At 35.5% G+C, this 120,957-nt stretch overlaps 2 protein-coding genes and 2 non-coding genes across 8 annotated transcripts; all 4 read left to right on the top strand.

Annotated features, from left to right (window-relative positions):
• The first annotated feature begins 26,810 nt into the window (after positions 1-26,810).
• On the top strand, positions 26,811-79,255 carry LOC131150835 (E3 ubiquitin ligase PARAQUAT TOLERANCE 3-like). Of its 4 annotated transcripts, none has more exons than XR_009135616.1 (17): positions 26,811-27,100; positions 27,411-27,495; positions 40,470-40,545; positions 41,169-41,305; positions 50,463-50,533; positions 50,642-50,723; positions 50,805-50,935; positions 51,998-52,168; positions 52,279-52,644; positions 52,937-52,984; positions 53,092-53,132; positions 53,720-53,810; positions 53,942-54,140; positions 54,968-55,099; positions 59,153-59,848; positions 60,073-60,275; positions 78,922-79,255. XR_009135616.1 is itself a non-coding variant. In XM_058101831.1 (15 exons), the coding sequence occupies exons 1-15, from the start codon at positions 26,932-26,934 to the stop codon at positions 59,820-59,822; spliced, it is 2,469 nt and encodes an 822-aa protein (XP_057957814.1). In that variant the 5' UTR covers positions 26,811-26,931; the 3' UTR covers positions 59,823-60,071. The 4 variants fall into 4 exon arrangements, 2 of the variants coding, with proteins under 2 accessions (XP_057957814.1, XP_057957813.1); XR_009135615.1 differs by having other exon boundaries at positions 26,841-27,100; positions 53,717-53,810; XM_058101831.1 differs by lacking the exons at positions 60,073-60,275; positions 78,922-79,255 and having other exon boundaries at positions 59,153-60,071.
• A 9,688-nt stretch (positions 79,256-88,943) lies between these two features.
• Positions 88,944-89,015, top strand: TRNAD-GUC (transfer RNA aspartic acid (anticodon GUC)). The gene has a single exon. It is a non-coding gene; the product is annotated as a tRNA-Asp (tRNA).
• A 16,142-nt stretch (positions 89,016-105,157) lies between these two features.
• TRNAD-GUC (transfer RNA aspartic acid (anticodon GUC)) lies at positions 105,158-105,229 on the top strand. Its single transcript has one exon. It is a non-coding gene; the product is annotated as a tRNA-Asp (tRNA).
• A 53-nt stretch (positions 105,230-105,282) lies between these two features.
• LOC131150834 (peroxisome biogenesis factor 10) lies at positions 105,283-117,609 on the top strand. 2 transcript variants are annotated; one of them, XM_058101829.1, is made up of 11 exons: positions 105,283-105,626; positions 105,821-105,852; positions 106,906-106,995; positions 112,955-113,049; positions 113,181-113,391; positions 113,732-113,801; positions 113,901-113,979; positions 116,031-116,164; positions 116,623-116,717; positions 116,923-117,014; positions 117,197-117,609. In XM_058101829.1, the coding sequence occupies exons 1-11, from the start codon at positions 105,419-105,421 to the stop codon at positions 117,297-117,299; spliced, it is 1,209 nt and encodes a 402-aa protein (XP_057957812.1). In that variant the 5' UTR covers positions 105,283-105,418; the 3' UTR covers positions 117,300-117,609. The 2 variants fall into 2 exon arrangements, with proteins under 2 accessions (XP_057957812.1, XP_057957811.1); XM_058101828.1 differs by having other exon boundaries at positions 116,923-117,425.
• The last annotated feature ends 3,348 nt before the right edge of the window (positions 117,610-120,957 follow it).

Raw genomic sequence — 120,957 nt, 5'->3', positions numbered from 1 at the left:
ATTTCATTTCACTTTACGTGACTCTTTCCTATTTTACATTGTTTCCATTTCACATTTCATTTCCATTTCATTCATTTCCATTTTCATTTTATTTCGTTTCGTACCCAACATCTTTCAGCTGTTTTACCCAACATATTTTAGTTATTTTACCCAATATTTTTCAGCTGTCATACATTTACCCAGCATCTTTCAGCTATCATACATTTACCCAGCATCTTTCAGCTATCATACATTTACCCAACATCTTTCAACTGTTTACATGGTTGCATTAACACACACAAGTAGCATAGTTCATATCATATTTCATTCTCAATGCATTACTTACTTAACCTGTATCTCATACGTTTAACATATATTTGCACAGAACTTACATTTACTCATGCCATACAATTTAGTAATAAAATTCATACATTGTCTATAAAATAAGTCAACCAACATTTAATGTTTATATACCGAAAATACCTTTCATTTCTTATATAATTATCCTGAAAATATTATTTACTTTCATCAGTTCATTTTCGCATATACGTATCTAATAAATAGCCCTAAACTCGGAAAAACATATTTTAAATGGTTGGCATTTTAAACCATACCAACACATATACACATATATATAACGTAATTCATTTTTCATTAAATTCATAAAAATTTTGATTTAATATATATTTTTCTCCTTACTTGGTTTCTTGAACTACACCAACAAGGACCCTGAAAAGATGTCTGCGGCGCTCACCCAGATCCTGAACTTAAAAATTCTAGTTCCATTAAATTAACCATAAATAAAATATTATTTTAATATTCCATAGACCCATAAATTCTAAATCTATAATTATACTCTCAAATATAGTAAATTTACTCATTTTCCCAAATCTCACTCTCACTTTGGAATGAGGTTTAGAAAGCCCCAATTGGAAATTTACTTTAGGCAAAATGACGACGATCACGACTAGAACACCGTGGTGGTGCTTGATCATCGATTTAACGGCAAATTTAAAACGAAATTGAAAAATTAGGAAAAAATTGTCTTACCCTAGAAATAGTGCCTAAGCCGCTTCCACGACAAATCCACTCAAGTAAAAATGTCGGTGGCAGAACTATGAATCTAATGGTACCTTCCGTTTTTCGATCAGCCAAAAATCCGTCAAGAAATTGAGAGAGAGAGACGAAGATGGAGGTGAGCTGGACGTGCAGGAATTCTTTAGGGGCGTGAATCTATTCTGGCAAAGGTATCCTGAAGCTGAAGCTTCAGGATCCTTTAGTAACATTATATATTATAATAATATATTATATTATATTAATATATATTAATATGCTATATTACATAATTTAATTAATGATTATCATTATTTAATTTAATTTTAATTTTAATTTTATTTTATTTATTTATTTATTTATTATTATTATTATTATTATTTATTTTTTTGATCACTACACGTGGAGTGGTGCCTACGACGTCCCAACGACAAATCCACTCCGGTTAAAATGTTTAGGAGCGGAGTTAGGACCCGGATATGGTGTTCCAATTTTATCGAATGTCTCTGAAGATTATCCAGTCATTGCTAAGTCTCGCCTACAAGCTGCATAGCCCTATCATGTGTTGTTATTACATGATATTATATGTGTAACAACCTGCATAACTTACCACATAATTAATCACATTAAACACCCTAATACCATTAACTAATCATATAATAAAGTCAACTCGAACTCGTGGGTAACGGGGATACACCTGTCATACAAAGCGAAAACCTAAATAACAATAAATATAAATTTCATTCACCAAACCATAAAGTACATCATACTAGAGTACCTACATTCCACCATATACTGTTTAATTATACAATCCTCAAAATCACTAAAAGATAAAACTAGAATCTAATACCAAAAACCAGCTGATTCTAGTTCAAAACTTACCCTCCTAACAAGGTAGTAAAAACTGTCTCAATGGCGGGCTTGGTTCGCATGTCTTTCTGGGTTCCCTGAAATGATTTAAGTTAGGGCGAGACACCTCTCAGTAAGGGGAATAAACTAAATACAGTTGTGTGGCAACATGAATATTTAGGTGCTATAATAAATATACAGTATATATTGCATGCTTAAAAACATTAGTAATATCATAGCTGAATAACATACAATCTTATAATTATACTGAATCATATTGTTCATAAAATCATCTAATATAATTAATAATTTTGAAATTTACCCAGGATGAATAGTTAGCTGATGTCATGTATTACCCCCCTATGACGGGTTGTGCAGCTCGAAGGCAGGACCCAACAATGGTTGACCGACCACTGCCGAGTAAAAAATATCTTTAAGTATGATGGGCCTGCCACACCCTAATCCGGACTGTCAGGTGGATGTATATAACTTTACACTGAAAGCCACATCGACTATCCATCTCCCCCCCCCCCCATCCACGAGTAGGGGCAATTAACACAAGTTTGAACTGAACTGAATTGTATAGCTACGATACTGTGTTCCTGATAACTGATCTGAACTATCATCCAAATTCTAATAACATATAGTACATCATAATATACTGTTTGAACATAAATAAATTAATAGCATTTTCTGATTTTTGTAATAACATAAATAATTACGGCCTTGCGCCGATTACATTCATAACTGTGGCCTTGTGTCGAAAACATACATATTTGCGGCCTTGCGCTGGCTATCAATCACGGCTTTGCACCAAACATATCATACATACTTATCTGAATAAATGTACTGGTTATCATATATTTCGAAATCATAGTTTACCATATTATCATGATATTCCTCCAATAACTGCAAATATGTTTTTCCTGTAAAACTGACTCAACATAATACAATTTGCGTAAAATAATATTCATACCACACAAACTGAATAAAATCATGAATTCCATTATGAAATTATATTTCCTGACATTTCATACTAAAAATACATATTCCTGTGTAACAGCAGTATTTTCCCAAATATACTTTTCTACACATATGCTTATATATGATACATACTTTCTGAACATAAATCTACTAGTAAATAATAATAATAATTTTTGTGGAAAATGGTTATTTTAGTTTATCCCCTTACCTGACTACTGGAAAAAGTCCCTACAACGTCTAGTCATACATCCACAGGGTTTCCCGTTCAACACCCTGAAAATAATATTTTTCTCAACAAAACTTCAGTATTTATTCGAGCACTACATTTTCTACAACTTTGGAATGGGCAAATACTAAATAAAAACCTTACCTTAAATTTGGGATGAAATCAAAGTTAACCCCACCAACGATCCACTCCAGCAGACTTGAAGAGAACTTTCTTAATAGTGTCGTGGTGGTCTCGGATCGTCAAACCGGCAAGAATCCGACCCAGAATCTTAGAGAGAAGGGGGAGGGGACGAACAGGAGAGAGAGAGAGAGAGAGAGAGAGAGAGAGAGAGAGAGAGAGAGAGAAAGAGAGAGAGTGTGGTTTTTCGTGAAAATTTTTGCAGAAAAATCGAGTTTAGGCTATTTATACACCTGCACTTGTCGATGAGTCACGTCACTTCGTCGACGAGGCCACGAAGGAAGTTCATCGACAAAATTCAGAGCTGAAAATAGCCTCTTGGTATCTTCTCATCGACGAGACACGTGTCCCTGTCGACGATCCCAATAAGCGACTTTGTCGATGAGAACCTGTATGACCCCCTTTTACAATTTCTTTTTCTCCCTCTTTATTATTTAATCATTATAATTTCTTCGGGTCTCTACAATATGATTGTCCATCCAGGGAGAAATTTCAGTATTATACATATATGTCAAATGATTTACATATACAGATAAACTTATTATGATAAAGTATGCTTATGTTGAAAAATATGTATTTACCAGACTTACATATGTATGAGTACAACTTTACATGATTTGCCAGTTAAAGTAAATTATTTATAGGATATGTTTATGATACACTATAACTCATGTTGTCACACACTGATGATAATCTATTCCTTCTTACTGAGAGGTGTCTCACAACATTATTATCAAATATTTTTCATATGCCATGAGGGGCATAACGGTAATCAGAGTAGTGCAGTGGAAACGTGAGTGAAATAGAAGGTTTTATTTAGAATATATATTTAATTAAATCATGTTTTTGATGTACTCAAACTATTCTTGTAGGGATATGTAAACTATGATGTTGGAAATGATATTATAGTTGTATTGAGATAGTTTAGTACTCTGGTAATTAGCATTTGAGGACTTCCGTTGTCTTTATCGGTGATTCTTATAATATAAAATATTCAGATTGTTACAAGTGGTATCAGAGAATTTTAGAGTAAAATTTTTCAGGTCGTCATAGATGGTCTTAAGCTTTTAGTGACGAAATAAAATCATCACTAATTCTCCATTTTTAGTGACAATTTTAATATTCGTCACTAATAAGTAGTAGTCACTGCCGTTTTAGTGACTAATTTGAAACCGTCACTAACAACTTTATATTTTGTAGTAAAAAGTGTTTCCTTTTTTTTTTTTTTGGCTCTCCATATCATTTAATACAACACAAAGTGTAAGAGCTTCTTAATCAATTCATGCATAATCAGAAAGTTGGTAGACATCGGCTCAATCTTGAGAACCTTGGCGAAAAGGGATTCCACCATCAAATTTTCATCCATTAGGGAAATCCTTCAAAAAGTGATGAGAATAACTCTTGGAGCACTCATGCCAACAAAGCCTTCGAAAGGCATACCCATGTGTCCATAGAGCCCTTAACTTGCATTTAAAAGCAACAATTTGTTTCACAAAAGGGATACCTTTTTACTACATTTCCTAAGAAAGAGTAAATCATTTAACTATCAGAGATGCGATTTGGGATTACCTAGAGCTTGAAAGAATATGGAAATATAAAGAGGGTAGAGTTGTAAAAAAAAATGAAGAAAACATTTTAATTAGTGCCGTGAAGAAAAAAAAATTATGGTTTAATTCTTTGAAAGTCGTAAAGGACATGTTTAGTGTGCACATCACATATAATGTGTGGCATGTCGCCTAGGTGAGTTGTGAAGGTAGTCATCCAAATGGGGAGAAATCAACATTGGCAAGCTCTGTGAGCTACAAGTGACTAAACCTAATTAACAACCAGGTGGAAAAAGTGAAAAAGGCACCTCATTTGGCTAGGCGAATATCTTATTGCCAATGTAATACAATGCATGCTAGTAGCCAAAGGTAATGTGATGATAGAGTTAGGAAAAAAAATGTTGATTACCATGAATTACTCACATCTGGGTGATTGCCGCCCATGAATTCAAGTTGGCCTATACCTATTGGTAAAAGATGCGTCATTAACCAGATGTAATGCATCATTTGAGAAAAGCAAAAAGCTAAGGTGAGTAAGATGTATTTCGCCGCAAACATGCAATGACATGCGCTGTTCTCACTCAAATTGCTTATAGAGTTGACAAATACCAAGTTCAAGAGTATGAAGTGTGCACAAAACACATGACAATACAAATGAAATGAAAATAATCAAATACTATGCAAGTGAAATGAAAATAAACAATGATATACAAATAAAATAAAAATAATCAATACTATACAAATGAAATAAAAATAATAAATGATATACATACAAATGAAATGCAATGACAATAATGCTAAACTACTCGGTGCCACAGCGAGGTCGTCTCTGGGGTCGTGGTGGCTGCCATCTACGTCTGCGCCCTCCCTGCTGGTCACTACATCAGGTGTCCTGTCCTGTCATCTTAGATGTGGATCATCTCCACCAAGAGGTACTACATAATCATCATCCATGCGAAGCGCACGTGGTGAGAACTGATACAATGTCTCGAGAGGAGAACGAGGTGGCATAGCGGGTGCATCAACCTCCTCCCCATCGAAAAGGTCGTCTAATAAAAATGACATTGATGGGGTGCCAGTAGAGTCAGATGGGGCGTCAGCCAATCTACTCGACGGTCCTGCAATATCAACTGCAATGGAAGGCGCATAAGGTGCTGACGGACCGAACACGTACTCTGCTTGTACAACCGGTGGTGAGGAAATGGGACTCGCTGGATCTAAAATTATCAATATATCATCTTATGATTGTTGAACTATATGCATTGGATCTAAAATTATCAATATATCATCTCATGATTGTTATATATATATATATATTTAAATATCCAACATGCTTATAATAAAAATTGCAATAGAAAAATTAAATGGAAAACTGAACAAAATTAAAATACATACCTCAAATTTGGGAGTTTGAAATAAAAACCTTCAATCAACGAATTGAAGGTAATCAAACTAAATAATGCACACTAACAAATCAACCAATAAATAAATATTAGAGATATATACACTTTTCATTTTAACACAATATTTACTTTCCATTTTTTTCCAATTCTCTTATGTATATATACCCTTGTAATCCTTGTATTAAACACAATAATCAATATAATTTTTCTCTAATTTTAACATGGTATAAGAGAAACCCTAATTTTTTTTTCTATCTTTCTTGCCGTCGCCCACTCTTGCTGCACCCTTGCCGCTGCCCACCCTTGTTGCACCATTACCGGCACTGTGACAACCAGAATAAAATGGAATTTAGATAATAAAGAGGAAAGGAAATTACCAAAGTACTCGTCGACTAACACAGGGGATTTTTCGACGAGGGTATAAGGGAATTCGTCGACGAATACTGAATTTCGTCGACGAAGAAATACCGAGAGAGGTTTGAACCAACTGAATTTCGTCGACGAGGACTAAATTTCGTCAACGAAATTATAAAGGATTCGTCAACGAATGATGTGGCTCGTCAACGAATCCAGTTCTATAAATATAAAAAAATCCGGATTTTTACTTCACAGTTAAGCAAACTCTCTTCCCTCTCTCTTCTCCCTTCAGCTCCCTCTCCTTCTTTCTTCGATTTTGGGTCAGATTTACGCCGATTCGACAATCTGAAGCCACCACGACGCTCCTGGGGAAGTTCTCTCCAAATCTGCCAGGGCAAATCGTTGGTGGAAGCAAGTTGGAATTCATCCCTGAGTTGAGATAAGACTTTTTAAGTCAAATTTGGTCTTACGGTAGTTATAGGAAATGATATACACGTAAAAATACTAAAGTTTAATACTAGGAGTTTTCATTTTCAAGGTATTGATCAGGAAATCCTACGGGGGGTCAGACCAAGATATTTTAGGGGCTTTCTCAGTAGCTAGATAAGGGAATAAATTAAAGCAGTCATTTTCATGCAAATTATTATTATTTATGAGAAAAGCTATTTTCTAGAAAGCATGTATTATAGCTGTAGATTACGAAGGAAATGTACGTTTGAGAAAAATGCTGCTAATATGTTGAAATGTATATGTATATGTATGAGATGCCAGAAAGTATGATTTTAAAATGCAATGTATGGTTTTATAAGGCAAATGTGTGGCATGAATATTATTTTACATGGAGAAATATTATGATATGATAATGATATGAATGCAGTATGATTTGAGAAATTATATAAGTATACAGTACATTATGATTTTGATAAATGCATAACAAAATGATTATTTTCAGAATGACGTACTTATGTATGACTTCGGCACGAGGCCGTAATTATGAAACGTTCGACGCGAGGCCGTAATTATGAAATGTTCAGCACAGGGCCGTAATTATGAAATGTTCGGCACAGGGCCGTAATTATGAAACGTTCAGCACGAGGCCGCTATAATATCATGTATTATATATTATCAGAACCCAGATGTTAGTTTAGTTCAGTTTCAGGAGCTCGGTACCGTAGCTATATATAGATCAGATATCTATGTTCAGACTTGTGTTAACCACCCCACGAGGGGGTGGAAGATGGATAGTTGATGTGGCTTTCAGTGTAGAGTTGTAGACGTCCACCTGACAATCCGGACCAGGGTGTGGCGGGCCCATCGTACTTACAGATATTTTTGACTCGGTAGTGGTCGGCCAGCCATTGTCGGGTTCTACCTTCGGGTTACACAACCCGTAATGGGGGGTAATACATGACATCAGCTAACTATTCATCCTAGGTATGTTTTCAATATTATCAGTTATAATAGACATTTTATGTATGATATGATTTATTAGCAAATATGAAAATACATGATTATTCAGTACGATACGATGAATGTTTATAGATATATGAAATGTACTGTATATGATTATTCAATACGATATGATGAATGTTCATGTTTGCATTAAATGTTCATGTTGCCACACAACTGTATTTAGTTTTTTTTCCCTTACTGAGAAGTGTCTCACCCCAAACATTATATAATTTTTCAGGAAACCCAGAGAGACCGGCGGGTCAAGGTCGTCGTTGAGTGGGTTGAGCTTCCTTACTAGAAGGGTAAGCGTTGAACGTTGAACTAGGATCAGGAGATTTTTGTTGTATGATCCTAGTGTCATTTTGACTTTTTGGAGATTGTATATATATATACAGTATTTTGATAATATAGTAAACTCTGGTATTATGTTTTATGATTGGATGATTGAGATTTTATACTTACTACTGCTTAGGTTTCCGCTGTGATTGACAGGTGTCCCTATTACCCATGGGTTCGGGTTGACTTTTCTATTTATTATGTTCCATTTTATATTAAGAAATTTGAGGTCGTTACAGTTTGGTATCAGAGCCTAGGATTCAAGGTTTTGTAGACTCTAGAGTGCAGCAATAATAATACCAGAGTATAGGATAAGGGAATTTGAGGTCTGGTTTTGTAGTCTAGATGCAGGACTTCCGTGGTGGTTTGTGTGACTTTCCTGGGGTGACGATTTCAGGAAAGTCATTGTAAACTAACGTCGGGTTGGGTATCTAGGTTGCAGGATTGAACCTTGAATTAAGATCAGGAGAGATGAATTAATTAGGAGAATATACTATATGAGTTGAGTGATATGTATAGTGAAGGGGTTCTGAGTTAAGTTATTTGTTTTCAAGATGGACCCTAGTGGCAATAGTGCCCATGCCTGTGGGAGTGAGGGTGTTGGACCCTCAAGCGTTGCGGGTAGTGATTCAGATTCTGTCTTACGCAGCGTGGCACAACAGGTTATGGCAAAAATTGCCAGGAGTTCAAAGGAATAGGGTGGTCCATCGGCAGGCCACGATAGCTCGATCGAGAAGTTTATTAAGATGAGTCCTCCGACTTACTCAGGAGGGGCAAATCCTGCAGTTGCTCAAAACTGGGTGCAGAAGACAGAGAAAATATTTGCAATACTGTAATGTTCAGAGGAGTAGAAGGTGCTGTTTGCCACCTATAGACTGACTAGGGAGGCCGAGAGATGGTGGTTAGCAGTGAGATTTTTAAAGCAGCAGAGGACTATTGTAACACCCTCAAAATTCATACCATTATATATATATATATATATATATATCTATATCCATACCTAAGCAGCGGAAACACATATCATGCAACCATTTACATATTTACTATGCAATTCCAAAATTTTGTATATACAGACCATAGTCAAACAAAAAATACCCCTCCAGCATCATCCACTCAAAAATACTCAACTCTGACAAAAACTCACCCTATAACTAGGGTGATCAAACAACTTTCTATCCGTGAGCCTAATCTGCTCGCCTAGTTGGCTCACCTGAAAAATGGTAAAGAAATGGGGTGAGTCAACGCTCAGTAAGTGGAAATATGCTATTACTAGTGTGTGACAACTAAGTTAAAGATACTTTTAAAATAGTAACTGAACTATAATGCATTAAATCATCTGTATAGCATATCTTTCTTTCACAATTTAAAATATATTGTATCGTCTATTTTTCTACTTTTCATATTGATAATATCATACTATACTCATTATATACTGTAACACTGTCTACTTATACATATCTGTGCTTCATCCCCAAAACTCTGTACATCATGATTTGACCCCTCATGACAGGGTTGTGCGGCCCGTAGGCTAGACTTTACCTGGTCGGCCCTCTAGATAAGTCAATATACTCTACACTACCTCAGCCCGGCCAAACTGCATACACTCCTAAGCTCGGGACTGACTGCTACCTCGTCAAACTGGCCCCCTCCACCCAGTGAACTGGGGAGCTGCATACTCTCCGAGCACGGTCGACGGTACCTTCATACTATTTGAGATATGTGGTTGCACTCTATCTGTATTTAGCAACGGTACTGTGCTCTGTAAACTGTATCTATCTGTAATTTTTCCATAGGGATCTAATACTATATATACATATATACTCTTTTACTGTTTTCATCATGTTTTCCAAAATTACCATAACGTTATCTTTATGTACTGTAAATACTGTAATCTCTATATACTGTATCTGTAGCATCTTGATGCTACCTCTATATCTCTGTCTATATACTCTGTATGTTATGGTAATAGGAAACATGGCATGCTATAACTTGGCATATACTATTATGTATAAAGTTGTGATATAAATACTGATCTGAACAAAACTGTACACATGTATACGTATATATATATCTGTTTCATGAAACTATTCATATAAAAGCTGTATATGCAGGAACATTTCTCTGTGAATATATATATACATATATATATATATATATATCTATATCTGTATATCTAGTATAATATGATTCATCATGAAAGCTGTATACATTTCTTCATTACATAAAAATCTACTTAGGCCACACATGTATTTAAACTCATATTCTATAAGTACTATATAATGAACTGGTATAAATATGTATCTATGAAGTCTCTGATAGCATTATGAAAATTCCTAGCATAACATATTTCCTTTACCTTAACTTTGAAAAGCCCCAGTATAATTTTGGCTCTATACCCGCAGGTTTCCTAGCTCGACATCCTAAAAACACAATCCCCCAGAACAAAACATCAGTATTTTCTTACCTACAACATTTCTCATAACTGAGGGAAAGGCAAATATTGAATAAAATGTCTTACCCTAAGATTAAGATGAAATCCAACCCAACTTTTCCAGCGATCAGCTCTGGCAGACTTGCAGAGAATCTCACCAGGAGCGTTATGGTAGCCTCAGATCTTCGATCCGGCGAGAAACAGGCCCGAAAACAAAGTGAGAAGTGAGAGAGAGTCGTAAAGAGAGAGAGGAGAGAGAGAGGGGCGCAGATAAGTGATAAAAATCAAAGTTTTCCCCTTATATACTGCGGCCTTTGTCGACGAGACACGTCATCTCGTCGACGAATCTTTCAATAAATTCATCAACGAATCCCTGTATTTATCGACGAATTTTAGGCTGCCCCATAACCCCTCTCGGTATTTTTTCGTCGACGAGGCTCTGTATTTGTCGATGAGTTTCCTTACGTACTCGTCGACGAAGCCTTGTATTCGTCGATGAGTTTTGGAAATTCCTTGAAATTATTATTATTATCCTTAATTATTGTTATCTCCAAAATGCGACGTCATTGACGAAGTCTACTGTCTCCTTCTATTCATGTTTCCATTTTTCCTCTCTCTTTAAAATTTAAATATCAGTATTTTCTGGGTTGTTACAACTATACCTGTGGGGATGACGTAGGAGCGATTTAAGGAAATATTCTTCGACAGGTATTTTCCAACCTCGTCCAGGGAGGCTAAGATTGAGGAGTTCCTGAATCTGAAGCAAGGACAGATGTCAGTGCAACAGTACGCGGCGAGGTTCATCGAGCTATCTTGCTTCGCCCTGTACATCATTCCAGATGAGGTGAAGAAGGTACAACAGTTTAAGAGAGGCCTGAGGAGAGAAATATACAAGCAAATATCAATTTTGAAGTTGCAGGATTTTGCTGACCTAGTTGACCGAGCCACTATAACAGAAATTGGTGATCGGTTGGAGGCTAAGGAGTAGAGGCAGAAGAAGAGATCCACACCTTCCAGTTCCCAGAAGGGAGTCGGCCGTGCTCTGTGGAAGAGAGGTGGCTATTATAGAGATTGGAGGCAAGAGACCGAAAATCGCAGTTTTCAGGGTGTACAACGACCTCTAGTTTGCCCGACTTGTGGGAAAAGGCACCTAGGGAAGTGTCGTGCCGAGCAAGGTGTTTGCTATAGATATGGGGAGCCCTGGTGATAAGGGATTGCTAGGCTCAGATGGGTGCTGCTCCTACTCCTAGACTTGCTCGAGGAGGCTACCAGGCGCCACGTGGAGGCCAGCAAAGGAATATAGCCCCAGCTAGGGTTTTCGCTTTGACGTCGGGCGATTCTGAGGCAGCCGGCGACGTGGTGACAGGTATAGTTAACATGTTTTCATTTAAAGTTATTGCACTTTTCGATTCTTGTGCTACACACTCGTTTGTGTCCTTGGGTTGTGTTAAATTGTGTGGGATTGAAACGCAAACATTAGATGTTGAACTGTTAGTGGCTACACCGACCGGGTCAGCGGTGAGATGTAGTAGGGTACTCTGTGGTTATCCAATTGATATTCAGGGGAGAATTTTATCTGCTGAGCTGGTGATGTTGGATATGCACGGGTTTGACATCATTTTTGACATAGATTGGCTAGCAGCTAATTCTGCTATTATAGACTGTCGTGCAAGGGAAATGATATTTAGACCTCTAGGGAAACCAGAATTCAGATTTACAGGATCATGAGTGCAATCCTTACCTTAGATGGTCTCAGCTGTTCAGGCAAGGAGACTACTCCAGAATGGCTGTCTAGGATTCGTGGCTTTTGTAAAGGAAATGTCAGAAAATGAATTGAAACTTATCAATATGCTTGTAGTAAAAGAATTTACGGATGTGTTCCCAGATGAATTACCAGGTCTACCACCTGATCGTGAAGTAGATTATCCTATTGATCTACTTCCACGTGTAGCACCGATCTCTAAAGCACCGTACTGAATGGTGCCAATAAAGTTGACATAATTGAAAGATCAGTTGCAGGATTTTCTTGATAAGGGCTTCATACGACCTAGTGTATCTCCGTGAGGAGCTCCAGTACTATTCGTCAAGAAGAAGGACGAGTCTATGAGGATGTGTATAGATTATAAAGAGATTAATAAAGTGATAATCAAGAACAAGTATCCTCTACCCTGTATTGATGATTTGTTTGACCGGCTCCATGGTACACAGGTGTATTCCAAGATCGATCTCAAGTCAGGTTACCATCAAGTAAAGGTGAGAGTAGAAGATGTATCGAAGACGGCCTTTAGGACTAGGTATGGGCATTACAAGTTTCCTCTTATGCCATTTGGTCTGACGAATGCTCCCGCAATATTTATGGATTTGATGAATAGGATTTTTCATCCATATTTAGATTAGTTAGTGGTTGTTTTTATTGATGATGTACTGGTCTATTCGAGGAGCTAGGAGGAGCACGAGATACATTTGAGACAGGTCTTGCAGATGCTTAGGGAGAAGAAGTTGTATGCAAAATTCAGTAAATGTGAATTCTGACTCGAGAGAGTTGTGTTTTTGGGGCATGTTATCTCGGGAGACGGAATTTCTGTAGACCCTAGCAAGATTAAGGCAGTAGTGAATTGGGCTAGACCGAGGAATTTTCAAGAGGTCAAGAGTTTCTTGGGGTTAGCAGGATATTACCGTCGTTTCGTTGAGGGGTTCTCAGCTTTATCAGGGCCTCTAACACAATTGACTAGAAAGAATACCATATTTGAATGGGTCGACAGCTGTGAGCAAAGCTTTCAGGAGCTGAAGCAGAGGTTAGTCACAGCGCCAGTATTGATCATCTTGTCTGGGGGTGAGGGTTATACAATCTATAGCGATGCGTCCTTGAAGGGACTTGGCTGTGTACTGATGCAGCATGGTAGGGTGGTGGCATATGCGTCCAGACATTGAAAGAATACGAAAAGAACTACCCAACCCATGATCTTGAGTTGGCTGCAGTGGTACATACATTGAAATTTTGGAGGCATTATCTGTACGGTGAGCAGTGCGAGATTTTATTGATCACAAGAACTTAAAGTATTTCTTCACGCAGAAGGAATTGAACATGAGGCAGAGAAGGTGGTTAGAGTTAATTAAAGATTTTGACTGTACTATCAGTTATCACCAAGGGAAAGCAAATGTGGTAGCTGATGCACTGAGTAGGAAATCGAGAGAATCAACGTTGGCAGCTATGGAGATCCAACGCCCGATCATGATGGATCTAGAGAGACTCGGCATTGAATTGATAGAGAGTAATACTCTAGTATGTATCGCCAGTTTAGTGTTGCAGCCTATGCTGTAAGAAAGAATTAAAGCTGCTTAGAAAGAAGACCCAGAGTTAGTGGAGGTGATGGAAAGAGTGCAGAATGGTCAAGGGGAAGAATTCAGTATTGCAGACGACGGAGCATTGCGGTTCAGTTCCAGATTATGTGTTCTTGCTGATGCTGATATTAGGAAGACTATTTTGGATGAGGCTCATAAAATCTTTGTATACGGTTCATCCCGGTAGTAGGGGTGAGCAAAATTCGGTGAAAACCGAATTAACCGAATTAACCGGCCGAAATTGGTCGGTTCGGTTCGGGTAAAAATCCCGGTTCGGTCGGTTCAGTTATAATTCCACAAAATTTTGGTTAATCGGTTTCGGTTCGGTTAAGGGTAAAAAAATTTCGGTTAACCGAATTAACCGAATTACTAATTAATTAGATTTTAAATATAATTTATGAATATAAATTTTGCTTATGCAAGTGCATGAAGGAGTTTAATTAACATATTTCGATTCTTTGTTTTACGGTAAAATATTATTTTCATTAATAAAATTAATAAAAAAGGTATTTAATTAAGTTAGATTTGGTTTTAAAAAAAATTTATAATTGTATTATATTTCTAACAATTAATTTTAAATGATTTCGGTTAAAATCGGTTAACCGAATTACCCGAATGGGCAATTCGGTCGGGGTCGGTTCGGTTTCCATCGACAATTCGGTCGGTTCGGTTAATGGTTTTATTTAACCGAATTTTTCGGTTAATTCGGTTAATTACCCAAATTTAACCGAATCGACCGTTTGCTCACCCCTACCCGGTAGTATGAAAATGTACAGGGATCTGCGAGAGTTTTTCTGGTGGAGTGGTATGAAGAGGGAGATTGCCGAATATGTAACCCAGTGCTTGACGTGCCAACATGTAAAAGATGAGCACCAGAGGCCGGCAGGCCAGTTGCAGCCGTTATTTATCTCAAAGTGGAAGTGGGATCATATTTCCATGGACTTCGTTTTAGGGCTGCCGTCGACATCGCATAGCCAAAATGCAATTTAGGTGATAGTAGATTAGTTGATTAAGACCACCCATTTCCTCCCTATCAAGATCAGCTATCCCCTCAGCCGTTTAGCGGAGATTTACGTCCAGGAGATAATTCGTTCTCATGGGGTGCCAGTATCTATTGTGTCAGATCGAGACTCGCGATTCACGTCACTATTTTAGAGGAGCTTGCAGAAGGCTCTGGGTTCTTAGTTATCGTTTAGCACGACATTCCATCCTCAGTCAGACAAACTGATTGAGAGAACAATACAGACACTAGAAGATATGCTTCGTGTATGTATATTAGATTTTGGGGGTAGCTAGACTCAGTTCATGCCGCTAGTAGAGTTCGTGTATAATAACAGTTACCAGTCCAGTATTGGCATGACACCATTTGAGGCTTTGTACGGTAGGAGATGTCGATCTCCTTTGTATTGGGATGAGATGGGTGAGCGGCGAGTTGTGGGGCCAGCGCTGGTACAGTAGGCGTACGATAAAGTCCGGCTTATCAGGGAAAGAATCAGTGCAGCTCAAAGCCGACATAAGAGTTATGCCGAGAATCGCTGCAAAAATTTGGAGTTTGATGTGGGTGATCACGTATTTTTGAAGATAGCTCCGTTAAAAGGAGTTATAAGGTTTGGTAGGAAGGGTAAACTTAGCCCTAGGTTTATCGGTTCGTTTGAGATTTTAGAAAAAGTGGGGCCGATGGCCTACAGGCTAGCTTTGCCACCTACACTATCCAGGATACATGACGTATTCCACGTTTCTATGTTGAGGAAATACGTCCCAGACCCTTCTCATATTATCAGCTATGGTGAATTAGAACTTAGTAACTAGTTAGTCTATGAGGAGGTACCAGTGCAGATTCTGAACAGAAGTGAACAGGAATTACGTAGTAAGAAGATTCCTCTGGTAAAAGTTCTATGGAAGAATCATGTGATAGAAGAGACTTCTAGGAGCTCGAGGAGCAGATCAGACAGAAATACCCGCAATTATTCCAAGAAGTCCATATGTGATAAAGGAATATAAGTAAACAAGTAATGTTTCCTTTTGCAGGTACATGTAATGTCTTAGGTAGTATGTGGTATTTTAGTTTTGGGTAAGTTTTCCTTGATATATGTAATCTCCCAAGACGTGAAATGTAACCACGATATTCCTCTGCCATAAGTGAGGGTAAGTAATAAAATAAGTAGACCATTTTGCTTCTAGGATGATAAACTACGTGAATAGTAAATTTCAAGGACGAAATTTTATAAGGACGGGAGGATGTGACAACCTGAATAAAATGGAATTTAAATAATAAAGAGGAAAGGAAATTATCAGAGTACTTGTCGACGAACACAAGGGATTTGTCGATAAAGGTATAAGGGAATTCATCGACGAATACTGAATTTCGTCAACGAAATTATAAAGGATTCGTCGACGAATGACGTGGCTCGTCAATGAATCCAGTTCTATAAATATAAAAAAATCAGGATTTTTCCTTCAAAGTTAAGCAAATTCTCTTCCCTCTCTCTCTCCTCCCTTCGACTCCCTCTCCTTCTTTCTTAGATTTCGGGCCGGATTTACACCGGTTCGACAATCTGAAGCCATTGTCAGGTCCCGCCTTTGGGCTACACAACCTGTCATGGGGGGGTAATACATGACATCAACTAGCTATTCATCCTGAGTATGTTTTCAGTATTATCAGTTATAACAGAAATTTTATGTACGATATGATTTATTAGCAAATATGAAAATACATGATTATTCAGTACGATATGATGAATGTTTACAGATATATGAAATGTACTGTATATGTATAGTTGCATTAAATGTTCATGTTACCACACAGCTGTATTTAGTTTATTTTCCCTTACTGAGAAGTGTCTCACCCCCGAATAGTATATAATTTTTCAGGAAACCCAGAGGGACTAGCGGGTCAAGGCCGCCGTTGAGTGGGCTGAGTTTCCCTACTAGAAGGGTAAGCGTTGAACTAGGATCAGGAGATTTTTGTTGTATGATCCTAGTGTCATTTTGAACTTTTAGAGATTGTATATATATACAGTATTTTGATGATATAGTAAACTCTGGTATTATGTTTTATGGTTGGATGATTGAGATTTTATACTTACTGCTGCTTAGGTTTCCGCTATGATTGACAGGTGTCCCCGTTACCCACGGGTTTGGGTTAACTTTTCTATTTATTATGTTCCATTTTATATTAAGAAATTTGAGGTTGTTACAAGCACTCCCTGATCTCCTTCTCAGTTCGACAGACCCAATCTTCCCTTCAGCGGCAGCACTTCCTTCGCTCGGCGGCAGCAATCCCTCCTTTTGGCCACAGGTTCTGCGACGTCATCGTCATCATATTTCGCGCCTCAGCGAACACGCTGGTCCTTCCTCATTCAGGCGTCGTCTTCTTGTTCTCCGATTTTCCTTATTTTTTCTCCGTTCCGGCGAAATTCCCTTGGCTCTCCGATTTTTCTTCACGACCTCTCCTCTTCTTCGGGAGTCCTGCCATCTCTCAGACACGAGAACTCCTCCGGCGACCTCTAATTTTCTTCGACTGTCTTACCATCTCTCAGACACGGGAACAGTATTATTGTAACAACCCGAATTTAAAAATGAAATTTAAATAATAAGGAAAGAGAAATGGAAACCAGAGACAGAAGGAAGCCGTAGACTTCGTCCACGAACGCGGAGCGTTCATCGACGACATTGCATTTCAGAAGAGAAAAACAAAAGGGGGGAGTTTCAAGGCTTCGTCGACGAATCCCCTGTATTCGTCGACGAAGGCTTAAGAAAATTCATCAACGAACACAGGGCTTCGTCGACGAGAAAATACCGAGAGGGCATCTGAGGCGGCCTGAATTTCATCGACGAATACAGGGTCTCGTCGACGAAATCTCCTGTTCTATAAATAGTTGAAATCCTGGATTTTTTTTATCATTTACCTCCGAGCTCTCTCTCTCCTCTCTCTCTATGGTTCTCTCTCCCTTCTCTCTACGTTTCCGGCCCCACCAGTCGTCAGATCGACGATTCGAAGTCACCACGACGTCCTGGCGGAGTTCTCTCCAAATCTGTTGGAGCGGATCGTGGGAGAAAGCTAGTTGGAAATCATCCCAAAGTTGAGGTAAGGCTTTTTAAGCCATATTTGGTCTTGCGCTAGTTAGAAGAAATGTTGTGTGCATGAAAATACTGAAGTTTAATACTGGGGGTTTTCAGTTTCAGAGTGTTGGTCAGGGAACCCCTCAGGTGTTAAACTTGAATGCTTTTGGGTAAAAACTTTCTACTCAATATGCGGGTTTTTGACAGTTGAGGAAAATATTGTATGCTTAGAAATACTGAACTGTCATTCTAGAATTTTTCATTTTTAGGGTGTTGAGTTAGGAACCCTGCGGGTGTAGGGCAATTTTATTAGGGGCTTTCCAGGAATCAGGTAAGGGGATAAACTAAGCTAGTATTGTTTTGGAAAATGTTTATATATATATATATAGTTATCATTTGATTTATGGAAAATGTATATGATTATATATATATATATGTCTTATATTTGCAAAAATACTGTGAAAATTATCGTATGTTGAATATGTGGAAAATCTATTGTGTGGCATGAGTAAAAATGTTGTGAAATACTCTTTTTTGGGAACGTGGATGAGATGGGTTTTTATGATGGAAAAATTGGCGTACGAGCCGAGATGTTTTTAGATATATATATATATATGGATGTGATTTACCGACATATGGGTCGTGCTATGTGATTTGCCGGCGTACGGGCCGTGCTATGTGACTGTGATTGCTGGCGTACGGGCTGTGCTAGGAGATGTGATTTGTCAGCGTACGGGCCGTGCTATGTGATTACTGTTTGCCAGCGTACGGGCTGTGCTATGTGTAGCTAGCGTACGGGTCGAGCTATGTTAAAATGTGTAATACCAGTGTACGGGCCGATGATTTTCATGATACACGTATATATGTGAAATGATATGATTGATATGAAAATAAATGATATGAGATATTTATGTATCACGGTTTCAGTATATGTATATGATATCAGAACCTGGTTGGCTTGGTTTAGGCTGACACTTGCACGGTACTGTTGCTATGTGTCCATGGTCCTCGTGATCGTGATATCTATGTTAACACCACTGTACGGAGTGGTGTGAGATTAGATGGTCGATGGGTTATGTTCGAGGAGTGTGCTGTTATCGCTAGGGGTGAGCATAATTCGGTTAAAACCGAATTAACCGGATTAACCGCCCGAAATTGGCCGGTTCGGTTCGAGTAAAAAAGTCAATTCGGTCGGTTCGGTTAAAAATTTTAAAAATCTCGGTTAATCGGGTTCGGTTCGGTTAATGGTTAAAAAAACATCGGTTAACCGATTAACCGAAATTTTTATAATAGGCCCGCAGGTGGGTGACTCGGGCTTGGCCCGCTTGGCTGCTTGGGGCTTGGGGCCTGGGCCTGGTGGGAAAAAAAGGCTCCGTGCGGCAACTTCCGGGCCTCCGGCCTTCACTCGTTTCACTAATTCACTCCACACTCACGGTCCACAGCCCACACTGGCACACTCCACACTCCACGAGTCCACAGCATCAGGCTCCACAGTACACGACTCCACACTCCACAGAGGCACACCGCACACGCACAGCCGCACAGACACACACAGACTCACACTCTCACAGACTCACAGTGGGGAATCGGGGATTTGGGGATTAGAGTTAGGGTTTATCATCGCTTCCTCAGTCCTCTGTTCCTCGGTTTCTCTGTGCTCCGCCGAGTGCCGATCTGTCCCGCAGGCCGCGCCGCCGCAGCTCTCCTCTCGGACCTCTCCTGCCTCTCCATCGGAGTCATCGGACATTCGGACCACCTTTGGAGGCTTGGAGCCTCTCGTCTCGGTCCTCACTAAGTCACTCCTCAACGTGACAGCGTCTCGGACTCTCAGTCTCAGCCACCAGTGCACCACCTCGCCGTGACCTCGCCGTGCAAAGCCGGACCCCAGTGGGCAGTGGCAGTAAGCCAGTAAGTCAGTAACTCCTCCTCCTCGTCTTCTTCTTCTTCTTCTTCTTCTTCTTCTTCTTCCACTTTTGTTATTATATTTATGTGCATTTTTTGGGTTTGTTATTAATAAATAAGTTATTTAATTAAGCTGGATTTTGTTTTTTAATTTTTTTGTATAATTATCAATTTTAAATAAAATCGGTTAAATTCGGTTAAAATGGTTAACCGAATTACCCGTTCGGGTAATTCGGTCGGTTCCAGTTCGGTTTGCACGGCCAATTCGGTCGGTTCGGTTACTATTTTTGTTTAACCAAATTTTTCGGTTAATTCGGTTAATTACCCGAATTCGGCCGAACCGACCGTTTGCTCACCCCTAGTTATCGCCCCTGGTGTACGGACCAGTCTGGGTAGACCCATCGGACCTACAGACTAGACTATCGACTTGGCAATGGTCGGCCAACCATTATCAGGTCTCGCCATCGGGCCACACAACCTAGTCATGTAGGGGTAATACATGACAACAGCCAGCTAACCCACCAGGATGATTTTTATGTTATTATTATTATGACATGATTTGAGATATGTTATGAAAATGCAGTATGTTCTGCCATGTTGATATATATATATATATATATATCTATATATGTTTTCCCATATTTGACGAAACAGTACTAAATGTGTTATATATGATATATGTTGAACACAAATTACTTATGTTGTCACGCACTAGTATTAGTTTATTTCCCTTACTTAGAGGTGTCTTACCCCTAAACTTCATTAACCTTTCAGGAGCCCCAGATAGGAGAGCAGGAAAAGCCCCGCTGACTTAGTGTGGATTATCTGCCCTTTTTGAAGGGTAAGCTTTTGGTAGGAATAGGACTTTTGTGGGAACTGTCCCTAGACTTATTTTTGGGATGTATATACTGAGAGATAGTGTTTGTAGTACTCTGGTATGTATTATGCACATTATGATGAGATGTATATGATTTTATACTTTTTACTGCGTAGGCTTCTGCTGTATGTTTTGTTATATCCCTGGTACCCACAGGTCCAGGTGGATGGTGACCTTCTGAGTTGTGATGTTTGATGTTGATATTATTAAAAAAAAAAAAATGTGAAAAATGAGCGGGTCGTGACAATTATTTTATCTTTTTTTTTATATCTCTCGGCTTCTCAGTGCTTCTCCATTAGTCTTCTCCGGCAGTATCTCCGCTCTATTTTTATGGCTATCCAGCCATCTCAGCTTAAGTGACATTTTTCAATTGACCATCTCCGGTTTTGGCTCGCCTTCGTAGTCTCAACACTCTGACGGCACCTTCGGCTTCTTTACACTTGAAGACTATTAAATTGCAGGTTTATATTTTTGGTTGTTGCAAAACTCGAATTTGACCCAATTCGGCGGTTTGATTCCTCTGAACTGAACTATCTGAACTGATATGACATCATGGAAGCATATGGTTTTTCAATGGCGGCACATACTGTCACCGGTTCTTCAACCTCTTATGAGATTGCTATCCCTGGTCTCACCCGCAAACAATGTCGTCGACTCTTGGAACCTTTTTCACCCTTGAACACCAACTCTGCCAATTTTGTTGGTAACCTCGCCTCTTGTCATTCTGCTTCTCTTTCTAACACTAAATGGATTGTTGATTCTGGTGCATCTGATCACATGACTTCCAATTTGTCTTCTCTTGATAATATTCAGCTTCTCAATCAGCCATGTCTCATTAAGCTTCCAAATGGTGACATTGTTCCTGTAACTCATATGGACACTATGCGATTTTCTCCTAATTTCTCTCTTTCTAATGTTCTTTATGTGCCTTCATTTAACTTTAACTTATTATCCATCAACAAACTTATCACTGATCTCAATTGTGTTACCATATTTTTTCCCACCTTTTGTGTCTTTCAGGACCTATCAACGAGAAGGCTGATTGGAACGTGTGAAGTACGGGATGGGCTTTATCACTATAAACCCCCCTCCACCTCAGTTTTCCACTCTCAACGTATTTCTGACACTACTATTTTGCATCAACGTCTCAATCACCATTCCATTTCATGTATGCTGAAAATTTTAAATATTTCTTCTCCTTCTTTGCCTTGTGATGTTTGTGCTAGAGCAAAGCACACTCGTTTACCTTTTTCCTTAAATACACATAAGAACACATTTTGATTTAATCGGATTTATTGTGATATATGGGGTGGTTATCCTACCGCTTCACTCTCTGGTGCACATTACTTTTTAACAATTGTGGATGACTACTCACGTACTACATGGGTCTATCTTATGCGCATGAAATCTGATACTTTCACTTGCCTTAAAATTTTTTGTGCTATGGTAAAAAATCATTTCAATTGCACTGTTAAGCATGTATGCACTGATAATGGTTGAGAATTTCTATCCACCCCACTTCAAACTTTTTTTCATGATCAAGGCATTTTTCATGAGCGTACATGTATGGATACACCACAACAAAATGGTGTTACCGAACATAAACATCGTCATCTTCTTAATATGACTTGGTGTTTACGTTTTCAAGCCAATCTTCCCGTTTCTTTTTGGGGCGAATGCATTCTCACAGCCACCTATTTAATTAATCGCACTCATTCACCTGGCCTCAATCATAAGTTCCCTTATGAACTTCTTTTTTAGAAACCCCCCTTGTATACACACTTGCTAGTGTTTGGGTGCTTGTGCTATGCCCAAACTGCTCGCCAACATCACGATAAATTTTCTCCTCGTGCTCTTTGATGTGTTTTCTTAGGTTATCCTACTCATCATAAGGCTTATCGTGTCTACAATCTTGAAAACAAAAAAAATTTCATCTCCCGTGATGTCACTTTTGAAGAAAATGTTTTTCCCTATCATCTCATCTCTCCAACTCCTACATCTTCCCTAGTCCTTCCCTTTCCTATTCCTGATATACATCTTTCCCACACTTTTCCTTCTCCACCACCCACACCTAACCCTAGCCCCTCATCTCTCTCTCCTTCTTCCTTGGTTCCCTCCCCGCCACCCCCACCCTCACCCCCTTCCCCTCCACCCCCCACACACCTTTTCACGGCCTAAACGAGCTATCACACATCCCTCTCACTTAACTGATTATATCTGCCCTACTTTACCAAAGTCCTCCACGACTTCACATGTTTCAAGATGTCCCTCAGGTACGGTTTATTGTCTCTCATCTTTTTTATCTTACCATCGTTTCTCCCCTCCACATTTGACTTTTCTTTCTGTTATGTCTCAACATCCCGAACCTACCTTATATTCTCAGGCTGTGCTACACTCCCATTGGCGTGATGCCATGACTTATGAAATCCAAGCCTTAGAAACCAATAATACATGGGTTCTTCAACACCTTCCACCTGAAAAAAAAAACAATTGGTTGTAAATGGGTATTCAAAACAAAACTCCAGCCTGATGAATCCATAGAGCAACACAAAGCTCACTTGGTGGCCAAGGGCTACACTCGGGTAGAAGGTTTGGGTTATTATGATACTTTTGCTCCTGTTGTTAAACTCGTTACTGTTAGGCGTGTTCTTGCAGTGGCTGCCGCTCGGAATTGGCATCTCCTTCAATTGGACGTCAACAACGCTTTTCTCCATGGTGAACTCGATGATGAGGTTTATATGATCCCCCCCCTGGGTTATTGCAAACGGGGGGAGACTCGTGTTTGTCGTCTTCAGAAATCCCTCTATGACCTCAAGCAAGCTTCTCGCAATTGGTTCTCTAAATTATCTTTTGTTTTACTTGCTGCGGGCTTCACCCAATCTCAAGCCAATCACTCTCTTTTCACCCACTCTCGGGGTTGGTCTTTTATTCTTATACTTGTTTATGTTGATGACATTCTCATGACAGACAATGATCTCTCCGATATTAGCACTTTCAAAGTCATGCTCGCTCAGAAATTCAAACTCAAGGATCTTGGCAAATTGAAATATTTCCTTGGCATCGAAGTTGCTCGCTCTCCCACTGGCATTTTTCTCAACCAACGCAAATATTATCTTGACAACCTCACTGATAGCGGTCATCTGGGTGCTCGTCCTGCCCACTTTCCCATGGAACAAAATCTAAAGCTCAATAATACTAATGGTGCTCTCCTCTCTGATCCTAGCTTGTTTCGGCGACTCGTTGGACATTTGATCTATCTCACCATCACTCGTCTCGACCTTGTATTTCTAGTCAACATTCTCAGTCAATTTATGCACTAGCCCAGACAACCGCATTATGATGCTGCTGTACGTGTTCTTCGATACATTGAGGCATCTCCAGGTCAAGGCTTAGTTTTTCCTGCTACCAACACTCTTCAAGTCTTAGCTTATTCTGATTCGGATTGGGCTAGTTGTCCACTCACTCGCCGCTCCACCACTGGTTTTTTCATTTAGTTGGGCACTAATCCAATTTCGGCGCACTAAGAAACAACCTACTGTCTCTCGCTCCTCCACTGAAGCTGAGTGCCGGGCACTTGCTTCCACTACCTGTGAACTTATGTGGCTCAAAACTCTTTTACATGATCTTGGCGTTCCATGTTCTCAGCCTATGCTTTTATATTGTGACAACCAAGTGACTCTTTACATTGCCCAGAATCCTGTTTTCCACGAACGTACCAAACATATAGAAATCGATTGTCATATTGTTCGTGAAAAGTTACGGGCTGACCTCTTCTTCACTAAGCATATTCCAACCCACAGTCAGCTTGCTGATATCTTCACCAAAACTTTGGGTCATGAACATTTCAAAACCTTATCACGCAAGTTGGGCATTACGGATCTCCATACTCCAACTTGAGGGGGAGTATTAGAGATATATACACTTTCCATTTTAGCACAATATTTACTTTCCATTTTTTCCAATTCTCTTATGTATATATACCCTTGTAATCCTTGTAGTAAACACAATAATCAATAGTGAAAATAATTCTTCTCCAATTTTAACAATAAAAGAGTATGTATTTTCAATTCAAAAAATCATAAGCTTAGGGTTTCAAAGGCCTAACCCCATCTCCCCCTTTTATAATCTTCCTCAAGCAACTCCTACCAGCAACGTTCACGAGCAGCAACGGTAACCCAGCAACGTTCGCCAATGGTAATCTGTAGCGTCCGGCCTCTGCTCTCTGCTGCACTAGTGCTGGTTGCTCTACAACGCGAAGAAAATTGAAGGAGGAAGGGGCAGAAGAATAGGCGAAACAAATCTCGCAGGACCAACTTGCGAGATTTGCCACGCGTCAGCTCACGTAACTTATGCGCAGCAAATCTCGCAGTTAGGTCTTGCGAGATTTGCTCAGCCCTGTGCCACGCGTCACCTTCCCGCTCGTTGGAGCTTTAAATCTCGCAGCTTGGTGCTGCGAGATTACGTGAGCATCAATTTGGGAAATTTTTTCCCAAATAGAGTATTATTTAATATTTTATTTTATTTTAATAATAAAATGGGAAAAAACTCAGAGAGAGAGGGGGAAGGGCATGTGAGGGGTAATTAAAAGGGGGAAAAAAAAGAAAAAGGGAGGTTATTTAATATTGTATGTTCAAATATTATAACACAAAAATGATAAGTTTATAAAATAATACTTTCATCCCATAATCAAATTCAATAATAATAAAATAAGAAATTTTATTTAAAATAATAATTCTCCCTCATTCACAATTTTTTGAAAAAATAAATTTATTTTTTACTATTTTTTTTATAAAATATTATTTAAAATAAAAAATTATTCTAATATGATTAAAAATGAAAAAAAAATCAAATATTAAGGATATGTAAAATTAAAATTTTATTTATTTACTTAACATATTTTTAATATTTTTTTATTTTACTTGATCACCAAATTTTAAAAAGTAAAAACTGAGGTGCATGTTTCTTGATATCGGATATGGTTCGATGTGCGGTTCACGCTTCCCAATGTTGGGCACGTTTCAATGTATGGTTCACTTTTCCTAATGTCAGCTACGGTTCGCGCTTTTTAATGTCGTGTACGGTTCGATGTACAGTATTGATCTAAATTTCATAACTTATGGTGTGAACGCTTTTGCATGCTTGCATGGTCTACGCACATACAATTTGGCACATTGAACATTAACTATACTTGTACGGAATTAGATATTTTGTTAATTCCAAATTTTAATTACATGTAGCCTAGTTAAGTGACACAATTGCTTAGACTAACATGCATATAGATGAATGCCTAATCATAATATTAGATTATTTACAACTAATTAGCATTATAATGAAATTGTATTGTGCACATGCATGGTGCCCTTGGTGTAACTTTGAGATTAGCAATCTTTATGCTATTATATTTGATTATGGGATGAAAATATTATTTTATAAACTTATAATTTTTTGTTATAATATTTGAAGATACGATTTTAAATAACCCCATTTTTTTTTTTGCCCTTTTAATTCCCCTGACATGCCCTTCCCCCTCTCTCTCCTATCCCCGAGTAGCCTTAGTGCTACTTGACAGCTCCCTTTTTTTGTTTTTTTAAATGCAACTTGGGGATGTTGATATTTTTAATACTTTTTTAAAAACCTTACCGTCCTAAATATTGGATCAATTTTTCAAACAAATCTATTACTTTTTCAAACAAATCTATTACTTGATCCAACAAAATTTGTTTAAAACTTACTTAACCAAGTAGCACATTAGTGTCATTTTGGGAATAATTTTTTCAAATAAGATATTATTATTATATTGTTTTAAAATAATAATAAAGCGGCATTTGTAGTCTTTTTGACCCTTTGCCACACAACGCGTGGCTTCGTCCATCCTCCCCCCTCTCTCCAGTTCGATTTCACGATCGCGTATTAGGTTTCGCGTTCTCTCTCTCTCTCCCTCTCTCTATCCTGCTATGGCCGTCCGGTTCAAATTCAGAAGCTCCATGAACTTTGACTCGGTCGACATCGATGGTCGACCCTCCATTTCGGTGCGAGATCTCAGGTCCAAAATCATCCGCCACAAGAACCTCAACATCTGCCAAGACTTCGATCTTGTCTTCTCTGATGCCCTAACCGGTCGAGGTCTTTCTTCTTTTCTCTTATATTGACGTTTAATATGATATTATTTGTTTTTTTTTTTTGTGTGGTTCTGTTTATTGATATATGAAAAATTTTAAATTCATAATGATTTACATGAATTAATGAGACGCGGGCACACGGGTTAATATCTCTAATTTATGTTTTTATGATAAATTTGCATAATTTTGGGTTAAAGTCCGAGTGCAATGACCTGGTCTTTCAATTTTTTCATGATTGGGTGTATATACTAAGAATCTGTAGAGATAAAAACTTATAATTTATACTCTTTGTTGTAATTTTTTGGATGAATTAGAGTATTGTGACGAAAATATTCAAATTCCGAGTGGTTCGAGCATAATCATCAAGAGGGTACCTGCGGGATCAACGCCATTGCCTAAGTAAGATTTATCAGCAATCATCTTATTGCAATTATTCTGCGTTTTTTTGATAAATTATATTTTTTTATTCATGGCTACTTTGTTCATTCAGTTTGAGAACTACAAAGTTGGGAATAATGCAACTAAAAAAGAATTAGGAACTTTCCCAGTTGATATATGATCATTCTGCATAAATTCATGCATGTAATCAGTAGACTGATCTAGTGCATGTGATTTTTAAAATATACAGAGTAATTCCTCCAGGCTCCAACCAGAAGTGTGTTTAATCATATTACTTGGAATTTATATATGTCCTTTTTTTTTTGTTTTTGTTTTTGCTTTATACATAAAGTGTAGTAAATCATGCTTAACTTAGATGTTGCACCTCAAAAAAAGTAGGCAAAGTTGTGTAGCTGAACTTTATTATAGACATGATTCAATTCATCTGTGACATCAGCATTTAGGAAAGGATTATTTCTTTCATTGCATACCATTTGTTAGCGAAGTACCAAAAAAGCTACCCATGCAAGATAAGGATCCCGTATGGCTTGGCAGTTCTCCATGTCTCCCTTTCTATTGCACCGCTCTGCTTCTTGTCTTTACATGCTGCAGCCTCTCCTACTCCATTTGTATTTTTGATTCCTTCAAGAAAAGGTTAGCCAACTGAGCCACTGACCAAGCTACATGAAAGTGTATAAAATATACATCAAAGCCATCAATGCAAATTTTCCCATTTGTTTACATTGTATTGGAGCTAAGTAGACTTGCGTCCATGGCTTCCTCTTACCAAAACACCTAATCCAATCTCTCAATCCTACCCAGCCAGTTCTCTTGAGCGAAAATTTGTGAGACACAAAAATCTTTTGGATACCCTTGAGGTAACCATGAATCTAGTAAGTAAAGAGGAGCTTGTCATCTGCATCCTTGGTGGTCTTGGATCACATTTTGATTCATTCGTTGCATCTTGCACTGCTCGATCTGAATCAAACTCACCCAATTTTCTAGATGATTTCATAGCTATGCTATCACATATGAGATGCTACTTGAGCATACTCATACTTGAGAATTGTCCCTCAATGTTGCAACTAAAAATTATGCTTGAACTTCTCCATCTACTACTTGCAATCCCAAAATCATGGTAACATAAGGCACTACTACAACTAGGCAATATCCACCACTATTGGAGTGTCTATAAATCCTCAAAACCACTGGCCTTGTCATGCAATCCATAATGACACTGTCATATCTGTGACAAAATGGGGCACTCACCCATTAAGTGTATCATTGATTTGATCTTGTATACGTTGCTAAATAACCTTAGAAGCTTTTTGCAAAAATTGCTACACCTTAAATAGTAAACTATTCATTGTGACATGTGGACAGTGGAGGTTTCAATTATATTACTATTGATCTCAATAATCTCTTGGTACATTCAAACTATCATGGCAGTGATAACGTCACAACAGGAAACCATATGACTCGTACAACACGTGGGACACATTGCTATTCCTTATAATTTACATACATTAGTTCTTAAGAATGTTCTTCATGCCCCCAAATGACAAAAATCAATTGTATCTCAATTTGCTTTAGATAAAAATGCGTATCTTGAATTTCACACTCGTACTTGTTTTGTGAAGGACTAGAGTGGAACAATCTTTCTCCAATGGAAGTTTGAGAAAGGCCTCAACAAATTCTCTCCTCTCGCTACTTCACCTTTGCATATGTGCCACTAGTCTTCCTATGTGAACGAGCCAATTTTGATACTTAGCGTCACATTTGTCAATTACACTATCAACCATCATCACCTCCCACATCTTGGTAGTAAACACATGAAGATGTGCTCCTTATGTCAAATTGGCAAAAGTCTTCGTCACCGCCTTCTATATCATACATTGTGTCCAATGTTCCTTTTTCTCTTGTTCACTCTAATGTATGTTGAGTTTTTTAATGGTTATTGTTATTTTGTTCATTTTCTTGATGATTGCACTAAAATATTTGGTTATCTTTAATGAAATCACAGAAGTTCTCAATATATTTCAACATTTCAAAACTACAGTTCAAAAACAACATGGTATTGACCATCAAATTCCTATCTTCACACGCATGCTTAAGATGGTGTTGCAGAATGCGAGCATAGACACATGATTGAAAGTGGCCTTACCCTTCTCACTTGTGCCTCTTTGCCACTTGAATTTTGTGATTTGCTTTTCAATTAACAGTTTATCTCATTAACAGACTACCGAGTCCATCCTCTCTTGCATCTTAGCTTTCGAAAAATTATATGGCTGCCCTCCTTATTATGAATTTCTTAATGTTTTTGGGTGCTTGTTTTATCTACATGCTAGGCCATATAATTCTCAAAGCTTGAGCACATAGTACCTTATGTGTGTTTTTCTTGGGTATAACATCAAGCGCTAGGATTACCTTCACTTCCATCCCACCTATCAATGTATCTTAATCTATCCTTGTGTTATCTTTGATGAAACCCAATTTCCATAGAAGGGGAAAAAACCATCTCATCGCCTGCTTTCACTCTTCCTAATTCATCTCTTGGCGCCATCTTAATGCTTGCATCCACTTCTCCCTCTTTAATGCTCCTTCCTCCACTGAATATTTTCCTAATTTCTCCCCTACTAATCCATCCCTCCTCATGCCTCACTTTTCCCCTTAAATTTCTCTCCCATATCTTCTCCCTTTTCGCCCCATTCACCTTCCCTATCCCATACATAATCCCCCAATATAAGTTTTTATTCTTTCCCATCTCAATCATATCTTCCCTCCTCATTCACTCATTCAATGATCACTACCCATTCCAATTAATATTCTCTCAAGCCCAGGGTTAAATCACACTACTAAGCATCCTAGGCTGCCCCTTGCCTTCCCCTATGTGGAATCCACATATTATTCTCAGGCCGATCCTTCACATCTCTAGCGCCAAGCCATGCCAGAATTTGATGCCTTACTCCAAAATCATACTTGGTCCCTTTTGCCACCGCGTTCATGTTAGAACATTGTTAGCTGCTATTGGCTTTTCAGACCTAACACAAAATTGATAGCGCTATAGGGCTTAGCTTGTTGCCGTAGGGGTTACCCAACATCTTGGCATTGATTTTTTTCATACTTCCAATCTAGTGGCGAAACTAACCGCCATTGAATGATGCTCTCTCTTGCCCTGTTTCAGAACTGGTATTTGAAGCAAATTTACCTCAAAAATGCTTTTTCTTAAAGGTGAATTGTCTAAAGAAGTATGCATTCGTCAATGTGCTCTGTCTTTCCCTGTCTCAGAATTGGTATGTGAAGCAAATTGACATCAGTATTGCCTTTTTCTCAACTGTGAATTGTATGAAGAAGTATGCATGTGCACCAACTGGCAAAATTCATTAGCAAAGAGCCCTGTAGTCGATTTACCGTCTCGACAAATCTCTCAATTGCCTTTACCAGGTCCTTTGCGTGTCGTTTTATAAGCTACATAACCATCTTTCCTAACTGGGCTTCAAGAATTCCTCTTTTGACTGATCATTGTTCATTTAGCACTTGGATACTCCACTATGATTTTAGGCCTATCAATGATATCATAGTTGCAGGCAGTGACTCCAACTAGTTTCAACTGTTTGTCCATTCTTTGGACACCAAATGTTTGCTTAAAGACCTTTGATCTCACATATTTCTTTTTAAGGTCACTTCCCTTATTTTGGCCTATACTTGTGCATCCACATAGATGGTGCCAAACTCATCCCCTCTCCAGCTGTGGATAGTTCCCATTTATCTAGTTTATAAATGATCCCATGCCTGATGTCCTATTTTATTGTAGTGTTGTGGGTGCCCCTAATTTGCAACCATTACTTGTCATTACTCTTTTGCTGTAATTTATGTCTGCCAATATATGCGTTGCCCTACTCTTTGTCACTGTGAAACTGTGAACACACACTTCACTACCTCAAAGGTATGTCATCCCTGGCATGGTAGTAATGGTACCCAATCTTCCACGAACTTTGTTTTAATTTCCTACTGAGACACCAATTGAGTCGGGACCCTAACTGATGCTCCACTCATGGATATTGTGTCTTTCTAGGCCCCAACCTCAATCTTGTTGGTTGATGCAATTACGAGCAAGGAGGCTGACTATCAGGCTCTTGCCTTTACCACTGTTGAGATAATTTGGGTCCTGCACAATCTTCTGTGAGCTTTTCCTCTCTCTCTCATCCACCACTTTAATTTTGTGAGAACCTCAGTTCCATGTCTCATAGCAAACTTTGTTTTTCACGCTTGGTGCAAGCAGCTTCAGATTGACTACCACTTTGATTGTGAAAATATTTCCTGCTAGGACTTAATTGTACGATACCTCCCATCACAATCTGAGGTTGCTGGCATCCTCACCAAGAGGATCCCAAGCTCATGTTTTATTTTTCTTTGCTCCTAGCTTGCTGTGTAGCCTTCTCGAGCTTTTAGGGGTAATGTTAGTAAAGCAACAAAAGCTACTCATGCAAGAAAAGAATCTTGTCTGGCTCGATACTTCTCCACGTCTCCCATGCTATCAAGCCACTCTGCTTCTTATCTTTACTTGCTGTAACCTCTCTCCTAGTCCATTTGTATTTTGGTTTGAGAGGGTTGCTGTCAAAGTGAGAGCTTGATCAGGAGCTGCCATTGATGATAGCTTTTAGTTTTTTTTTTTTTGTGGGGGGGGGGGGGTTGTTTGTCTTACACTAAGGTACAAGAAAGGAAGGATGCATGAATGATATCCATCTACTCTTTGATGATGGGGACAATTCTACTGGTAAGGGAAGGAATTTCTAGATGGTTTATACATGCCAGTTGGACAAGTGAGATAATTTTATTGGGGCAACAGAAAAAGATGCAAGGAACAAGCCTCAAAGTACTGTCTTGTGAAACCTTGGGGAGGTACAAATGTTAGGAGTATCATCGGTAAGGAGAAGGAAAAATGGGTGATAGGTCGGATAATGATAGTGTTGATATTAGTGAAAATGCAGGATGATTTGTTTTTGAATGATATTTGAGAACAGTGTGGCTATGATTTTGAAACATAGGATTTACTTGGGGATTTATTGTACGTGCCACCATCTCCCAATGGAAGGTTTAGAGGGTACTTTAATGATCGAGGATAATGGAACGGGGAAGGAGCAGCCGTGCAAGGATGGGGTTTTGCCCATTCCAGTAGATGAGTGTGATTGGAAGGACTAGAAGCTCAACAATTGTTGGATGAGATCTTTGAGATGGATTTGTGGCTATCTGGTCCTGGAGGTAAGGGAGTTTGCATGGATGGGGGTAAAAGGAAATTGAAGAAGAGACTGTGTGAATTTGCAATTTGAAGTGCTCAGTGAATTATGAAGGCAATGGTTTAATGAGGTTGTTTCTTATTTGTGGTTAGATTTTTTTTTCCCCCTCGAGTTTTGCTTGTCCTTTTTTAGGTTGTCAACTCCTTTTCCTCTCTTAATAGATCTTCATTTATTGTTTTAAAAAAGGCTTACCCAATCCCTCTCCTACTCTGCATGCAATTCACTTATATTTTATATTTCAAGGTAAGGGTTAGTTAGGGTACATGCGGTGTATAAAGCATACACCATAAAGCAATCTATGCAAATGTGTGGAAGAAATTATTCCCAAGAATCCCTGCCAATCTCCTCACTTCTAGACCATTAAAAAATGACTTGTACACCTAAAATCAATTTTCATTGGTGAGTCATGCTGCTCAAGATGAATTTTTGTCACTTGGAACTAGCACCTTAGCTGGAGGACTCCAGTCTCCGCCTTGACATGAACATGGACAAAAGTACTGAATATGTGTTGAAACTTGAATATGCCATCTAACTACGTAGCCACGATACATCCTGCATCAGCAGTCAATGTTGTTATTGTTGTTGTCATCTCCCTCTCTCCCCTCCCCGCACCACAATATACCCTTTATATTTAAGAGTAATACTTTTTTGTAATAGTAATATAAATTCTTCTAATATTCATCTGATAAATTAGCAACTAGTAGCATTTGTATAAAAATTACAGCACTTGTACTATGTATATGTATATATATGTGTGTGTGTGTGTGTGTGTGTGTGTGTGTATGCGTATGTGTGTGTATATGTGTGTGTGTGTATATATATATATATATATATTCACATGAGTCTTTAACCAACCATTTGTATGTTTTGCTGCAGATATGTAAATGAATTTTGAATTATAACAAAATATCACTTAACTATTGCGGAATTAAACTTGAATCATACGACTAAACTGTGGGAAAGGGTAATTGAACAAAGAACATGAATAGAAATGGGGGTCTCAGAGAATTATATTGGATTTATGGCCGGGAGATCGACAACAGAATCTATTTACCTACTAAAAAGATTAACGGAAAAATTCAAGGAAAAGAAGAGGGACTTGCATATGTTTTTTATCGACTTGGAGAAAACATATGATAGAATACCTAGAAAAGTTCTATGGTGGGTTTTTAGAAAAGAAGGGTGTATGCAATAGATATGGTGATGTTATTAAGGATATGAATGATAGAGCAATGACTATTTTTAGGGCTGCAGGAGGAGAGTCTAGAAAATTTCGAATCACAATAATTTTATATCAAGGTTCTACTTTAAGTCCTTAGCAGTTTGCTTTAGTGGTTGATTGAACTTACTAGGCATCCAAAACAAGATCCCATGGTGTATGTTGTCTTCAGATGATACTGTTTTGATTGATGAAAGTATGAGTGGATTAGACTCTAAGTAGAACTTTGGAGAGCAACATCTAGAGGTTTTAGGATAAGTAGAAATAAGACAAAATATATGAAATGTAGTTTCAGCCATGTTAGGAGGAATATTGAAAACAAGATTAAACTTGATAATCAAGAAATCAACAACATTAGTAGATTTCGATATTGGTTCTATTATGCAAGTGTAGGGAGAAATTGAAGAGGATGTGGTACATAGAGGCAAAGTCAGTTGGGTAAAATGGAGAAGCGTGTCGGGTCTGCTATGGGATTGGAGAATACCATGAAAATTAAAAGGAAAGTTCTATAGGATGACTGTAAGACCCCAAGCTTTAAGGATCAAAATGATAGACAACTAAGAAACAACACGTTCAAAATGTAAAAGTGGCCGAAATGCGCATACTAAGGTTGATGAGTTGTATAACATTGAAGTATGCAAGTACAAAAACAACAACAACAACAATAGCAAGCCTTCAGTACCACGAGGTGGGGTCGGCTACATGAATCCTTTTCCGCCAATTCACTGTATCTAGAGCATTTTCCTCTACTTGATTAAGGGCTATTAAATCTTTCCTCACTGCCTCATTCCAAGTAATTTTAGGCTTACCCCTACCCTTTTCATGCCAGAAACTATAACTAACTCACTCCTCCTCATAGGTGCTCTACTAGGCTTGCGTTTTAAATGCCCAAACCATCTAAGTCGCCCCTCCCTTATCTTATTTTCAACCTTTGCTATGCCTAAATTTTTGCGTATATATTCATTTCTTACTTTATCTTTTAATGTTAAACTACTTAGCCACCTTAGCATACGCATTTCAGGAACTTTCATTCTTTGTATATGCTGTTTCTTAGTTGCCCAACATTCTGAATCATAAAGCATAGCTGACCTTATAGCCGTCTTATAAAACTTTTCTTTTAATTTTAAGGGTATTCTACAGTCACACTACACATCTGAAGCACTCCTCCATTTTACCCAACGTGTCTTAATTCTATGCTATATCTTCTTCAATTTCCCATTCACCTTGCATAATAGATTCAAAATATCTAAATGTATCAGTGCTTTTAATCTCTTGATTATCCAATTTAATCTTCTCTTTGTTGCTATTCCTTACATTACTGAAATTACATTTTGTATATTCAATCTTATTCGTACTTATCCTAAACCCTTTAGAATTTAAAGTGACTCTCCAAAGTTCTAGCTTAGATTCCGTTCCACTCCTATCATCAATCAACATGAAATCATTTGCAAACAACATGTACCGAGGGATCTCATCTTGGATATTCCTAATAATTTCACCCATTACTAAAATAAAAAGATAAGGACTCAAATTAGAACCTTGATGAACACCTATTGAGATTGGGAACTCTCTAGACTCTCCTCCTATGGTCTTGACACTAGTCACTACTCTATCATACATATCCTTACTGACCGCCATATATCTACTGCAAACTCCCTTGTTTTCTAATACCCACCAGAGCACTTCCCTAGGTACTCTATCATAAGCTTTCTCTAGATCAATAAAAACCATATGCCAATCCTTGTTTTCCCAAAAATTTTTCATCAAACTTTTTTCAAAGATAAATAACTTCTATTGTTGATCTCTTAGGCATAAAGCCAAATTGATTTTCTAAAATCTTTGTTTCTAATCTCATTCTATGTTTAATTACCCTTTTCCATTATTTCATTGTATGACTCATAATCTTAATTCCATGATAGTTACTACAGTTTTGAATGTCGTCTTTGTTTTTATACAGAGGTACTAACGTATGTTTCCTCCATTCTTCTGGCATTTCTTGGTTTTTATAATATTATTGAATAGATTAGTTAACCAAATAATGCTTTCATCCCCTAAACATTTACAAACTTCAATTAGTATTTTATCTAGTCCTATTGATTTCCCACTTTTCTTCTTTTTTACTGCCATCTTAAATTCAAGGACTCTAATTTTTTGAATCAATCTCCTATTTTTAATCTTCTCTTCATTTGCCACTTCCAAGTTCAATTTTTCATTTTGGTTTTTATTGAACAACTTATCAAAGTATCTCCGCCACCTTTCTTTTATGCCTTCTTCTCTAGTCAGGACATTATCATTCTTGTCCTTTATACATTTTAGAAAACCTAAATCTTTGCATTTTCTTTCTCTAGCCCTAGCAAGTCTATAAATGTCTTTTTATCCTTCTTTTGTATCTAGCTTAGTATATAAAGTATCATAAGCTCTATGTTTAGCTTCATTGATAGTTTTTTTTGTAATTTTTTCCCGCTTCTTTATATTTTTCAAGATTTTCCATGATTCTATAATTTGTCAAATCTTATACCAATTTCTTTTTGTCTTGGACTTCTTGATTCCACCACCAAATTTCTTTACTACCCAAGTATCTTCCTTTAGACTGACCTAAATCTTTTTTTGCTATCCTTGCGATAGAATTCACCATTTTATTCCAAACAGTATTTGCATCAACCTTATCCCCTATTGTCCAATCACACTCTTTGTTAATTTTATCTTTGAATTTTACTATATTATCTCTCTTCAAGTTCCACCTCCTAACCCTCTTGTGTTGATTTATGCTACTCCTTCTCTTCCATTCTTTAATATGTATATCTAATACTAAGATTCTATGTTGTGTAGCCAAACTTTCACTTGAGACAACTTTACAATCCTTACAAGATAGACAGTCCCTGTTCTTAGTTAAAAATAAATCTATTTGGCTTGTATTGTACCCACTCTTGAAAGTCATTAAGTGTTCTTCTCTATTTATAAAGCAAGTATTCAATATAGCCAAATCATAAGACATGGAAAAAGCTAAGATTGAATCACCGGACTCATTTTTATCTCCATATCCATGGCCTCCATGTATCCTCTCATACCCTATATTATCCTTCCCAATGTGATTATTCTAATAAACTCCTATGAATATCTTTTGACATTGAAATCCCTTGTAAAATACTATCCATATCTTCCCAAAATTGTCTTTTCAGAATTTTTGCTGAGCCTATTTGGGGAGCATATGCACTAATGGTGTTCACTATCTCTAGGCCTAAAACCAACTTGATTGTAATGATCCTATCCTCTATTCTTTTTACTTCTACCATATTATCTTTTAGGTCTCTATCTACAATAATACCCACGCCGTTTTTATGTTTCTCTTTACTAGTGCACCAAAGTTTAAATTGTGATTTTTCAATTTTCTTGGCTCTCTCTCCCACCCATTTCATCTCTTGAAGGCAAACTAAATTTATTTTCCTTTTGAACATTATTTCCACTATTTCCATGCTTTTTCTGTAAGAGTCTCTATATTTCAAGTTGCTAATCTTATCTTAGTTTCTTGTACTAACTTATTAACCCTCTCCCTTTTATACTGACCTGGTATATTCCCTTGATCTAGGTGATTTTGATAAGAATTCATGATAAAAAGATCTTAAAAAGTTTTACATTGGCTGTTAGCTACTTAACACAACTTTGCTCCTTTATTCAGGCTTGGGACCGGCTGTGTCTACAAAGACTTTGTGTAACACATGCGAAGTACACGTTTGCGTTTTTTTTTAAGCAAACTTATTTTACAAAAACAGTATTCTAAGTTACACCCTACAACTAGTAGAAACTACTCACACAATACAATGCATTAAATTTTTTTTTTTTAAAGCAGACAATTTTGAGTGTGCATCCAAGCTAGATTAAAATCCCCAGAGTAGTATTTTTTGAAAAAAAATAAAAAATAAAGAAACAAATTTTGTTATATTCCAAGACTTGCAAATGAAAACACACTTAACACAAAAAACAAATATTAAGCCTACAAATCCTAGACACAAAATCATCATAGCTAACTAACTATTGAAAAAAAAAATAAAAAATTTAATAACAGTAATAAGAAAAGAAATAACAAGAGAGGAGAAGATCTCATTGGTGGCTGAAACTAAAAAGGTGAAGACAACTGCTTGAAAAATACCCTTTGATGCAGGAATATTGATGCTGGTAACGAGAATCAATTGAAGAATACTTAAGCGACAAGGAATTGCTAGAATTCTTTAATTTTCCCAAATAGGAGTTCGGTCGGAAAATTTAATAACAGTAATAAGAAAAGAAATAACAAGAGAGGAGAAGATCTCATTGGTGGCTGAAACTAAAAAGGTGAAGACAACTGCTTGAAAAATACCCTTTGATGCAGGAATATTGATGCTGGTAACGAGAATCAATTGAAGAATACTTAAGCGACAAGGAATTGCTAGAATTCTTTAATTATCCCAAATAGGAGTTCGGTCGGAAAATGAATCTGAATTTTTGGGTCGACCAGAATTTGATTTTCTATGGCTTCGGCTGCTATATTCTCCTCTTTGCCGCAGGAAATTTGATGCTGCTAACGAAAAATCAATCGAAGAATATTTAAGTAACGAGGGATTGCAAGAATTCTTTAATCTATATTCAAGATTTAAAATCCAAGAATATTGAAGAAACAAGATTTCTCAACCTACAAAATCTTTATTGCTTTTTCATGATTTTAAGTCTGAAGAAACGAGAATCCTTGAATTTGTTTGGGTCTTTGGGAGAAAAGAAAGGAAAAGAAAGGAAAGAAAGGAATTTCCTGATGCAGGACATGTATTAGAATTTATATATATTAATAGAATTGAGAGAATTAGAAGAAGAAGAGGGAGAAGAAGAAGAAGGAGAAGAAGAAGAGAAGAAGAAGACCGGGATGGGTCCCTTTACTGGGCGGGCTGCAAACTGGAAATATGAAGAGCTGGGGTCAACCCGGTCAGACTCTGTCAACTCAGCTTAACCCGGTCAGACCTGGTGTGTGGCCAGGTTGACTCTGCATCTCTCATAAGTACATTAAAAAAGAGAACGTGTACTCAAAAAGGATTGAACCCATGACTTTGCCCAAGGTTATATAGCGATTCTTGCCAATAGAGCAATTGCCATTGTGTTTATATCTGAACAAAAACGTCTCTAAATTCTTTACAACAGCATCTATTTAGACAAGGCCACTCACATCCATGCATGCGTACATGATGTGACATGGCTGTACACCCACTCCATGCATACTGTGTATATGTATAATTAATTAAATTAAAATTAAATTATTTTACTCCAAGCCCATGTTTGACAGCTTAAATTTGGATTTGTGTGGATTTGAACAAAATAAAGTGCAAAATTGTATATAATTTTGTCTAAACTTTCAAATCCATGCAAGATCTAAAATCCATTATCCCAAAGACAACCTAAAGAAAATTTTAATTGAATCAAATCCTTTCTTGTATTTCTTAAATATATTTATGAATTGATAGAAGACTTATACCATAAGTTAATTGAATTAAATCCCCTACTATCATTTAATATTAGTTTGACTATTATTATTGTCAAAGACTTATACCATAAGTTAATTGAATTAAATCCCCTATCACTATCATTTAATATTAGTTTGACTATTGTTATTATTATTATTAATATGTGTTTGTAATACAGCCTTGTTCACATATATGTGTGTGTGTGTGTGTATAGTTATTTATATATATCATGGTTCAATTATTAGATTCACCCACAGGTCTAACTGGATGGACCAACCCGGTAAAGCTATTGGGTTGGTCACTAGTACGGTTTTAAAACAATGGTTACTGTATAGTTGATTGAAATATTTGTTCAGCTTCACTTGACTGCCTACTCTCATAATGAGGATATGTTCTTTATAAAATATCTTTTTGCAAATTGCGACTATTCAAGCGAATCATTTTATATTTGAAGATAGTTTGTTAGTTGAATGTCTATCTTGATGTATTTCTCAACCCCTCACTGTTAGAATCATGATGGACAGTTCCCTGGAAGTTTGCTAGAAGGACAAGTTGTTTTAGCTTAATTGTAAAGATTTGTGTCGTATTTAGATTTGAGCAATTTATTGTTATTATTATTTTTGTGATTCTTGTCCTTGGAAAAAAAATTATACTTCCTGCTCATACATTAGGTGAACTTCTTAGAATTTTGATAGGCAGAATATACCTGATTTAATATTATAAAGACTCTTATATATGAGATGGGAAAAACTGGGGAGGATGGTGTGATCTGTAAATAACAACCTAGTACAGGAGGATCCATGTAACTTGTTTTGGAATTCTAAGAAGTTCCTTGGTTTTATGTGGTTATTAATTTAATAGTTTTGCTATTTTATGAGAGGGGGCATCTTGTTTTCATGTTAAGTACATGTGGATAACTGCAGTTTTGTCATTGCCTTGTTGTTTTTTCAAATTTTCCTGCAGTTGTGGTTGTTCAAAAAGTTTACTTTGGCGCAGGGTTTGCATTGATTCAGTTGAGAATTTTGGGCTCAAAGACACTGATCTTGCCAAAACTATTGCATCTCTTCCCGCGGTACGCAAATTTTACAGAGTGCAGGTTGTATTTTTTAAAAAAAAAAATTAACTGGTGGCGATAAAATTATGTAGTTTTTAACTGGTCTTGGGAGTTGAGAATTATGAGCTCAAAGACACTGATCTTGCCAAAACTATTGCATCTCTTCCTGCTGTATGCAAATTTTACAGAATGCTGACGGTCTTTAAAAAAAATATCGACTGATGGGAATAAGTTTGTTTAGCTTTACACTGGTCTTAGGAGAAGTTTTCTTGCAGTAACATTTTCATGTCTATCTGATATAAAGATCTTAGTAGAGCTTCATTGGGGTGTACTTTTTTCAGTCAAGCATACCATGTATTTTTATTTATTTATTTTTTTGGTTGAAACTATTTAAAAGATGCAAAATGGGGAAGGGCCCTAGTGATGAGATTTTGGGTTTGCTTCAGTTTATTCACAAGCTGTGTTAAGGGAAAAATATCTTCTACCTTCTGATGCTGCTGGTATTTAGTTGGCTCATAATGTTAAAGCAATCAGATGATATACTAGCACAAATTAGTCTGTAGCTTTTATACTGCCTATGTGTTTGTCCTAGCCTTCACATCATTCTGCTTCTTGATAGACTTTTCCACCTTGTTTTACAGAACACGGAAGTGGACAATTTTGATGACTTTGGGGTTGACTTGTGCCCTGTTCCTGAGGTGACCTTTTCTGATTCCGATGTTGGAATTGATGCAAGGAATGGCATCAACAGTGAGACCACCAATAGTGTTGTTCCTAGGTATTTTTGCTTGGATTATTTATTTTTTGAAAAAAAAAAACTGTTTCTTAATTTGGGTGCACAATTAATTCCAATCTTATAAAATTCCAGATATGCTTTTGTGTTTGTATGATTTACTGCATGGCTAAAACTTTTGAGTACTGAAACGTTTAAAGTAGTGTTTGGTTTGTGTTATCCTAAATGCTCATCTGGATTCACTTTCCTGGATATCTTATGTCCAGAAATAATATTACTATCTCATTGGTATATTTTTGTATGGATTGCTCATGAGGATTTTGGGAATATAAGGTGAGTGTTGTGTATTACATGTGTATTCTAATCCTTATTTCACCAAAATATCCCTAGACCTGTAACATGATAATAATATCCTGTATGTTCGTGCATAAATATTATTATAATTGTAATAAAATTTTAGTAGTATTTTTTACAATGACAATCATGATATTAAAACAAATAATAATAATAATTTTTTTTATATCAAAAGAAATTCATTAAGAGGGAGAGAATTTACAAGGGGGAGAAAAGGCATCTTCCAAAAAAAATAATCTGGAACAAACCAGAGAAAAACTAAAAAATAAAAAAACAGAAATCAATCCATTCAATTCTTCTATTCCGTATTGAAGTCCTGAAACCTAGCTTCTCTAAAAATTTCAAACCCGATACACCATAAAGAAGTCAAGAATGAAATCTTTTCCCGCACCAAATACGAATTCAACTTCTTTCTAGAAAAATTTGCGCATTACATTCCAACCAAAGACTCCATAAAACTGCATACTTACCCCCCTTCCATGGAGCTGCCCTATCCTTATTCCAAAGCCGACAAAAGAAGTGATTAACAAATTTTCAACTGAATAGGAGCAGACCCAACTCTCTTCCATAACACCAAACAATTTATTCCAAATCCCCTCCATGCAAAATCACAATGCAAAAAGAGGTTAGAGGTTGTTTCAGAATTTCTATAACAGAGCATGCAAACATCTAGAGGGAGAGCCTTCAAAGGTCTTCTAATCTGCAGCAAGTTATTGGTATTAATTTTTTTAACCACAACCAACCAAGTAGATGCATTCATTTTTAGGAAACTTTAACCTTTCATATAACTGAATAAAGACAAACGGGATAATTTGAATAGGTCAAAAACTCAAAGAATGATTTACAAGAAAATACCCTTGAATGATCCAAATGCGAAGAACAAACATCCCTACCCAAGGATAATTTGCAATTCTTCATTACAAACAACAAAGAAGACAAATTTACCATATCCTTATCATTTAGAGGTCTCTTGAAATGAAGATTCCAAGAGACTTGAAAGCCCCTCCCATTATACACAAAGAAACAAATAACTTTGTTTGGCTCAAAGCACAAACTAAAAAGATGCGGAAAAGAAATGGAAAAAGAATTTTCCCTGAGCCATGGGTCTTTCAAAAATGAATCTGAGATCCCCTCCCCACTACAATTTTAGTGCAATGGGTAAAAATAGAGTAAATATGGGAAATATACCTCCACGGACTCCCCAAAGAACATCTCAAGCTCACATTGGTATCCCACCCATTCTCATCCAACCCAAACTTACTACAAATAACTCTATGCTATAGGGAATTATCTTCCAAGGGGAAGAGCCACAACCATTTAGCTAAAAGAGCAGTGTTTTTAGACATCAAGTTATCAAGACCCAACATCCCCTCCTTTTTAGACTTGCTAACCTCCGCCCGACCCCCCAAACTAGACCATAAAAAATCTCTCATAGTTCTCTTAAGCTTGCTTGCGACTCCCACTGGAAGTCAAAAAACAAATAAAAAATATAGAGGGATGATACAGAGACAAGCTTGGATAAGCGTAATTCTACCGCCAAAAGAGAAAATGGCACCCTTCCAACCATCTAATCTCTTTGTAATCCTCTCCACTACTGGATTCTGAAAATTCGCCCCTCTAGGACTCCCACCTGGTGGAACCCCTAAACAAGTTAGGGGCCATTCCAATAAACCACACCCTGCATCTGCTGACCAAACTCTAGTCTTCTCATTGGGTAAAATAATAATATTAATTGTTATTATTGTTATTAAGTAAGAATAACAATAATTTTAATAATATTTTTATGATAATAATCACATAATGGAAACTAAATAATAACAATAATTTTAACAATACTTTTGACGAGCTTAATGTGCTTTGATGTGCTTCTTTTGATTCCCTCGAGCAAGCTGAACGAATTTGTGATTTGGGATAATGAAGAACCAAAACTCTGTCTCAACTAATAGAAAATAGTTCTTGTTCAAAGAGAAAGGAAGAATTTGGGGGGTTACAAAGAAAACTAGGAGACATTTTTTCTCCATTATGTTTGCACACAAGTAAAGTTTGTGGCTATTGAAAGGAGATGTGAGCGTTACTCTTCTAGAAAGCCTTGAACCCTTGGGTGATGACATTTAGGGTTCCCAACAACGTTGTCTTGGTCCACTCGAGATCAATGCTTTAGGGGGATTAATATTGATGGAAGAATATTTGGCAAGGGGGGCATTCAGAGGATTCCCTACAAGATGGAGTGGAGGCATTGGGTTGAAATGAATGTTGGGAAACAGCAGCGGGGGAGGCAAAGAAGTTCAACCAACCCACAATAGAAGATGTGATGCCTGGATTGTGGCTCCACAAATGTGGGTAGGACTTGGTCGATTGATTCAAGATTGGAAGATCACACCAATGGCCATAGAGATTTCTTGACAAGGACTATGAAGGGCGAGTTGCCAGGGGGGCAAAATTGACCACGACGGGAGCAAGTACAGAAGGCCTTTACTCACTTTGGATAAGTGTTCAAATTTTATACTTACCTAGTTCTAGCAGTGTTGGTCCTCAAGATTCAGGCCCAACACAAGGAGTGCCTAGATAAACAAGATATCCTAGCTGATGTGACTAAGGTGGGCTCTAAGGAGGCCTTCAAATCATTTCATCCAAAAGAGTAGAGGGAAGTGGTCTGCAGGAGAGCTAAGATGAGTTACAATGAAGCGCTGATGTTGGGGGCTTCTAAACCTTAGGATGCTTCATTGAAGGGACAAACCACTAGGCATGTGTTAACAAGGATAAATAGATGAGATCCATAGATCTTTCGAGCTTTTGTCGTTATTTTGATGAAAAATAGTTGCAAATTTTGTGGAGCCTGGGGTCTTGGGGGATGAATAATTACATGTTATTGACCGAATCGTGAATCGCTTATGAGAGGCTTATAGAAGGGTGAAATTGAAGTTGGAGGTAGGTGATCAATTGTGAGGAGCAAAAAGAAGCTGACCTTGGAGACTAAAGGAGAAGCATATTGTTCAAATTTTAAAGGGGACAATTCTAATCTATGTCCTCTTATGGGCCTAGAAATGATGGTTTGCTGATTGAGCACTTGCGAAAAAATGGTTGGAGGCTTGACAAAGATGTACTAAGACCAATTGAAGGCAATTTGGAGGTCGTTTCAGAAACTGAAGATGGGGCATCTATTGAGATATCTGAGTGAGAGAGGTGGTAATTTTGTTCAGGTGGTACAAATCCAGAGGATGTTTCAAATTGAGTAGAACCTGGCCTTTATCCTTTAGAAATCCAACTTGTTGTAGAACCATTTTCCAATTTTCCCTTGATCCCTAACTCCAAGCCATTTTCAAAGTCAATGAACCTTGGCAATGAGAATCCAGAGGCTCATCGAGTAAATAAAGTCTCTCCTAACAGTATTCTCTCGTATTTGGTGTTGCCCCAAACAAAATTTTCATCACCTTTGTTGTCGTAAGGAGTCTAACATTGGGGGCCCTTTCCAAAATTGTGGACCTTTTCGAGGATGACAGGGAAAACCAAGATGCCTAGGATCTCCTAGATGAGATGTGGTGGTCTCTAGTGAACTCTAGTGGGGAGAGAGTTAGGTTTACTATAGAAGAGCCGGAGGTTAGGAAAAAAACTATAGAAGAGCCGGAGGTTAGGAAAAAAAGCTAAAAAAAATTGAGTAGGGAGTTGGAGCAAATTGCTTTATTGGTTAATTATGAGCAAGGAGGTAGGTCCTCCAGGGTCCCTAAGAGTATCAAATGAAGATTTTGTCTTGGAATGCTTGGGGTTTAAGGGGATATTGGATGGTTCTCCCCCCCTCATTTGCGTTGAGGAATCAAATTATAATTTGGAATTTGAGGGTAGCCTCTGTGAAAGATTGTCTGGTAGGGTCCTCCACTCTTTTGGTTTGCTTTTGTATAGGTTCTAGGAATGGTGGTTCATATATGTTTATGGGCCAAATTGCACCTCTTGGTAGAACTCTTCGATGAGCGCGTTGTTGCTTATTGTTTTGTTTTGTTTCCTGCAATGGATGGTTAGGGGTGATTTCAATATTATCCATGGTTCTAGGGATAGACTCGAAGGTTGTGGGGGGGGGGGGGGGGGGTCCAAGGTCACTAGCAGTATAAGGAGATTCTTTGATGCAGGAATATGGACTCAAGTCGCTAAGGGATATTCCCCTTAGCATAGGTTGTTTCACCTGGATGGCATTAGGAGACAACTTGCTTCCTCATGTATTGGTAGGTTCCCATTCACCAATGTATGGGGAGACACCTTTCCACATGTTGTGTAGGAAATTGTTGTGAGGCTTGTCTGAATGCTCCTTGATTCCAACTTGATGCAATGGGGCCCCACTTTGTTTAGATTCAAGAACATTTGGTTGACGTATCCCTTGTTTAAGGAATGTGTGAGGGTTTGGTGTTTTGGGGGGGGGGGGGGGAGTGTCTAATTTAAGGATGGGGGGCTTTAGAATGATGAAAAAATTGAAATACATGAAGATGAAGCTAAAACAATGGAAAAAAGGGAATTTTGGGAACGTTTAAGAGGCTAAAAATAACATTTTTGGTGAAATATTTGGTTTGGATAGGTTGGAGGAGTGTGGTTTGCCAGATGAGGAGGGTAGTGCAAGCAACAACTTAGTGGTGGTGTTATTAAGGGAGGACATGAGGGCTTAGAAATTTAGGGTGAAGTGGATCATTGAATACAGTGGCTAACTGGAGAAGGAGGAAAATTTCATCGAGGACTTGGAATTAGATTTTGGGACCTGGGTTAAGGGTGACATGTAGATCGGGGTGGAGATTACAAACTTCTATAAACACATATTTGTAGAGGATTATTTAAGTAGATTGAAGTTGGATGGTTTGGATTGGAGTCCTACTGAAGCTACATAAGGTTTGTGGCTTTAAAGGCCTTTTGAAGTTGAAGAAGTAAAAAGAACAATATTTGATATGTGTATGTTGAAAGCTTGGGCCCTGACGATTTCACGAGGGCTTTTTTCAAGAGGATTGGGAGATGTTGGAAGAGGATATTAGGAGGTCCTTTAAGGAATCCCATAGAAATGGGTTGGTGTGTAGTAGTGTGAACTCCACTTTCTAAACCTTCATCCCAAGGGAGTGATTATTGAGGGTGGGGGATTTCAAGCCCAATAGCCTTGTCTTTAGCCCCTATATGATCATATCTAAAGTCCCATCTAAGAGACCGAGAGAGTTTTTGGGATAGATGGTAATGATATCTCAATCCACCTTTCATTAAAGATAGACAAATGTTGGATGTTGTTTTGTTGGCCAGTGAAGTGGAGGAGGGGGCTAATCTTTAAGCTGGACTTTGAAAAGGCTTATGATAGGTTGGATTGGGCCTTTTTAGATCATGTGATGATTAGGAAATGTTTTAGTGATATGTGATGGAGATGGATTAGAGGGTACCGACTCGACTTGTATTTCAGTTATTGCCAATGGGCAGCCAAGGGAGTGGTTTAGAGCTTCTCAAGGGTTTAGGCAAAGGGATCAACTTTCACCGTTTTGCCCATGGATGTCTTAGAGTAGGATGCTCACACTTTTGTTAGACTTGGGGATGATTAGGGGTTTGCCTGTTGGTAGGAGGAGGTGGAGGTTTCTCATCTCCAATTTGTTGAGGAAATTGTGTTGTTTCTTGATGACAATGTTGAGAAATTCCACAAGGCAATTATCTTAGTAAAAGTTTTTGAATGGATTTTGGGATTAAAGGTCAACTTGTTCGAAGTGGGGTTGGGACATAAGTGTGTTTATCAAGGAGTTGGAGATTTTTAAGGCCATGGCTGGTTGCACTATGGAGGAATGGTCACTAACCTATTTTGACCTCCCTTTTGGAAAATTTATGGCCTTTTGGTGTCTCGTGATTGAAAAGGGTTGGGAGGAGGTTGGAGGGGTTGAAAAGGGGTACTTTTCCTTAGGGCCCACCTAAATTAGTGCCACCCTCCCTAATGTATGTTGCTATCTGATTCTTATCTCTTTTTGGAGTGCTCTAGAATGTGTTGAGGATGCTTGAAAGGATAAGGTGTGACTTTGTCTCATTGAGTTTTCTATATTTGGGAGAAGGGGGGGGGGGGGCGTTGGTTAACGGAGAGATAGGAGATATCATCAAGTTAGTTAGGAGGTTGTCAGTAATAGGGTTGAGCAATTGATTGGTACGGTGAATTCATTGAAGAAGTTCGGTTAACCAAGGAGCATAACTGAATTAGACTGAAGCGAGGGCCTTAATTGAACCCTCAACCAACCGAAATTTAGTTCGGCTACTTTGATTAATTGAGCTTAATCCTGTTGCAAAATCCTAGTAAAAATTAAACAGACATTCTTGATCTTCAATGGACGGGAACTGCTAAAAACCTTACCTTCAAGCTTCAAAACTTTTGTTCAGATGGCAAATCGGTGATGAAGGTGGAGGAAGGAGGAGGATGGTCAACAGAGTGGTGGATCACGACTTAGAGGAGAGCGATCTGACTCTGGACTTTGGAGGATTGGAGGATGGTGAATTGACGATGGAGATTGGAGGATCACAGATTCGCAAATTGTAAGGAGCCAAGGATGAATCATGACTGTTGAGAAGGATTGTGATTCACGAATGGCAGTACTTTGGGATTGATTCGACTGAAGAAGGATTGAAGGATTGGAGAAGGATTGAAGGACGAAGGGGGTTGGTGAGTGGCGACAATGACTAGTGATTGAGCATTAGGGTTTCTTGATTTAGGACTAGGGTTTTTTGTAGAGGAACAAGGGTGACTAGATGAGGGGGTCGAGTTCAGGGGGAGTGTCTTGCCAAAGAGGGCCTAAGCCTAAAAAATTTAAAAATAAAGTACAAAAATATATATATTATATATATATATATATATTATATATAATCTCGGTCAGTTAATTTGGTTAGCCAAACCAAAAATCCCTTCAATCGAACCAAACACCGAAAATCAAAGTTTCTAGGAAATCCTAACTGAACTGAGCAGATTGTATATCTTTATTGAACCATTTTAATTGAACTTTGTCAGTTTGTTTGATTAATTCTGTTTTCACCAAATAGTACTCAGCCCTAATCAGTACACTCAAATTGGAAAGGAGGTTGGGACTTGTGAATGTGGTTTCCAAAAACATCTCTTTAATTGGAAAATGGCTATGGAGGTCCACCTTAGACGTAAACTCATTATGGCATAAGGTAATAAAAATTAATAAGGTAATAAAAATTAATATAGGGTTCATTGGAATGGGTGGGAGTCGTGGGACACTAGAGGAAGTGGCTTTGATTCTCATGCTAGCCCCTGTATGTTTGTCTCTTAGGTTGCTAGTCCTTTCTTCCCACTCACCTGTTTCAAAGTGGGTAATGGCTATGTGGTTCATTTTTTTGGAAGGGAGGATGCTTAGGTTGGATGAGGGTTTGTTGGAATTGATGCTGCCTCACTAGCATAAACTTTCTTTCCTTCACAATGCTGGCTCTCCTCGTTAGAATTTTCACTTTTTCAGGAATCTCAACAAAAGAGAGGTTGACAAGATGAACACTCAATTCAATACTTTGAATCATTTTGCATTAGCTAGGAATGGGGGATGAGACAGTGTGGGTGAGCAATTTGTTAGGTATTTTTTCCACCAAATTCTTTCTTCATCTCATCAAATCCCCTTTACCTAGTTTTCCCCTCTACAGCGATTGTGGATGGAAGGTTAAGAGTTCCGTTCAAAAACAAGACTCCCAAGCCTGACTTGTGTGTGATGTGCTATGAGTCCAATGAAATGAATGCTTAACTCTTCCTTCATTGTAGGGTTACTACCCATCTCCAGAGCACCCTCTTTTCTTATTTGGTGAAACTTGGATGCTGAATCTGGCTGTGGGCAAGTTTTTGCTTGCGAGACATTGGGATTTTGGCAAGAGCAGGAAGGGAGAAGTGCTGCGGCACAGCGCAGCATTTTCTATTTTGTTGACTTTATGGATCGAAGGGAATGCGAGAACCTTCAATAATCAGTCTCCTTGGGTCTATTATGGGATAGAGCATGTTCTTGGCCTCTCTTTGGGCTTATTCCTTTGGGTTTTTTAGATGTTTGTGCCCCTTGTCTTGTTAGGGATTGGCAAACAGTGTCATTTTTTAGTCGTTTCCATCTTGTTCTTGGGCATCTTGTTCTCCCCTTGATGTACTTTTGGTTCATTGTCATTATATTCTTGTTCTCATGGAAAAAAAAAAAAACGACACTTTTGATGGCAATTACCATAATATAAAAAATACTAATAATCAAATGGAAACTAAAATAGATAATCATATTTTTAATAATTTTTATTATAACAATCATAATAATAAAAACATATAATAATAAATTATTGTTATTATTATTATAACAACGACGACTACAACAACAACAACAATCAAGAGCATTGATTTTTAGGGATATTTTTGCCTCATAAAGTTGGATTTCTGTGGAAGTCAAGATCACCTATGGTAGAGGTGGGAGTTGGATTCCCATGGAAGTTCAAGATTACCTAGGAGAGTCGAGTTTTAAAATACCCATGTTTTGGGGTCTTCTTGCATTCCCTAGGAATCTAGAATGCTTACCGTGTAAGATTCTCATGGGTTCCCAAACATGGACCATTTCAGAGACCACATTCATAAGAACCCAGCAGGCCTGAGCCAAACATCCCGAGTTGTGTCATTGTACTTTGAGAGTCGTGCATAGTTTGCCCCCTGAATATGAGGTGGCTTTTGCACATTTTACCTCACCAGATTTCTCAATTCTCAAATATTCGATCCGATGTTTGGATGTTTGTTAAGATACAGACAAGATAGAGTGAAATGGTAAATAAGGATTTTGTAGCTATGGTTAGTTACAATATTCTGGTGCATAAATGAATAGAGTTGTTATTGATTCAGGTGCTCTGAGCCACCCATCATGAGATGCCAAAAGCTTGAAGCTAGTGACCTTAGTGAAGCAAGTCCAGTAGGTATACAATCTTGTTTCTTTAATAATAAAAGTTTTATGTTGTTATTGTTACTGTTTAAATTTAAATATGGGAAGATAATTCTGAACTCATGGTGCTCCAACTTGTCAGGTCCAACTCGTACTAAAATTGAAGGGAAAGCATTGCAGACAAAACTAAAATCTGAAGTTGAAGAGAACTTAAAATTGGAAAAGTAAGATCTACCCTTAATTGTTCATTTGATTGATTTAGTGGTCTCACTTAGCTGATATTTTATGTTATTGTGGAAGTTCAGAGTGGTTACTGGCAATCCTCCTGCAATGCAAAATATCGACTTGCCATTGGAGCTAAAATGTTCTTTGTGCAACTCCTTCTATAAGGAAGCTGTGATGATACCATGCTGCCAACATAGTTTCTGTGAAAAATGTAAGTTTTATGCACCAAATTGCCGAAGTTATCTTTCTTACTTTGAGACATAGGGCATAATTTTTCTCTTCTATTGAACATTTCTCCTATTGGGCTTAAAATGTATGGTGAGATGCACAACATGTGCCCATAATTGCAACATCTGCAAAGACTGAATATTGTTGATAATAGTGCAAAACTCATTTTTTTTGTTTTGATAAGGGTCTGTTGTGTATCATTTATGTTTTCTGTTTTTGCTTCCTCATAGAAAGAAATAAATTATGAAAATGTGCTTGTTTACGTAGCCAAGTTTTTTGTTCTCTTGTCAATTTTCAGCTGTTTTGAACAAAATTGAAAACCAGAATTTATGGTTTTAAGTTGATTTGACAGCTTGCCAGAATACTTTATTATCCAGAATTGACTTTTGTGGATTAAACCATTTGTTTTAAACATAATTTTTAATTAAAATTAAGTAAAACAACCATATGTGTTTTAAATATAATTAAAATGAAAATATCCATTAGATTTTTAAAATTTTTAAAAAATAATAAAAGCCATTTATAATATTTTTACTATTTTTCAGTTGTCATGTACATAAGATTGTTCTTGTAAAGTGAATTCTGAAATTTAATAATTAATTAAATTTTTTTTTTATAATTTTCAGTTGTCATACACAGTAAGATTGTTTTTGTAAAGTGAATTTTGAAATATAATAATTAAGTAATAATATAATAATTTTCATTTTTATTATAACAGAATTTGTATTCTTTTGTAATTTTATAATTTTACTCATATTTTTTCTTGATTCAAGGACAAAAGTCAAAAATGAACATTTTTGCAATCAAGTTTGGCAATCAAGTTTGTAAATTGTTTTAGTTTTAGAAATATTAAACAAATAGGGTGTTCGTTTTTAGTTTTTAAATTTGTTTAGTTTTAGTCTTTGGTTTTCCTTTTCAGAATTTTTGACAATGATACTAAACAACCCCTAAAATTGTATAGTTTTTCAATTTTGAACTTAGTGTAGACAGTATGTAGCATGTTTCCAGTAACAGTGTCATGCCTTTTGTGTTTATTTGGGTTTAGGTATTCATCAGGTGCTGCTTGGGAAGGCAAGGTGTCCAAAGTGTTTGTCCACCAAATGTAGGGTGGAAGATTTGTTGCCAAATTTATCTCTTAGACAAGCCATTGAGCACTTCCTTGAGTCTCAACTTCTAACCAGTGTTCCTGAAAATGCCTTACAAAGATATGCCCCAGGTGGGAAAGCATCATTTCTTGTAGGGGGTGCTGGATATTTTTTTTTTGGGGAGTGTGGGGGAGGGGATCTTGGAATTATGCCTAATATTTTTTTTACTATCCAAACACAGATGGAGAATCTGGAATCCAAATGAAAGATGTTTCTTGTGCTGTGAGCATCCATCGAAGGGAGCCAGACTTGCCCCACTCTCCCTCTGTAACAGGGAAGGGGTCCAATCAAATTAATGCTGAATCTGCTTATGAGTCAAAGATCAGAAACAATGCATCCATTGGCGGTACTGGTCCTCGCATTGTTCCTTTTGGCGAGGGAAGATCTTTTAAAGCAGTGTCTTCATCTCTTAAGTCACAACAAATAAAAGCAGTAAGAAATGGATCATCTCATCCTGTGGATGTCAAAAGTGGAACTCAAGACCTAGCTGCTGTTACTGACTTTCAAGGGGAAAACCAACCTCATAATTTGCCTATGCATGATGAAGGTATTGTTTAGAACTCTTTGTTTAGTGAACTGGGGGTTTAACTGTAAAAAGTACCATCTTTGTTTTTACTGTGGACTGTATTTTCTATTTTCACTTGCCTTTTCCAACTATTTGGATTTTCTTTTTTGTTCGGCAGAAGGAAACTAAAAATTTATTGGTGGAAAAGGATTCATATAGCCGACCCCACTTAGTGGGACTAAGGCTTGGTTTTGTTGTTGTTGTAGAAGGAAACTAAAAAATTTAAAAAATGTGGAATTCTTAGCTTGCTTTTATTTCCTTTTTGTGATTCCAGCTGATTCAAGTACGAAGAAAAAGAAGGGATTGTGGATTAATGCTTCAGGTTGAATCTGCATAGTCTATTTTTTATGTTGCCTTGCCTATTTATCTCTTGTAGATATCTTCTTCATCCATAATCCCCTTAAAATGATAGTGACAATGGATTTTCAGGTGTTGACAGGAGCTTTGGGGCTAATGATAGACATAAAAAGGTAATTACTTTGATTTTGAATATGTGATCTTCTTACTAAGGAAAAGTTCCAGCATTAGAATTTATAATCATCATTAGGAAAATTCAAACATTGAGCATCATGGAAACATCACTGCCATGTAAGGATGTGGACCAAAGATTAAATTGCCTGCTGTGTGATATTTTTGTGGAACCATCTTAAATCTTTGCCACTTAATCTCTTTAATGAGATCCATTATTTTTATTGTCTGACCAATTGCTGTGTGAGAAGTCTGTCTGTTGCCAATGACCTATTTTATGGACTTGAGAGTTCAAACCCTAGTGGTTGTGTTATCATATCCTAATGCTGTTTCAGTAAAAGGTAAACTGTGAGCCCATCTTCATTTAACCTTTTATAAGAAGGTTTTTTCTTTAGTTTTTCCTCTGGCATGTTCTAAATGTAAAACATTTATTAGATATACTTTTTTTTACTTGCATTATCCCAAATTTCCAATCTCCATTGACTATTACCCTGGTTGTTATTGGAAAATTATGAAAATGATTTTGGTTCATTTTGGATGCATCTTTTTGTTTTAATAACCCTGTGCTATTGTTTTTTTTGCACAGCAGGGTGATCGCACTTGTTATATGTGTGGTTCCCCAGACCATCTCGTAAGAGACTGCCCAGCTGCTTCAAATCCATATCCTAGACTTCAGACAGGTATAGATCATGTACCTTGTTTGAATGTACTTTGGAACGCTTGGCTTGATGTTTATTGATTCTGGTCCAGGAGTACCTTGTTTGAATATACTTTGGAAGGCTTGGCTTGATGTTTATATATTCTGGTCCAGGAGATGCTGCATTCCAAGGAGCTCTGCCAGGTTATATGTCATCTTACTGGAATGGAATTCCATTGTCCCATGTCAGGCCTTTTCAACATATATATGGCAACCCTGGGATGATTCCTTTCAATGCTACCATGGTCCCAATCACCCCAGTTGCAGTTCCTTCATATATACCATCTATATATGGTGGCTTACCTGTCCCTGGGTAAGTATTATGATCATTGCCATCATTGCTGTGAATGCTGTATCATAACCAAGGTTTTAAATTTCGATTTCGACTTAGATTTCGAAGCTCCAAAAGTACGGAGATTTCAACGAAAATTTCGATGTCAATTTCAATTTTGATTTGAAAAATTCAAAATAATGGAAATTAGTAGTAAAACATGGAATTATTTTTTAAAGCTTTAGAAATGATTAATAGACCTAATAATGTAAGTTTTAGGACTAATATATTACAAGTAAATTCATCTATGCTGTGTACAAGGTGGAGAAATTGTAATATAATATGTGCATCAAACATATTTGTAAGATAATGTACATTTAACATATTTAGTGAATCAGTTAATACAAATGAAATTCATAAATCATTTAAATATTATTTATTATACAAATAATGATAATTTAGACATGAATGGTTAACTAAAATGTTGTTGTAAGTTTATTTTTTCATATAATTTCAAAAACACTTGTAATAATCATTTGTTTCGATAAAAATAAATAAAATAACTTAAAATAGGAATTTCATTTCACTCCTAAATCTGTCATTTGAATTTCGAGGAAATTTTATTGCATAGTTCAAATTTGACAAGTTTCGCTAAAATTTTTGGATGATTTGTTGAGATTTTGAAGGAAATTATTCAAGACGGCAAGGGCGATGAAAATAAAAAATTTAGACAGAAATTTCGACAATTTTGTGAAAATTTAAGACCATGATCATGACAAATTGTTTATGAATTTTTTTCCTTAAAATTGCTTCATTTGTCACATTATGCATATGTGGTGTATTTATTCATGTAGAGTTTTGATTTGCAGTGGATTTATGAGGATTGGGAGCCTAGTACCTCCAGCAGGAACCACTGCTGAACGCCCTCTAAGTCGTTTAGAGTTTTCAGAGCTGCAGGATTGTGATAAGGGAAGAAACCTTTCAAATGAGAATCTGCGGAGGTAATCCTTTAATAATATGGACTTCTATAACATTGGTACTTGACTGTATTATTTATCCCCTGCTGGCCCATGTTCTTCTATTTCACTTTTTTTGTGAAGTTGTTTTTGTGCTTGCTGTTTTGTCTTCCCCCTCATCCTTTTTCCCCCCTTCTTTTTATGTTTCCTTCATCTTGCTTTTCATTGAAGTTTCACTTATACTTTTTCCCAATTTCTATTATTCTCACATTTGATGTGAAAGTATTGGTATATATCAGCTGTTAACATTTCCCCTAGGAGGTTATATGCAAGGTTCTTCCCCCTCCTTATTTCCTCAAGAGACATTTGCAAATATGATCACTAGAGAAAGAATATTCTAATAATCTTTCTGTTATAGTGCCACTTCGAATGATGCTGCATATTCTGAAACATGATTTTATAGGCTCAGTTTGTTTGGTGGTTAAGCAATCTGTAGTACTTATATGTCAGCCAACTGAACCAAGAGGTTACCATGCAACAGAAATTGGCAAACAAAGAGTTTAATGAGAAAATATAATAGAAGATAAGATTAATGGGAAAGTAAAGGATAAATAAAGAAGTTTAGTAACCAAACAAAAATTTAATTTGGGTTTCAATACCCAATCATGCAAGCTGTCTCCAAGTGCATAATGAAGCATTTACACTGGCTTTTCCTTGAACTCTAAGGAAACAAATAAAAGGAAAATAGAATTAATCCCTAAATAACCAAATGTACAATATAAAATCACAAGTTAAGCATTTGCCTGTGATAGGTGCGAAATACCTGTTGGCTGATCATGATCCACATCATCTCCCTTAGGTGGGAAAAATTTGCCTTTGATAAGTAGTGGTTGATGTATTTGCTCCAAGATGTCAGGATCAGGGAGGCATAACTTATGCTTTTATTTTTTAAATTTTGAAGTTTTGTTTGTAGGCTTCCATTTTTTCCCCCAATACATATGTAAAAAGTGAAATTCCCAAAAGGCTCACTCCTTGCCTCCTTAGGGTTAAACTTGGGATTACGCCTTTGCCTTTTTAAACGCTGGTGAAACCAAAAAGGGCCACATATAAAACGGAAAAATATCAGGCGAAAAAACAAAGAAGCTCGAAGGGAGCAAACATAAGTTCAATTAGGATATCAATTCTCAATCATGCAAGTACCTAAGCAAGCCTTTCTGTAGGATTTTCCCCAAATACGAAACAAATAAATGTAGAACAAAACCGGATCCCTAAATAAATGAAACTAATAATAAGATCTGAAAAAAATTCTACAAGGGTAGTTGTGATATTCCTGTTGACTTCTCTATCAAATACTTTTTCATGTACTTGGTTTGTTACCTAGTCTTCTTCGTCCACTTTACTTTTGAGTTCAGATCAGGATTTAATATTTTATTTTCAAGCAGTTTAAGACCTTTGCTTTTCCAAATTATTTTATAGGGCAGTCCCATGCCAATGGTTTAGCAGTAGAATTGGTTCTTTGGGTTGATTGTGGCTCTGGTAACAAATACACCTCTGTTTACCCACACTCACATCCACACCCACATGCACATCCATAAGCACTCTGGCTCACACCTTCCACACCACCCACACCCTTCTTTTTCCCTCTCACATACAGGTGGAATTGTGCTGCTTCAGGTCATTCATAGAGCTGATATCTTGGAGTGGGTATATTTCATTTCATTTGCCCCCTCCCCCACAGCCTTAAAATCTTGTTTTAAGGTTACTTTTGGTTCATGGGATGTCTATTACTAGAATATAATGGTTACAATATAAGAATTTGATACTTTTCACAAGATGTGTTTCATCATAAAGCAAATGACTAAAAATTTATGTAAATCCATAACATGGAATAGACAAAGAGTGATTATTCCCAAATCTGCCATGGGAATGTTTATCTTTATCTTGTTCTATAGTTTGATGGAATAGCCTAAGTCCTCCTCTTTCTTCTTCTAATATATGCAGTAGTGCATGGATGCTTTTTTTTGGGATATTCATAATTTTAGAGGTTTTTTCATACTCTTTCATGGTCTTTACCTGTTATATCTTCTGTTTAGTCATGTAGTAGTATAGTTTTGCAAGATATTGTATGTGGATGATTCTTTAGCTTGCCTTTCTGTGGGCCAATGCATTTCTTTGTTGGATGTCTTGTCAGTTGTTCTTCACTATTTCCTACCATGGGCTACATTTTGAAATTTTTCAAAATTTTAGCTAAAAAATTATGTGACTTGGGCAAGGTTGATTGTAAAAAAAAAACATTACCAATTTAGTATCAATTTTGCAAAATGTTCTAGAAATTACCATGGAAAAGTTTAAGTAAAAGAAGAGGGATTGGTTTTTATTCAATTAGACAAAGCTTATCACAGGGTAATTAGGAAAGTTCTATGGTGGGTCTTAGGAAAAATGGGACTATATTAGGTGTATTGATTTCATTAAGGACTGGAGTAATGAGTAGCGTAGGACTACTAGTGGATAGTTTAGGGAATTTCCAATTTTATGTTAAGGATCTTCTTTGAGCTCTTATCTTTTTACTTTAGTGATTGATGAACTTACTAAGAGTAGGTAAAACAAATATTGTCTTGATTGATGAAACTAGGGTTGGATTAGAATTTAAGTTAGAATTATATAGAAAAGCTTTAGAATCTTGAGGTTTTAGGATAAGCAAAAATAAGACATAATATGTGATATGCAATTTCAGCCATGGCAGGAGGGATATTAGAGAAAATATTAAACTTGATGGTCAAGAAACTAATAATGCTAGTAGATTTTGATACTTTGGATAAATTGAGGATGATGTAATGCATAGAGTTAAAGTGGGCTGGGTGAGATGGAGAAGTGCTTTTTGTTGTGTTGTGTGATCGTATAATACACATAAAATTAGAAGGAAAGTTTTAGGATGACTATAAAACCAACTACATTAAGGTGGTCTCCTATATACAAAAAGTAAAAGTTGCTGAAATGAAAATGTTAGTGGATGTGTGGTATAATGTTACAGAAAATAATTAAGGAATGAATATGTTTGCGGTAATTTAGGGATAGCATCTATAGAAGGTAAGGTAAGAGAGGGGCGGTTGAGATGGTTTAGGCACCTGTAATTTAGGGCAAATAACGGACACTGAGGAGTGAGATACTTATTGTTAGTGGCAGTAGAAGGAATGGGTGGACCTAAAATAAATTAGAATGAGACAGTGAGTAAGGATTTAATACCCCCTCAATTTATCAGAAGAAATTGCCCATGATTTTATAAATTGGCAGAAAAGGACTTATGCAGCCAACCCCACCTACTGTGACTCAATGCTTGGTTTGTTGTTGTTGCTAGAAATTACCACATTCACCGTGTGTTTGGGAGCATGGGATTCGGACAAAAATTTGTATAAAAATTGTATTGAGTTTCTACTAAATCCCCACAAATGCAAATGCAAATCCGAACCCAGAAATCTATATTTACAAACGCTACCTCAGGAAATTTGAGAATTCATCTGGAAATTGTCTTGAAATTGATTTTATCCTTGAAATTATCAAAAAACTTCAATATTTTATAATCTATATATGAATATATACAAATATATTTAGTTCAATAAGCACACGAACATAGAGATAGAAATATGTGTATGCATGCATGTGTGTGTAAACATTAACTATGCTGCTGGATGTTTTGACCAATATATGAATGATATATTAATGATTTTTGTTCCTAGTATGCTTGGTGCTGTGTAACTTATAGAGTCTACATAGCAAATACTTAGCAGGAATATATTTATTATCCTTATTTACATTTCTTGAAGTTTCAATTGTGTAAGTTGCTTTCCATCAAAATGGATATTTAATACCTTGTTTCCTAGCAGAGTTTCTTCAGTTTTAAATGATAGGGAAATAATTTCAATATCTTTTCGTGCAATTAAGAAATGAAGTGAAAATCCTTGTTTGACGCCACAAGCTTCTACGCTGAAACTCATTTTTATTAAAAAAAAATTTAGAATTAATGATTTGGAAGCTTTTTTTTTTTTCCCTCTTAAATTGTGTAAACTTCTGGTGCCTAAGAAGGATTTCTATGCTTACCAGAGAACATTCCAGTGCTGATAAAGATTGTTTCAATAAACGGTATGAGCCAGAAAGATCACATGCCCATAAGTTTCATGTGGACAAGGTTGCAAACTACTCTGAAGATAGCTTTGATCGAGAATCGCATAGGGAACAATGGCATGATCATTCAGATGATGACGCCCACTCTGTCGAGGAAAGACACAAGAAAACTTATCATTCCTCAATTGCTGCAAGAGGACGGAGGCCATATCTTCTGGATAAATCAAGTTCAGAAGTAGAAGATATGCCCAACAGCTCTAGTTGGTGCAGTGAAGATAGGCACAGACATCACTCTAAAAGCTCCAAAAACCACAAAGAAAGAAAGGGACAGTGTTGCAATGATTCTAGTCAGAGTCGTAATCAAATCAAAATAGAGAAAGATGTCAAAAGGAAGAGGGAAGGGTCCAGTGCCAAAAGACATCATCAGAAACATCACAGCCACTCAGAATCTGGTTTGGAACCTAGTTTCTCCAGTGAGCTGATAAAACAGAAGAAAGAGAGGGATTGCTATCATGATTCCAGATACTCTAGGCACAATGCAGATTCCATGAATGTTGAGCTGAGTCGTGACAGGTGGCAAATGGTCAGTGGTTCAGATGAGTACTGCAGAGAGGACTGTCATTGTCAGAAACGGAAAAGGGTCCACTAATACATGCAACAGACTTGTCTTCTGAGGTAAATGTGTATATGAAGTCACATATCTCAGTGAGGTGATTCACCCGGTACCTTGCATTTTTTAGTTGGGCATTTTTAGATATTTGTATCAACATATTATTAGCTATGTCTTATCATCTTTTATCTGCCTAGAAGTGATGGAATTATTAAGTTGCACACAACTATGGACACACGTAGTCTTGTTCAGATCTAATGTGAATTCTCTGTTGGCTTTTTTGATACAGATCTAGTAGGGGGACGCTTTTGGACAATAACATCGTGATTATCCTTTGTTATTTTCTGCTAACTAACACTTTTTTAGCCTGAAGTATGGAAGATAGCAAACAAAAGTTTTAGCCAGAGGAGCAATGGTAAATTAAGTATAGGGTTTGGATCCTTTTATGCGGTGGCCAAACATCTTTTGCTGAGATTGTTGAAGCTGTTAAAGGTATGTTCTTCCCAATAATCTGAATGCTTTCTAGTTATCACTTTCGTTTATATTCCCAATTAGATTGAAACCCTTACCTGAGAAGGGTTTTACTTCTGTATGCTGCTTCACATAGCTCTAGGCCATTTTAAAGTCTTAACATGGGATGTAAATGTCTGAAGCCTGATAGCTGAGTGTCCGAAGAAACTCTTTTTTTTTTTTAAATTGAAGCTCTACTTATTTCTTTGAGCTAGGTTCTTGATTGTTTTCTCCTCAGCTCCCCTTTTTTGTTTATTTCTTTTCATCAACTGAATCCTTTGGCCCATACCCTTCCCATGTATTGCCGCCTTCATCTTTTCTGTTCAATGAGATAACTGATGGACCATGACATTCCCTTTCTGTCATGGGCTTGTGATATTACGGACTCCTGACATTACAGGCTTACGACACAACAGATGATTAGAAGAGAGGGGTGGCTCGTGCATTCACTGTTCTTTTGCTGTCACGTGAGCCTGTGATGGTTATGGACCCATCATGTTTAGCATTACTCATTTTTTGTTTTGTGTTTGGGTCTTCAGAAAGGAGGCTTTATAGTTTGGTTCGGGTTATCACGATCGTGTTGAGTTGGGTTAGGTGCCTGCCTGTAGTCCATAATGCTTTATAGTTTGGTTCAGGTTATCACGATCGTGTTGAGTTGGGTTAGGTGCCTGCCTGTAGTCCATAATGCTTTATAGTTTGGTCAGGTTATCATAATCGTGTTGAGTTGGGTTAGGTGCCTGCCTGTAGTCCATAGACTCCATTTGGGCCAGGGAGGCCCTTCATTTTGCCTCGTGATACATGGGGTTGAATGTAGCAATGACTCATCTGAATCATTCATTCCATATAGTTGGATATATTTGGTTTTAGACTCCTACTGCGGTCTGAAAATTTTTTATCTGCTAAATAAATGCTTCAGACAGGCATCTATATTGATTTGCTCCAATAATAATACAATCCTATTTACCATGAATGAACAAAATCATGGATATTATTTTTTAATAATATATATATCTACTTATTTAGTAAAGTTCAAGAAGAATGTGTGTGTGTGAAAAGTGGTGAAAACAAAATATTTAGAAAAACAATTGATATAAGTTTAAATTTACATGTAATTAACATTTAAATTTTTAAAAAGTTTTAGTCACTTGAATATATTTAAAATTTTAATTATACTTGAGAGAGAAATTGTTAAGAAAATTAGTTTTTATTCTCTTTTCCTTTATTCTCCCAAACTTTAAATGGACTTCAGAACAAATTGGATACATATAAATACTTGATGCAAATTCTATTCATGTCACGGCCCATTTGGATGTTGAGGAAAGAAAAGTAAAATATGAAGGATTTTACCTTTTCATGTCCTGTCATTAAGGAAATTGAAAGAAAATAAAAAAAATATCAAATTAATAAAGAAAAATTTAATTTTAAAAATTATTAACATTCAAAATTTTAAAGTTTAATTATATTAGAATAATTCTTTATTTTTAATAGCATTTAATATAAAAAGAAAATACGAAAATTTTCTCATGTTCTTTTCATTTGTCTGAACAAAATTCTTGCTGAAAATCATCCTTGAGTGAAGTAGGAAAATGCCACTCGTTATGGGCGTTTGACATAGTGGGCCAACGTGATAGTATCAGAACCTTCCTAGTGTTGTTATATGAGCTCGTGGTAGTTTTGGGTCCCTGACGATAGTTAAATAAAACAATAATCATGCATGGTAAGACGAGGCATGGCCTTTTAGTGTGCACTTCGGCCCATGTCGTCATGCATGGTTTGTGCTAGGAAAATGTTAAATGCTTGATTTTATTAACGTGCAAAGCTCGACTATAGAGCAAATTGACTCAATCCTAGATAACTGATATTAGGTGTGTTACTTTTTAATGGAATGAGAATAAAATAATCAAGAAGCTGCAATTTGTATCTTTGGCTTTGGTCCCAAGGATTTGGTATGAGTTAGGTATGGAATGGGGTTAGTGTTATGATTAGAGTTAGGTATTTTTTTTATTGGAGAAGTAGACTTATAAGAGGGATGGGAATTATTTCCTGTTCACACTTTTTTTTTTAATAACCCAAAACTTGAACGTGGACAAACCCTTCAAACCCATATGGATGACACAAAGTTGGTGGATGAAAAATATTGTCACCTGTCCCTGACGCATTTATAATAATTTTTTAAGTAAACCACAAATGGGGGATTGAATCTGGAATATTGGGCTCAACAAAGTCTAACTTCACTTGTCACTTGGAGTAAGCCTATATACACTTATATTGATGATTTTTTCCCGTGGTTAATTTGGTACATATTTTTTTTTTTGGGGGGTGGGGGGGTGGGGTTGGTTTCTAAATTGAGAAATTGGTGTTAAATGTCATAAAAGCGCCCTTCCAACATTTTGAAAAATGCCCTTATTATTTTACTATATAATGATGGTAATTATAGAAATGGCTTTAAATGATTTTGTCGTAATAATATGACAGAAGTTTGTATATTTAAGGTATTTTTGTCCCCCTTGGCTTTAATTATCTTACATTTGAACTTGGTTTTTGATGGCTATAATATTTAAACTTTTTAAGGGTTTTTTCTAGGGTAATCCTAATTATTTAGGGTCTATTTAGTAATTTTTGTTTTCAATTTTCTATTTTAGTTTCTCTATAGTGGTGATACAATTATGAGAACTTGTTTCTTGACATTGTTAGTTTTTTATTTTTTTTGAGTTTATAAGAAAAAAAAAAGGATGAAAATCAATTTTGATAGTTTCTACTTGTTTTAGTAACTTATTGTCAGAATACTTTAAATATTTAGTAAACTTTTATTAGTTAAGTAGTTTTATATATGTTTTTTAATTAAAATTAATTTATGATGATCGCATGAATTTAAAACATAAATGAAATAGAAATATTCATAAAAAAAAGAATAATAAAATCCATATGAAAACAATTTGTATTTTTATTTTATATTTTATTTTTAATTGTTATTTGATTCAAGGACAATAATGAGAAGTTGATCAATGAAGTTTTAAATTTGTTTTAATTTTAGAAATATTAACTAATTTTGATTGTTGATTTTGGGCTTTTAGTTTCTGTTTCTGTTTTTTCGTTTTTATAATTCTTGATAGTGATAACAAATAATTCCCGAATTTCTTGATTTTAAAGCTTAATTGTGTGTTTGGAAGTCCAAAATTTAGGCTTTGGATGTTGATATATGTGTTTGGATAAAATGTAATACAAAATTATACTGTTGCATCCGAATACATGTAATTTGAGACTTGAAACCTATGTCCCCAAACAATATTGAGGAGTTTCTACATACCTTGTCATTTTATTGAATTTTTAAATATTTGAAAATCTGCAAATTTTCAATTATATTTCCTTTTATTTCACCTTTTTTACTTTTAAGTTTATAGATTTTTTTTTTTCTTTTTAACTTCTCTAACATTCTCCTTGATTTCTGAATTGTTTAACTATATGATTTTTTTTCACATCTTGATTCTGTTATTTGTTTTATTTTCAGAGATTTCCTTCTTATCTTACTACTAAATTTGTTTTAAATTTTGTATTTTAAAGTATACTTTTCTACCTTTTCTTTTCTTACTAATTAGAAAGAGAGAAAGAAGGGGTCTATGTAATGGTGTTTAGTGTTGGTATGCAATTTGCATACAAAGCTCATATGTTGGAATCTCTTTGGCAAAATATTGAAGAGTGAGTTGTTGCTGATTTCTGGCAGCAAGTACCCCTATAGATAATTCTTCAAGAAGATTACTTCATGGGAAATATCGAAAGACATGGGGCCGTGACATCACGAGCCTCCATGTCAAGAGATTATTTCCTGACATGTGGGCCCGTGATGGTCATGACTTTGTGTCTTTTGACATTGTTCTTACCTCGTTTGAGGTTCATCCATGTAATGGTGTTTGGAGTTGGTATGCAATTTGCACTAAAGTTAGTTCATCTCTGCACTCTCTTTAGCAAAATGCTGGAGTGAGTTGCTGCTGCTGATTTTTGGCAGCAATCTCTCCTATAGATAATTCTTCAAGAAGATTATGTCATGGGAAATGTCGAAATACATGGGTCCGTGACATCACGGGCCTCCGTATCAAGATATCATCTCCTGACACGTGGGCTCGTGATGGTCACGGATTCATGTCTTTTGGCATTACTCTTATTTTATTCAATGTCCATCTGTGTAATAGTGTTTAGTGTTGGAATACAATTTGCACAAAAGTTCATATTGTGGTTTTTCTTTGGCAAAACACTGGAGAGCGAGTAGTTGCTGCTAATTTCTGGCAGCAAGCACCCATACAAATAATTCTTCAAGAAGATTACCTTATGGGAAATGTCAAAAGACATGGGGCCGTGACATCATGGACCTTCGTGTTAAGAGATCATCTCCTGACACGTGGGTCCGTGATGATCACGGGCCTACATATTTTAGCATTTCTCTTACCTCATTGGAGATTCATTGGTATTTTACTCGATAATGTGGCTGCCAACATATTAACTGATCCTTAATATGAAAGGACACTGGTGACCCTTCATATGAAGGCAACCCGGTGCAATGTGTTTGAATGTTGAGGGAGTAGTATAATTTGCTCATTTACAACTTTAAAATAAATTTTCAATGAATTTTTTAAATTTATTTTTGAGAAAATTAATTTTACAATTCAATTTTATTATCTGGTCGGCTTGCTAAGTCAAGAGCTTTTAGTTTTTTTCATTAACTGCATGTTTGATACACAATAATGAAATAAATTTAGGTGGAATGAAATCGAATATGAAAATTTCACAATGCTCTCTGTTCAAAATTCCAATTGCATTCAATTATATTATATAAATCAAACATAACATAAAATATAGTAATATGACCCAAAGTTTTCAAGGCCCTTTCTATTTAAAGGTGGGACAATCAAGCCTATAAATATCCATTTCCACCCTGCAATTTTCTAGAAATTAGTTGTTAAATAAAAATAACAAGAAATGATTAATAATTAAAATAATTAAATTTAAATTTAAAGGCTTTTAAATTAAATAAATTTGCATAGTTTTATGATCGTGTAGCCTGGTGTGTTCTTGCCCCATTTGCTCTTTGCTGTTAGGGTTGTTCACAGTTTGGGTATCTGAATTGAACCTTTATATTTGGAAGTGAATCGATCCTATCAGCTCAGAGATTTTCTGAACCTAAAACAAATCAAAAGCTTTGGTTCAACTTTTGATTTGAACTGAATATGATTACCTTGTATGAAAAAACATTATAAAAATTCATTCAATGGGCTTCTTGTAGAAATGAAAAAGGGGAGAAAATGTAGGTTTTTGGGGAAAATGAAAAAAGATACAAAGCTTAGTCGAGAATGCGAAGTTATTTAATTATGAGCTTCTGATTCAATTCAAGAAGACAAACGTGCGCGCTCCCAAAGGTTTCAAGTGAGGAGGCAAGTTGTGATGCAATGATTTGAAAAGCTGTTATTGGTGAGGACATTGGATGGCAAGTTATGATGAGCGACAGCCATAAGGCAACAAGGTTCATGGCTGTTGTGGTTAGGTATGAGTGGAGCTTGGAGGCTTAAGGTGAGAGAATGAGAATTTGAGAAGTGAGAAGGAATTGTGCCCTAGTAGGTTTTAACTTCTTTTGTTTTGAGCTTTGATTTGGTGTCATTAGCCACAAAACTATTTACTATGGTCCTAAACTTCCAATAAAATATAGTAATGTGTCATGATCTCTCATAGAATGTGTACTAAGGAGATCTTGGATTCATAAGGATGGTTTGGACTCTAAATATATGATGCGTCTTTTATATGATAAACTCATGAGGTCAATGGGTTAAAGCGGACAATACATCACTGGAGTTGGGTCCAGGACTGTTACAGTTGGTATTAGAGCTGCCTTGAGGTAGACCTGGCAAAATGAAAAAGAAATTATTAATTCGTACTGAATCTAACCTACTTAAATTGACTCATAATCGATTCGCATATTAAATGAGTTGATTATGGTTTGAACTTTTTTTTATTCGTTTCTAAATGAGTTGGTTGACAGTTTTAGGATTTTATTTGATGGATATTTGTCTATCTGCTAACAACTAATATTTAAATTCATTAATAATCTCTTATGGTCATGCTTATTAGATATCAAATCAATTAACATAAGTTTTATTGGTCAAGATCTAATCTCGCACTCTCAACACTTGCACTAGTGTATGTGTCTCTAGGTCTACGTTATCCTCGCATTCAAACTCAATCTCAAATACTTAGTTTTCTTGTGATCAAAATAAAAGTTTATATATTCATGCCCTGAAAAATAAAAAGAAATTATAATTTTGTGATTAGTTATTAAATGTTTAATATATTACTAAATTATAATTTTAAAAATAAATTCAGCTGTTGTGCTACAAAATAAATTGTTTGTTTGGATGGTAAAAAATTATATTAGGATGAGAATGACGGTTTATCCGTCATTTGTCACTGATTATTTGATTCGAACCGCTATAAATCCGCAACTTAAATGAGTTCGATGCTTTACCAGATTTACCGCGAGGGTATTATCATATGTGTGGGTCCTACATAGAGGTGTAAGTTATTTTGACGAGGGCGTTAGAAATTAGAAATCAAACAGGAGAGCTTGTCACGGTCCCACATTGGATGTGTACTAGGAAGATCTTGAGCTTAAGAGGATGATTTGGACTTGACTATAAGAGGTGCTCTTTATAGGACAAGCTTGTGAGACCAGTGGATCAAAGCAGACAATACATCACAGGAGTTGGGGCCAGGACCGTTACACCATGCATTTTTATTTTTTAATTTTAGAACATTATTTAATTATATATCACTTTAGTTCAAGCAATCATTGGTTCAAGACCAATATAAATCAAAATCGAATCGATATCAGAAAATTGGGAAAATTTGGAATTGAAAGTAATACAAGCAAATTGATTAACAAAATTTTCAATTAGGTTTTTCAAATATTAACAGTGTAGTAGGGTTCCAATTGTGAATTTTGCTTACGGTGGGCAACTTGTTATCAAGCTATAGGAGAGCATTTAGGAATATGGTTTTGATTAAGAGATGGAGTCAGAAGCAGGAGGTTGGGCATTATACCATCAATCAAGAGGTCTAATTTTAGCATTGGAAATGTGACACCATTGCCATTGCCATTGCCATTGCCTTTGAGGATTACTAGAAGCACCCACTGTAGCATGCAAAGAATTGTGGAGAAATAGGACTAGAATGCTTCGCTAGAGAGCACCAAATATTCTAGTGGTCAAAATACAAGTGGGTTATTTTACCGTCCTTAGTAAAGCCTCCAGAAACATGCTGTATAACATAGGTGGATTGATGATGACATGGACTTGCATCATTTAGCATTTTCCAAAGCCTCTAATGTAGGTGTGCACTTCATTCGTGATGTTGAGGAGTTTTTTTTTCTAGATCCTTGGGCAGTAAGAGCTTTGACGACTCGAAAGACTACCTTTTAATCTGTAAGTGGATTTGACAAACACATTAGCAACTCTTTTTGACTTCCAATTTACTAAAAGAGGATTTTCCATTCAACGAGAAGTTTAAGATCAAGATGGCCTTTACTAAAGGGTTTAGGGAAATCATTGAGTTGGATGAGACTAGTGCAGAGCATCAATATGCTTGGATAATAAAAAGAACTTATTAATTGTAATTTACCAACACAAGAGGGGTGTTATGAGTCCGAGAGTTAATTCTAGCAAATATTTTGTGGAAGGCAATTCTCCAATCCTTTTCAGAGGGATGAGTTGTAACCAAGGGAGGCCCAAATACCTTATACAAAGCCTATTTTTAGCCACCTAGAATATTAGTAAAGGTAGATTTAACCTTAGGAAAAATATTGCAACGAAAGAGTTTTGATTTAAAAGGGAGGCTTCAAACTAATCACGAAATAAATAAGATGGTATAGGTGGTATTTCTAGCAACCACGAGAAGTAGAGGGTAATCATGTCTTAACCCCTCTTCCCCTGCCCCCTTTCCTCTGTATTTTCCTAGGAAAAAAAAACCCCTTAAGGGTCTGTTTGGAGCAAGGATTTTGCTTAAAGAGAAATTTGGTTATTTTTTTCCTAACAAAAGAAGGTAGGTGTGATTGTAGTCAGAAAAGCTACAACCATGATTACTACACTTGTGACAAACTTATATTTTTTGCATGAGCCTTTTTTCCTCTAGCCCAAATTGAAAAACATTGGCAGCTTAGTACTACTTTCTATGTAAGTTGTATTGTTTTTTGACTTTCATTTATGCTTTTATTTATTCTTTTTTACGTGCATTTAGTGGAGAGAAAATGATACTTGAGTTGCACAACATTAAGGTAACATTATTTTTTATTGTGAGTGAGGGTGACAGTATGAAGGATAATGTCAACCACTCTAACATGAAAAGTATCCAACTAATCTTGGTGGCCGTCGTTCGTTTTTGTCAAAAGCAAATGTTTGGGTCATTCTTGGTGTTGGCTCAACCATTTAGCCAACTAGGGCTCTATTGATTTGGCTAGATTTTTTGTTTTGGTAAAAATTGAATATGAAAAATAATTTATCAATTTTAGAATAGTTTTAAATAATACATTGGCTACCTTAATTAGCAAATAACAAGATTTAAACTTACATCAGTTAAATATTTTTGCACAATTTTGCCTCCTAAATTTTTTTAGACAATCTAAACTAATTACCTAAGGGTGTGTTTGGTTTAGTGGCTAGGCTGGGCAAAGTATCCTAAAAATATGTTTGGTGCAATATACCAATAGGATTGTATTGGCCTAAAATTAGGATTGTCCTTTTTATATTGGATAATTGTGGATGGTTTCCTCCCATCATTTTATAGAGATGTCCTCTTCGACCTTCCATTCCCCCCCCCCCCCTTCTCCTCCATGTCTCCATTTGGTACTTGGTAATCAAAGATCAAGAATGAGAGGACCAAGAGCACATGCCTCTCTACTTGCCTCAATCTCGTCATAAGCTTGGGATTGAAACTATAAAGGGATGATTTCAATTTTGGCAAAGATGACTCCAAATTTCAGAAATTCATCCTTTGAATATCTCAATATGGTTGTTGTGGTGTGGCTAGCAAATATGTAGATCCCTATGGATGTGCTCATGTTGAGCACCACCTCATCCTACAACATTGGCAAGACGACCATCTGCTGTGATTCAAAACCTTAAATCCTTCAATTGCGTTATGATTACAATTTAAGTGCAAGCCTCGGTGCTACCTGTTGAGAATTCCACTTGTGAACTTGTTCCACATTGGAAAATTAGAGTGGATGATGAGTGCTTATATATATGATTGGGCCTAAGATCCAATAGACTTAAGCTTTTGGGTCAAGTTGGTGTTCACTCATGTGTATCAAGCCTAACAAGTGGTATCGGAGTCGACGGTTCGTAACTCTAGGTGTGCAACATCGTGAAAAGTTGAAACGTGAAGCTAATTCTCTTGACATGCTAACAGTTGGAGGACCAAGTGTGTGACCTAGGCCAATAAGGATCATCTAGTATGGGGATGGATTTAAATAGGGTCAAGACGTGGGAGGTAGGATTGGTTTGGAGGCACGTGAAATGCAATCTGAGGCACATAAGGCGCTAGTGGTAAGGCCCACTTGAGCAACTGTTTGGGAATTTGGCTTACTCTCATAAGGGAGATGGTTTCTGTTCAAGGGGGGAGCGGTTGGAACTCACAAGTGAAGGGAGAGATTGTTGAGAATTCCACTTGTGAGCTTGTCCCACATTGGAAAATTAGAGTGAATGGGTGCTTATATACATGGTTGGGCCCAAGACCCAATAGATTTAAGCTTTTGGGTCAAGTTGATGTTCATCTATGTATATCAAGCCCACCCATAGGCTCCTTTGGTCCTAACACTACCATTAGTTGCGATTTGTGCCCAAGCCTCAACCCTACTGCTTGTCATCCATCACCAATAATCCAGCTTAATTTAAAACCCCAAATCCTTCAATTGTGTTTGCGGTTGCGTTGAAAATATGTTGTCTTGAGATTCGAAGGAATCACAATCTTTCAATTGTGTTGCAGCTTCGAGGGTGATTAATTCCCCAATGGCGAAATTGAGAGAGAGGAAAAGAGAAGAAAAGAAATTCTACTTGAAATCAATTTTTTTTTTGTTGAAAATAGAACAAATTTGTTTTGTAACTCTCCAATAAGTGATTTGCCATTATGCGAATAGGCTCTATTGAATCAATTCAATATTCAATGTGAACTTCAAACCTTAGCTCAAATTGACAGTTCCCTTGATGGCAAACATCAACAATTGTTTACGTGGATGGGTGTGACACTTGCACCAAGTGTTAGACAACCCAATTTTCACCAACATGCACCATCCCGCCAATATCAACCAAATTATCTCCACAACCATTCTATTTTTCTTTTTTTTTTTTTTTCTTTTGGGACTGATGAAGGAGACCCTTCAATGATTTGGGATTAGAAATTAGTGCCAGAGATGCTCTAAGGGACAGCAACACCATCAATTCAACAAAAAAAAAAAAAAACCCAAGCCTTGATCCCACTAGGTGGGGTCGACTATATGAATCATTTTCCGCCAATTTATGTGATCATGAACCATTTCTTTTTATACATTTAACGATATTAATTCTTTACTCACTATCTCCTCTCAAGTTATTTTAGGTCTACTCCTATTCCTTCTACTGCCCCTATAATAACTAAGTCACTCTTCCTCACAGGTGCACTATGTGACCTATGTTGCTAGTGTCTATACCATATTAGTCGTTTCTCCCTTATCTTATTTTCTAAAGGAGCTACACCTAACTTACTACGGATATGTTCTTTCCTTAATTTATCTTTCAATGTTATACCATTCATTCATCTAAGCCTTCTCATCTCGCCAACTTTTACTTTTTGGATATTATGTTTCTTCGTCGTCCAACATTTCAATCCATATAGCATAGCTGGTCTTATAATTGCCCTATAAAACCTCATTTTCAATTTTAAGGGTATTCTATGGTGACAAAGCACACTTAAAGTTCTTCTCCATTTTACCCAACCTGCCTTTAACTCTATGCATTACATCATCTTCAATTTCTCCTTCATCTTGCATAATAGATCCAAGGTATCGAATCTACAAGTGCTATTTATTTCTTCATCATCAAGTTTAACTTTGTCTCAAATATTCCTTCTATCATTATTAAAATTATATTTATATATTTTGTTTTATTTCTACTTATCCTAAAGTCTCTAAATTTCAAAACTTCTTTCATGATTTTAACTCAGCCTCTACTCTGTCCCTAGTTTCGTCAATTAATACAATATCATTTGCAAACAACATATATCATGAAACCTCATTTTGAATACTTTTAGTCAGTTGATCCATCACTAAAGCAAAAGGATAAGGACTCAAAATTCTAAATCCTTCAATTGTGTTGCTGTTGCAATACGAATGCAAGTCTTGGCGCCACCACTAATTGCAATTCAATTGCATTGTGATTATGTTGAAAATATGTTCTTCGGAGATTTGGAAGAATCACAATCTTTCAATTGCGTTGCAGCTCCGAGGGAGATGAATTCTCCAATGGAAAAACTAAGAGTGAGTAGAAGAGAAAAGAAAGACAATTTATTAGAAATCAATTTTATTTTTTAAAATAGAATAAATGTTTTTTATGACTCTCCAACAAGTTTGTGGTTTGGCCTAGACAATTCAAATAGTTGTAATATCTTAATCTTTTTAGTGATTTTCTACCAATATCAGGACAACTTGGATTGTTTTATTTAGGGGTGTAATCTGTTTGGTTCAATTGGTTTTTTAGTAGATTAAACACCTAAACTAAATTTATAGGTTTTGGTTTATTTTGAGAAATTGAATTAGAATAAAGAGAGCGTAAAAATTGAATCAAACCAAACCTATTAATCTCGGTTTGTTCTGGTTTTGCTTGTTGGTTTGTTAGTTTTGTTTTGTGTAGGAGAGCATGTGGTAGTGGCCGCGACTAGTAGGGGTGGTAGTTGCGTCAGGCTCGCGAATGGCTAGAGGCGGAAAGAAAAGGAGCTGTGAAGAATAGAGAGGCCGATGAGTGGTGGAGGTGGGAGGGTGGGTAGGATCTTTGTCTTACTATCTTAGGACTTAGGGAGTTAGGGTTTTACTGAGAGGAAGGGTAATGCTTGAATATGGAGATGGAGATGGAGATGGAGACTTGGAGTTGACTCGTGAGGGGTGAGGGGTTTGGGTTTAGGTCTTAGTGTTAGTTGATTAGTTCATTGAATAAAGAAATATATAATATTTTAATATATATGGTTTGGTTTGGTTCGGTTATGCTAGTTTTTTAAACATGAAAATTGTAGACCAAATCGAGCTTCTTGGTTCCCCTTTTACCCGAACTAAATCGGACCGGTTCACCTACAAACCCGAGTAATTCCGGTTTGATTCAGTTTAGTGCGGTCGGTTTCGTCAATTTCAATTGCTTTTGTTTCACCACTAGGTTTATTTCATCAATTCTAAAATTAAAATTTTTTTTTTTCAAACCTTCTAGTTTTCCTCGCATTTATAGTTTTAAATTTTAAATTTTTTGTACTTTAATTTTCTTTGTTTTTTCATATTTCTTTTTTGACGTTCCTCCTTTCCTAATTTTTTTTCCCCTTGATTTGTTTCTCTTATTTAACCATATGAATTTTTATTTATTGATTTCTTTTAAATTTCTTAGTTTCAAAGTTTTGTTTTGTTTTTGTTTTTTTTTTAATTTTCTTCCCGCTGAAAATTTTCTTTTTTGGATAGTTTTTATTCTTTTTTTTGGGGGGGGGGGGGGTTGCGAGGAGAGGTTCTATTTTGGATTTTTTTGGAATATATTTTATATTTCTTTAAATATTTGTATCCCAATCTTTAACTAATTTCCATTTTTATTTTTCTATTTATATTTTTGTTCTTTTTGTTTCCTATATTTTCTTGCATTTTATGGTTTTTATTTTAATTTTTTGATGAATTCTGTGTTTGCACTTTCATTTTTTATTTTTTAGAACTTTTGTTCCATATTTTTCTATTTTTTGAAAATTTGTTTCTTTCTTAACATTTAAAAAAAAAAAAGTCTTAAAAACTTTACCTTTTTTAAAGTTTTATTTATTTATTTATTGACTTTCTAATTTTTGAACTTTTTTCTTTAATTTTTTTTTTGTTTTCCTAAGTTATTTTTTTCTACTTTGTAATTTAGTTCTGTAAAAGAATGTGTATACACAGGCTTTGCATTTTGAGAGATGAAACCACAGTGGGAAAAAAAAATAAAATTCACCTCCCAATACTTGAGGATCGGGCTTTAAACTAGGGGTGTTAGTAGTCCTTTTTGACTGAAGTTCTAAAAATCAATCAAATTGGAATTGAAAGTTTTGGTTTAGCATTTTGTAAACTTATATATTGTTATATAATAATATATAATATATAGCATAAATAATATATATTGTAGATAAATAAATATATCAATTTGGTTTCAATAATCATCAGTTAAGTAGAGTTAACTGATAAATAAATGTTTTTATTTATTTAATTTTTTTAATAGATGTGGGGCCCACATAACCTCACAATTTTTTTACCCTCCTTATTTCTTTTCCTCTCATTTCTCTCTAAAGGGGGCCCACATTGATCCCAATAATTTATAATAATTTTTAAATTTATTTTTAAACCATTTTATTTTCGTTGGTCTTACATGGGCCCTCAAAATTCCTCTTTCAATGTTAATTTCATTTTTTAAAATTTTTTTTTTATAGAAATATTTCCTATTTTTAAAAAACTCCAACATTAATGAATTTCACTAAATAATTTTTTGAAAAATAATCCCAACCCTTTTCAATACTTTTATATTATAAAATTAATTTAAATTATTAATTTCTACTTCATTATTTGTTTGTATTACATCTATCAAAAGTATTGAATTATTTTTAATTTATATTTTTAAAAAATATAAAAGTATATATATCGTGTTACCTTTCCTGTTTACATATTTTATATACATTAAAATTAACATAAATGATTAAAAATATTTTTAAAATATTCAATATAATATATATGGTACAATATAATTTCTCCACTAAAATTATAGAATTAATTTTAATTAGTATTATTAAAAATATTAAAATATATATACCGTGTTACATTTTTGTATGCTTATATCATGTACATTAAAATTATAATAATTGATTGTTTTATCACTTATCTTCCACCAAAAAGGATTTAATATTAAAAAAAATACAATTATGTATAAATATATTTTAATAGATAAATACATAAAGGCATGCAATTTAATAAGCATTTAACTTTCTTATAATCTATATTTGTATTTTATTTTTCTCAATTAATTTTACATTTAAATTATCCACCACAAATAAATTAATTCATATGAATTTATCAATTATGTTAAACAAATAATATAAACTATGCATTAAATTATGATATTATTGTCAAGATTAATTATTAAAATATATATATATATGACAATTAATCTCACTAAAAATACACAAAAAGGTTGGGCATAAATATTACTTGTATTAAGACCCATCTCCTTCTCCTTCTCCCTCTTTTCTTTTTTTGTTTTTGTTTCATCTATTTATATATATATATATATATATATATATATATGATAGTTGGACCTCTAGCAGGAAAAGGGAGTCCTATTGTTGGCTCCCTTTTAGAAATCATCTCATGGTGAAAATTTTTTCATTTGATTGAATAAATTTGATTACTTTTTAAAATAGGTCCTTCCTATTTGTTAAAATTGTTGGCTGATTATGGAAGCTAAGCTTATTTATTTTTTAAGTGATTTAATTAGCAATTAATAGCTTTAAAAATATACAAAAAATTATAATTAAATATTGTTTGTATTCTATGTATTTCAATGTAATGTTTAGTTCCATGTTAAAATGATATATTGTTGCAATTTTGTATTCTATTTTTTCTTTGATATTATCCGTTGCGAAGTGCGAATAGTCTTTCTAGTTTTAATTAATCTTGAATCCATGTAAATGATTTTAAAGAAAATGAATTTCCACAATTCAGTTAGGTTGTTTTATCAATTTCCTAGTTTAAAAGAATTTTGGATTTTTTTTCTATTAAAGGATATTATGGCCTAAAGTTTCAATGCTCGTGTCTTCCCCTTTCACACCCATTATACCTTCTTTGTACATCTTAAAGAATGATTACTGAAAGTGGGTGGTATGCTCCAATACCACTAGTTGTCCTGGGTGTATAGAGATAAAAGGGGGGAGGGGGGGGGGGGGGGTGAATGGATTTTTTCGTGTATATTGGGTCTTCTCTACAAAATGAAATTCTTGCTAAGATTCAAGCAATTATACCACAATATATTGGATGTAAATCAAGCACAAGACATAAAATAAAGAGTATAAGGTAGAGAAGTTTAACATTGGTGTTTTGACGTGGTTCAGCACCAAGTCTACGTTCACGCCTTGAGACCAACTCAAGGATCCCACAATCCACTAAAAACTCTTTTATCGGTATAAAAGCCTTACAACAAGAGAACCAATCTCTCAATGCTCACCAAGAGCCTTTACATGGGAACGAATCTCATCGCTCACCAAGAGCTGCAGGGTTCACCAAGAAGTCTTTCAAGACGATTCACCAAGAACTTTTATCAATTGGTTTGCAAAGAACCTTACAACTTGGTTTACAAAGAACTTTTTGCAACAAGAACTTGATTACAATAAAATGCTCCTTATTGAGCTGATATCAAATGTGAATCAAACCTCACACTATTTTCTTAAGGAATGAATTAAACAAGAGTAATGAGCAAGAGAGAAATGAACACTTGTGAATATGAATTAAAATGCAAAGTGTTTAGAATAGATATTTAGGATATGTTTTTCACTAAAAACTTGTAAACCCTCAAAAACTTGTTTATTCAAGTGTATGAACTTGTGTTTATAGACAGAAACCCAAGTTAGTTGTTATCTAACTGTTGGGAATGATCCTCCTTTGATTTGCTCGAGAACTAGCCGTTCGTGTTTAGGTCTCGATGTTAATCGTTAACGAGTTTTTTCCAATTGTCGACGAGTCACCCTGAGTTGTCGTCGATGAATCATGCCTTTTTGTCGATGAGTCACCTGGACTGAAAACTTGTTTTAGTTATTGGAAAAATTCGTCAACGATTCAATACCATTCGTCGATGAGTCAACACATTTGTTGATGATTGCCCTGCTTCTTATATTAAAAAGCCTTTTAATGATTTAACTCATTCTTGGACAAAGTATGTGAAAGATATTAAGTCTAATGAAGTGTTATACTTGTCCAAATGAAGTTTTTATCGAATATAAGATAGCTTGATTGATAAAACACATTTGAAAGCTCGTTTCGATATTTTATATACTAGTATGTCCTTTATAAAAATATGCTTGTCTTTCTAGAGGCTTTAGGGCGTAAAACTTGTTTTGGACTTAATCATTACCAAGTATGTAAAAGTTCAAAATACTAAAATGTTGAAAACTTGTCCCTTATGAAAACATATTTGAGAATAGGATATTTTTGATAAACTCTTTGTTTTAACTTTGAAATCCATGTATATTGAGTTTGTGGCTTAATGAAATCCTATACGCTCATGTGTCCTAGTATGTATATGCAAATTGCTCAACTCTTGCTAAAAAATCATGCATGAAATAAAACTGTTAGAGTTACAAAATATACTACCTCAAACACTCCCCATTACCTATAATTCTACATTAGCTTCCTTGGATGTGCTTGAGTTCTTTTCGAGTGAGTGTCCTTTTGATCTTTCCTATTGGAACTTCTACTCAGTCCGATCTTTGCTTTTGATCCAGTATTTCATGTATTTGTTACTTGTACTTGTACTTAACAAGATTTGCAAAGATGGAATACACTAAGAACAACAAATAGGTTAATACCATCAAAACACATTAATCATGATTATGTAGCCACCAAAGCTAACAATTACAACAACAACAATAACAAAATCAAGCCTTAAGTCCTATTAGGTGGAGTCGGCTATATGAATATTTTTTTCATTAATTTATGCGATTATGGATCATTTCTTTTGATAAAAATTCACGGATATTAAATCCTTATTCACTATGTCATTCCAAGTTATTTTAAATCTACCCATACCTCTTTTACTGTCCCCCACAGTAACTAACTCACTTTTCCTTACTGACGCACTATGTGGCCTAAGTTATAAGTGCCTATACCATTTGAGTTATCCTTCCTTTATCTTATCTTCTATAAGAGTTACACCTAACTTACCGCGAATATGTTCATCCCTTAATTTATCTTTCAATGTTACACCATTCATCCATCTAAACATTCTCATTTTGACAACTTTTACTTTTTGGATATTCTGTTTCTTCGTCACCCAACATTCTGATCTATATAACATAGGTGGTTTTATTGTTGTCCTATAAAATTTTCCTTTTAATTTTAAGGGTATTCTACGATCTCAAAACACACTTGAAGTACTTCTCCATTTTACCCAACCTGTTTTAACCCTATGCATTATATCATCTTCAAATTCTCTTTTAGCTTGCATAGAAGATTCAAGGCATCAAAATCTGAAAATGCTATTTATTCCTTCATCATAAAGTTTAACTCTGTCTCCAATATTTCTCCTACCATTACTAAAATTATATTTCATATATTTTGTTTTATTTCTACTTATTTTGAAGCCTTTAGATTCCGAAGCTTTTTTCAATATTTCTAACTCAGCCTTTACTTCGTCCCTAGTTTCATTAATTAATACAATATCATCTGCAAACAACATATACCATGAAACCTCTTTTTGAATACTTTTAGTGAGTTGGTCTATCATTAAATCAAAAAGATGTTAAAGAATTAAAATAATTAAATTAAATTTGATAAAATTAACAGAGGAATAAATATGTATAATTCAATGTATAATTGGTTCAATTTTCCACTAAAATTGCAACCAAAATTAGAACCAATTTTTTTTTCTATAGTCAAAAATCAAAACGAAATTGGAAATACAATCTAAAATGTAAAATATTTGGGTTTTGGTTCTTTGAGAAATTGGTAAATAAGACATTTGTGTGATTCAATAGCAATATTGTAATTTGAAGAAAATATCCCCTTCATCTCTCTTTCAATCTTGTGCATGGAATCTCGTGGGCTCCTTGGTTCAAGCATTGCCGTCACCTCTCACCTCTAATAATCAAGCACCACTAGATGCTTCTCAACAACGAGCACTAACAGTTGTCTCTCACTATCGAGCACAACCAAATCATCTCGTCGCATCACTTTGGATCTTCGAAGTCCCATAGCATCGCACTAAATACTAATATTTTAAAAGGTGAAAGCGTAAAGCAAGACATTTTACCCCTAATAAGGCGAGGCATAAGCCTTACGGTATTAAGGCGTAAGCCATTTGGGAATTTAAGTTTTTATTTAAAAATATATAAAAATTAATTATACTTGCTCACAGTCATGTGAATTTTATTTAATAATAAAAATAAAGCACTTTTTTTAAATTTTACCCCAAAAAATAGCCTAAACAATCTAAGCTTAAGTTAGATTTGAGGATGTTGACCATGATTTATTGGGCCATTGGCATGTGCCCATCCAAGCTTTAATATTTAATTGCAAACTCATTGTCTTTCTTGGTTAAAAGAGTTTTGACTCGGTCATGACTCTCTTTCTTCTCTCTCTCTCTCTCTGAAGCAATTGTGTGCCAAGAAGCAGCTGAGTGTCAAAGAGAAAGGCTTTTGCATGAAGATTTGAAGTAGCTAAGGTTGAAGAGTGTCGAAAACTGAAATTAGGTCTTCAATGTGGGAAAGAGATTGCTTGAGGAGTCAAGGGCAAATATCTGGAGAAGATTTGAGGTTGGTCAACGATTGCAGTAGGTCGAGAGAGAGAGAGAGAGAGAGAGTCTTCTCGGGGAACATCAATCGATGGAAAAAGAGTAATCATTGATGTTGAGAAAACTTTTGTTGCTTCGTAATTGCACAAATAATAGGGTTCGAAATGCGTATGCCTTGTCTTTTGAGGCATGAAATGCGAGTTTTTCTTTGCAAGGTGTATGCCACTTACAAAATGCGTACGCCTTTTGGGATTTTCGCCTTTTACATTTTAGCAATGGTACTATTGTTAATTAGTGTATAATTATCAAATATAATTTTATTTAATATAAAATTTAAAATATATTATTCAATATAATATTAATTAAATTGTAACTTCAAAATGTTAGCTTCTATTTAATAATGTTATTATCAACGTAATTTAATAATCATATAGTATGGTATTATTATATATTTATTATGTCTTGAAATATAATAATATTATTTATGTGATAATAAAAATTGATAACTCATTATAATAAAAAGATAATGTTTAAACACCACTTATTTGATCAACACTTTCAATCGACACTTATTTTCAAACATAATAAAAAAACATTTATACCATTTCTTAGATGGGGCAATGGGGATGCCAATACCTTCTCCATACAAAGTGATACTCTCAAAACTAACTCTAATTAGCACAACTTAGTAATTGATTAGAAGTGAAGAGTTAATTAGGTAATTTTACCATAGGTAAGGTGAATGGGAGGTAAGATGAATGGGTGAGTGACTATTTGTTTTTATTTTAAAAAGTTATTCTTTTCTTTTTGTAGGGATCAAATTCTTAAACTTGTTATAATTGTCTATAGTTAATTTTTGGTTGTAGACTATTAATTAAATAAATAATATGATGAACAATTGTAAGTCGCCATGATTTTGACACTTACATAATATTTGAGGAATAATTTTTCAACTGGTTTTCTTAAAATATTGATAGCACCCAGAAATGTTCTCTAAAATCTCAATAATTAAAAAAGCAAATTAGTATTCATTAAATTGCACAATAATTGATACTTATATATGGCTGCCTACTTCCTTCAACTTTCATCTATTAAATAAAATGTTTAACTAATTATTTGAAAATAGTAATTAAATAATTTATAATTGGATGTAATTGTGTCACCATAAAATTTGGAAGGGCAAAATATTTCAAAAGACCATCATATATATGATTGAATTAATAGTAAACTTAACAATACAATAAAATCAAGTCTTTAGTCTCACTAGGTGGGGTATGTTATATGAATCATTTTCCGCTAATTATGCGATCATGCATCATTTTTTTTTACAGATTCAGAACTATTAAATCTTTATTATCTCTTTTCAAGTTATTTTAGGTCTATCCCTACCCTTTCTACTGCCTCTCATAGTAACTAACTCACTCTTCCTCACTGGCGCATTATGTGGTCTACGTTACAAGTGTCTATACCATCTGAGTTGTCCCTCCCTTATCTTATCTTCTATAGGAGTTACACCTAACTTACCGCGAATATGTTCGTTCCTTAATTTAACTTTCAGTGTTATACCACTCATCCATTTAAGCATTTTCATCTCGACAACTTTTACTTTTTGGATATTCTATTTCTTCGTCGCCCAATATTTTGATCCGTATAGCATAACTGGTCTTATAGTTGTTCTATAAAATTTTAATTTTAATTTTAAGAGTATTCTATGATCACAAAGCACGCTTGAAATGCTTCTCCATTTTATCAAACCTGTTTTGATTCTATGCTTCTCCATCTTCAACTTGTATAATAAATTTAAGGTATCGAAATTTACAAGTGTTATTTATTTCTTTATCATCGAGTTTAATTAACTTTGTCTCTAATATTCCTCCTATCATTACTGAATTACATTTCATATATTTTGTCTGATTTCTACTTATCATAAAGCCTCTAGATTCCAAAATTTTTCTCCAAAATTCTAACTTAGCCTCTACTCTGTCCCTAGTTTCATCGATTAATACAACATTATCTGCAAGCAACATATACCATGGAACCTCATTTTGAATATTCATATCATAGTGATTTGACAAATTTTACGTTGGCTGTCAACTACCTAACACAACCCTCCTCCTTTACCCTGACTTTAGACTGGTTGTGTGTGAAAAGTTAGGACATTAGGTGCATCACAGGTGGAGTTATTAACAGTCAACTTAATTTTTGAATAATGTTAAAGTTATTTCTTTTGTTTCACATGATACAAAGGTAGTGATGTTAATATGTGTGGACTTAGGGATTGACCTTAAAGGGGTGGAAGACAAATCATGTTTAGAGTCCCTTTAAATTTATTGGAATCATCACAAATAACAAGCAGTTCTAAACAAAGTATTAATGTTCTTTGAGGTAGTATTTGCAAGTAAAAATTTTGGACCTTGAATTTGAATTTGAGTGAATTTGGATAAATTTCAATACTATTTTATACTATGTCTTATCCAAATCCAATATGATTTCAAATCTAAGATCTCTTCAAATATGATGTTGAAATAAAACGCTAAAATAGAGAAATTAATTGTGCGAGGAAAAATAAAGACAAGAAAGAGACACAAAGATTTAACGTGGTTCGGCAAATTGCCTATGTCCACGAAAGGATAGCAATGAGATTGATTAACTATGGAATTGTAAACTTACATGAGCATTTGTCACTTACTCAAAATACCAAAACCCCCCTTTACACCCTTTTTATAACACTTACAAAGAAAACTACAAAAGGAGCTAAACAAGGAGGAATTGCGAGGAAGAAGTCCACGGGTGTGAGTGGTCTTCATATGCTCCATAATTTGATTTAATAATTATTAAATCAAAGAGGTAGCTCCAAAGTATTCATAATAAATGTAAGCCCACAAATGAATGGGTGGAAGATTAATGCACCAGTGAGAGGAAATTTGAAACCAACAAAATGGTTAGGGGAAAAGTCTCCATCATGTTTACAATTGCAAGCCAAACAAAAATTTTGAGTGGGTAGTCACCATTATGCTCACAAATCTCTACCTTTGGCATAAATTATTGATAACTTCATCTCTGCTGCTCTCCTCTATGTCCTTTATTTGATGTGTACTCCAATCAAGTTCAGGCAATGCGTGAACTTGCTAACTGGAATGGACTTGGTCAATATATTTGTTGGATTGTCTGCTGTAGAAATCTTCTCAACTTTAATAGTTTCTTGTGTGACAACATCTTTGATAAAGTGCATTCTGACATCAATATGTGGTTCTTTTATGAAACATAGAATTCCTCGTCAGATGGATTGCACTTTGACTATTACAATAGGTTGTTGTTTCCTTTAATTAAATACCCAACTCACTAACTAATCCTTGAAGATTGATAGCTCTTTTACTGCTTTTGTTGCGGTAATGTACTCCGCTTTAGTGGTTGAAAAAGCAACAATAGATTGTAAATTTTCTTTCCAGTTGATAGTATATGTAACGCCCCGACCCGATATGTGGGTCCAAGGTGCTACTTTAGTAATGTCTAAGTACCTGATACCATCATATCATACATGATATGCAATGGAATAAATGAAACAATCTCAACATACTATTACCAGAGTCTAAATCAACATATCTATATATATATATATATATGTATATCAAGGTTCTGTCCACACACATATTACATCCCAAAAACTAGTTCACATGCTCGATCCACATGACCAACGATACAAGCTCGAAGGCACACTACCAAATCTACTCATATATGAGTTCTTGAAGACACTCACAAAAAGTAACTAACTAGTCTCCACCCACTGGATCCCGCTAAACTCGATCTCTGGGATTTCCTGAAAAGATATGTTGTACAACGGGGTGAGGCACCTCTTAGTAAGGAAGATTGAGTTAATAACAGTGTGTGACAGCATGCTTTTCAGTGTATACTAGAATCATATCTCCCTCTCTCTTTTACTGAACATAGAATGTGTACTCATTTTTCATTTCTCATAACATATATCAATACTGGAAAAACATTTACATCATTACATAAATATACAAATATGTATAAAAGATACACCTTGGAACTACTCGCCATGTATAAACCCCCGTGGTTAGGGTTGTGCGGTCTGAAGGTTGGACAAAAACCCAGGGCATCAACCCAAGCCAAGTCAACTCCTTGCTATATACATCAGCAGGCTTTCGCAAGCTCGCTTACGGGTCCGATTGCGTCTAGGTCAATCGGCTAAGACCACCCAACACCACACGCTCATAAATGTGGGCGCACATGGTCAATTGGTGAAACTCTCTCTAGCAACGGTATTGCACTCGCAACACTGGGTTCACAGATTTCCTAAATCATATTGTGCAATTTAAGTAAATAAAATTGTACTTTAAAACTCATTTCATAAAACATGGCCACTAACCGTTTAACACCACTTGGGCCTCTGCCTTATTTGAAAGTACAATTTTGGGCCTCGGCCCTTCTGTTACAACTTGACCGTTTAATACAAACTCCAGCCTCAAAATAAACTCTGTTACTTATAAAACCCAACCTCGATCATTTAATACAAACTCGACCTCAGCCCTCATAAGTTCATGCATTTTTAAAAACAATTCTAGTATTTTCGCAAACAGTTCAGTATTACACAAACATCTCATCTCTGGTGTTTCCATAACTTACAAAATAACATTCACCTGTCACATAGTTTTCTATATTAAAAACATAGCCCGTAGGCAACCATGAAAACACTGTATAAATGATTTGTAGAAACAAACCGATATTTCCACCGTTGACTTCTACTCAAAATATCATATAGTATATCCTAGGCTTGAAAACGAGCCTTTTGAACGGTTGGTTTTTAAAAATCTCAACTGGAAACATAACATACTCACTCTACAAACATTTTTATTGGTTCAAAAATAATACAACACTGCATTAAACATAATCCCCTTACCTGATTTCGAAATAGAAACCGAAATGCTTGGAAATCAAATCCCGACCTTTATCACCAAATTGAAAATCTAAATTGCTAGAACTGTAGATCCTAGCTCCTTGATGCTCGCAGTAACTTTCGATTGTTGAAACGGGCGACGAACGACGAAGAACTGTAGAGAGAGAGGGAGTGAACTCACCGGTTCTAGAGAGAGAGAGAGAGAATTTTGGGTTTCTTAACCCTTAAGCAATGAAAAATGATATTTATAGGCCTTTTGACCCAGTCAGACTCGTCGACGAATTGGTCCCTCGTCGACGAGACATAGAAGGTTGTTCGTTGTGAAACCTCCTCTCTCGTTGACGAACTCAAGCCTTATATTTTTCATGTTGGTCGAGATCTCTTCGTCAATGAGACTCTGAATCTCGGCGACAAAGAACTGAAAGGCATTTGTCGACGAGAACAATGGCTTCGTCGACGGAACCTGCAAAAATCTCATTTTTTATATTTTTCTTATTTTTTTACAAGTTCGGGTCTCTATAGTATATCTGCATAGAGTGAACACATACCCGGTAAGGGACCTTCGCTTATCAAGATCTCCAGCATGATCCGAATTGACAATTCATTGATGCTTCCTTCAGTATATTTGATACTCCTAAAACCCAAGCCTACATCAGTCGTACCTTTAAGGTAGCACATAATCCACTTTATAGCTTGCCAATGGACTTCTCAAGGATTCACCATGTACCTGCTTACAACATTGACAACTTGTGAAATATTTGGTCTAGTGCATACCATTGCATATATAAAACTGCCAACTACACTAGAATAAGGGACATAAGTCATGTACTCCACCTCCTCCTCAGTCTGCGGTGATAAAGCCAATGAGAGCGTGAAATGAGATGCTAATGGAGTTGTGACAGACTTTGCATTTTGCATCCTAGAACACTCCAACACTTTCTCTATGTACTTTTTCTATGACAAAAACAAAGTGCCCATTTTCTGTCTCGGTAGATCTCCATTCCCAGAATTTTCTTTGTAGCTCTCAAATTCCTCATTTCAAACTCTGTACTTAGTTAAGCTTTAAGATGGTTGATTCTGACATGTTCTTACAAGCAATCAGCATGTCATTAACATACAAGAGCAAATAAATAAATAACCCATCTGAGAGTTTCTTGTAATACACACAACTATCATACTTACTCCTAGAGTAATTATTTTCAAGCATAAAACTGTCAAACCGTTTATACCACTGTCTAAGAGACTGTTTTAGGCCATATAAAGATTTTTTTAGTAGGCAAACGTGATCTTCTTTACCTTGAATTTTGAACCCCTTGGGCTGCTCCATATAGATTTGTTCCTCAAGATCACCATGCAGGAAGGCTGTTTTGACATCCAACTGCTTAAGTTCTAGATCAAAGTGGGCAACAAGGGCAAGTAGAATACGAATTGAGCTATGCTTCAGCACTGGAGAGAAAATTTCGTTGTAGTCGATACCTTCCCTCTGTGCATAGCCCTTCGCCACCAAACGAGCCTTGAACCTTGCACTCTCAACCCTGAGAATCCCTTCTTTCTTCTTGAAGATCCATTTTCTTCCAACAATCTTCTGGTTCTTTGGCCTTTCAACAATTATCCAAGTATGATTTTTTTGAAGAGATTTTATCTCCTTCGTCATTGCAGTAATCCACTTAGTAGACTCTTTACTGGTAATAGTTTCACTATATGACTGTGGTTCACACCTACCAATTTCATCATCAACATTTAAAGCATATGAAACCAAGTCTGCATAGTCATACCTTTGAGGAAGTCTTATCTCTCTCCTTTGCCTATCTCTAACCAACTAATAGTGTTGTAATTGTGGTGTATCTATTTTCTCCCTTGGTGTTTACTCTTCTTCTTGGTCAACTTAGTTTTCTTTGGAAGGCTCCACCTTCTTCATGACATTAGGGTCTTTATTTTTTTCTGATGTCTCCTTTTGAGGCTTAAGCATCTTAGCTTCATTGAAAGTTATGTCCCTAGTGATTATGCATTTTATTTTAGCTAGATACCATAACTTGTATCCTCATTGGGGTCTTTATTTTCTTTTGATGGTTCCTTTTGAGGCTTAAGCATCCCAACTTCATTGAAAGTTATATCCCTGGTGATTATGCGTTTTCTTTTAGCTGGATACCATAACTTGTATCCTTTCACACCATCAGGATATCTGAGAAAGATGCATTCCATCACCCTTGGCTGAAGTTTTCCTTTGTTCACACGAGCATGAACAGGACAACCGCAAATTCTTAAATTTTCATACTTAGCAGGAGTAGTCGACCATACCTCTTCAGGAGTCTTGAAACCAATGGCTGAAAATGGACATATGTTGACCAAATAACAAGTTGTGTTGACAACTTCAGCCCAGAACTCTTTTGATAATTTGGCATTAGACAACATGCATTTGGCTCTTTCTAACAAAGTTATGTTCATTCGTTTTGCAAGCCCTTTTTGTTGTGGAGTGTGCCTCACTATGCGGTGTCTGACAATACCATGATCCTTGCAAAACTTTTCGAATTTGCCACCACAAAATTCCAAACCATTGTCGGTCCTTAGTTGCTTGATCTGCTTTCTAGTCTACTTTTTGATAAAAGATTTCCACTGTTTGAACTTGACAAAGACTTCATTTTTTTTGCTTCAAAATAAAAATTCAAACCTTCCTTAAATAATCATCAATGAAAGTTAACATATACCTGCCACCACCATGAGAAGGGACTCAAGAAGGACCCCATAAATCCGAATGGATATAATCCAAGGTGCCCTTTATCCGATGAACAATAATGTTGAACTTTACCCAACACTATTTTCCAAATACGTAGTGCTCGCAGAAATCTAACTTTCCAACTTCTTGTCCACAAAGTAGTCCCTGTTTGCTCAACTTGGCTAAACCTCTCTCATTGAAATGCCCCAACCACATATTCCATAATTTGGTGACATTAGATTATGAACTTGATGATACTACAACAGTTCTTGTAACTGTGCTTCCTTGTAGCATGTAAAGGCTGTTGACTTTCTTCCCTTTCATCACAATAAGTGCGCATTTTTAAATTCTTATAGCTCCACCTTCACCTCTATAGCTATAACCTTTTGAATCAAGCGTACCCAAAGAGATCAAGTTCTTCTTCAATTCTGAATCATGCCTGACATTTGTTAATGTTCTTACGATCCCGTCATTGTAAGAACATCTGCACTGTCATAGCCATCTGCTATAGCTGCATCTCCAGATTTTGAAGTCTTCTCCTTCTCTTTGACTTTGCGCTCCGGACAATCCTTTCGTTAGATGTCCTTCCTTGTGACAATGGAAACATTTGTATTTCCTAGACCTGGATTTGGATCTTGGCCTAGTTCTGCCTTTTCTGCCTTCTTGACTCCTTTTTTCTATTCTTCCCCTTGCGACAAGACTTTTTGCCGAACCTTCATATTTGCTTTCCGATACTCTTTTGTTCAACTCTTTCGAGTTTAATGCCGCTTTGACCTCTTCCATGATAAAAGTTTCGCGACCGTACATCATGGTGTCAATGAAGTGTTCATAAGAATTTGGCAGGGAACACAACAAAATAATTTCTTGGTTTTCATCATCGATTTTAACATCTATATTATTTAGATCAAGAATAATTTTGTTAAAATCATCTAGGTGCTTTTTCATGAGCTTTCCTCCTTGCATTTGAAGAGTACATAACTTTTTTCTTAAAATACAGTCGATTTGTGAGTGAGTTCGTTATGAACAAACTTTCCAGTTTCAGTCATAGCTCAGCAGCTGAAGTTTCTTCGAACACTTCTCGCAGAACTTCGTCTCCCAAGCACAACAAAATGGCACTGTGTGCTTTCTCCATGATCTCATCTTTTTTGCCTTCTTTCAGAGTCTCCGACAATGTTTCTTTTCCCTTCAAGGCTTTCGCCAAACCTTGATGAACAAGTAGGGCCCGCACTTGACCCGCCACAAACTAAAATCATTTTCTCCATTAAATTTCTCCACATCATATTTGGCAATAGTCATAGCTCTGATACGAGTTTGTTGAAATAAAGCGCTGATATAGAGAAATTAATTATGCGAGAAAAAATAAAGACAAGAAAGAGACATAGATTTAATGTGGTTCGGCAAATTGCCTACGTCCACGAAAGAAGAGCAACAAGAATGATTCATTATGGAATTGTAAATTTACAGGAGCATTCATCACTTACTCAAAATACCAAACTTTTTACACCCTTTTTATAATACTCAGAAAGAAAACCACAAAAGGAGCTAAACAAGAAGTTTATTTACTTCTTCTTCCCAGATAGTATGAGAGAATGCTGAGTGGCTTTTATAGCCAAAATTTCATGGAGGAGGAATGTAAGCCAACAAATGAGTGGGTGGAAGATTAAAGCACCGATAAGAAGAAATTTGAAGCCAAAAAAATGGTTAGTGCAAAAGTCACCATCATGTTTACAATTGCAAGCCAAACAAAAATGGTGAGTGGGGTAGTCACCATCATGCTCACATATGGGTTAAATGTTCAACATGAGATTTACTCAAACCATTGTTTGTTGCCAATAAAATCACATTCATGGTGGAAACTGATATTATATATTTAAAATAAGGAAATCAAGATCAAGATTCTAATGTTCTCTTAGAAGCCTATTAAATATTTTCACCCACCCAAACTTTTTTTATTTTTATTTTTATTTTTTTTTCACGTTTATGCTGAACTATCATTTTGAGAAAATTTAGGCCCTCTAGATACTAACAAATCAAATAGATAAAAACATACATAATTTAACTTTTTTCAAAGAGTAATGTTTTATCTATTGAGAAAATATTTTTTTATTTTTAAAGTTTTTCATTGTGCAGGTCGATTGCATGGGAGGGGGAGATTTTGTCTTTTCATATATTTTTTTCTCATTTTTCCTTTTTTGTTAAGTTCATCTTTTTGATTTTGGTAAATAATTTAATTTCTTTTCGATTGTCAACAAGTCGTTGTAGTATAGTGGTGAGTATTCCCGCCTGTCACGCGGGCGACCCGGGTTCGATCCCCGGCAACGGCGATTTTATTTTTCCAACCCTTAATCCAAATTTTTTTTGCTATTCTTAAAATGATGACGTTCTAGCCGTTTGGCTGGTCAAACCTGTAATAATAAACTTTTTGCTAATTTTAAAAAAAGAAAAGAGTTTGTTGAGCCATATATGCAGCTTGTTTAATCTTTAATGTGGCTGGGAATTAGAAAGTCGGTTGCTCTCCAAAACTTGTACGAATTAACTTTATACAAATATATACTTTTTAACACGGAATGCTAATTGATCCCACGTTTTTCTTACGCAATGAGATAAGAGATGAAATAGAATTAATTAATGAAATGAAAAATTAAACAAAGAACATAAATGTACAAGTCAAATAATACATTTAACGGATTTTATTCTATTCGATTTCATTCTATTTCAACATTTATATATATATATATATATATATATATATATATATATATATATATATAGATTGCAGTGTTACAAAAATTCACAAAAAACCTAGCAAATAAAAGAAAAAAAAATGAGAAAAAACACACACACACACCACACACATAACATAAGATTTATAAGACTCGTCAATTAGTCCACGTCCTCAGAATCAGATTAAATCACTGAATCTACTATTTAACAATGAGTACAAACATAATGATGCAGAGAGGAAGGAGAATGCTAGAAGATGGAGATGGAGACTTGGAGTCGATCGTTAAGGGGCGAGCGGCGAGGGGTTTGGGTTTAGGTCTTCGGGTTAGCTGATTAGTTAGATAAAAATGAAATGTATAATATTTTAATATATATATATATATATATATTTATGCTCGTTTAATTCCGATTCGATTTAGTTTAGTATGGTTGGTTTCGTCAATTTCGGTTGGTTTTGTTTCAACCCTAGGTTTATTTCATCAATTCTAAAATTTTAATTTTTTTTCCAAATCTTCTAGTTTTCCTTGCATTTAGGATTGTTTCAAATTTTAAATTTTTTATACTTTAATTTTCTTTGTTTTTTTCATATTTCTTTTTTGACGTTCCTCCTTTTCCTAATTTTTTTCCTTGATTTGTATCTCTTATTTAACCATATGGATTTTTATTTGTTGATTTCTTTTAAATTTCTTAGTTTCAAAGTTTTGTTTTTTAATTTTATTCCTGCGGAAAATTATTTTTTTGGATAGTTTTTTTTTTTTTGGGGGGTGCGATGAGAGGTTCTATTTTGGATTTTTTTGGAATATATTTTATATTTCTTTAAATTTTTGTATCCCAATCTTTAATTTATTGTTATTTTTATTTTTCTATGAATATTTTTGTTCTTTTTGTTTCCTATATTTTCTTGCATTTTATGGTTTCTATTTTAATTTTTTAATGAATTATGTGTTTGCACTTTCATTTTTTATTTTTTAAAACTTTTGTTCTATATTTTTCTATATTTCGAAAATTTGTTTCTTTCTTACCATTTAAAAAAAAAATCTTTAAAAACTTTACCTTTTTTTTTAAGTTTCTTTTTTTTTTTCTTTCTAATTTTTGAAGTTTTTTCTTTATTTTTTTTTAAAATGATTTTTTTCTTCTACTTTATATTTTAGCTCTGTGAAAAGAATGTGTATGTGCAGGCTTAGTATTTTGAGAGATGAAACCAGAGTGGGAAAAAAAATTCACCTCTGAATACTTGAGGATCGGGCTTTAAATTAGGGGTTTTAGTAGTTCTGTCATTCAAATTGAAGTTCTAAAAATCAATCAAATTGGAATCGAAAGGCTCGGTTCAGCATTTTGTGAACTTATATATTAATAATATATAATATATAACATAAATAATATATTGTAGATAAATAAATATATCAGTTTGGTTTTAGTAATCATGAGTTGATCAACAATAGAAGTTGAGACTAAATTATAAATAAAAAATCATAAAAATAATGAGTGGTTAATTGAATTTGTGGATTGAATTTTTGTATTAGTTTGGTTTACGAATATTGATTTGCATGTCACGAGTGTCAGTTGTAGCCTCTTACAAACTGACAAACAATCCTTATGTTTTTAATATTGTATGTGTAAATTAGCTTAAAACAACATGTGTTTTTGAGATTGCACACTCATAACTTGTCATGAATTCGGCCTCTTAAGTTCAAATGAATCGGCCTCTTAAGTTCAAATAAGTAAAATTTAGGAATTGTTTCTTAATTTTAAAACGGAAAAAAAAGAGAAAAAAATCCAATTGAGGAAGAAATCTAATGTAGCGAGTAGAAGAACATTGGTACAAGAAATCTAACAAAAAGGTGTGAAATCCAATAATTTTTTGACATTTATTGAGTGTGAATTAGCTAATTAATTGTCCAATTCTTACAAATCATGATATTTTGTTATCACTTGTAAAAATTGCTTGGGATTCTTTTATTGTAGTGAATAAAAATATTTTATAATAAATAATTATAAATTAATAATTGCAAAAAAAAAAAAAAAAAACTAATCTTGTAAAATGAACAAATATTTAAAAATATGATTTATATGAATACTCCTGACATAACCTATTTCACCATTTTGAATCTAACAAAGGATAAAGATTCAAACAATGTTTAGGTTGACATGAGAAGATTGAATTCCTTATAAAGTGAATATATAGTTTGAGCAATGGTTCATTGTGCAATCCAATCCAACTCGACATGATTGCATATAATGGCAAAGCTCCTTGTTCACTTGATATTCTCTTTCATGGTTCTTGGTGGTAGAAGTTGCCATTGCTTTCTTCTCGCTCTAATGCTTGTCTTTGGTTTGTTTGTTTCTAATTACCTAGTTGGCGCTTACTCGAATTGTCTTAGGATTGACAGATGCTTAAATTTTTTGTTTGTGTAAACATTGAGTGGTGCCATTGTTTTCAAGGTAACAAATGCTTTATAAAATTCAAATCTCACTCATATTTCTTTATTATTTTTTAAAAACTAAATTGTTTACTAGATCCAACCAACCTCGTGTATCATACCAAACTCAAATTGTATCCTCAATGGTTACTTTTTCTCAAACTATTAGAATTTTGGGTCCAATTAGATGCATGAACAACTCTACTTGGGGATTATTTAATCCAAAGAATGTTCAAGTTGTGTTTGAAAATATCAATTTCTAATCTTGAATATAAATTATATAGATTTAAACAAAATTTAATATTCACATTCACATACAATGGAATTAGCATGTTTTGTTTGTTTTTTTGTTGTTTTTTGGTTTCTTCTTTTTTTTCCTCATTTTTGTTTTATTTATTGTTCTTTAAGAGGATTTCTTATTTTCATAAAATGAAATCTTCTTCTTTTTTTGTTATAAAAATGTGCTTGTGTGTGTGAACTCTTAGTTCCTGCAGTTAAGGTATATTGCTATCTATTTGTGTATATACATATATAGTTTTTGAATCTAGAGTTTCAACCCAACGGTGACATGTGGCGTTAGTTTTTTTTTTTTTTTTGCATCTACCTTTTACATTAGAGTGGGCTCCATGCAGACCTCTTTATTTTATTTTCTTTTTAATTCTTTTTGGTAGATGCAGGCACACAACCCCACAAATTTTTTTTTTTTTTTACCATTATTGTAATATGTGGATCATATTGAGTGAACACGTGTATAGAGAAAGCATGATAATGCCATTATAAGGGTATTTGAGAAATTTTTCTAATACATTTGTACGACTAGTGTAATAATCCAAGAAATTCTTTCAGGCCTCGTCGACGAATCCCCTGTGTTCGTCGACGAGGGTTCTTCAGGATCTTGTCGACGAAGACCCGTTTCGTCGACGAGAAGATATCGAAAGAAGGTTTAAGGCAGACTGAAACTCGTCGACAAGGGTGCAGGTTCATCGATGAACTTTCTACAAGACTTGTCAACGAGATGACGTGTCTCATTGATGAATCCAGCCCTATAAATAGTTGAAACTCGAATTTTAACTCAGTTTTCAGCACAAAAAATTCCCCTCTCTCTCTAAGTTCCCCTCCCCTTCTCTCTTCAATCCTGGCTTCATTTTTCAACGGATTGAAGATCTGAGGCCACCACGACGTTCCTGGCGAAGTTCTCTGCAAGTCTGCCGGAGCTGATCGTTGGTGGAGATGGTTTGAAATTCATCCCAATTTCAGGGTAATGTATTTTATCCAGTTTTTACCTTTCCCATAGTTATAGGAAATATAGTATGCAATGAAATACTGATATTTTATTTTGGGGGATGATGTTTTTAGGATGTTGAACAGGGAACCCTGTGGGTATAGGACTAAAGTACAGTAGGGGTTTTCCAGAGTTTAGGTAAGGGAAATATGTTATTCTAGTGATTTTTAATATGTATATAGAATATTATGAATGTGTATTTACAAGCATGCAGATCAGATTATTTTTTCAGAAAATTATGAATATTATTTTTACAGCAGAATTACAGAAATTGAGTATGAGATTTTAATTACCCAAATGTGTGACATGAGTTTATTAGAATATAGTATGTAGATTTTACAGTATTATAGATATTCAGTTATACAGATTATAGTAATGAATGAGACTTGCAGTATTTTTCAGAATAATATGATTTCTAAAACATAACACTCAGATAGAAATTACAGACAGATATTACATAAATTACAGACAGATATATAGATATTTCAGACAGATATTATAGAAATTATAGACAGATACTATAGATATTACAAATAGATATCACAGTTATTACAGACAGATATTTCAGATATTTTAAATAGATATTACAAATAATTCAGATAGATATTTCAGATATTACAGCTCAGATTTATAGTGTTATGGTTGTTTTGAAATCATGTTAAAAGCAGTAAGATGATTATATATTCATATATGTATACAGTATTACACTGTTTCAGACCCCTGTGGATATTACAGATAGAGATATATAGCAGAGCACAGTACTGTTATTAGTTCAGACACGTGCAACCACATGACCTAGATAGTATGTGGATTCCGTCTAACCGTGCGAGGAGAGATTGCAGTCTCCCCAGCTTGCTGGGTTAAGGTAGTCGATTAGACGATGATAGAGGTTAGAGATGGCCCGGAGTGATTGCAGTCGGCTAGATTTGTTAGGAGAGATATCAATAAACAACCACAGCAGAATAATTCTTCTCCCTATATGCAAGCAAATATAGTGTATCTCTACTTTTATACGTGCTGGAAATAATAAGAGAAATAATCAATCACACCAAGCCACAAGAATACAAGCAGTTTTTTATGTGGAAAACTTTCCCGGTGTGAGGAAGAAAAACCACGGGACCTAGTTCAGTTAAAATCTCCACTATCAATCAAATAATGGGTACACAAAGTCTTCTCTAATTGTAATTAGAGGATACAAAAATCTCTCATTAAGATTTTACAATCTTGGCAAATACAAAGAGAATTGGAGAGAATATACCAAATTCGCAGTTACTGTTCATGGGCAAAAATCCCAACTCCCGAGCTCCAAATCCGATCCCCACCGTTCAGATTGTAGATCCTTGAGCCATGAACCTCTCCTCCAAATTTCAGCTCGATTGGACTACAAACGAAGCAGGATCGGACTCTTGATGAAATCTGGGCAGTATGAGAAAAAACCATGTTTTTCTCTCTTTCTTTTGAGAAATGACGGCTTCTCTCTTCTCCCCTCTCTTTTTACAACTTCCTTTAGGTTTTCCACACTAAAAGGACTGGGCTTTGGTCTTTTAATAAAGCTCACTTGGGCTTTCCTCCACATGGAAGAAAATAACCCAACAAATCTCCCCCTTTCCGACTATGTGGAGGGAATCGCCATCCCGGTGATCGAACAACAAAATTCAAGCTTCTCCTTTGGTAGTGCCTTTGTCAACATATCAGAACCATTATCATCAGTGTGAACCTTCTCAAGTTCCAATAACTTATCGTTCAACGCATTTCTAATCCAATGGTATCATACATCAATGTGCTTCGATCTTGCATGGAAACTGGAATTCTTAGCAAGATGAATAGCACTCTGGCTATCACAAAACAACACATACCTCTACTGCTCGAAACCAAGTTCTCTCAAGAACTTCTTTGCCCATAACAACTCTTTAGTCACTTCCATTACTGCAATGAACTCTGTCTCTGTCGTAGAAAGAGCAATGTACTTCTGAAGTCTCGATTGCCAAGCTATAGCCCCACTTGCAAAAGTTATCATATAGCCCGAAGTAGACTTACGAGTGTCCACATCCCCAGCCATATCTGCATCTGTGTAGCCAATTAACAATGGTAGTCTATTTCCCAAACCAAGTCTCAAACTGGAAGTGCCTCGAAGACACCTCATGATCCACTTCACTGCATTCTAGTATTCTCTTCCCGGATTTGACAAGAATCGGCTAACTACACCAACTGCATAGTCTATGTCTGGTCTTGTGCAAACCATTGCATACATCAAACTTCCTACTACTGAGGCGTAAGGAACTCTTTCCATGTCTTCCTTTTCCTTATCTTTAGAAGGACATTCCTTTTGTACTTAGTTTGAAGTGGGTAGCAAGAGGAGAGCTAACCACTTTAGCTTTGTCCATATTGAACCTCTAAAGCACTTTCTCAATGTACTCCTCCTATGACAAATACAATTTCTTGGCACTCCTGTCACGACTGATTCTTATGCCAAGAATTTCCTTTGCTGGCCCCAAGTCCTTCATAGCAAATGACTTATTTAATTGCTTCTTCAACTGGTCAATCCTTGAAGCATTCCTGCAATTAGCATGTCATCCACATAAAGCAGTAAGAAAATAAAATCATCATTAGAGAATTTCTGAACAAATACACAGTGATCTGAAGTTGTCTTATAATAGCCTTGCTCCCCCATAACAGACTCAAACTTCTTATACCACTGTCTCGGTGCTTGTTTCAAACCATATAGGATTTTCTTCAATTTGCACACATAATCCTCTTTCCCTTTCACTCTAAAACCCTATGGCCGCTTCATATAAATCTCTTCCTCTAAATCCCCATGAAGAAAGGCAGTTTTCACATCCATCTGCTTAACTTCCAAGTCAAGACTAGCTGCTAAGCCGAGTACTGTACGAATCGATGACATCTTTACAATTGGAGAGAAGATCTCATCAAAATCAATACCTTTTCTCTGACCAAACCCTTTGACAACCAATCTAGCTTTGCACCGTGGTCGTGAAGAGAACTCATTTGGCTTCTTCTTGTAAATCCACTTGTTCTCCAAAGCTCTTTTTCCTTTAGGCAGCTTCACTAACTCAAAGGTTTGGTTATCATATAATGACTGCATCTCATCTTGCATGGCCTCAACCCACTCTGTCTTGTGTTCATCTTCCATGGCTTCGGCAAAACACTGGGGCTCTCCCCCGTCAGTCAATAACACATATTGTTCTACTGAATACCGAGTGGAAGGATGTCGGTCTCTGGCTGACCTCTTGGATGGAATCTCTGGTGGAATCTCTGGCACTGTCAACTGCTTATCAGTCTTAACATCTCCCTGAACCTGTAAGGGAACATCCATATCACCTCTACCCTGGTGGTCATCTTGAACATCATCCTCAACTTGAGAAGAAAAATTCTTCAAAGGAACTGGATCCACATCAGTTAAACTGTCACCCTGCTGAGACATAGGTTTCTCTACCTTCTCAATATCCTGAATCGTCTGATCTTCTACAAACACGACATCTCTGCTTCTCACAATTTTCTTCTCAACTGGATCATAAAGCTTGTATCCAAATTCATCTTGACCGTAGCCAAGGAATATACACTGTCGCGTTTTCTCATCAAGTTTGGACCTTTCATCTTTTGGAATATGCACAAATGCTTTGCACCCAAAAACACGTAAATGATTATATTAAACATCCTTACCTGTCCAAACTCGGTTTGGCACATCAAACTGTAGAGGAACACTGGGTGTAAGATTCAACACATGAACTACAGTGCTCAATGCCTCCCCCCAAAAGGATTTTGGCAACCGGGCTTGTGAAAGCAAACATCTCACTCTCTCAAGTAGTGTTCTGTTCGTCCTTTCTGCTATGCCATTCAACTGAGGAGTTTTTGGAGGAGTCTTTTGATGACGAATACCTTGTTGTCTGCAATACTCATCAAATGGACCAGAATACTCTCCACCGTTGTCAGTCCGGATGCACCTCAGTTTCTTCCCAGTCTGTCTCTCAACTAGGGCTTGAAATTTCTTGAACTCAGCCAACACTTGGTCTTTTGACTTCAAGATATATACCCACAACTTTCTTGAATGATCATCTATGAAGGTCACAAAGTATCTGGAGCCACCAAGTGTTCTCGTCTTCATAGGGCTACACACATCTGAATGTACTAAATCCAATATCTCTAACTTTCTCGAATGAGGGGAATTCTTGAAGGAAACTCTGCTCTGCTTCCCTGACAAACAATGAGTACACCTTTTCAGAAGTGTACTTTTCAGTCCACATAGTAGACTTTTCTCCCCCAGTAGAGCTAATCCTTTCTTACTAATGTGAGCCAGTCTTTTGTGCCACAACTCTGCTATACCATTATCCTCCATCGCATTAATAATGTCGTTGGAGATATTTGCTTGCAGAATGTACAATGCAGAGTGTTTCATGCCTCGAGCCACAACCATAGCACCCCTGGTGAGCTTCCACTGGCCATCACTGAAAGTGCTGTAGTACCCTTTGTCATCAAGTTTACCTGCATAAATCAAATTCAAACGAATGTCAGGAATATGCTTCACATCTCTAAGAACTAAACTCGTGCCATTATTTGTCTTCAGATACACATCCCCAATTCCAATGACTTTAACCAAGCCATCGTTTCCCATTTTTACTGTTCCAAAGTCACCAGATCTATAGGATGTAAAGAAATCCTTCCGAGATGTAACATGAATGGAGACACCATTGTCAATCACCCAACTGGTCTCATGATATGCAACATTTATCATCTCATCATCATAAACAATGAGGAATTCTGCAGGAGTGGTAGTAGCAACTCTATCATCACCATCTTTGTCATCTCCATTCTTTATTCCCTTCCCTTTCTCATTCTTGTTTTCTCTCTTCAATTGCCTGCAATATTTCTTGATGTGTCCCTTTTTCCCGCAATGATGACACTCAACATTTGCAAACTTGTTGGACTTACTTCTGCTATTATCTCTGTTCTTCGGACCTCTACTCTTCTGCTATTATCTCTGTTCTTCGGACCTCTGCTCTTACTTCTCCCCCTCTTTTTTGTAACCAAGATCTCTAACTGTGAAAAGGACCCCTGTGTTTTTCTTCTCATCTCTTCATTTAGCAAACAACTCTTAACCATATCCATTGTGATTACACCTTCTGGAGCGGAGTTAGACAATGAAGTTCTAAGCGTCTCCCGCAAGTCCAGTAATGAACCAAGCAACCATAACCCTTGTATCTCATCATCAAACTTAATACCCATTCCAGCCAACTAATTAATAATTCCTTGGAATGTATTCAGGTGATCTGATAAAGAAGTCCCATCTTGGTACCTCAAAGCCATCATTTGTTTAATCAGAAACAACTTATTATTTCCAATCTTTCTAGCATATAACTGTTCAAGCTTATGCCATAGAGAACGTGCATTTGTTTCTCCACTAATATGGTTCAAAACGTTATCATCTACCCATTGCCTGATATACCCACACACCTGTCGATGTAACAAAGTCCATTCCACATCAGACTTTTTTTCTGGTTTTTCAACACTAAATACCGGTAGGTAATAATCTTTCACATAAAGAAGATCCTCCATTTTTCCTTTCCATATGTGATAATTTAAACCATTGAGATTAATCAATCTACTAGTATTTGCTTCCATAACTCAAACTGCCAACCTGACAATCTAGAAACCGAGCTCTGATACCACTTTGTTGGGAGAGATATCAATAAACAACCACAGTGGAATAATTCTTCTCCCTATATGCAAGAAAATATAGTGTATCTCTACTTTTATACGTGTTGGAAATAATAAGAGAAATAATCAATCACACCAAGCCACAAGAACACAAACAGTTTTTTATATGGAAAACTTCCCCGGTGTGAGGAAGAAAAACCACAGGACCTAATTCAGTTAAAATATCCACTATCAATCAAATAATGGGTACACAAAGTCTTCTCTAATCGTAATTAGAGGATACAAAAATCTCTCATCAAGATATCTACAATCTTGGCAAATACAAAGAGAATTGGAGAGAATATACCAAATTCACAGTTACTATTCACGGGAAAAAATCCCAACTCCTGAGCTCCAAATCCGATCTTCATCGTTCAGATTGTAGCTCCTTGAGTCACGAACCTCTCCTCCAAATTTTAGATCGATCGGACCACAGACAAAGCGGGATCGGACTCTTGATGAAATCTGGTCAGCATGAGAAAAAACCACGTATTTCTCTCTTTCTTTTGAGAAGCGACGACTTCTCTCTTCTCCCCTCTCTTTTTACAACTTCCTTTAGATTTTTCACACTAAAAGGGCTGGGCTTTGGTCTTTTAATAAAGCCCACTTGGGCTTTCCTCCACATGGAAGGAAATAACCCAACAAGATTTACACAGATTGGCGGATGTTAGAGATTCAGATTGACTTGCCTGGTAGGCCAACTAGAGTAAGTCCAGCCTATGGGCCGCACAATCCTATCATAAGGGGATATATCATGATATACAGATTCTAGGGTATATTAGAAGTTCCTATGTACAAATATATCACACAGCAGTAGTTTATACTATTATATTAGTAGTACCTTCAGATCGCTAACTCAGTTACACAATTATGTTAAAATTATATTCTAAATATTCTGTACAGTTTATCAGATTACTCAGTTTACTGTATCAGTACTATTTCAGTATTTTAAATGTTTAACTCACCCGCCACACACTAGTAATAGCATATTTCCACTTATTGAGCATTGTCTCATTCCAGTGACTTACTATTTTTTAGGAGATCTAGCTAGACGAGCAGATCAGGCTCGCGGGTAGAGGTTGACTAAAACTGCCTTTGCTGAAAGGGTAGGTGTGTTTTTTTTTTGGTATTAGTGATTTGGGGATAGTTTCCAGATTTTAATGTTGTCACTGGGTATTTAGTATTGTAAAAATATATTTCAGATTATTATAGTTTCTGGTATTGTGTATAAGACAGTGTACAGTTTTTCAGATACCGCTGCTTAGATGCATATGATATATAGAATTATTTTCAACACTCCTTGGAGCTTGAGGTTACCAGTAGTACTTCAGATAGATGACATTTATTATACTCAGAAAGAAAGGAAAATTAAAAAAATATTTATAAATAGCAGGTTGTTACTGCTAGGGTTGGTATAAATACACATGATGTAACCCTTCTTTTCATATAGTGAAATCTAGCCGCCGCCACTCGCTTCTATGAATATAAGCATATTGTTGAACCACATTAAATCCATGTATTTTTGTTACTTTATCCATGTGTTTTTTGTATTATTCATCATAATTGCTGCACGTTTTCACAACAACCATTCATATTTCTTTTCCTCTCCTTTCTCTCTCAAAAGGGGCTCACTAATTTTTTTTTTTTTTTATAGATTTTAAATTTATGTTTAAATTGTTTCCTTTTTCTTTGGTCTCACACGGGCCACACTAAATTCCTTTCTCTATGTTGATTTCATTTTTTTTTAAAATATATTTTTAGAAGTATTCTTTTTTAAAAAAAATTCAACATTAATGAATTTCACTAAATAATTTTTTGAAAAATAATCTCAACTCAACAACTTTCCATCACTAATACTTTTATATTACAAAATTAATTTAAATTATTAATTTCTACTTTATTCATTAATTGTTTATACTTACATGTATTAAAAGTATAGAATTATTTTTAATTTATATTGTTAAAAAATATATAAGTATATATATCGTGTTACCTTTCTATTTACATATATTATATAGATTAAAATTAGCATAAATAAATGAAAATATTTTTAAAATATTCAATATAATATATATATATATATATATATATATATATATAGTACAATATATTTTTCTCCACTAAAATTATATATAAAAACATATATACCATGTTACATTTTTGTTTACATATATTATATATATTAAAATTAGAATAAGTGATTTTTTTTATCACTTTCCATCCACCAAAAAGTTCTAATATTAAAAAATTTCAATTATATATAAATATATATATTTATATATAAATACAGAAACATATGTAATTTAATAAGTATTCAACTTTCCATGTATTATAAATAAAATATTTAAAATTTACTCAAATTTTACATTTTAAATCCTCATTCAATATTATTATAATTTACATTTGTATTTTATTTTTCTCGATTAATTTTACATTTAAATTATCCACCACTAATAAATTTTTATCATATATATGTTCATAATATTTTTTGAAGTTTTACATACTATGTATATATATATATATTATATTATTCATATGAATTTATCAATATTTGTCAATTATTTTAAACTTATAATTTAAACTAATGTGTTAAATTATGATATTATTGTCAAAATTAATTATCAAATATATATATATATATATATTTGATAATTAATTTTGACAATAATATATGACAATAATCTCACTAAAACACCCAAAAAAGTTATGCATAAATATTATCTGTATTAAGACCCATCTTCTTCTCCATCTTTTCTGTTTTTATTCATCTATATATATATGACCTCCAATAGAAAAAGGGAGTACTATTGTTGGTCTCCTTTTGAAGAATTATCTTCAGCAGCAACTGATGGTGATAATTTTTCCTTTTAATTAAACAAATTAGGTTAATTTTTTAAATGATTCCCTCCAATTTGTTAAAATTGTTAGCTGATCAAGAAAGTTAAGCTTATCTATTTTTTTAGTGATTTAATTAGTAATTAATAGCACTAAAAACATACAGATAAGTTATAATTAAATATCGTTTGTATTCTATGTGTTTCAATGTAATGTTTAGTTTTATACTGAAATGATATATTGTTGCAATTTTGTATTTTTTAAGTTCTCCGCGGACTGAAAAAGTTCGGTTGGTCGGTTTTTGTTTTATTAACAATTAATCTCATTAAAAACATACAAAAAAATATACTTAAATATTTTTTATCGTGTATGTGTTTTAGAGATAAATACACATTTACTAATAGTAAGATTGTATTTACCTTCAAGCTTCATGCTATTGTTATATATTATTACAATTTTGTATTGTTACTATTAGTCTTAGTATTTAGATTAATTTTTTAAATTTATTTCACATGTATTCTAATTTTTTTTTTGTTTTGTATAATCCACCGCAAAGCGCGAATAGTCTTTCAAGTTTTAATTAATCTTGAATCCACGGTAAATGGTTTTAAAGAAAATGAATTTCCACAATTCAATTAGGCCGTTTAATCAATTTCCTAGTTTAAAAGAATTTTTGATATTTTTTTTCCATTAAAAGATATTATGGCCTAAAGTTTCATGGCTCATGTCTTCCCCATTCATTTTTGAATATCCTTGCCCCATTATATCTCCTTTGTACATGTTAAAGAATGATTAATTAATAATATTAAGTTTAATTTATAATTAAAGTAGTTAAATTAAATTTGATAAAATTAAATGAGGAATAAATATGTATAATTGGTTCAACTTTCCACTAAAATTGCAACCTGAATCAGCATCAATTTTTTTTTCTAAAGTCAAAAATCAAAACTAAATTGGAAAGACAATCTAAAATGTAAAATATTTGGTTTTTGGTTCTTCAACAAATTGGTAAATAGAGCATTTTTGTGATCATAATGATTTGCAATAGCAAGATTGTAATTTGAAGAAAATATCCCCTCATCTCTCTTTCAATCTTGTGCATAGAACCTTGTGGGCTTTTTGGTTCAAGCATCGTTGTCATCTCTCGCCTTTAACAATCAAGCACTACTAGATGCTTCTCAACAATGAGCACTGTCGTTTGCCTCGCTATCAAGCACACCCAATCATTTCTTGTCACATCACGTTGGACCTTCAAAGTCCCATAGCATCACACTAAATACTAGTGTTTTAAAAGGCAAAAGCGTAAGGCGAAATATTTTACCCCTAATAAGGTGAGACATAAGTGTTACGGTGTTAAGGCATAAGCCTTTTGAGAATTTAGTTTTTTATTTAAAAAAATATATATAAATAAATTATACTGACTGACAGTTATATGAATTTTATTTAATAATTATAATAAAGCACTTTCTTTAAATTTTACCCCTAAAAATAGCCTAAAGAGTCTAAGCTCAAGCTAGATTCGAGGGTGTTGGCCATGAATTATAGGGCCACTGGCACGTGCCCATCCAAGCTTTAATATTTAACCGCAAACTCATTGTCTTTCTTGGTTAAAAGAGTTTCTTAATCATGACTCTCTCTCTCTCTGAAGTGATATAAGTTTGCGAATAAAGATGATTTTTTGTGAAGTAGCTAAGTGTCGAGAAGATAGAACTCTACGTGAAGATCCAAAGCAGCTAGGTCGAAGAGTGTCGAAAATCGAAATTAGGTCTTCGATGTGGGAAAGGGAGTGCCTGAGAAGTCAAAGGCAAATATCTATAGAAGATTTGAGGTTGATCAACGATTGAAGTAGAGAGAGAGAGAGAGAGAGAGAGAGAGAGAGAGAGAGAGTCATGGGGTTCAATTGGTTGAAGAGGGACAATCCAGTCATCATGTTAGAGGAGTCTTTTCGGAGAACATCAATCAATGGAAAGAGATTATTCATCGAAATCGAGGAAACTTTTTTTGCTCCGTAATTTGTACAAATAATAGGGTTCGAAATGCATATGCCTTGTCCGTTGAGGTTGAAATGTGGGTTTTTCTGCAAAGCATATGCCAACTCCAAAATGCGTACAACTTTTAGGATTTTCGCCTTTTACATTACACTTCGGGGCATTTTATCCTCAAAATGCATAAAGGCGTGCCTCAAGAATACCTTTCAAATCATTGCTAAATGCCATCACTTCCCACTTTTCAAATCTTCAAAGCCTTACTCCTTCTCATTGCATTTCCTCTCCCCATGGAAAGTCCCTCCCATTTCTAGATATGAGAAATGTTTTTGCATTTTCAAATTTGTTTACTTTACTAATTATAAATAATTGATGAATTGTATAAATATTATATAATTATTATATTACTAAAAAAGTTAGCAATGGCATTATTGTTAGTTAGTGTATAATTATCAAATATAAATTTATTTAATATAATTTTTAAAATATATTAATCAATCTGATATTAATTAAATTGTAACTTCAAAATGTTAGCTTCTATTTAATAATGTTATTATCAACGTAATTTAATAATCATATATTATGATATTATTATATATTTATTATGTCCTGAAAATACAATAATATTATTTATATGATAATAAAAATTGATAAATCACTTATAATAAAAAAGGTAACTTTTAAACACCATTTATTTGATCAACACTTTCAATCGATAGTTATTTTCAGACATAATCAAAAAACATATATACTATTTCTTAGACGGGTAGAATGGGAACGCTAGTACCTTCTCCATACAAAGGGATACTCTCAAAACTAACTCTAATTAGCACAACTTAGTAACTTATTAGAAGTGAGGAGTTAATTAGGTAATTTTACCATAGGTAAGGTAAGATGAATGGGTGAGTGACTATTATTTTGATTTTAAAAAGATTTTTTTTTTTTACTCTTATACTTGTTTTGCTTGAATATAGTTACTTTTTTGGTTATAGATTATTAATTAAATAAATAATATGATGAAAAATTATAAGTCACTATGATTTTGACACGTTCGTAATATTTGAGGAACAATTTTTCAAGTGATTTAAAAAAAATATTGATAGCACCGAGAAATGTTCTCTAAAATCACATTCATGATAGAATGTGATATTATAAATTTAAATTAAGGAAATCAAGATTAAGATTCTAATATTCTCTTAGAATCCTATTAAATATTTTCACTCAAAATTATCTTTTTTTTGCGGTTCTGCCAAACTATCATTATTAGAAAATTTAGACACTCTACATACTTAGCAAATCAAATAAATAAAAAAATAAAGTCTAACTTTTTCAAAGAGTAATATTTTATCTATTGAGAAAATATATATTTTTTATTTTAAAACTTTTTCGTTTTGTAGGTCGATTGCATGGGAGGCGGAGATTTCGTCATTTCATATATATATATTTTCTCTTTTCTTTTTTTTTTAAATTTGTATTTTTAATTTTTATAAATCATGAAATATCAACAAGTCGTTGTAGTATAGTGGTGAGTATTCCCGCCTGTCACGCGGGTGACCCGGGTTCGATCCCCGGCAACGGCGATTTTGGTTTTCGAACTCTTACCTCAAAAACTTTTTGTGATTTTTAAAACGACGTCGTTCTCTGTTTAGCTGATCGGAGCTGTAATAATAGCTAATGAATCCACCAATGACGCTACGGCACCGTCTGAGCTCATCCCCTTGAGCACTACAAGTGACTGCCGAGCACGCATCCACAGGGAGAGAGCGAGGATGGGACTGAGACGGAGGAGGGAGTCCTCTGGTTCAGATGAGCAAGGGCGTGGTGGCGGAGAGGCGGAGCCGTCCACTTCTCAGCCCGGTGGCGTACTACGTTTCCCCTGGGCGGCGCAGCCGGAGATCATGAGAGCCGCCGAGAAGGACGACCAGTACGCCTCCTACGTCTACGAAGCTTGCCGTGACGCTTTTCGCCATCTATTCGGTTTTGTCCCTTTCTTAATTCTCTTCCTTTTCTTTATTCTCGCTTTCCCTACCTTAGGGCTTCCAATTTCTTTGATTATCTATGTTTAGTATCTATGTTTTTATTTCTATAATTCGCGCTTTCCGGCGCTCTGTGTGGCTTGAGAATGAAAGAGAAAGGATCACATTTCTTAGGAATTTTATTTCTTGTTTCAGGTACTAGACTTTCTGTAGCCTATCAAAGGGAGGTAAGTCTTTTAAGCTTTATCTTATTCCCTTCCAATTTCTCTGTGCGTGTGTTAATTCTGATGTTTAGCTTTGCTGCTCAACTGTGCTCATAGCAACATTTATGTAGCTATTCTCTCTTACCAATTACTACACAGAAATGTGAGAATCATCTTTCATCTCTCTAATAATAAAAATGCAATTAATTTTTTTAATGACATGTCTCTATTGCAATTAACGTTCATGACATTTTGGAACTGTTAACGATGAAAGCATTGTACCAGTTACAATGCAGCTTTTGTCAGTTGCTTTGGTTTCCAAAAAGCTTGGGTCATTTAGAAACAACTCTGGGATACTAAAAATAATGAACTCCTCCTTTCCTCCTATGCCTGTTTGGTTGCTGAGAAATGATTGAGATTTGGGAAATAAATTGAAGAAATAAAAATTTCAACTCTTTGCATTTGTGATCTGAGAAACAATGAGCCTCCATTTACACACAACTGTTTAACTCAGTTTAGATCTTCATTCAAAAACTATAGCATGTGCATGGGATTTAAAAAAGAAAAAAAATTTCTGCAACAGAAGAGAAAAAAAAATTATTTCAAAGTCCACTAGAAATTACCACAGTTATGGGCATGTGGTTCACACTGCATTTCTATACCATGCCCGATGGTTGAGTCAGTTAATGTGCTGAACAGGAACCAGTGTCTCACCTACCAATCCATTGTCTCTTAGCTATATTTGTAAACCTTTTTGAGTTTTCTATATTTTGTTTTGATAATGTTTCGCATATGATTTCTATATGATTGTTATTGAATCAAGCATTAACTGATTGATATTATGTTAGCAGCAATGCTTGTTGGAAATTAGCTAAAAATGGACTTGGCATATGTGGTTTAGAAATTGGTATATCCAATAAATTAAATTGCTTCGGCTCAATTCCATAAGTGCTTATGGAATGATATGTTCTTTTTTGGCTTTTATTTTATTTTTCCTTAAAATATACAACCCAACCTTAATACTTCAACAAATGGCATAGATTTCATGTAATGTGCCTCAGCATTGTTATTTTGCAGACACAACTTTTGGGACAGATGCTTTATTATATTTTAACAACAGGTTCGGGGCTGCAAACTCTTGGGGAAGAATACTGTGACATCACTCAGGTTTTTGGACTTTAATTTCTTTATCAGAGTTTGGATGTAGAAGTGTTTAACTTATGAATTCATTGGCATAATCTTTTACTGCATATGTATGAGTTATTATGTCTAGAATATGTCTCTTTTCCTATTTTTTGTAACACCATATTTATAAAATTGGAATAGCATACTTACCCTTACCCTCCATTTGGGAGCATGAATTTCAAATTTTGGATTTGGATTTGTATGAATTTTAATGAAACTCAATACGATTTTGTATTATATTTTGCCTAAATTCACACAAATCCAAATTCAAATCTCGAAATCAATGATCCCAATCACTACCTTAAGAACTTTTACTCTTGTCAAGCATTGTAATGGAAATGAACACACAAGCCTTGGCAGTAACAATTGGCTTAATTATCTAAAACATATTCACAATTCAACAATAATAGCAAGCTAATAGGGATCAGCATGCCCCACCTATGTCATTTTTAGATGTTGTGACACGTGGACGACTTCCTGATGTCCACATTTCCTTTGCTGACATGATGACACATGGACGACCTCTTGATATCCACATCGGTTCATAATTGTTTGTAGATTTTGAATGGATTATTTGAAGACTTGTTTTGAAGACTTTTCAGTGTGGGAAAGACTCAAGTAGAGATGCCTAAGTAAGTCCGAGTTCAAGACCCATGTGGACCCCACTCAATCTTGTGGCACCCACATAGTTTCATTGGGCTCCACACGGTTTCATTGGGCCCCACATGGTTCCATTGGGCCCCACACGGAATTGAGCCTTCCTTTGACTTTTGTTTTATATTTAATTTGTAATCTTGCAAAACAACTTGCTTGCTTGCATGTGCATGTCTTAGTAAGTTTTGTGTTTTGTAAGTTGTGTTAGGATTTATTATGTCTAGAAAGTTGGAGCATTTATTTTGTTAGTAACATGTAAGAGTAATTAATGTGTCTAGTAAGTTGGTGTCTTTATTATTTGTGTCTCCCATGCTTGTGTGGGAAATGTTTGTTGTTTAATGTCTTTGTCTCCCCAGGCTAGCTAAGCTTATTAATGCTTTGTCCCCCCATGCTAGCTATATATATACCCCTTCATTGTAAGAGCTATGTGTAGAGAGAAAAGTATTGATATTGAAAGGAAATTCCTTTGTTAAAGCTTGTTAAGTCTTGTCCAATCCTTGTGATTGTGTAATGAGAGGCTACGTCGTTCTCCTCGAAAATCAGGCGGTGAGAGACCACTATTCTATCCAATGACTCCATCCCTATCCCACTTTCACGACTTCCCTCCATCACCCACACGGTCACCACCAAGTTACACCCAGGCCAACAATCCACCATTCCATTGCAGCATACATATTACATTTCAAAGTTTGCACGAAGGACTTCAGGAGAGTTCTATCTTGCGTAGAATATCGTCAGGTCAACCATCATTTTGATTGGTAAATTCAGCATTCATTTGGATCATTACATACTTACAGCAGTTCTACTTCCCCTCCATTATATTGCTGCGTTTGTCTTGGTGTTTTAAAGCTTGTTCCAAGGAATTTTTTGGCAGGGTCTAAGACTTGTGTTGAGCAACGTCAAGTCATCCAAACAATTCTCTTGGTAATTTTAGTAATTGTGTTTGAATCCTAGCTATACATTGTAAACCCTTGCTTATATTGAAGCCTTTGTTGGAAATCTGAAATTCCATATTTAATAAGCCCTTTGAATCCATAGATTGTAATATTGATACTTGCTAGTTTAAAATCAATTGTGGGAATATTGCTTGTTAACAATAGAATTTAACTTCTTGAAATTTTGAATAACTTATTTGTTGCATATAACTTAATTCCTTTGTGAAAGAACTCTTGAGACTTATTTTTGAACAACTCATACATCGTTTAAAAATTCAACAACATGTGAAATGAAGCTTGATTTATTGTGTTTATGTTTAGTTAATTGAGTTCTTAAATCAAAGTGTCTTGAGTGTATGTGCTTGTGTGAGGGTTAAAACTTTTTGGCCTCAGTCACCTTAACATTATTAATTCTTTCCTCACTACCTCATTCCAAATTATTTTTGGCCAACTCATACTCCCTTTAATGCCAGAAACAATAACTAGTTCACTGACTTCACTCCTTCTCACAAGTGATATACTAGGCCTACGTTTCAAGTGCCCAAACCATTTAAGTCGCCCCTCCCTTATCTTGTCTTCAATTGGTGGTATTGCTTAAATTATTTCGTATATGCTCATTTCTTACTTTATCTTTTAATGTTATACCACTCATTCACCTTAACATTCGTATTTTGGCAACTTTTACTTTTTGTACATGTTATTCCTTAATTGCCTAACATTTTGAGCCATAAAGCGTAGCTGGCCTTATAGCCATCTTATACAACTTTCCTTTTAATTTTAAGGGTATTCTACAATCACACAACGCACCTAATGCACTCCTCCATTTTTACCCAACTTATTTTAATTCTATGTACTACATCTTCTTCGATTTTTCCTTCCACTTGCATAATAGATCCAAGATATAGAAATCTATTAATCCTATTAATTTTTTGATTATCAAGTTTAAACTTTTCTCCACTACTATTATTTCCATTAATTAAATTACATTTCATATATTCAGTCTTATTCCTACTTATCCTAATCCCTTTAGATTGTAATGTGACTCTCCAAAGTTCTAGCTTAGATTCCACTCCCCTCGTACTAGCATCTATCAACATGATATCATCTGCAAACAACATCAAGGGATCTCATTTTGGATATTCCTAGTAAGTTCATCAATCACTAAAGTAAAAAGATAAGGACTCAAAGAAGAATCTTGATGTACACCTATTGTGATTGAAAAATTCTCTAAATTCCCCTCCTACAGTCCTAATGCTAGTTACTACTCTATCATACATATCCTTAATGACCTTAGTATATCTGTTGCATACCCTCTTCTTTTCTAAGATCCATTAAATAACTTTTTCCTAGGTACTATATCAGATGCTTTCTTTAGGTCAATAAAAATCATATACAAGTCCCTTTTCTTTTCCCTTAAATTTTTCATTGAACTTTTTAAAAGATAAGTAACTTCTGTTGTTGTTCTCTTAGGCATAAAATCAAATGGATTTTCTGAATCTTCGTTTCTAGACTTATTCTATGTTCAATTACAAGTTTCCTGTAATTTCATCATATGACTCATAATCTTAATTCCACGATAGTTACTACAGTTTTGAATATCGCATTTCTTTTTATATAAAGGTACTAACATATTTTTCCTCCATTCTTTTGACATTTGCTTGGTTTTTATTTGGTCCTATAGATTTCCCACTTTTCATTTTTTTTGACGCCATCTTAACATTAAGGACTCTAATTTTGCGAATTAATCTCTTATTTTCAGTCTTCTCTTTATTTGTCACTTCCAAGTTTAGTTTTTCATTTTGGTTCAATCTTTGCCACCTCTCTTTTATGTCTTCTTTTCTAACTTAGACATTATCGCCCTTTATACATTTTACATCACCTAAATCTTTTTATTTTCTTTCTTTACTCTAGTAAGCTTATAAATGTTTTTATCTCTTCCTTTTGTATCTAGTCTAATATATAAAGTATCATGAGCTCTATGTTTAGCTTTACTAATAGTCTTTTTTGCATTTTTTTCTCACCTCTTTATATTTTTCAAGATTTTATATATTTCTACAATTTTGCCATATTGTATGCCAATTTCTTTTTGTCTTAATGGCTTTTTGGACTGCTTGATCCCATCACCAACTTTCTTTACTACCCGAGTGTCTTCCTTTAGACTCATCTAAAACCTCTTTTACTATCCTTACGATTTAATTAGCCATTTTATTTCAAACAGTATTTGCATCTACCTTACCCCCTACTTTCTAATCACACTCTTGGATCATTTAATCTTTGAATTTTACTATATTATCTCCCTTCAAGCTCCCCCATCTAATCCTCTTGTGTTGATTGATGTTACTTTCTCTTCAATTTTTAATATCTATACTAGGAATCTAAGTTGTGTAGCCAAACTTTTACTTGGGATAACTTTACGCTTCTTACAAAATAAATGATCCTCATTCCTAGACGATCCCACTTTTGAAAGTTATTAAGTGTTCTTTCTTTTTATAAAGCAAGTATTCAATATAACCAAATTGTAAGCCATGAAAAAAATCTAGGATTGTATCGCTAGCCTCATTTTTATCTCCATATCATGGATTCCATTTATCCGTTCATAGTTTGTATTATCCTTTTCAAAGTGTCCATTCAAATTGTTTCTTATGAAAATAGTTTCTATGAATGTCTTTTTAGACATTGGTATCCCTTATAAAATACTGTCCATATCTTCCCAAAATTATCTTTTAAGATTTTTTGTTAAGCCCATTTTGGGAGCATAGGCACTAATGATGTTCATTATCTCCAAGAGTAAAGCTATCCTGATTTTAATGATCCTATCCCTTATTTTTTTTTGACATCTATTAAATTATCGTTTAGGCCTTTGTCTACAATAATTCTCACCCTGTTTTTATGTTTCTCTCTACCAGTGTACCAAAGTTTAAATCCTGATTTTTCAATTTCTCTAGCTTTCTCTCCTACCCATTTCGTCTCTTGAAGGAAAATTAAGTTAATTTTCCTTTTAAAACATTATTTTCACTATTTCCGTACTTTTCCCCGTAACAGCCCTTATATTCCAAGTTGCTAAGCTAATCTTAATTTCTTGTGCTAATTTATTAGCCCTCTCTCTTCTATATTGACTTGTTCTACTGCCTTGACCCAAGTGACTTTGATTAGAATTCATGATAATAAGATTTGACAAAATTTTATGCTAGTTATTAGCTACTTAACACAATCCCGTTCCTTTATCCGGACTTTAGACTGGCTGTGTGAGCAAAGGTAATTTGTGTTACATAGGTGAAGTACATGCTTGAGTGTTTTTCTTTTTTCAAACTTTTTTTGCATAGACAATTTTCTGAATTGCACCCTACAACTAGTAGAAACCACAGAAATATTGTTTAAAAATCTAAAGCATACAATTTTGGCTGTGAAGCTAAGCTGGACTAAAATAATAATAATAATAATAATAATAATAAACATGAAGTAGTACTTTTTGAATAATTTTGTATACTCCAAGATTTGAAAATGGAGAACACAAAAACTCAAAAATGCAAATATTAAGCCTACAAATCATAAACACAAAATCTGTCTACTAACCAGTTATTGGGAAAAAAAAAAAAATAATAATAAGAAAAGAAATAACAAGAGAGGAGAAGATTTCACTTGGTGGTTGAAACTAAAAATAATGATAAAAGACTGAAAATACTACAGTAAGTACTCTTTGGCACCGGAAATTTGATGCTGCTAATGAAAATCAATCGAGGAATATTGAAGTAACGAGGGGTTGCAAGAATTCTTCAATCTAAATTCAAGATTCAATTCAAGATTCGCGGTGAAGTTGAGTAGTATATGGTGCTGACATAACTTCTCATTGGACTCACACCCCTCCCACATAACCTTGATCAAAGTTGGATGTTCTTCTTCAATACAATTTTGAGCTAAAATGTGCGAATTTGCGTATTTTCGGTTGAAATTCTATTGATTTAATCCTTTGGAAGAATTCTAACTTTAGCATTTCTAAATAGACGAAAATATGTTAAGTGCAAAAAAAAAAATGAGGATTTGATTTCTTCACTTCCAAGAAAATAAAATTCAGGAAGTAGGGGGTGTGGATGTAACTTAAAGATTTCAAATTAGACAAGTTGGATGACAAAGAGAAGAAGAGGAGAGAAAGAGTTTACTGCTAAGGGACAAGAAAAATGTAACACCACCTGACCTCCCAGCTAAGGGCCTTAAATGTAATCAACTTTGTTGAATGCTTGAAAAATTGCTTTTTCTGGTGCAAATTTTACTTTTCTCTTGTTGTGTTACTTAATACCGAGGACAAAATATTTTACTGCTACATCTGTATTCTGAATTCGATAGTTCATTTTCAGGTTGCAGGGCCATATGGACTTTCTCCAACTCCTGCAAGGCGTGCTCTTTTCATTGTGTACCAGACTGCAGTTCCTTATATCGCAGAAAGGATCAGGTTCAATTCTGCTTTTCTCTTCTTGTCTTTGTTTTAAATACTTTAATGCTTCAGATCTGTTATGTTTTCTTGTAATTTTATGATGAAGTTGTTGTTTCTTACTTGAATTCTTTTAACCATCTGATTTTCAGCTCTAGAATTGCTGCACGTGGCATTGTCCTTGCAGATTCACAGTCTGATGAGCCGTATGGTGATGGTGCTCCAAGGAGCAGTCGAATTCAATCTTCTTTGGTTACAGATGTACAGTCATCCTCTAGATCAGGGACGTCTGATTCAGTTATGTCCAGATTGAAAGAGAAACTTAGTGGATTATGGTTGTATGCAGTCCAGAGATGGCCGACAGTATGCATTTATTCCTGATGCTCTGAAAAGTGGGATCATTTGTATCATTTATATATTTATTTTTAATAGAACCATTTTTATTTTAAATGTACTTGATTTGCCACTTCACTTTTTTTTTTTTTAGAAAGAAAAAAAAATCTAATCTGAAATGTTTCTCTGGATTTGTTTTTTCATCTAGCTACCATTTCTATCGAGGGCGTTGTAGATTGGCCTGAGCTTTTAGTTGTCTTCTTACTTCTTTTATTTTCCTTCTGCACTTTAGTCTCAGGAAATTAAAACTTCAGTCCCAGTCCCCTTCTGTTTTCTTCTTAACAATTTTTTATGCTTCTGTTATTCTCAGGTGCTGCCCTTAGTTCGTGAGTTTTTGCTATTGGGTCTTCGCACTAACTTGATGTTATTTTATTTTGAAGGTGATTGCTTCATTTTGTAAGGTCACATATTCTTAGTAGAAGTTTTGTTGAATATTTGAGGTGAAGCAGTAATTATTGTGTGCATATACTTTGCCGCAGGCCTATATTATCATATATCAAAACGTGCAGCTGGTATTCGTTATGTGTTCATTGGGAAACCATTGAATCAAAGGCCTCGGTATGGGGCTTTCTCTGTAACTTTTTGAATTATTATTAACATCTGATTTGAGGAAATTCCATTCCACAGAAAATGCCTGAATAATGACTCCTTGGTTTCATGTTTGTCATTTTCTTTCAATGGTGTCTTTGTCATTCGTCAACTGGAGGTTGCTGATTTCTTTAAATGGTGTCTTGATCATTCCTCAACTGTAGACATGGAATTCTTGTCATGTTCTGATTTCAATTTGGTGATGGGAGATTGCTGTGTGCAGCATTTCTTGTAGAATTTGTGTGTGAACTTATTGCTTAATGGCATTTAAAATTCTGCTTACATAGAAAAGGATTGACCACATAACCGTGGAATTCCATGATATGGGAGTTGCATTTTGGCAATGAGTTAACTTTAGGAGAACCAGGAAAAAATGTCATTCAGAGTCAAATTTTGATTGCAATTATTTTATTATAGATATGCATGTTTTCATAACATTTTGTTATGTTTGGCACTTGGCATCGGATTTCCTCAGCTTCTCCACCTAGTTGTACATGAGTTATGTTTGGGTGCATTATAATTTTTCTTATTTGAAGCTTAATATGGTAAGCAGTTTTTTCTGTCCTTGTCTAGTATTTAGTTATTATTATTATTACTATTATTATTATTTTTTGGTGGGAGGGGATTGAGAATTAAGATACAACAACAATGACAATAAACCAAACCTAAGCCCCACTATGTGGGGTCGACTACATGAATTCTTTTCCACCACTCGCGCAATTGCACAGTAGTTAAAGGTGTGCTTATGCATGAGGTGCACTGAGGCGATGAGGCTTGCGCCTCACAGGGTTGAGGCGAGGCAACCTTTAAGAGCCACAAGTCGCAGTGAGGCACACATCACAAATGTTCAGATTATACTTTGTTTTTTCCTTCTCTTGTAATCTCAACTATCTGTTTTCTTTTCTTCTTCTTCTGGCCTGCTGTGCTGCTCTCAGTCGAAGCTGCATGCCCCCTTTTTTATTTATTTTTCCCTTCTGCTGTCCCCTTTTCCCCCTTTCATTTCTGTTTCTTTTCCGGAAATTTCTGCTCTATTGCTAGTCAGCTTTCTTCTTTTTCTTCTTCTCCTGAACTGCTCTGTTGCTCTGTGCCATATCATTAATGTTTTCTTTTTTTTTTTTCCCCTTTTTTTCAAGCTTTATTTGGAAAATAAGCTCTTCCCCCCCCTCCCCCCCCCCCCCCGCCCTGCGGCGGGAAGCTTTTCTTTTTCTCAGCATTTCTTCTTCTGCAAGCTGGAATTTCCAGCATTTCTGTCAGTAGTGCACTGCCGCTGCTTTTGCTGTTTTTTTTTTTTTAAATTTCCCTGCTGCTTATTGCTGCTTCTAGTTTGTAGAACTTATGGCATGAACATCACATATTACTGAAAATTTATGTTATTCTTTTTTGTTTCCTAGTATTGAATATTTTGATATTTTAAAATTCAAATATTAGTCCTAATGTGTTTACAATCAAAAATCCATTATGTAGGGTATTTTACAGAATTTTAGTAAATGTGCGCCTCGTCTCCATGAGGTGTGTGCCTTCGCCTCATGCCTCACGGCTAGGGTCCAAGTATCCTTTGCACCTTAGTAGTGTGCCTTGCGCCTTTGACTACTATGCACAATTGTGGGCAATTTCCTTCAACAATTCAGGGCTGTTAAATCCTTATTCACCTTCTTATTCTAAGATATTATAGGTCTATCCCCACCCCTTCGACTGCCCCTAACAGTAACTAGCTTATTCCTACTCATTGGTGAACTATTTGGCCTACATTGTAGAAGCCCAAACCCCCTGAGCTGCCCCTTCATTATCTTATCTTTTATAAGAGTTACGACTGACTTACTGTGAATATGTTCATTCTTTCATTTATCTTTTAATGTTATGTCACTCCTCCACCATACTATTCTTAGAAATTCAATTTGGTTTTATGCTTGGGAGATCTACTACGGAAGCTATGTATCTTTTAAGAAGATTAATAAAAATATATTTGTATATGATGTTTAAATATTCTATTCTCAAATTCTTTGAGTTTGCTACTGGCACAGGTACCAAATACTGGGTGTATTCCTTTTAATTCAGTTATGTATCCTTGCCGCTGAAGGATTACGGCGCAGCAATTTGTCTTCTATTGCAAGTTCAGTTCATCAGACATCCTTGGGAACCTACCAAACGTCAGCAGGTTATCTACTTTATATCATTTTACTTGAGCATATTAATGTGTTGACTTTTGTTTCGCTTTTTTTTTAATTACACACACAGTGTTGGAGTTCTTTTTGCTTCTTAATTTTCTGGCTCATTGCATCATTAGTTCAGCATGATTTTCATACATCCACTGTCCACCATTTTTTTGGAAAGATTGAACAGTGTGTCTGTGCTGATTACTACATTAACGTAGAACAGATTGGGGTTGAAACATCAAAAATCTCTGGAATTTAGATCAGTGTGTGGTGGAGCAACTGAAATATCTAGCAAGAAAACTAAAATTTTGACTGCTGGAAGGGCTTAAAGAAGACTCATTATGCCTCTTTTTAGCTGTAATTGAAAGATGGCTTTTCATAGGCTTCTTTTATATAATTGGTTTTACAAAGCCAGTTTGATTAATTTTCTCTCTTTTCGTCATGTTTTGATGCCATATAGGGCGAGGTTTGCCTGTTTTAAACGAAGAAGGCAGTTTGATACCTTTGGACTCTGACAGGGGAAATTGGGTTTCAGATTCCTCATCAACTTCAGAGGTAGGTATTGCAGTGACATGTAGGTATTTTGAATGGTAGTATCATAAATAAAACCGAATGCATCATGCAAAGCACGCATCTGCCACTTGAAAGACTTGATTCACCAGCCAACCTCTTGAAATTTATAGATCTCTTTCATATGGGTCTATTCCAGATAGCTCAAGGTCAACTAACACAATTTTGCAAATGTTTGTGTTCATTCCAGTCTCAAGCTGCAGGTGGACTTGGCAAATGCACACTATGCTTAAGTAACCGCCAACATCCAACAGCCACACCTTGTGGTCATGTATTCTGCTGGTACTTCTGCTTCCTACCCCAAAGATGTTCCTTTCTCCTGCAGATGCATCATTGGCTAAGATCCCTCCTCTCAACTTCCAATTCTTCGCGCTCTGCACCCCCTTTTCTTTTATCACTTGTTTGATATATATATTTTCCCCTCGTCTCCCTGTGGTTTGACATTTTTCTTGGGTTATTTGTAGGAGCTGCATTACGGAATGGTGCAATGAAAAGCCTGAGTGCCCTCTGTGTCGAACTCCTTTAACTCATTCAAGCTTAGTTTGTTTATATCATTCAGACTTCTAATACTTGTTTATGGTGCAACTAGTTAACTTTGTTTCAAGCATGTGGAGATCTTGGTATAAGGAGTTTAGTGGTGAGTCTGGCGACTGTAATCACTGTACCCCAAAATAGAAAAAATGGTTGCTAAAAGTTGCATATCTAATGAAGCATAGACTAGTAATAAAAAAAAATAAAAAATGAGATATTCTTTTTTACAAAGTATGTGGTATTAGCCCTTCTGGCAACACAAGTGTGTAACCTGGGTTCTTGGGTTCATCCAGTTTTGTTTCATGTTCTTCATTTTTTAACGTAAATAAACGTCGTTTTGTGCTTACTAGAAAGTTGTCATATATTCAAATCATCCTGTATCTGCATGCGGATTGTTAATTATCTTCAACACTCAGAAAGTGGTTTAAGCCTCCTTTAAAGGTTGTTCATGATATGCATGAAACACCACCCTTTGCACAATCTTTGCATGCACAGAATTGGTGATTTATTCAGAAGCTTTTATTCATTACCGCATTTTTGGTTCCTGTTAAGCACAAAATTTGGTATTGGAGGTGAGGCTGAAGCAATTCAGGGATAGAGTGACTGCAAAACAAACAAATAGAGGTGATTAGAGGCCAAGTTCAAGAAAATCATTTGACATTCAAGTCAGCAAGGAATTCAAGGGGAACGGAATGAGCAGACCTAGTTTGAGATGGCTTTTGGTTTCCTTTATGATTGAGAAGATTTTAAATTGCATGAATTCGCCGTGGAATGGTTATTGGTTCGTGAGATCTAATCATAGGAGAAAAATGAACCACCCCCAATTGCTTGTATGAGCATTGCTTTGGGTTGCATCAAATCTTCAAGCTGGATAATAGATTGAATCAGTATAAATTGCTTGTCTACATATTTCCCCAAATCCATATGCACAATTCAGAAGCTATAACTCGTATATCATTTTACCTGGGTTCCTGAAATACCACCTACTGGAGTCCTCAACCCTTGTCTGTAGGGTTCCAAAATATCTTATTCCTGAAAATATGATACTTTAATTTTATTTCACAAAATTTCAGTATATTCCCATATAATACTAAATCTATGCTTAAATGAACTTGGTAATACTTAAATACTGAAAATACTTAAATAATTCACTCACTTTGATTTTGGGATGGTTTTCAAACTTTTCAAATCAACATTTCGCTCCGACTATATTGTAGAGAATCTCCTCAAGATTATTGTGGTAGCTTTTGATCGTCGAACCGGAAAGAGACGGAGTCGGAAATTTAGAGAGAAATGAGAGAATCCCGTTTTTAGAGAGAGAATGAGGGAGAGAGTATTTCCTTCGTTGAAAACCCGTTTCTTGCATATTTATAGATGTCTTGACACATGGCCTCGTCGACGAGCCACGTCACTTTGTTGACGAGTCCAAGAGGAGTTTCGTCGACGAACCCCTATTCCTCATCGACGAAATTTTCGTTGACGAAATTCAGGTCCCGAAAATCGTCCTCTTGGTGTCTCCTCATCGAAGAGACACGTGTCCATATCGACTATCCCAATAAGCCTATTCATCGACGAACACTCCGCATTCGTCGACGAGACCTTGCTGACTTTCTTAAAAAATTTTCCTTTCCTTCCTCATTTCTTTTATAATTTAATTACTATAATTCTTTGGGTCTCTACAAATAGATACTGCATCATAAAAAATAAATTTCAAGCACAAAAAAACCCTAACCTTAAACTTGGGTGATTCCAAACGAAGCCCTTCAATCAAACTAAACTCTTTTATCAATCAAACTAACTCTTCGATCAAAAAAATTAATTTCAAATTTATCAACAAAGCAAATGGTGGAAATCATCTTATCCCATCTTTTCGAGTTTATATACCTACTCCTCAACGGATAGAAAGTCTCCCGACGAGCAACAGTCACCTGCAACCTGTAACACATCCGGCCTCAGCAACGGTCACCTGCTCTGCCTCCAGGTCTCTCTGCAAAGCCTACGTAGTAGGACCGTGCTACTTGTTCACGCACAAAATAGAAGGAGGAAGGGGTCTGTAAGGGATGAAACAAATCTCGCAGGATGAACCAGTGAAATTTGCCACACGTCCAACGCCGGATGGATGGACAATTAGTATGCCGAAGCAAATCTTACTGGACAAACTAGCGAGATTTGACACGCGTCTAGTGCCAGATGGTTCAGCGATTAGTGTTCCCAAGCAAATCTCGTTGGATGAACCAACGAGATTTGCCACGCATCCACACCAGCATCATTCATGCACGGTAAATCTCACTATTTGGTCCAGCGAGATTTGTTTAAATCTCGCTGGATCAAGTAGCAAGATTTTATCAGAATCATTCTGAGAAATTCTTCTCAGAATAGGGTATTATTAAATATATTTAAAAAAAAAAGTTAAATCGAGAAAATACTCTGATATCCTCTAGTCATCCTATCAGTGAGTACATAGACTCAACTGTGAGGCACTTTTTTCCTAAACAGGTTAGCTTTTCTGTTTGGTGTATGCAAAGACGAGCTCTTGTTTGTTCCTAGTAAAAAGTGGTTGCACATGTCATGTTTGCTGGCATGTGGTTTAGCTGTTACACTGCGAGAACGTTCTGCTCCCAAATGCAGAAAGCGTAGAAGCATGTTTCAGCATATCGAAACACACCGAAAAAATGAAATATCAAAACAGAAAGTGCATGGTTGATATCTTTGTGATGCTGCTGGATCTCATAGGGATTCTTGTTAACTTTTTAAAACTTTTGGGAAACAAAAACTTGTGTTTATTGTTTCTGATCTATCTCGTGATTTAAATGGTCACAGGTTGTACTTGGTATCAAAGTTAAGATCATGCTTGATTGGGACTCCAAGGGCAAGCAGGGTCTTGTTAAACCATTGCCTGATTTGGTGACTGTTCATCTTCCTAAGCATGAAGAGTTTGTTGCTCCAATACCAGTTCCCGCAACTAACATTGAGGTTGCAGTGGCATAAATCCTGAATTAGGTTCTTTCTACACTTTTCTTATAGATGCCGTGTGAGTCGGAGAATGCTGGATCCATTTTTAAAGGCTTGCAAGCTCTAGATGTCATTGTTCCCATGACCCTGATACTTCTGTTAATTATTATTAATGGAGGAGAGGTGCATATCTTGTTTTGATTTACAATTTTGCCCCTCTATTAATTATTACGTACCATTTGCCTTGGGGTGTGGGATATATTATATTTGTTTGTATTTATTTATTTATGTTGTGGTTAGTTCACTCCAACAGTCCTCTGCATCACCACCCTCGTGTGATTTTGCATGTATTTCAGCTTGACTATAGCTGAAGATATGTCTAGCTTTTGGCTGTTATATCCGAAAGCTAAGTTCTCAAATTCGCGTGACTAATGGGTTTGCTTGCAATGACTCACTTTCAGGGTGTGCAATGTCTTATTTCTTCCTCAGAATGTTCTGCACTTCACCTTTGTTTTGTATATAGCTGATAAAATCATTCAATTTCCATTGTTCCTGTGAGGAATTATATGGAAGTCATTTCCCATGCTGAGGGGTTTTTTAGCCATATATTATCAGTGAATGTAAAAGTACAAAAGATGTATTCTCAGGATGCTACATTTTTTTACATTTATATCCCAGGCAAAAGCACACTGATCCATAATGTAGAGACCCAAAAAACTCAAATAATGAAAAGAGGACTTTT

Source organism: Malania oleifera, chromosome 3 (genome assembly GCF_029873635.1).
Source record: "Malania oleifera isolate guangnan ecotype guangnan chromosome 3, ASM2987363v1, whole genome shotgun sequence".
NCBI classification, from domain to species: domain Eukaryota; kingdom Viridiplantae; phylum Streptophyta; class Magnoliopsida; order Santalales; family Ximeniaceae; genus Malania; species Malania oleifera.
The sequence above is the reverse complement of the archived record's forward strand: the minus strand, read 5'-3'. Positions and strand labels throughout refer to the sequence as shown.

Coding starts and splice junctions, on each gene's coding strand:
- LOC131150835 (XM_058101830.1), top strand. CDS start 26,932: ATGGCCGTCCGGTTCAAATTCAGAAGCTCCATGAACTTTGACTCGGTC. Junction 27,496..40,469: donor GGATCAACGCCATTGCCTAA/GTAAGATTTATC, acceptor ACTTTGGCGCAG/GGTTTGCATTGATTCAGTTG. Junction 52,645..52,936: donor TTTGCCTATGCATGATGAAG/GTATTGTTTAGA, acceptor TTGTGATTCCAG/CTGATTCAAGTACGAAGAAA.
- LOC131150834 (XM_058101828.1), top strand. CDS start 105,419: ATGGGACTGAGACGGAGGAGGGAGTCCTCTGGTTCAGATGAGCAAGGG. Junction 105,627..105,820: donor CGCTTTTCGCCATCTATTCG/GTTTTGTCCCTT, acceptor TTCTTGTTTCAG/GTACTAGACTTTCTGTAGCC. Junction 116,718..116,922: donor ATTCCTCATCAACTTCAGAG/GTAGGTATTGCA, acceptor TGTTCATTCCAG/TCTCAAGCTGCAGGTGGACT.